The sequence below is a fragment of the Malus sylvestris genome, chromosome 16 (assembly GCF_916048215.2).
Source record: "Malus sylvestris chromosome 16, drMalSylv7.2, whole genome shotgun sequence".
Classification (NCBI taxonomy): domain Eukaryota; kingdom Viridiplantae; phylum Streptophyta; class Magnoliopsida; order Rosales; family Rosaceae; genus Malus; species Malus sylvestris.
Window position 1 is genome coordinate 39046794 of NC_062275.1, and position 144179 is coordinate 39190972.

General features: G+C 39.7%; 2 protein-coding genes, 2 long non-coding RNA genes and 1 pseudogene across 16 annotated transcripts; 1 reads left to right on the forward strand and 4 right to left on the reverse strand.

Annotated features, from left to right (window-relative positions):
• The first annotated feature begins 2901 nt into the window (after window positions 1–2901).
• On the forward strand, window positions 2902–4939 carry LOC126607191 (psbP domain-containing protein 3, chloroplastic). Of its 4 annotated transcripts, none has more exons than XM_050274691.1 (10): window positions 2902–3064; window positions 3161–3248; window positions 3360–3466; window positions 3621–3686; window positions 3783–3863; window positions 3962–4044; window positions 4166–4241; window positions 4333–4451; window positions 4573–4617; window positions 4733–4939. In XM_050274691.1, exons 1-10 carry the CDS (start codon window positions 2983–2985, stop codon window positions 4757–4759), a joined length of 774 nt encoding a protein of 257 aa, XP_050130648.1. In that variant the 5' UTR covers window positions 2902–2982; the 3' UTR covers window positions 4760–4939. The 4 variants fall into 4 exon arrangements, with proteins under 4 accessions (XP_050130648.1, XP_050130650.1, XP_050130646.1 ...); XM_050274693.1 differs by having other exon boundaries at window positions 3360–3463; XM_050274689.1 differs by having other exon boundaries at window positions 2922–3064; window positions 3143–3248.
• A 103-nt stretch (window positions 4940–5042) lies between these two features.
• Window positions 5043–54569, reverse strand: LOC126607190 (SWI/SNF complex subunit SWI3B-like; annotated as a pseudogene).
• LOC126607192 (uncharacterized) lies at window positions 23109–24664 on the reverse strand. 2 transcript variants are annotated; one of them, XR_007617524.1, is made up of 4 exons: window positions 24415–24664; window positions 24234–24331; window positions 23346–24058; window positions 23109–23233 (listed from the first exon to the last, which is right to left on the reverse strand). It is a non-coding gene; the product is annotated as an uncharacterized LOC126607192 (long non-coding RNA). The 2 variants fall into 2 exon arrangements; XR_007617525.1 differs by having other exon boundaries at window positions 23110–23233; window positions 23444–24058.
• Window positions 54570–91184: 36615 nt separating the features above from the next.
• LOC126608731 (probable RNA-binding protein ARP1) lies at window positions 91185–96056 on the reverse strand. Of its 9 annotated transcripts, XM_050276733.1 has the most exons (9): window positions 95725–96049; window positions 95389–95601; window positions 95095–95218; window positions 94642–94771; window positions 93980–94016; window positions 93620–93857; window positions 92959–93069; window positions 92721–92817; window positions 91185–91765 (listed from the first exon to the last, which is right to left on the reverse strand). In XM_050276733.1, the coding sequence occupies exons 1-7, from the start codon at window positions 95725–95727 to the stop codon at window positions 92972–92974; spliced, it is 843 nt and encodes a 280-aa protein (XP_050132690.1). In that variant the 5' UTR covers window positions 95728–96049; the 3' UTR covers window positions 91185–91765; window positions 92721–92817; window positions 92959–92971. The 9 variants fall into 9 exon arrangements, with proteins under 9 accessions (XP_050132690.1, XP_050132689.1, XP_050132688.1 ...); XM_050276732.1 differs by having other exon boundaries at window positions 92756–92817; window positions 92959–93001; window positions 95389–96055; XM_050276731.1 differs by having other exon boundaries at window positions 92959–93001; window positions 95389–96055.
• A 24635-nt stretch (window positions 96057–120691) lies between these two features.
• On the reverse strand, window positions 120692–127792 carry LOC126606359 (uncharacterized). The gene is made up of 2 exons (XR_007617191.1): window positions 127351–127792; window positions 120692–121225 (listed from the first exon to the last, which is right to left on the reverse strand). It is a non-coding gene; the product is annotated as an uncharacterized LOC126606359 (long non-coding RNA).
• Window positions 127793–144179: the final 16387 nt, after the last annotated feature.

Below are 144179 nucleotides of genomic sequence, written 5' to 3' on the forward strand. Positions count from 1 at the left end.
GGACGATTGTGTAGAAGGTGTCGTGTGGCTTAAGCATAGATGAGAAATAGCATGTGTCACTTAGAGACGCACAAGATCGAATGATCCAAACACAATTGCAGTAGTGTGTGTTGCAGCTGTGTTTTCAAGGTCAAGTTCAATTTGCCCTTGTTATGCCAGCTTCATGATGAGCTCTTGAAGGACGAAGTATTTACCAACAGGATGGCTCACGATACGATGGTATTTGCAGTACCTAGGATCGTTTACGCAATTCATCTCTTCGGGATGGTTGCATTCAGGCAACTCGATCACTTTCTTCTTTAGCAGGTCGTCTAGCAATGCGGCCACGTTAGAGTCTGGAAACGGGTAAGTCTTCTGCTCTAGCTCCCTCAAGGTGTTTTTGTACCTATCTTGGGTGCGAGAAGGCTCACTCCCTTTTATCTTATTCGCTTTGTTCTTGGAGGAGATCTTGACGGGGGTAGTGTTGACGGCAAAAGCTTCCTTGGCAAGCTTCTTCTTAGTCTTGTCCACCTTCGAAGTGAACACCTTGTCCTTTTTGAAGTTGGTGATTGACTTTTTCTTCTCACGATTGGCGATGCTCAGCTCCATGTCGTGGGAACGAGTCGCCAATTCCTCAAATGTCCTTGGCTTTTTACCTTAGAGGATGTAGTGTAGCCCATTGTGCATGCCTTGAATGCACATCTCAATGGCGGAAGTTTCAGAAAGCTGATCCTTACAATCCAGACTAAATGAGCGCTGTCTGTTGATGTAGTCAATGACCGGTTCATCTTTCCATTATTTTGTACTTGTCAGCTTCAGCATGCGTACGGTGCGGTGCGAGTTGTTGAAGCGGTTGAGGAATTTCCTTTCAAGCTGGTCCCAGCTATTGATGGATTCAAGCTCGAGGTCGGTGTACCAATCAAAGGCGTTACCTTTCAATGAGCGCACAAACTGCTTGACGAGGTAGTCTCCCTCAGTTCCAATGTTGTTGCAAGTTTCGATGAAATGGGCAATATGTTGTTTGTGATTGCCCTTTCCATTAAATTGCATGAACTTTGGCAGTTGATAACCCCTTAGCATCCTTAAGGCGTCAATCTTCTTGGAGTAGGGCTTTGAGTACAACATGGAATCATGAGAGTTTCCTTGGTACTGCGCCTTGATGGTGCTAGTGATCATCTCCTACAGTTGCTGGATAGAGAGAGATCCCATAAGCGTTGTCACTTGGTCCAACTTCTCTTTGGCTTTCTCAACCAGAGGCTCTTCCTTTTCTTCGGTTTCCTCCTTTGGTGGATTAACCTTTAGGTCAGCTTTATCGTCGTGTTGCACCTCTAGACGGTTGACGAGCATAGCAATTTGCAAGTCATTCTCTTCCACGGTCCTTCTCAGCCTTGCAATTGCTTCACTCATTTGAGCCAGCTGCTCCTCAATGGAAGTTGCGCTAGTAGTCATGACTTGCATGGCACGAGCTACTCGAGTTGACGTCAGAAATCAAAGACTTAGAGTACCTCATCGGACTTTCTTTCCTTGGCGCCCTTAGCAAGGCCAGGTTGATCACAGGTTCATACCTTGGGTGCTCTTGCTCCTTCAGCAAAGTTGATGGAGGGGTGGAAGGCATGGTAGAGAAAGTTCTTGCCTTGCTTCAAGTTGTGACGCCCAAAATGCCACCACTTACAGCAAGGATGCACTTGTTTTTCGTGTTGGTAGCATGAACAACTTGTTCCTTTCTTGATGCCATTTATGCGGTTTTTTAAGACAGAGATGAAAGGTAGAGAGGTCCCATCGAGCATGCCAAATTTGTAAACATGAAAAATTATGTATCGAATGAGATGAGAACACGTGTACAAAGTAGATTTGTATTGATTTAAATTTGTAGGTTATAATCTTTGTTTACAACTTTTCCTCTAATTCAGTCTTCAAATTTGATGTAGATGCGTGATTGTTGATCCAAGGGTCGCAATGACTTGATCTTGGACGAATGGTTAAACGATTGTTTCAAGTTTTGAGCTTGAAAACAACGCGTGGATGATCTTCACCTCAAGGGTGCGGCAAAGGTAGTGTTTGATGCAAGATTTCGTTGCTTCAAGGTCTTGGCGACTTGATCTTGAAACAAAGTCTTGAAGGAATCGGCACAAGTGCTTGTTGATTCTTCAAGGAAGTGCTTCAGCTTTGGTCAAGAGGAAGCTTCGGCTTTGGTTGAATGTTCTTCGAAGAGAGCCTTGGCTGCATATTAGTCTTCCAAGGTTTGGCAGAGGTTCTTCTGTGTAGAGATTTTTTGACCCTTATGCTTGTGGGAGGACCTTGCATTTATAGGCTTCTCAAGGCTTGGCTTTGGGATGATTTTAGGCATGTTTTGTGTCTTAATTTCAGCCACTTTACTCCCTTAGCCGAATTTAAGGATCTTGTTACCTATTTTGTGAGAAATTTTCAATTCTTACTTGTTTTATGAAGATGCTTTAGCTTTCTTTCTAGTTTTAGGATCAATGTGGATTCCCTAGCCGAATTTAAGGGGATTCTCCCTTATTGCCAAATTTTAAAGGATGTTTCTTCTCTTAGCCGAATTTAGGGAATGTTTTATACTTCCATTGCTTGATTTGTGATACATGTCATTGATGACTTGTCTATTTGTGATAAGTCATATGCCACGTGGAGCTTTGTGATGCATTATTTTATATGCAACAAAATTTATATGTCTACAATACGCATAAAGTTATCCATTAATTTAAGAGTATTACATTTGTAAAATATACAAGTAGATGTCCCCGATTCGATACGGGCTGGTTTACAAAAAGAGCAAACTACACTGAACAGCCGGTCCGGTTCGTATGTGAACTGTTTGACCTTCTCTTTGGTTGAAGTCAATTCAAACCGATCGCTCGGGTCGGACAGGCGGTTTGAATGGTTGGGCCGGATAGATTCCCACCCCAACCCAAAGATTAGAGAGCTGAAATAAACGAGCTGAAATAAACGAGAAGAAGGCAGAACGCAGAAGGCAATCTAAAAGGCATGGCGTGCGTTGCGTCCTGGTATTCTCTGCCTCCGGTGCGACCTCGCACATGCCACTCCAACGCCTTCTCGAACAACAGAGGTTCTTCCGCTCAGCTTAGCTCCACATCTCCGTCCACCATATATTTACTGTTGGCAGCACAGCATACTACTTAATCAGCTTCTCTTGTTTCTTCAGGCATCGCCGTACGCAGTAGAAAAAGTCATGCGCTCCTGCAATGTTGCAAAAACAAACAAGAAAAAACGGACACCAAAACAGAAACATGGTAAGCGTTGAATTCCATGGTAAGAGGAGACAAGTAAAGTAATCTAATCTAGTTTACCATTTCACTCGAACTCGATTCGTTTGTTTCGTTTTTTTGTTTTGTTTTATATAGTTTTGGCATTGAATTCCAAGCTACGAGGAGACAAGTTGTGCTTGGGACGGCGTTTGTTGCATTTTCTTTTCCCCATCTCATTTCAAATGCATTGGCAGAGAATGGTAGTAAGAGTCTCGTTTTTCTTGGTCGCCTGGTGGTGACCATAGATTCTGTTCTCTCTAGCTTACATGCTATTAAGGATCATGTTGATTTTTTATGCTTTTCAAGTGTTGGATTCTAAAATGTTTTGTATGTTTTTGTTTTGGTTTTTTAATTCAGATGTGCCGGAAGGTTTTCGAGTTTACACTGACGATGTCAATAAGTTCAAGATATTGATTCCCCAAGGTGAATAAGCACATTACTAGTTAAATTCCCAAGTAAAGTTTACATTTGGGGATTATATACCTAAGGGCTTGGTATTTGTGTTTTTACTTTTTGGAGACTGGCAAGTAGGCGCAGGAGAGCCAACTGGGTTTAAATCAGTCACTGCTTTCTACCCAGAACAAGAGGGTAATAGCTCAAGTGGGTACTCTCTATCTCAATTGCTTTCAATTATTCGACATTATTCGGTTCTGTTGCATTTGTACATAATGCCAGTCTTTCTGGGGCTGCTGCTTCAGTTAGCGTTGTGATCACGGGGCTTGGTCCGGATTTTACAAAGATGGAATCCTTTGGTAAAGTTGAAGCGTTTGCTGAGACTCTGGTAGTACCCTTCTCCTAATTTTAATTGATTTTATGCATACATGTTTGACATGGCCTGTGGAAGCATTTGTTCATTTACTCATAAGTTTTGCATTAATTTTACTTGCATATTCTCTTCCAAGGTTAGTGGATTGGATAGGAGCTGGCAAAGGCCAGCAGGAGTGGCAGCAAAACTTATAGATTGCAAAGCATCGAAAGGTAATCCTCCACTCATAGTCATACATACCAACTCAGTATTGGTCATGAATTGTAATGATTTGAATTTGATGACGATGACGATGATCGTCAGGCCTTTACTTCATCGAGTATTCACTACAAAAACCCGGTGAAAGTTGCAAGCACCTGTTTTCAGCACTTGGAATGGCAACCAACGGTTGGTACAACAGACTGTATACAGTCACTGGACAGGTATCTATTCGACATGAGTTTCTAAGTTGTACCGTGTTTGTGTTGTGCTCTGGAATCCAGATTCTTTCTTTCTCATGCCAACATGCGATGCTGATACTGCAATATCTATATCTTTCTGCAGTATGTCGAGGAAGAATCAGATAAATACAGCGCCAATGTTAAGGAGGTCAGCTTAAAATGAAACGTTATGTTAATTTTTGTTGTCGATCTAAATAGTATGATGCATGAAACTGAAACCTGTTTCGTTTACTGAAAGCGCAAAGCTGTATTTGGTTTTGCAGGCTGTCAAATCCTTCAGGTTCATTTGAGGGCTCCAGCCAGAGTTTGAAACTACAGTTTTACACTGATTTTGATTGTCAGTACGGTCAGTATTTCGTGGTAATATAACGAGATACATTTCAATCAAACATCTAGCTGCCGAAGAGAAGATTGTTAATACTGCAGCAGCACTTTCATTCTATTATAAATCAGAGAGATTTCATATATAACATATGTGCATTTGAAAGAGCAACAATCCTTTCCGTGCAGGTTCTAACTGGTAGATACCTAGCAAATCGAAGTTAAAAAGGAACTTGTGTTCGAGAACTTTAGTTAGGTTAGCTAGCTCAGCTTCTCCCATGGCTATTTGAATTAAGGAAGTGTTCGAAAATCATTATATTCAAGTAAATCAAAATCAGAGAGATTAATTTGGTGGATGGGCGTTCGGGAAGAGTTTTTTGACACAAAACTAGATGATATATATAATATACATGAATCATAGAGAATCAATCACATATTACATTCTTTTCCGTTCCTCTCCAGTTTTTGCTCAACTTTTTACGAATAACAAGTGTCAGCTTATCCAAAAACAGCATGCTTTTCATTTGCTCGAGTTTTTGCCATTCTTTCTCCATCTGCAATTCTAACGCCTCAAAGCGAACAATCTTCTCTTGAATCTCTGTAATCCCAGAAATCGCTCTCTCGACATCAATTCCTTCCTTCTCAAGCTGTGAATTTGCATCTTCTAAGGCCTCATTTTAGAAAAAATGCTTCACCCAGAATCTCATTTTAGAAATTAACTACTTTGGATAAGAAAAAGGCAAGGGGACTTATTTCTAGAATTACCTGAGCCATAATTGGGTTCCCCGCGTCTGCAAGAGGTGTGAGACACATTCTTTTACTGGGGGATGGTGCACCGTTACTCTCCAAATCAGCAACAAATTCCTCACCAAAAGGAATTTTAATGAAATGAGTGACACATTCCTTCTCACTTTTACCGACATATTGTGCAACCTTCCTCCAATCGTCGCCATAATGCATGAGGGCTTCTAGCAGATGCATAATATCTTCACTGATCTTAACCATCCTGAAATCTGAACAAGTGCCACCAATCTGATAGTTCCCACGAAAATAGCAGCTTGAACATAGAATCATGCCGTACTTGTCACAACAAGTAGTGACAAGGTGAGTCGCAAAAACCACAAATACGAATGTTATGCATGCAATGTGACTGACGAGTATTGTACATTGTCACATATATATTTAGCACTTCAAAAATCTCATTCTACACTCCAAACTTTCTACATTAGGAAAGAAAAATACACTTGTGAGGAGTGTACAACGAGATTTTTGGAGTGCCGATAACACTTTCCTATATTTATAAGAATTAGACAAGTGGTGAGTGCCCAAGTTTAACTAAGGGGACTGAAAAGACAGCCGTAAGACAAAATTGTGCTTCATTTAGTCAGTTATTCAATTCAATGTTAATAAATATGGGGTCAAAAGAATGACAGACCTTTTCAGAAGCAAAGCAGGCAATGCCTTGCAACCATGTCACACTCTCTTCTCGGGGCTCTTTTTGATGGGAGTGGAGGAGTCCTTCAGAACGCATGCGAGGGCTTCAGTGCGGAGAGAGGCAGCCTCAGTACCCTTGTCCTCCCACATGAGACACTCGTTGAGCACGGAGGGGGAGTAATTGATCAAACCCCAGGTCTTGAGAAAATAAAAAAACCCTGCGAATGGAGCCAACAAGAGTCTTGCGGGCATCAGTGAGGTGAGCGTTCGGGCAGGGTTGACCCTGTAGTGGTTGATGATGTTGTTGTGATAGTACTTGTGTTTGGGTTAAAACTTGAACTTTGGGCTCAAAAGGGAGTCAGCCCAACAAGAAGACTAGGAGGAAGGGGGCCCGAAGCCCAGCCAAAGCCCAGAAGGAAGAAAAGGGCTTTTTTCCGACTAGGTGCAGATCATTTGCACCACTTGTTTGTAAGAATGTGAACATGAGATAAGATGATCGGATATTAGTTGTTTGAGTCCAATCCGAATAAGAAAGCCTCTAAGAAGATGGAATTCAGTTCTTGGCAGTAGAGGATTCTATTGCAGGGAAAAACTGATTTGAATTAGGAAGGCTTAAGTAGTTTTCCATAAGGATTTTAATAGGGAATCCATATTCTAGTATGAGAAGGATATGTATGTACATATATATATATATGGCAATCTCTTCTCTCACATGGGTGTGCTCTTTTGGAACTAAGCCCTATTCTTAGTTTGAGTGATAAATACCCTGACAGAGAGAAGAAGAATTGTTGTGCTTTTCAGGTTGATCGAGATCCACCATGACTGCATCAAACGGGAGTTCTACAGGTTAGTATAATTAGGTTTGATTTGGATTGATGTTTTGTGTCTACTTGGTTGTAGTTTAAGTAACTGAATCTTGCAGTTAGATTAGTGTTTACATGTGGTATCAGAGCCATAGATTCATGTTCTTAAATTCAATCGATAAAATTGGTTGAATCCAAAATAAAATTCCGGTCTTCAGACTTCGAAACAGGTTCTGGTAGTTAAAATTAGGAAAAGGAGAAACGGTGCGTTTTGATTAAAATATGATAATTAATACTTGACCGTTAAGAACTAATAAACTATCTTCTCTCCCGGATTGGGAATACAAATCGACATCTATCGATTTCGATTTCGGGGTTGAAAAATTGGGTTATACGACATCTATTGATTTCGATTTCGGGGTTTGAAAAACTGGGTTATAATAAATTGTTGTTGAGTATTCACGATTTATATTAATTGCTTCCGCTACTGGGTGTTGATGCTCATAGAACAAACGGGTATGTCTCCTGAACATTGAATTGAAATTTGTTTTTAATCTATCTTATCTTGAATTTTCATTATGCTCTACAACATGATTCGAATAGTGAGCATAAAAATATGCTTATTTATGCTGATTAGTCCGATGTTTATGCGTTTTTCTCTAACCATCTATGGAAGGGAGTTCTTCGATAAGAACCTCTGCAGATTTCACTTGTTTTATGCAGAAAGTTTTATGAAGAATTGTTCATTTGATAAAGATCTGCTAAAACTGTGTTATTAAAAAGAAAAATCTTTTATTCTATATGTGCTTATCAATTCTTCATTGTTAAGATTATATATATGGATAAAAGGTTTTGATGATATGATGTACAAAGGACTGTGAGATGAAATCTGGAACCCTAAACGTTCTTCTGTGATTTCATTGTGTTCTACAGTGTCTGCAATGTCAATGAAGACTCTGAATTTGGCTAACATCCCAATTCTTACTGGTGGGGGAAATTACAAGAAGTGGAGAAGGGAAATCAGTTTGTTGTTGACTCTAAACGAGTTTGATATAGCGATCGAGAATCCCAAACCCGTGGTCAATGATCAGAGCACAAGGGCTGAAAAGGCAGATTTTGAGAGATGGACAAGGGCTAATAAGGTAGCATTGTCCATCCTTGAGAGTGGCATGACTGATACAATCAGAGGAGGAATTAAGAGGCACAATTTGGTTGCTGATTACCTAAATGCTATTGAAAAGAAATTTCAAGAATCTGAAAAAGCTGAATGATCGGATCAAATTTATATATATTTTTACTTCAAATTCACTCGTCTTTTCTTAGTTAGTTCCTTATATTTTTGAGCTATTTACGTTATTTTTGTGTTTATAGGATTTGTTTATGCAAAGAAAATAAAAATGGCACAAATGAGTTTTAAATAATAAATTCGTCAAAAAATTGCTTTAGTCGTTCTCATTCTGTCATGGGTTATTGGTAGAATTATGTCACGGATTATAGGTCATGGAAGTTAGGCTAAATTTATTAGGTATGCATTAGAAATTATATGGCATTAGAAATTATATGATATATCTAAAATTGAAGTGTTTTGCAGTTGGTGAGTCAAGAAAAGAAACAAAAAGAAATAAGCCTTTGCAGCTAGTGGAAAACGAGTGGGATGCCAGAAAAGAATAAGTGCGCCAGAGGGGAAAGCAAAGCTGCCTTTGGAGAAAAAGGGAGGTCAGAAAAGAATCCAAGGTGGGCAGCTGCTTTGGCAGCTGGTGAGAGACAGCTAGGAGAACAGCAAGAGGGAAGTTAGGTGAGGGCGTAAAAGAATAAAAGAAGTGAGAGGTTGTTTGGGCCCGGGATTTTTGGAGAGCAGAAAGCTGCCTTTGGGCAGCGTGAGGGACAGAAAATAGAAAGAAAATAGAGGGAGGTCAGAGAGGTTAGACGAGAGAGCAGTGGGAGGCGCACGGGGAAAGAAGACGTACTAACTGGACAGAATGAGTAGGCTGCCTTTGGCAGCATGAGAGAGAGGTCAGTAAGGGAAGGACAGAAACAGAAGCAGCTTAGCTGCGGGGAGAAAACCAACGAATAGGTGCGGAGAGGATGGGCGACTGACACAGGACAGAAGTCAGAGGGGAGAGACAGTGAGGATAGACCGACACAGCAGAAGCAAAGAAGCAGGGGGAGAAAAACCAAGAGCACTGAAGCACTCTTCTCTTTCGGTTAAATCTTTCCAAACTTATATTTTATTTCTGTTTTAATAATGTGTAACTAAATTTATTTTGGCTAGAGGTTAATTCAAAGCCATGAATATATTTGTAATATGAATTGATTACCTTCAGTTGTGATTTCTGAGTTGTGATTTAATTTGCTTAACTGCTTGATTGATAACTTATTTTTGTATGTCGATTAAGAATGCATACTTAATTTACATGCATGAATTTGACGCTAGAATATAAGGGAGTTTCACCTAATCGTTATGAACTTATATTCACAAGTAGTGAAGGTTGCTAGTCACAATCACGTTAAGTAAATTCTTGGCATAAGTTTCATGCAAATCATAGTAACGAGTGCCTCGTCAATGCTTATGTTTTTCATAGAACTTAATGATTCTTGCTTGTATCTCTATTATGCAATTCATGTAGGGAACTTGTAGGGAATGTTTTGGGTTGTCGTATGCAATCATCCAACCCAATAACTTGTGGAAAAACTGAGGGTTAATTAGTGCAATTCACGGTTAATTTGGGGCGTTGAGATTTACAACTTATTGAAAGAACAACTGAAAATCAATTTAAGTTGCATATGTGTCATGTGTGGAGAAGAACCCTCTAGCTAGTCCGTCACCTATCCTTTCACCTTAATTCCATGTTTTTGTCAATTCTGTAATTTATTTAAGTTTAATTTACTTCTCGTCAAAACCAAACCCCCCCTCATTATTAAATTATATTATTTAGTTAGTTTTCATTGTTGTTAGTCTTTTAATGCAATTTCCGTCCATTTCAGTTCCTAGTGTCTAATTTGATTGTTTTCATTATTTTGAGTCATTCTAAGTGTGTTTCGAGTTATTAGAATTTTTAGCCTAGTTTTGTGTCCTTGAGTCTTGTTTAATATTTTTAAATTAATTTAGAATAGATTAGCAATCCCTCCTAATCCCCGGCCTAGAACGATACCCTACTTACATCTATACTACAATTGTCAAAAAGAGGGTTTAATTTGTGTGTCAAGTAATTTTCATATCAAATTTTGGCGCCGTTGCCGGGGATTAGCAACTTTGCTAATCCCTTTATTTTTGTTTTTGTTTATGTTTATATTGGTGTTTGTGTATTTTACTTTTGATATTTGATTTATTTTTCTTTCTTTGATTTTAGGTACAAATGGAGCAAGACATGGCACTTGCGACCATTCAAGCTCAATTGGCACAGCTCACTGCTCAATTGACTCATAATGCCGAACGGACCACAATGCCAAGTGTCCCTACACTTGATGTGCCCTATGGGCAAGGATATCAAAGTCCTCAATTTTCTGCCAATGAAGATGCTTGGGGTTATCAAGGCTATGATCAACCAAGCAACAACATGTTTTCCAACGCTTACAATTCGGCTTGGAGAGATCATTCAAATTATATGTGGGGGGAACCTCAACAATTCCAACAAGAGGGATATTGGCAGCAAGAGGAGGATTTCTATTCAAAACCTATGCAATATGCTCAATCAAACTCAGGTTCGTCAATAAATTATAATCAAATTCTTAATGAATTAAATTCTTTGGTGCAGGGCTCACAAAATCAAGCCAAGGAGGCTCAACAAGATGGATATTGGCAGCAATCTGAGGAGTTTTATTTAACGCCTATGCAGCCACCACAGCACACCCCACAACAATTCCAATCAAATTCAAGTATGTCCATGGATAGTGATCAAATTCTTCAAGTACTAACCTCTTTGACGCAGGACCAACAAAATCAAGACAAGAAGTTGGATAAATTGATGAGTCAAATGGGAGAGATTATGGAATTCATGGTACAAATTCAAGAGCAAAGTGAACTCTCCAGCTCAACTGTTGAAAATTCGAAGGAAGATTTTGAAATCCACGATGCTATCACTTTGGAAGGTGACATGAAGGATGAAGCTGTCCCAGAACCATCCAAACACAGCCCGAACATGGATGAATTGCTGCTGCAAGCAGAAGAGGAGGAGGACGACCTGGGCAGTTTAGAAGAATTCTTGCTGCAAGCTCCTCAAATCCCTATGTCATCCAACTCAGGTGAGGAAGTTCTAAATTCACTTCATTCTAACATTATTCCACCGAATGTCCTTTGTCCTTGCAGGTTTTTGATTCCAAATATCAAAGAGAGTGAAAAAGACATTGTGGAAGCTCTTTCAAAGGTGCAAAGTGATATCCCAATTCTTGGTGCACCAAAACAAGTTCCCGATGGTATTGAAACGTTCAAAGAACCTTGCACACCAAGAAAAGGGATTCAAGAAAATGAAGTGGTTGAAGCATATCAAGAATACATCCAAGAGGTTGTGCATGAGACAATCAAGCCCAAAGCAGTTGAGTTTGATGACACGGGACAAGCCACAACCATCATAGTAAACCTGGCCAAGTTCAAAGTCCCGGAAATGTTCAAAAATGTGGTGTTTGTCATTGAGTTTGTGTCGGAAAAAGAAAGTAAGCCATCTTCTCCAATTTTAATTTTAATTTATACTAACTTTTTTCTGATTTTGATGATTCAGGCACCCACTCTTGAATTTAAACCATTGCCGAATCATTTCAAGTATCACCTCCCATTAAAAGATAAATTCCATGCTTTGGAGCCGAGGGGAGTTTAAAGGAAAGATTCGTCCGGCTAAAGACGTTAAATCAAGCGCTTCTTGGGAGGCAACCCAAGCATTCAACGAAGGGAGACTTTGGAATCGCTAACCAAATCAGATTTGAATTCTTACACCCTTATCTTTACTGCTTTCATTTTGTTTTGTTTAGTTAGTTGTGTTATTTGGTTGATTTCTGTGAGTTTGTGTTATTTAGTTTAAGTGTGGGGGAAGGTTAACCAAAGTCTTTTTACATTAATTTACATATTTAAAAAAAAATAATAATAATAATACATAAAAAAAAATATAATAATAATAATAATAATACATAAAAAAAAATATGGCACTTAAAAAAAAAAAAAAAAAAAAAAAAAAAAAAAACATAAAAGTAATAATATTTTACAATGATGTGTAAACTAATAGCATTCATTGGTCAGGTGGTGCTTCAGTAGTCGGCGGGGCTTCAGCAGTCGGCGGGGCCACAGAAGGAGGAGGCAACAGAGGTTGATCAGTTGGAGCTTTAAACCTTCGGTGATCAAGTAAAATCTGACCATCATTTTCCTGCAGCTGGTCAATTTTCCTCTTCATGTTTGTGGCATAACTGTGTGCAAGCTTATGCAATTGTTTATTTTCATGCTTGAGTCCTTTAATCTCCTCTTTAAGACTCTGTATTTCAACCACCAACGATTCAACGTGATGGGTTCGGGCAAATAGGCGTTGGGCCATGTTGGACACGGAACCGGCACACTGCACGCTAAGAGCCAGAGACTCCTTAACCGCCAATTCATCAGATCGTCTAGCGAGCAGTCTGTTATCTCTGGGGGTGACAAGGTTCCGGGCCACCACCGCAGCGGTCATGTCATTTTTCATCACCGAATCCCCCACGGTAAGGGGACCGGTAGGGGATATGAAGGATGGGCGCCATATGTTGTCTGGTGAAGGCGGAGCTGCCTCTTCACCACGGTTCAAGTCAAAACGACGATCGGAAGGGCCAGACATTTTCTGAAGGTGGTGAAGAAAGAAGAGAGTCGGACTGATTAAGATTTTGGAAGTTTACAGGAGGGAGTGTTTACAGGAAGGAGCTCAAGTGTGTTGTGGAACAAAATTAACGCCTCCAAAAAGAAGAAATCGGAGAGGCGCTCCTCAGAGAAGCGTCCTCTCGCAAATCGAAGAGTCGGGGCTCCTTTCTCAAACGCCTGATTCTTTTCTCAAAAGAGGAGTTTCCTTTCCCAAAAGCTGGATTCTTTTCTCAAAAGAGGCGTTTCATTTCTCAAAAAATGGGCTTGCTCAGAAACCACGAGCCGAACCCCGGATTTCAAAAGATCAATTTGTCCAGACGTGTCGTCACTCGTCACATGCAACTGGCAGCTTTGCGGAAATTACGGGCAGCTTTGTCAGAAAGCGCGTAATTTGTACTATTCATCCATCCACCGGCTGCCGACAATGAGTGAGAGAATAGTTCCGGTTGTGAAGAAAAGCCCTATAAGTATTTACCTTCGCCTTCCACAGCAAAGGCACACCCTCTCAGCACTTCTTCATCTCCGAGAATGCATTCCCAAAGAACCCTCTTGAGTCACTCTGTATTCCTCATTCCCTGGGATACCTCTGCAAACAACCCATCCAGAGCAAAAGTATTTCATATCATAAAGGTTGAAAGCAAGAGTATCTCATATCATGCATTCTCCATGTCCTTTTCCTTGTCTTTGTTCTAACCTGCAGGACATGGAGAAATTGCTCTCGAGTACTCGTCTTCCACTGCTGATGTACTCCAAAGAAGCTGCCACATCTACCTGAAGAACAGATAAGGCAAGCGAAAATGATACCAGCAGCATGTGGAGACAACGTGCAGAAGAAACAAGCAGAGAAGAATGCAGCTTGCACAATCATCCCAGCGAAAGGAGTCTGAGATGAAGAACTAGAGAAGCTGCCACATCTGCTTGGAGAACAAATAAGGAATTGAGCCTGCACAATCAACTCGAGAGCAGAAGGAATCTGAGTTGAAGAACTCAAGAAGCTTCAACAACATCGCCAAAGAGCAAAGCCTCGCCGTACAATATCATCAAATCATCACTTGCAAGTAAAAAGCTAAGTGTCACCCTGTTCAAGAGGAAAGCTGTGGAAAGTCAACAAGCACGACCAATGATCACTTATTAGTTCTATTCATTGTCTTTTATCGTGATTTTCAATTTTTCGTTTGCAATTTTTTTTACATTTTCTTGCGTTACTTAACTGAATTATTTCTTTTCTTTGCAGGAATTTTTGGTTATTTCCACCCTTGAAGTTGATTGCAGAATTTTAGCTTGGGGGTCATCGCTTGATTTTACTGCAAATTAGGGAAGTTTTCAGTCCAATTGTTTTATTTATTTTTATTATTATTTATTTATTTTATTTTTATTTGCATTATAGTGTTTTCTGACATTGGGGACAATGTCCAGTTTAAGTTTGGGGGTAAAGAGTATAAAAATGACCAAATTGAAATTTTTTTTGTACCTTCAACTACGAACGAGTTTCATTTGTTTCCATGTTGTTGCTTTTTGTTTTCTTAATTAGTTTTGTTTTCTTTAAAAAAAAAAAAAAAAAAAAAAATTAAAAATCCAAAAATATTGTCTTGTTTTCCTTATTGTATTTTTGTTAGTTTCCCGACCCAATGATATAATTGGATCAAATTTGAACCATGATCATCAAGAACTTAGTTAACATGTGTTTTGTGAAATTCCTAATTCTCTTGTTAGTTTTGTACATGTTTGACCATCTTTGAAAAACCAAATGCACATAGCCTTGTTAATGTGAAACTAAAGTATGACTTAAAGCTTCATATGTGAATTTAGTGACCATATACATCCTATGTGAGTTTTTGAGCCTATTGAAAGTGTGTGCATTTTTCATACACTCCTATTCTTTCATGTGTGATGAACTTATGTGAGATACATCTCTAGAACTTGCGTAACGAACTTTCGAAATGTTTGTCATTGATTGCATGAATTTGGAAATGATAGAGGCATTAGGTTTACCACTATGGCCAAATAACCATGTTTCCCAAAGAAAAAATGATATCATTAGATTGCCAATTTGAGCCGTGTATGTTGAGCCTTTTATTTCTTATCACCAGATATGTCTACCCTTATACCTGAAACATTTTTCCTTACCCTTTCCAAGCGAGCAATGCGACATTGTCTTATGAGAAACGTTTGTGAAGTACTTTGAAGGTGTTTGGCAAAAGAATAAGTGTGGGGGTATTTCATGTTTGTATTTAAAAAAAAAATATATATATATATATATATATATATATATATATATATATAAAGAGAGAAAAGAGAAGAAAAGAAAAGAAAAAAAAAGAAAGATTGTATAAAAAGAAAATAAAAAGTTTTTAAGTTTCAGTTTAAGAGTATGGTTTGAGGTGCTAGAAGAATTGCTGGAGAGCTTGAGTTCTTACAAATCTAAAGAAAAGAATTGCTTGCAATGTAGCTTGGAACTTGTGTTTTCCTATTCTTTCGTTTCAATAACCCTATCCCTAAGCCTCATTACATCCAATAAAAGTCCTCTTGATTTAAGTTTTGCAATTATGACTGTGGAGAAGTGATCTTTATGCAAGCTTATGGTAGAAATTTCACATTTGATTCTTTGAGCGAAACACATTAAAACTAAACACATATGTGATTGAGTGTATATCCCGTGAGAAGGTTGCTAGTTTGCATATGATGATTTTAAAAATAAAAACTTGAAATTGCATTAGCATGGCTATCTCACACACTACACTTCAAGGATGATTCAAAGATTACTGCTAATATTTGAATAAGGAAGATGAACTTGGATTAGTTTGTTGGTGTTAGCTATGGTTCTTGATGATTTGTTTTCTCGAATGAAATTCTATGAAGGTCACATAGGGGGGAACTAATGTTTTTCATGTTAGTTCTTTATCATGTTTTCTTTGTTTTGCTCGAGGACTAGCAAAAGCTAAGTATGGGGGTATTTGATCGGATCAAATTTATATATATTTTTACTTCAAATTCACTCGTCTTTTCTTAGTTAGTTCCTTATATTTTTGAGCTATTTACGTTATTTTTGTGTTTATAGGATTTGTTTATGCAAAGAAAATAAAAATGGCACAAATGAGTTTTAAATAATAAATTCGTCAAAAAATTGCTTTAGTCGTTCTCATTCTGTCATGGGTTATTGGTAGAATTATGTCACGGATTATAGGTCATGGAAGTTAGGCTAAATTTATTAGGTATGCATTAGAAATTATATGGTGTTTGTACCATACTTGACCAATCCCGAAACTACCGAGCACCGGCCAACGCTATACTGTCAAGGACCCAGAAGAGTTCCCCTCCGACCAGGAGGCCAATCACTACTCGACACGTGTCAAGATTAGAAGCCAATCAGAGCGCAGCACGTGTCAACATCAAGAACCAATCATAACATGACACATGTCAATGTGACAAAGCTACAAGTTTTTCTATAAATAGGGGTCATCCCCCCACAATATTGCCTAATGCCATTTGTGTTAAATCATTCACAAGAACTCACTAAATTGAGAGCTTGATCCTTTGTACTTGTGTAAGCCCTTCACTACTAATAAGAACTCCTCTACTCCGTGGACGTAGCCAATCTGGGTGAACCACGTACATCCTGTGTTTGCTTCTCTGTCTCTATTCATTTACGTACTTATCCTTACTAGTGACCGAAGCAACCAAGCGAAGGTCATAAAACCTGACACTTTCTGTTGTACCAAAGTCCTCGCTGATTTTGTGCATCAACATTTGGCGCCGTCTGTGGGAAACGACACTTATTCCTACTCTCTTCAGCTGTGTCAAGCTGGTTTCTATCATTCGTACACTTTCTTTTGACCAGGCATCCCTCTCCAACATGGGAAGCGAAGGAAGCCACAGCACACAGAATGACACCCCCCTTGCACATAGTGCGAAACAACGAAAGAAGGAAGGAAAACGAGTTCTTCTTCAAGCTAAAGTCGATGAGTTGGAAGCTCAGAACAACAAGATAGCAATGAGGAATGAGGTCCTCCAGGAGCAATATGAGAAGCTCTTCGAGACACTCCACGAAGCTAGGCAAGCTCAGACACGCGAGCTTGTTGCCCCCGTGGAAGTCAACCATCAACTGGGTGCCCTCCAACATGGAGGGTCACATGCATTCGACATAGATATCCCTGATAGGGAACAGATTACCCCTCGACTTGATAATCAACATGAGGCTTCTCTTAACCCAGTTGCTTCGACCCGAACCATGAGAAGTGGAGGGAGACACCTCTTTGCTGAAGGGGCAGAAGGATCGAAAGCCGTCTTTCGCGATTGTCGGGATTTCCTGAAGCAACGTAAAGAGAATTCCATCCATATAAGCTCAAAGATTAATGACCCAAGGATTTCTGAGAGACTCGGTCCCCTGCCACGGCCCAAGCCGGCCACCAATTTGGGGAAGGGGCAACAAGTCCTAGAGAGACATGAGGGTACAGGGGACTCAGAGGTGTTCCGACAGACATACCCTGGAAGCCAGTACAGCGAGTCCAGGGAAAAATCACATGCCCTTGATCAAACCTTCCTAATTCCAAGAGGAGATGGAGATTTACGAAAGAAAGCTCCAGTGGCACATAACTCCGCTCAGGACCCCCTTGTCCTACAACTTCTTGAGGAAGTAAACAAGTTGAAGGCTGAACGTCAGGCTGAAATACCTGACTAGAACCAACCCAAGCCTGGCCCTCTTACAAGGAGGATCCTCAACACCCCCCTTCAAGCAAAGACAAAGCAAAAGCTTGGCTTGCAACTTTATACTGGAAAAGAGGACCCGATTGAGCACCTTAACCTCTTTGAGTCCACCATGGCATACCGGATGCACACCGACGAAGAGCGATGTCTTCTCTTCCCCTCCACCCTCTCTGGCGGAGCTCTAAATTGGTATTGTCGTCTTACACCTGAGACGGTAGACTCATTTGAGGAATTGAGGAAACTATTTGTTTCCCAACACATTTTCCAAACCGATCGCTTGCACTCTGCAGATGACCTGTACACTATCCGCCAGAAGCCAGACGAGTCATTACGTATGTATGCTGGCCGCTTCAGCCATGAATACTCCCGGTGTGCCGAGGCAGACGACAAGACTGCCCTCAAAGCCTTCACGGCAGGCCTACGTGATTGTTTCTTTAAATACATGATCAATGCCAATACTTGGAAGACTTACTCTGAGGTGATGGCGCAGGCTTATAACCATGCCTCCGCCGAGGCAAAGACATATCAGGAGAAACCCCCTACAACCATCCTTTATCAACAAGTGGGAGGTGGAAGCCAGACTCACCTAAATGAGAAGACCTCGACTTTCCAAACAGCAGTGGCACCTCCCCATGCCTTGCATAATGCTTCGCCGAATCAACAGACATATCAATTTCAAGGCAAGAGGAAGGATTTCCATCCTCACCACTCTCATTTCAGTAAAAAGAGTAAGGGACACTATCCCGATAACCAAGGGTATCGCCACAATAACGCTCGCCCCCAGGCAGTCAATGCAGTGGGTCAAACCCGCGTCAAGATACCCCCTACCCCAAGGTATGAGACATACACGCCCTTGAATGCCACATGCGCGGCCATTTACCCCAGCATAGCTCACCTGATACCAAAGCCAAAGCCGAGGCACCTAGATTACACGCCCCCGAATAACGCGGGCATGTTTTGTTGCTACCATGAGCATAACGGCCATGATAGCGAGAAATGTATCATCCTCTGTGATCGTATTGAAGCTTTGGCACGAGAAGGAAAAATTGATCAATTCCTCCTTCACCCTCAAAGGGATAACCGTAACCAACGCCAGGTGAATGTCATATATTCCATAAGCGGCGGCACACCCATATCTGAATCTTCCAATAGGGCCATGAAAAACAGTGAACGAATTCTGAGGCCTGGTCACCAAGTGTTTCACGTGGAAGACATCAGGGGAGGGAAGTATCAAAAGCCTAACTGGGATCCGATATGTTTCTACCCTAAGGAAGAATAAGGCATCATCTACCCTCATAACGACCCATTGATCGTGGAGGCTCACATAGCCAACTTTGATGTTCGACGAATCCTCGTAGACACAGGGGCTTCGGTCAATATCATGTTTGCCGAAGCTTTCAGGGCACTCAGTGTAGCTGAACACTTGCTCGATCGCTCGATTTCTCCTCTGATAAGCTTCTCCGGTGATATCGTGCAACCCTTAGGGAGCATACATTTACCCTTTACTATTGGTACAGGCCCTTACACGGCTACCATTACCACTAACTTCCTAGTGGTTGACTGCCCAACGGCATACAATGTCATCTTTGGGCGCACAGGCATCAATGATCTCAAGGCTATGGTATCCACGCATATGCTGTTGATGAAATTTCCAACCCCCCATGGCAACGGCTACATCAGAGGAGATCAGCTTAGTGCACGATCATGTTACAACACTTCAGTTAAGCAACAACACTTGCCCGGACCCAAGGAAACCCTGTCTGTACATGACCAAGTCACAAAGACCAGCCTAGATGAAGCGAACTTGGATCTTCCTGATAGCAACAATCAACCCGATGATCCTCGAGATGACTCTTTCACCCAGCAAGCCCAACCTGCTGAAGAGTTGGAGAAGGTACCTATCTCAAGAGATTATCCAGATCGCATGGTGAAGATTGGCACCACATTGTCACCACCCCTTCGGTTAGCATTGATATCTTTTTTGAAAGAGAACACTGAAGTCTTCGCCTGGTCATACGAGGACATGCCAGGCATCTCTCCCGATGTCATCTGTCATCGTTTGAGTATTGACCCCAAGATCAAGCCGGTGAGACAGAAGCGAAGATCTTATGACGCTGAACGATACGAGGCAATGAAAGCAGAAGTTGAAAAACTCAAAGGCATAGGCTTTGTCCGCGAAGTCAATTACCCGACATGGGTAGCAAATGTGGTCCTTGTTAGGAAAAATCCGACCAAAGAAAGTCTTTCGCTTCAAAAGGTCTTGTGGAGGATGTGTGTTGACTACACCGACCTAAACAAAGGGTGTCCGAAAGATAGTTTCCCTCTTCCTCTTATTGACAGGCTTATAGACTCTACGGCAGGGTGTGAGCTCTTGAGCTTTATGGACGCTTATTCAGGATACAACCAAATCCTCATGAACCCCTCAGACCAAGAACACACGGCCTTCACTACTGACAGGGGACTATATTGCTATAAAGTCATGCCTTTCGGCCTAAAGAATGCAGGAGCAACTTATCAGAGACTGGTCAATTCAATGTTCGCCGAACAAATTGGGAAGAACATGGAAGTTTATGTTGATGATATGCTAGTCAAAAGCAAACATGCTGACCAACACATCACCGACCTATCTGAAACTTTCACCATTCTAAAGAGGTATCGAATGAGGTTGAACCCCAACAAATGTGCCTTCGGCGTGGGCTCTGGCAAATTCTTAGGCTTCATGATTAGCCAACGAGGCATTGAAGCTAACCCTGAAAAGATCAAAGCAATCCTCGACATGAAAGAGCCAATAACTTCAAAAGACATCCAAAGCCTTACTGGCAAGGTGGCAGCCTTAACCAGATTCATCTCTAAGGCCACAGACAGATGTGCTCCTTTCTTCAAAGCACTCAAGGGAAATAAGAAGTACATTACATGGACGGAGGAATGTGCCAAGGCATTCAGGAACCTCAAAGAGTACATGAGTAAAGCCTCTCTGCTCTCCAAACCAGAAGTTGGTGACACTCTCATCATCTATCTATCGGTTTCGGCTTCAGCAGTCAGTTCTGTTCTTATTCGAATGGACAGTGGTGTCGAACGGCCCGTCTACTACGCTAGCAAGGCCCTACAAGATGCGGAGACATGATACTCCAACATTGAGAAATTAGCTCTAGCATTGGTCATGTCTGCTCGGAAACTTCGCCCTTATTTCCAAGCACACGCCATCATCGTGCTTACCAATCACCCTCTTCGACAGATACTCCAGAGTCCTGACACGTCTGGGCGAATGATCAAATGGGCGATAGCATTGGGTGAGTTTGACATCTCCTACCAACCAAAACCAGCCGAAAAAGGTCAAGCAGTAGCAGATTTCATCGCCGACTTCACATATCCTGTTGACATTGCTTCTACACCTGAAGCAGTAGCTTCATTACCATCGGAAGCTCAGAAAGTAGAATCAACGACCTCAGCATGGAGTCTGTATGTTGATGGCTCATCCAACCAACAGGGCTGTGGAGCGGGACTAGTCTTGACTACGCCCGACAAAGTAGCAATGGAGTATGCTCTTCGTTTCAAATTCAAGGCATCAAACAATGAGGCCGAGTATGAAGCTCTTCTAGCAGGATTACGTTTGGCCAAACACCTCGGGGTTAAACAAATTGATATTTTCAGTGACTCCCAATTAGTGGTCAACCAGGTTACCAACAACTTTGATGCTAAGGACAGCTCCATGGCAGCATATCTTGCGCAAACACAACTTTTGCTCAAGCACTTCCACTACCAGATCACCCAAGTTCCTCGAGCGGCAAACAGTCATGCAGACGCCCTGGCTCGCCTCGCCTCAGCTGTGGAAGACAAGATTGGAAGAAAAATTCATGTCGAACTGTTGGCAACACCAAGCACCATGGCCGCAGAAGTATGCAACTTACAACAGAGGGATAGTTGGATCACCCCGATCTATAATTTCCTTGCTCATGGCACCCTCCCAAATGATAAAGTCCAGGCTAAGCAAATTCGATACAAGTCTACCCGCTACCTGATCATCAATGATCAACTCTATAAGCGAGGTTTTAGCCTGCCATACTTAAGGTGTCTTACGCCTGCCGAGGCGGAAATCGTCATTCGGGAAATACATGAGGGAGTCTGTGGAGATCATGCTGGATCTCGGTCCCTAGCACACAAGACTTTTCGCCAAGGATATTACTGGCCAACACTCCACCAGGATGCCATCAAAGTATCCCGCTCATGTGACAAATGTCAACGATATGCAACTATTCCTCATTCCCCTCCAGAGCCTCTTACTCCTATGATCAGCCCTTGGCCCTTCGCCCAGTGGGGACTTGATTTGATCGGCCCAATGCCGGCAGGGAAGGGCAAAGTCTGTTACGCAGTCGTTGCAGTGGACTACTTCACAAAGTGGGCCGAAGTAGAACCCTTGGCAACCATTACTGAGGCAAAGATAGAAGACTTCGTGTGGAAGAACATCCTTTGTAGATTCGGCATTCCCAATGCGATAGTCACTGACAATGGGCGACAGTTTGACAACAAGAAGTTCAGGTTGTTCTGCTCTAAGTTCAACATCAACTTATGCTTTGCCTCTCCAGCTCATCCCCAGTCTAATGGACAAGTTGAGGCCATCAACAAAATAATCAAGCGCACTTTGAAAACCAGCTTGGACAAAGCTAAAGGCTGTTGGCCAGAATTTGTACCCCAAGTTCTTTGGTCATATCGCACTTCATATCGGACTTCAACAGGAGAAACTCCATTCTCACTTGCCTTTGGCACAGAGGCGGTTGTCCCTGTTGAGCTCGAGCAAGCAACATTCCGAGTCCAGAACTACATTCAAAGTGAAAATGACAAACAACTCACCCTCAACTTGGATTTAGTCGAGGAACACAGAAACCAAGCTCACTTGAGGAATGTCGCCTACAAGCAGCGCATCTCCAACTATTATGACTCTAGGGTCAAGCCTCGTTCTTTCAAAATAGGAGACTGGGTCTTAAAGAAAAGATTACTCTGCGACAGAGTCCCGAGTGAAGGCACACTTAGTCCAAACTGGGATGGACCGTATGAAGTCATTGGCATCAGTCGCCCTGGCTCTTACACACTTAGAAGCTCCGATGGCAAGACCCTTGGCCATCCATGGAATGCTGATCACTTGAAGTACTACTACAAATAGACTCACGATGTACAAGTGTTGAGCTATAGCCGTTCGGCATCCTATGTAATGAAGGCCATTTGGCAATGAATTCAATAAAGAGGTAATTTAGCCAACTCAGCCCTCACTCTTTTACATTCATAGCAAGCGATGCCGGAACCCTTCTCAATCAGAAAGCAATCCGTCTTCCACAGTCACTACAAAACAAGCAAATGAAGACCGTGTCAAGCGCCAAAAAAAAAAAAAAAAAAAAAAAAAAAACAGCTTCATCCAAAAAGCTTCACCCGAAAAGCTTCACCTCCAAAGCTTCACCCACAAAGCTTCACCTAAAAAGCTTCACCCAAAAAGCTTCACCCGAAAAGCTTCACCTCCAAAGCTTCACCCACAAAGCTTCACCTAAAAAGCTTCACCCACAAAGCTTCACCCAAAAAAAAAACTTCACCCGAAAAGCTTCACTTAAAAAAGCTTCACCTACAAAGCTTCACCTAAAAAATCTTCACCTAGAAAGCTCCCTCTACATACTTTCATCTACAAAGCTTCACCATCAAAGCTTCACCTCGAAAGCTTCATCTACAAAGCTTCATCTACAAAGCTTCACCATCAAAGCTTCACCTAGAAAGCTTCATCTACAAAGCTTCATCTACAAAGCTTCACCATCAAAGCTTCACCCAGAAAGCTTCATCTACAAAGCTTCACCATCAAAGCTTCACCTCGAAAGCTTCATCTACAAAGCTTCATCTACAAAGCTTCACCATCAAAGCTTCACCCAGAAAGCTTCATCTACAAAGCTTCACCATCAAAGCTTCACCTCGAAAGCTTCATCTACAAAGCTTCAACACCAAAGCTTCACCTACAAAGCTTCAACACAAAACCTTGCTCCAAATAAACAAATTTTGTTCACAAAACCCAAGATGCCCTTCAACTTGTACAAAAACACTTGGGTAAACATAAACATTTTTTGTTTTACACCCACAAGGGCCCAAAATTTTCCTTCTTATTTATTCACTTATATATGTTCCCAAACATATTATAATAGATCCAACAACAAGCCAAAGTCCCAAGTTTCATAATGGACAAAAGTACAAGCAATTCATCAATAATGAAGGTGCTACAAAAATTGGAATCTGCCCCAAAATAGAAATCCAACCCAAGAGACTTTTTCTCTCTCTCCCTCTTCCGCCTCCTTTCATCTATCAAATTTCTGCAACCCCTGCTCTTCTCCAATGGAGCTGAATTTTGGACACCCTATAGTTCTTGAGCATATGAACAACTTTCAAGAAGGAACCATTTCTGTTTGAGCGACGGAAATTAAAGTGTTGAAGCTCCAAACATGACAGTCGGATTCTTGCAGATTTCGAAGCTGCTGTGATGTTTCGAAGATCTGGAAATATTTAACCATTAGTTCATTCTGAATTTTTGATATGTTATGAACGAGACGATGAGGAACAACTTCAATGAAGAAAGCATGCCGATCTGAACAATAGAAAATGGAGTTTCGAAGCTCACAACAAATCTGACGGGTTGACAGAAAAATAATAACCAGTCATTCATCATACCTGGATTTCTGGAGTTATACTGCTCCGAGGGATCTCAAATTTGGATATGTTGTAGTTCACGAGCTGAGGAACAACTTCAATGAAGAAAGCATACCGATCTGAACAAGAGAAAATGGAGTTTCGAAGCTCACAACAAATATGACGGGTTGACAGAAAAATAATAACCAGTCATTCATCATACCTGGATTTCTGGAGTTATACTGCTCCGAGGGATCTCAAATTTGGATATGTTGTAGTTCACAAGCTGAGGAACAACTTCGATGAAGAGGTATGTTGATCGGAACAAGAGAAAATGGAGTTTCGAAGCTCACAACAAGTCTGACGGATTAACAGAACATGGATGAACAGTTACTCATCATACTTGAATTTCTGAAGTTGTACTACTCCGATGGATCTCAAATTTGGATATGTTGTAGTTCACAAGATAAGGAAAAACTTTCATGAAGACGACTTTGGAATCTGAGCTATAGAGAAAGGTGTTATCTTGCATCCACTCAGGCTGATTAGTGGAAACGAAAAGCAATTCCACCAAAGAAAAGATGAAAAAGAGAGAAAAGCTACTAATTGCACTTGATCTTGTCTAGTCAATAGCATGCAGCATCAAACACACAAAAGTTGGAAATATTTTTAGATAAAGCATATACGAATGTGTGACATCGAAACAAGGATTTGTTACTTTGACAAATTAGTAACACGCGAGACACCTCATTCGGCAACTCTCTTCGCCTGAAGACTTGGGGGACTCCCACCATATGCTACTGCACCTTGATACTCGGCAGTCTCACAACCACTTAGTGACTTGGATTTTTCAAGTCTCCAACCGAGAAGTTTTCCTCACTCGGGAAATTAAGGGAACACTACCTCAAACTACATGCTTCACTCACAAAGCTTCAACAATACAGGTTTCAACAAAAGCAAAAATTGAAAGAACTTTATGAAGAAGGCTTTGGTGTATTTAACACAATATGTTGAAATGAAGCAAAGCTTATTTATTAATATTTTTGATAAGCCACAAATATGTACATATACATGAGTCAAAATAAACAAACAAAAGGGAGCCTTCACAAAGGTTGCTTAGGGGAAGTCTCAGCAGTCGGTAGAGCCCCAGAAAGAGAAAGCACCGGAGGGTGGTTATCCGGAGCCTCAGTACTTGACAAAACCCCAGAAGGAGGAGGCATTGGAGGTTCATCATTTGAAGCTTCATTACCAGGTACAGCCCCAGAGGACGAAGGCAATAAATGCCTTTGGAACAAACCCACAAACCGCTGATGATCAAGTAAAACCTTACCATCAGATTCCTTCATCTGGTCAAGCTTCCTCTTCATGTTTGTAGCATAGTCATGGGCGAGCCGGTGCAACTGCTTATTCTCATGCTTGAGCCCTCTAATCTCCTGTTTGAGACTCATCACTTCAGCAGCCAATGATTCAACTTGGCGGGTTCTAGCAAATAGGCGTTGGGCCATATTAGACACAGAACCTGCACACTGAACACTAAGAGCCAGAGAGTCCTTAACAGCCAACTCATCAGACCGTTTGGAAAGTAGTCTGTTATCTTTGGGAGTGAGAAGGTTCCTGGCCACCACTGCAGCGGTCATATCATTCTTCATCACAGAATCCCCAACGGTAAGGGGACCAGTAGGGGATATGAAGGATGGGCGCCATATGTTGTCTGGAGAAGGCGTGGCTGTCTCTTCTCCAAGGTTCAAGTCAAAACGACGGTCGGAGGGTCCAGACATTTTCAAATGTGTTGAAGAAGGAAGAGGTCAGACAAATCAAGATCTTAGAAGTGCAAGAAATGAGCTTCTACTGGTAGAGATTCAAGTGTGCTGTGGAACTTAATGTCAGCCTCTATAAAAATCTGCACTCGACGGAGCTTCAGAAATCGAAGAGGCGTTTGCTTTCTCAAAAGCTGGGCTGCTCAGAGACCACGAGGGCCGATCTCAGAAATTGAAGAGGCGTTTGCTTTCTCAAAAGCTGGGCTGCTCAGAGACCACGAGGGCCGATCTCAGAAATCGAAGAAGCACCTGCTTTTTCAGCCTCGTCAGCACCTGTCACATGCACAATCAGCTTTGCGGAAATTACGGGCACTCTGTCGAAGATTTCTGGTGAAGTAGAAAGCACGTGAATCTTACTGTTCAATCACCGCTCTCCATATGCACCATCAACTCCTCGGGTACCACATATAACTTTGTCAAAGATCTCTGACAAAGTTTAGGCACGAGAATTTCGAAGTTCCAGCTACCCTACTATTACCCATAAGGGTAAAGGAACAGCACCACTGCTTGACAACTGGAAAGTCCCTATGTGTGTCGACCTCCGTGTTTTGCGGCAAGACAGGTTGGCAAGAACGTCCAACCTTTACTCACATTCGAGAAAAGACTCCCAACATAATTACTTTCTAAAAAACCAGAGTAGCACCACTTTCCGAATCTCGAGAGTCAGATCCTCGACGGGATTGCTTGTTCGAAAACCGAAGAGGCACAACTCTCAGAACTTCGAGAGCCAGATTTCCTTAGATAAAGCTTGTCTGTAATCTTCACACGTAACATCAGCTTTCCAGATACCACATACCACTTTTTCAAAGTGCTCTGACAAAATTAAAACACGTGAAGCTGGCAACTCCCACTACATTGCTGTGACCAAGAAGGGTAAAGGAATAGCATTACTACTTGTTATTGGGAAATCCCTATATACATTGACCTCCCTCCTCAACGGACAGAAAAACCTGCAAAAATGCTCAACCCTTTCTCGCATTCGAAAAGGCACCCTCAACATAACCTCTCGAAATACTCAGCTTTATTTCCCCCCGATAATGCCTCAGCAAATAAGCCACACCAAGAACAAGAGTATCTCATATCATCAGGGTCGAAAGCAAGAGTATCCCATATCATGCTTTCTCCCTGTCTTTGTCTTTGTCCTTGTCCACACCTGCAGGACAAGGAGAAAGAGAGCAGTCAGTCGGAACCTGAAATCAAACCTCCAATGTGGAACTGACTGCCTGGAGCCTTTGCCTGGTTGCTTACTTAGCATTGCTCTCGAGTACTCATCCTCAACTGCTGTCAAGGTCACGAATTCCACCGGCAAATACCTCATGACAGTTGATCAGATATTGGCTCTTTACACTGAAGCTGCCAAGCGTGGATGAGTCACTATGAAGGAATGTTCTGAAGGACCATTTAAATGCAAAGGTTGCACACCACTTCTGCCATGCAAAAGATTGAAGCAGAAGGTTCAACGGTGAGCTGAAACAGATCACTACAGCACGACACCTTTCCATACCACATTCATTATTCCGTCAACAGCAAAAGTATCCCATATCATCAAGGTCGAACATACTCTAGATTTGATGGACTTGTTTTGACCCTCAAATTTTTGAGTCGGCCTTATACTCTGAAGGGCACCAGAAAACCCTCCAGCACAGTTCAAGAATAAGCCTGTGGAAAGTTACTTCTTCAAAAGCAAAAGTATCTCATATCATCTCTTATCCATTTGCTTCTCCTTATCCTGGCAGTTGAATGAGAGACAAGGAGAAGGAGAACAATCAACCGGAAGCCGAAGTCAAACCTCTGATCCTGGGTTGCTTACTTGGAAGTTTGACTGCTTACCTTGTCTGTCACCTCTTTCGGCAGATCTCCTAGCTCGGCGACTTGGGGGACTCCTACTATAGGGTTTGTATCACACTTGACTAAGCCCGAAACTACAACTAAGCTTCAAGTGAAATTGATACATTACCTTGTGCGTCAACATCAGCTAAATACACCATTCCCGGATGGAGGAAAGGTACTTCCAGAGAAGGGCAGATGAAGATCAGACCACACTTCGGTACTTAGAAGTTTCGTGATTACTCAAGGGATTGGATCTTGCAAGTCCCCAACCGAGGAGTTTCCCTCACTCGGGAACTTAGGGGAGCACTGTTTGTACCATACTTGACCAATCCCGAAACTACCGAGCACCGACCAACGCTATACTGTCAAGGACCCAGAAGAGTTCCCCTCCGACCAGGAGGCCAATCACTACTCGACACGTGTCAAGATTAGAAGCCAATCAGAGCGTAGCACGTGTCAACATCAAGAACCAATCATAACATGACACATGTCAATGTGACAAAGCTACAAGTTTTTCTATAAATAGGGGTCATCCCCCCACAATATTGCCTAATGCCATTTGTGTTAAATCATTCACAAGAACTCACTAAATTGAGAGCTTGATCCTTTGTACTTGTGTAAGCCCTTCACTACTAATAAGAACTCCTCTACTCCGTGGACGTAGCCAATCTGGGTGAACCACGTACATCTTGTGTTTGCTTCTCTGTCTCTATTCATTTACGTACTTATCCTCACTAGTGACCGAAGCAACCAAGCGAAGGTCATAAAACCTGACACTTTCTGTTGTACCAAAGTCCTCGCTGATTTTGTGCATCAACATATGGCATTAGAAATTATATGATATATCTAAAATTGAAGTGTTTTGCAGTTGGTGAGTAAAGAAAAGAAACAAAAAGAAATAAGCCTTTGCAGCTAGTGGAAAACGAGTGGGATGCCAGAAAAGAATAAGTGCGCCAGAGGGGAAAGCAAAGCTGCCTTTGGAGAAAAAGGGAGGTCAGAAAAGAATCCAAGGTGGGCAGCTGCTTTGGCAGCTGGTGAGAGACAGCTAGGAGAACAGCAAGAGGGAAGTTAGGTGAGGGCGTAAAAGAATAAAAAAAGTGAGTGGCTGTTTGGGCGCGGGATTTTTGGAGAGCAGAAAGCTGCCTTTGGGCTAGAGGGAGGTCAGAGAGGTTAGACGAGAGAGCAGTGGGAGGCGCACAGGTAAAGGAGACGTACTGACTGGACATAATGAGTAGGCTGCCTTTGGCAGCATGAGAGAGAGGTCAGTAAGGGAAGGACAGAAACAGAAGCAGCTTAGCTGCGGGGAGAAAACCAACGAATAGGTGCGGAGAGGATGGGCGACTGACACAGGACAGAAGTAAGAGGGGAGAGACAGTGAGGACAGACCGACACAGCAGAAGCAAAGAAGTAGGGGGAGAAAAACCAAGAGCACTGAAGCACTCTTCTCTTTCGGTTAAATCTTTCCAAACTTATATTTTATTTCTGTTTTAATAATGTGTAACTAAATTTATTTTGGCTAGAGGTTAATTCAAAGCCATGAATATATTTGTAATATGAATTGATTACCTTCAGTTGTGATTTATGAGTTGTGATTTAATTTGCTTAACTGCTTGATTGATAACTTATTTTTGTATGTCGATCAAGAATGCATACTTAATTTACATGCATGAATTTGACGCTAGAATATAAGGGAGTTTCACCTAATCGTTATGAACTTATATTCACAAGTAGTGAAGGTTGCTAGTCACAATCACGTTAAGTAAATTCTTGGCATAAGTTTCATGCAAATCATAGTAACGAGTGCCTCGTCAATGCTTATGTTTTTCATAGAACTTAATGATTCTTGCTTGTATCTCTATTATGCAATTCATGTAGGGAACTTGTAGGGAATGTTTTGGGTTGTCGTATGCAATCATCCAACCCAATAACTTGTGGAAAACCTGAGGGTTAATTAGTGCAATTCACGGTTAATTTGGGGCGTTGAGATTTACAACTTATTGAAAGAACAACTGAAAATCAATTTAAGTTGCATATGTGTCATGTGTGTTGAAGAACCCTCTAGCTAGTCCGTCACCTATCCTTTCACCTTAATTCCATGTTTTTGTCAATTCTGTAATTTATTTAAGTTAATTTACTTCTCGTCAAAACCAAACCCCCCCATTATTAAATTATATTATTTAATTAGTTTTCATTGTTGTTAGTCTTTTAATTCAATTTCCGTCCATTTCAGTTCCTAGTGTCTAATTTGATTGTTTTCATTATTTTGAGTCATTCTAAGTGTGTTTCGAGTTATTAGAATTTTTAGCCTAGTTTTGTGTCCTTGAGTCTTGTTTAATATTTTTAAATTAATTTAGAATAGATTAGCAATCCCTCCTAATCCCCGGCCTAGAACGATACCCTACTTACATCTATACTACAATTGTCAAAAAGAGGGTTTAATTTGTGTGTCAAGTAATTTTCACATCACTGAAGTGAGTCAGTATATGTCTTTATTAACTACTTACAAGATGGAGGGTACAAGCTCTATAAGGGATCACATAATGAAGATGACAGATGCTGCAGAAAGACTCAATGCAATGGACATAAACATAGGTGAAAAGCAGTTAGTATTCATGATTCTTCAAGCACTTCCCAGTAAATATAGTCAGTTGAAGATCTCCTACAATACTCAAGACAAAAACTGGGATATTGATCAGTTGATTGCACAGTGTGTGCAAGAAGAAACTCGTCAAAAACAAGAAAGAGGCAAAGAAGTTGAGGACATCAACTTTGTGCAAACTATAAATGACAAGAAGCAGTTCAACAACAAAAGCTTTTCTGGTTCTGGTAAGAGTTCTAAGCCCTTTAAAACTTCTAATAAGTTCAGTAATTCTGCTAAAGTAGTTGACTCCCCTAGAAAATCTATCAAGTTTAAGGCTAAATCTAAAAATGTGTCTAAACTAAAATGTTTTTGGTGCAAAACTAAGGGCCATTTAAAAGTTAACTGTGAAATTTTCAAAGATTATGTAAAGAGCAAAGAAAAGGAACAAGTACTTGTCTGTATTGAATCAAATCTTTGTGAAGTACCTGTTGATTCTTGGTGGTTTGATACCGGATGCTCAATACATATAACTAATTCTTTAAATGGTTTTCAAAAACAAAAGGAAGTTGGAAATGCTACATATAATGTTTTTGTTGGGGAAGGAACTAAAGTTGCAGTAGAGTCAGTTGGGATAGTAAAATTAGTCTTATGTTCTGGTTTTGTTTTAGAGTTGAAAGATGTGCTATATGTGCCTAAGATGAGAAGAAACTTAATTTCTGCCTCTAAAATTGTAAAAGATGGTTTTTCTTTTCTTGGTGATGATGAGTGCCTCAAAATTTTCAAGAAAAACTGTCATAACACTATTTTAGGGACTGCCCGTTTGTCTGATAATTTATGGAATCTAAACTGCACTGTTAAGGCACTCAATCACACGATTTTCAGCATTAGTACTAAGAGAATGATAGGTCAGGATACTTCCTACATTTTATGGCACAAAAGACTAGGACACATCTCTAAAGAAAGGATAATTAAGGTGTCAAAAACTGAATTGATTCCAAAATTAGATCTTTCTACTGCAACTGAATGTGTTGACTGCCTAAAGGGTAAAATGACAAATTTTAGAAAAACAGATGCCAAAAGGAGCCAGGGGTTACTTGACATCATACACACTGATATCTGTGGTCCTTTTCCAGTTAAGACAATATGTGGAAACAAGTATTTCATTAATTTCATAGATGATTTTTCAAGGCTGGGATATACCTTTCTTATTAATGAAAAAGCTGATGCCCTTAAGTGTTTTACAATTTACAAAACTGAGGTTGAAAAACAATTAGGCAAGGTTATTAAAATTGTTAGATCGGATAGGGGAGGTGAATACTTTGGCAGGTACACTGAATCCGGGCAGCAAAAAGGACCATTTGCTCTCTATCTTGAGAAGAATGGTATTGTGGCGCAGTACACCACACCTGGAACGCCTCAACAGAATGGTGTTTCTGAAAGGAGAAACAGGACTCTTATTGGTATGGTTAGAAGCATGATGTCCAGATCAAAATTGCCAGGATTCTTGTGGGGAGAAGCTTTGAAAACAGCTAATCACATATTGAATCGAGTTCCAAGCAAGGCAGTATCTACCACACCCTATGAGTTATGGCATGGGAGAGTTCCTAGTTTTACTTATTTCCATGTTTGGGGTTGTAAAGCAGAAGCTAAGTTATATAATCCTAATGAAAGAAAGCTGGATTCAAGGACTCAGTCATGTTACTTTATTGGCTATCCTGAGAAATCAAAAGGATACAGGTTCTATATCCCTCAAGGTCACACTCGGATCCAAGAGACACACAATGCAGTTTTCCTAGAAGATGAAGATGTCTCTCATTTGTCAAGGGAAAATTTCATATTTGAAGAGATGCATTCAGATGGTGGGGACCATGTGACAATGGATTATAATCAGGTCTCATTGTTTCCCAATCAATCATCAATTGCCATTGAAGATATGAGTGAAGATTTAGGAGTTCCTGATGACAACTCTGTAGGAGTTGATCCCACAACACAAGCTGCAACAATTCCTTTTGAAGAAGCATGTGAACCAGTTGCTGTTCCACCTCCAGTTGAAATCATAAGGTCCACAAGAGCTCGGAAAACCACTGCAAGCAATGACTATGTGTACTTACAAGAGACTGAGTTCGATATTGGTGACATTGATGATCCTCTTACATATACTCAGGCAATTGAAAGTCCTCAAGCAGTTCTTTGGAACAATGCAATGAAGGATGAGTTAGATTCAATGTCCAAAAACCAGGTTTGGACATTGGTGGAATCCAACTCTGAAATTAGGCCAATAGGCTGCAAGTGGGTATATAAAACCAAAAGGGATGCTGATGGAAGAATTGAAAGATATAAAGCAAGGTTGGTTGCTAAGGGGTTTACTCAAAGGGAGGGAATCGACTATAATGATACTTTCTCTCCAGTTTCCTCCAAAGACTCCATGCGAGTTATCATGTCTTTAGCTGCCTACTTCGATCTTGAATTACATCAAATGGATGTAAAAACCGCTTTTCTTAACAGAGACTTACAAGAGGCTATATACATGAAACAACCTGTTGGATTTGTTGAAAAGGGGAAAGAGAATTTGGTATGCAAGCTCAATAAGTCCATATACGGCTTGAAACAAGCATCAAGGCAATGGTACCTAAAGTTTGATCAAATTGTCTCTGCACAAGGTTTTGTAGAAAACAAACTGGATGATTGTATATACATTAAGTTCTCAGGTTCCGAGTTCATTTTCTTAGTACTTTATGTTGATGACATTCTCCTAGCTAGTTCATGTCCCCAATTGCTTCATAGCACTAAGAGAATGCTAAGTGATAACTTTGAGATGAAAGATCTTGGAGAAGCACATTATGTACTAGGAATAGAGATTTTTCGATAGGAAAAGGAGGCTCCTTGGTTTATCTCAAAAGGGTTACATTGACAGAGTGTTGGAGAAATTTCATATGGCAAGTTGCAATTGTGGTCAGGTTCCAGTCAATAAAGGTGACAAGTTTTCGAAGATTCAATGTCCAAGATCTGATTTGGAGGTGAAGAAAATGCAAGCTAAGCCGTATGCCTCATTGATTGGAAGTCTTATGTATGCAACTATCTGTACAAGGCCTGATATTGCCTTCATAGTTGGTATGCTAGGACGATTTCAAGCAAATCCTGGAGAAGCACATTGGGTGGCAGCCAAGAAGGTTCTTCGATACTTGCAGAGAACCAAAACTCACATGTTATGGCCGAACTGATTCTTTGGAGCTTAGGGGGTATACAGACTCGGATTTAGCTGGAGATGTGGATGACAGGAAGTCCACAAGGGGTTATATCTTCATACTTAATGGAGGGGCAGTTTCGTGGAAAAGTGCGAAGCAAACTATTATAGCCACATCAACTATGGAAGCTGAGTTTGTAGCCTGTTTTGAAGGCATGAAACAGGCAGCATGGTTGAAGAATTTTTTGACAGATTTAAAGATTGTGGATTCGGTTCAGAAACCAGTAACAATGTTCTGTGATAACAACTCGGCTGTGTTTTTTGCTAAGAATAATAAAAGGACTTCAGCATCTAGACTGATGGACGTGAAGTTTCTTAAGGTCAGAGAACAAGTCAAGAAAGGAGTTATTGAAGTACAGCACATTAGCACTACTATGATGATTGCTGATCCTTTGACCAAGGCACTGCCAATTGGAGAATTCAAGAAACATGTTTCTTCAATGGGAGTACTAGAAGGTTTTGATCAGTGGGAGTAATCACGTGTGTGTTAAGGGCTTGGGATTGCAGAAGTATATGTGTTTCAAGAACTGTATGTGCAATTCTGACAAGCTGAGCTAAGGATGATTTATGTTTTAACTTGCTTTAGTTAGTTTGTTAAGGTTGTTTTAATAAGTGTCCTTGTCTGCTACTCGATACTTTGGCTTTCAGGTGTTGAGGTACGGATACTGGACTGAGTTAGAATTCAGTTTCATTAGTAACTTTGAAAGAACAGTTTGTCTGTTTTAAGTTTGTGGTTAATGATTTTATATAGTCAATTACTATGTTGCTTTTCTGTGAAGATTAATGTGTGTTATGATCTTTTGAAAAGTGGGAGCATAAAGTTTGACGGTTTATGTTAGTCATGAGTCATATTTGCAAATTGAATATATGTGAGCCTTGAATTAATACTACAATTTGGTTGTGGTCTGAGATTCTTGGTTTCTATATTTTGAGATGTAATGGGACAGTGGTCATGATGATTAAATCTTAGATGAGGTTATGTGATCACTTCTTATGATTGGTGACGGCAAGGTTTGATCTTTGTCTCATGTTCAAGTGGGAGAATGTAAGAATGTGAACATGAGATAAGATGATCGGATATTAGTTGTTTGAGTCCAATCCGAATAAGAAAGCCTCTAAGAAGATGGAATTCAGTTCTTGGCAGTAGAGGATTCTATTGCAGGGAAAAACTGATTTGAATTAGGAAGGCTTAAGTAGTTTTCCATAAGGATTTTAATAGGGAATCCATATTCTAGTATGAGAAGGATATGTATGTACATATATATATATGGCAATCTCTTCTCTCACAGGGGTGTGCTCTTTTGGAACTAAGCCCTATTCTTAGTTTGAGTGATAAATACCCTGACAGAGAGAAGAAGAATTGCTGTGCTTTCCAGGTTGATCGAGATCCACCATGACTGCATCAAACAGGAGTTCTACAGGTTAGTATAATTAGGTTTTATTTGGATTGATGTTTTGTGTCTACTTGGTTGTAGTTTAAGTAACTGAATCTTGCAGTTAGATTAGTGTTTACATTGTTCACCTACCGAAAGACCAAGTGGTGTAAACCAGCTAGCTAATCAGCCCAAAAGCACTTTACAGTGGCAGTACAAGTAAAAAATTGATGAGTCATTGCCCTTCAAGCTGCATTTGGGCAAGATTAAAGCTACATGAGGCCAAGCCAAACTGTCTATAAAAGAAGAAAGAGAAATCAGAGATGAGGACACTCAAACAAACAAACAAATACAAGCACAAACTCTGCTCAAGCCAGATTTGCTTTCAACAAAGCTGTAGTCAACCCAAGCCTTCATCCCTTTCGGGATCAACCCTCACCCAAAGCCTTTGTAAAAGCTCTGCTACCTTGCATAAATCCTACCGTAGTATCGATTTCCTTCTGAAAAACTCACCTCCCCAGCCCTCTTTCTAAAGCTCTCAAGCCTCTCCATAAATCACAAAGATAAGAAGTTGCAAGACGACCAGTCTTGCTCGACAAGGTGAAACCTTGCCCGACCCTTTTTGTTTTTTGGTCTTTTATTCATAAGTCTAGTAATATGTTGTATACTTCCATTTGTGTCCAAGTTAGTTCCAGTAAGTTGATGATTAAAAGACTCCTCAGTGCTTGAATCCGATTGGAATATGTAGTCACAACTTAAATCAGATCTAAGTTCTAAACCCTCGGGCATGTAAGATTGATCATTCAAAAGTCCTTGGTCTCAAGGCATAAAAAAGAACCTTATGTGGACTTAACCCATCCACGACAATCTTTGATAACAAGAAGTCCGAAGTTACTTGGGGCGTAAGTAATCGACCGATTTCCTAAGTTTTATTTCTGTTATATTATGATTATCGTAGAATGTTTGAGTAGAGAAGTAATTCTGATAGGAAGCCTCAAGGCCTAAACCTAAGGCCCTACAAAGGCACCTATTTGGATGCATTCTGCTCTTCGGGCTCGAGTAATTAGAAGTATAATAGTCATAACACTTCTGCAATCAATGAAACAAACATTATATGTGTGCGTACTGGGTTAGTTATTGATGGGAAGCCTCAAGGCCTACACCTAAGGCCTCATAAAGGTACCTTTCATAACTAAAATAGCCTCTCGGGTATATATACAATTAAAGCTCAACATATGTTTTACATCTGCCATGCTAAAGATGGCAGTGGCACGCCTGAAAACCTAAAAGTTAATCTTGATTGTGAGCCTCAAGGCCTACTCCTAAGGCCCTACAAAGGCACCTTTCAAAGTTAACCCTGTCTTTCTCTTTCAGCCTTGCTCGACAAGATTTGCTCGACAAGCCCGCCAGTAAGCAGAAGCCCGACAGAAAGCATCAGCCAGCACTAACCTCTCGGGGAGCTATGTGCTCGTCGGCTAGGAAACATCCCCAACGGAAATTCTAGCCACGAACATAGTTTTGGCACGCCCGGTGGGATCCTTTTAATCAGATCTTACTTACCAAAGAAACATGTCAAGAAAACCTGAAGATTTAAAAAGAGCGATTGTTCCAGACAATTTTGATGAAGACTTGCAAACTACCTTGTTGCAAATGTTGCAAAGACTGGAGAGCACCTCCGCAGGCTTCAGAAGGAAAGCAGACCTGGTTGTAAGACCAACTATTCCTATATCTTTACCTCAACTTATGGGAAAAGATAATAGGGAAAAAGAGAGACTTAACAACAACCAGCCAGAAGAAGTAGTGGCGGACAAACATACAGATCCCTTCTCAGAAGCCCCAGTAAATATGATCAATATGGCATGGGCCTAAAAGGGGAAAGAAAAGGTCACAAGGGAAATAGAAGAAGGAAGACTGGCTGACAAATCCATAAAAGCAGTGATCAGATTGACCGAACATCCAAAAGCAGCTATAATCAAAGGGATGGTTCTCTGCAGTAAAGGCCAATGCAAGTGTGAGCTCGAAATACCACCAGCAGAAGTCCTCATGGATCATGAGCTGATCAGAAGAAAGGAAGAAGAAGAAAGAAAAAAGGCCCGTGAGAGAGCTAGACGGACTGCAGGAAGAGATACTTCCTGAAGTGTTTTCCAGCGGTTAGGAGGCGATTCCCAACCCAGAGCTTTATCAGAGATATTTTGTAATCATGAAGCTTCTGAGGAGGCAGAAGACAAAGATGCCAAAAAACCAAATGAGAGGGGTGTAGAACATCTTCAACATGGCCATATGGGAAAAGAAGTCAGGAGAAATGATAGGATAATAAATCCTGTCAAGAAAGATAACCCTGCCCGCCTCGGGCGAAAATGGTACATGGTTGGGAAAAATGGACAGCCCGTTAAACAAATGGGAGCCTCTATGGTTAGAAGGGTCCAGAGGCAACATAAAGCCTACATGAACTCTTTAAAGACCCTCGCGACGTTTGAAGCATCCGAGAATCAAAAGTTTGAAAAAACGTCATCTGGGGGGAGTAGTTAGTGCCGCTGGAGGAGTAAAAAAGAGGTGGAGAGGGCTAATACCAAAACAGAAGATGAAGGAAACCATGTACCGCAAAGCCTACACCTTGGGAAATATAGGATCTTGAGGAGAGCTCAAGAAGATATGATCATGATGCCAACTCCTGGATGGAAGACGGAGCCTATTTGCTTTGGAACGGTTTCGCCTGAAAGAAAACCACCTTCTTTATCATTAGCGGATCCTTTCGGTGAAGTTCCAAAGGAAACACCATATTCTGGCATAAATCAACAAGAGGGGGCACCAGAACCACTGCTTGCAGAATATGCGATGGCCTGGTTAGATAAGTTCATGGAACAAATCGGGAGCAAGAAAGAAGAGCTGGCAGAGCCTAGCAATTTTCATATCAACATGGCGTATGTGTTATCTGCCATGTTTGGTGCCAAGCCTAATCAACCTGCCACTATGGAAGGAGACTATGTGACGACGGAGCCAATGATGGCCCATGTCAGTGTTGAGATAGCTGAAGAAAGAGAATCGGGAAAAGCTGAATCTTCCGAAGCATCCAAAAATGCTCCTTTGAAGATCTATACGGATAAAATGGTGTTCAGCTGTCCAAACATGTTACTAGCCAACCATCTTAAGCCAATATATGTTGCAGCTCATTTGGAAGGGGTGTCTTTCAAAAGAATTGTAATTGATGGAGGAATGGCTGTTAATGTACTGCCAGCCAAGCAAATGAAAAGGATAGGGAGAGGTACAGAAGATGTTATTCCCACGAACCTCACGGTTTCAAGCTTCTCGGGCGCTATCACCAAAACTCATGGGATATTGCCCTTAGAAGTGGATCTGGGGTCCAAACAAATCATGTTGTCATTCTTTGTGGTAGATTGCACTTCTACCTATGGAGCCTTACTTGGGAGGGATTGGATCCACCAAAGTCTTGCCATACCCTCCACTCTACATCAACAAGTGGCAGTTTATCATGAGGCAGGAACAGAAGGACTAGGCTTTTGGGAGATGGTGGAGGCCGAATCACGACCATTTCTCCCTACAACCAATGTTGCAGAAGCGAGTTTCTACAATCCTAACGTAGGAATTCTGAAATGTTCAGGAGCAGATGAGAACGGCCGCCCTACCAAGGTGACGGTTCAAAAGCTTTTAGAACAAGGAATGCTCCTTACTAGAGAGGAGTGGGATAGACCTTGTATCATCCCAACACCCCTACACCATCAATGATAGAACAAAAGAAGAAGGATCAGGTAATGGCAGTCAGGTCCCTGATCAAAAGACTGTTGGTGTATGGGAAAGGAAGAAAGCAAGAAAATGAGCTCTTAGATAAAGAAGAGCAGGAATGACAGCTAGGAACTCTGACCAATTAGGATAAAAGCAGAGAAGAGCTTTACGGAGAAGAGTTGAATATGGCCATACGAATGGTCGAGTGTATATATGACTTGGATGGGCTAGACGGCTTGCCCGAAAGCCCAGAGTTTTTGTGCACAGAACCGGACAAACCACCACCAGAGGTTCAGGATCCTTTGGAAGTTATTGATTTGGGAACAGATGAAGATCCAAGACCTATACAAATCGGTGGCTTATTAGAAACTAATGATCGGGCAAAGATTATCTGTCTTTTACAAGAATTTAAAGATTGTTTTAATTGGCATTACACTGAGATGCCAGGTTTAGATTCAACCTTGGTGGAACACATAATGCCCATCAAGGAGGGGTATAAACCTGTAAATCAAGCACCACAAAGAATGTCAAAGGAGATAGAAGAGAAGGTCAAAGAAGAAATTGAAAGGCTAGTAAAGGCTGGATTTATTAGACAGCCAAATATGTAGAGTGGTTAGCCAACATTGTGCTTGTTTTAAAAGCCATAACAAAAGTTGTACGATGTTGTGTTGATTACAGAAATATCAATGGCGCCACACTAAAAGATGAATATCCCATGCCCATAGCTGACCTGTCCATAGATGCGGTAGCAAAACATAAAGTCTTATCTTTTATGGATGGAAGTGCCGAGTATAATCAGATAAAGATGGCCCAGGAAGATATACATAAAACAACTTTTAGGTGTCCCGGTCATGTGGGGGCATATGAATATCTAGTCATGCCATTCGGGCTTAAGAATGCTGGTGCAACCTACCAAAGGGCAATGAATGCCATCTTTCATGATTTAATTGGTCAAAACATGGAGGTGTACATCGATGACATCGTGGTAAAATCCAAAACAGAAGAGTAGCATCTGACAGACCTCAGGCAAGCTTTAACAAGGATAAGGATCCATAAGCTAAAAATGAATCGAAAGAAGTGTGCATTTGGAGTAAGAGCGGGCAACTTCTTGGGGTTCCTGGTTCATCAAAGGGGAGTAGAAGTGGACAAAAACAAATCTCAGGCAATAATGGAGTCGCCTTCACCCACCAATAAAGTACAACTTCAGAGGCTGCTTGGAAAAATTAATTTCTTAAGGAAATTCATTGCTAATTTAGCGGGCAAGATCCAACCACTGACTCCTTTGCTGAGATTGAAGGATAAAGAAGATTTCAAGTAGGGACCACCACACCAAAGGGCTTTTGACAGCATCAAAGCCTATTTGACTTCTCCACCAGTGTTGGTACCACCTCAAAGGGGAAAACCCTTAAAGCTATATATCTCAGCTTCAGAAAAATCAATCTGAAGTTTGTTGGCTCAAAACAATGAAGGTGGGAAAGAGCAGGCGGTGTACTACCTCAATAGAATTCTGACCGAGGTAGAAACAAGATACCCCCGGTGGAAAGATTGTGCATAGCTCTATATTTCACTGCCAGTAAGCTGAGGCATTACATGTTACCTTGTCACGTGCACATCATTGCCAAGACAGATGTGATAAAGTATATGTTGTCAAAATCAATGTTGACGGGAAAGATTGGGAAGTGGATTCTAGCATTATCAGAATTCAGCTTTCAGTATGTACCCCAAAGGGCAGTCAAAGGCCAAGCAATTGCCGACTTCTTGGCGGAGCATCAAGAGTCTCAAGATGAGATAATCAATATCCCAGGAACCCTGGAAGTTTCTAGTGTTTGGATCCCGCCAAGCAAAGATATTTTGGGTAAAGATGAGTGGGTCCAGCAAGAGATAAAAAGAGTGAATGGCCTCTGGATTACTCCTTGGAAGCTTTATTTCGATGGTTCATACACTCAGAAGGCCTCTGGAGCTGGGATTGTCATTGTGAACCCCTAAGGGGTTTATCATTATTACTTGTTCCTCTTAGATTACCAAGGGAACACCAATAATCGAGCAGAGTATGAGGCCTTAATAATTGGTTTGGAAATCTTGATGGATCTGGGGGCAGTAGAGGTAGAGGTGTTTGGTGATTCAGAGTTAGTAATAAACCAGCTAAATGGGGATTTCAAGTGCTGACATATCACCATGGCAGGGTATTACTTGGCGGCCACGCAATTGCGGAGTTATTGGGATTCTGAGATATCAGTTAATCATGTTCCCAGGGGATCCAGCCTAGCAGCCAACGAGATGGCGTAATTAGCCTCAGGTATGCCAATACAGGAAAGAAAATATGGGGTAGATGTCGAGATTCAAAGAAGAAGCCTTTCTTCTATCCTAAAAAGAAGATTCAGTCTGGATGTAATGGTTCTAGAAACCGAGATAGAAGATTGGAGGTCACCTATCATTCATCATTTAAAAGATCCTTCTTCACCCACAAGCAAGAAGAATAGACAGCAAACAACCAAGTATGTCTTATGGGTGAAGAATTTGCTAAGGAAAACTCCAGACGGGTTACTATTGAAATGTGTAGGCCAAGAGGAATCTATGAGAGTGATGGCCGAGGTACGTGAAGGAATCTGCGGGGCACATCAAGCTGGAACGAAGATGAGGTGGTTGCTTAGAAGGTATGGCTATTTCTGGCCCAACATGGAAAAAGATTGCAAGTCCTATGCCCGAGGCTATGAAGAATGTCAAAGACATGGACCACTCCAACATTTGCCTTCAGTACCTTTAAATCCAGTAGTCAAGCCTTGGCCCTTCAGAGGATGGGCAATGGACTTCGTCGGGCAGATTTATCCAGCTTCTAGCAAGGGGCATACTTTCATAATTGTAGCAACGGATTACTTCACCAAATGGGTAGAGGCATCGTCTATAAAATCCATAACTTCAGCTGCAGTCAAGAATTTTATTGAGACTAAGATTCTGCGCAGATTTGGGGTGCCTGAAACTATAGTAACGGATCGTGCGCCATCTTTTATTTCAAAAGAAGTTGAAGAGTTTGCAAGCAAATACAAAATAAAGATGATCCAGTCCAGTCCTTACTACCCGCAGTCAAATGGCTAGGCAGAATCCAGCAACAAGATTTTGGTAAAAATTATCAAAAGAATGGTGACAGATAGTCCAGAAAAGTGGCATGAAAAGCTGGGGAATACTCTGTGTTGGAAATGTGCCCTAAAACCAATCATATGATGATACTTTACGGACATTTCAAATGTTAAACTAATCTAGTTTAACATATAAAGGGCAAAGATTATTGTTTGAGCCGTCTCATATAAATGTTATATGCTTAAACGATAAAGTCCAAGGAATATGTGATTGGGAGAATGCAATCTAATGAAGTTAGATTAATGAGACCATTCTTTCGTAGACACATCCTAAATGTTCCTGATCATAGGATTACCAATTGGGCATTGACAGTCCGTTAAGATCAGTACGTACTGTGTCTTCTCTCAGGGAGAGTGACTAGTCTCGAGTCATTGGTGTGTGTGACATCAAGACAAGTACGTAGGTGCTCAATAAGAGAATGAGTTCACTGAACGTGATCAACGAAGAGTTCTTATATTCCATGTCACATGAGAACTCATGGTTGGGATAATGCAAAGTAGTCCTTTGACCTGAGGCATCACAGTTGTCTTGTGGTTAAGTCCTTAATCTTTGATTATGTCTAATTCACCCCCTAGGGGTGTCACGGCATCGTTGGGGTTAAGCCACTTAGCTATGGAGACAAGTAAATGCGCAACAAGGGATCTCTAACCTTCAAACAGTTGAGGGAGAATACTCTATGATATGATTTGGAATCTCTGGCCAGAGTATGAATGAGATTGGGGAATGCGTTCCAAATCACATTCAAGGAAATCATATAAGCAAACGATTCACATTGGATAGTAGACATGAGTAAATAAACTATCATACCAAACAATGTGGTCAAGAGTATTAGATTAGAGAAGGACCGTATTGCATTTGTAATCCCGAACTGAATAGGTTCTCTAACCTCTTCTGATTAGCTTGGGTAACCATGACATGCTGCTAGGCGTCAACCATGGTTTGTGGAAGCCCTATACGTGTATAACCACTAAAGGGAGAATTGAAAATTGTTTCAATTCACAATCGATGTAAAATTGTTTTAATCGCCCACTGCCTCGCTAAAAGGAACCTAATGGATCGCACACCATAAAAGGTGGAGATTGAAGATTAAACGGAAATGAGTAAGAATGATTAAATGGTTTAATCATTTATTTATGGCAAGGATTAATTAATATGTTAATTAATCAAACGAATAAGTTCGTTAAAGACCTCGGGATAGTTTTGGACCTTAAGGCCCAATGGGCTTCGAACGTCAAGCCCATTAACTTAAGTTGTATGACAATTTAATGAATAAAGATTCATTAAAGCCCAAAAGCCCAAAATTCCTTAGGTGGCCGGCCATATGGTGATGAATTAGGGTTTTGGTTGTTTAGGTCACTTAAAGAAGTGACTATATAAAGGACTTTATAGCCAAATATTCATTAATGTGATTAAGGGTTTATTTTGGGTGAAAATGGGTGAGAATTGTCTCTCCATTTTCTCTCTAAAGAGGCCAACACCTTGGAGGGTACATCTAGCAATCCTACTACTCCAAGGTCACTCATTTCTTCTACAATCAAACCTTGGTGAAGAGACTTAGAGGTTCTCAATTTTGGGAACTTGGAGAACCTATTCTTCCATCCAAATCCATGGATCTAAGAAGCAAGGAATGAAGGCCCTATCTCTTTGGGTGATTAGCCTTTGCTTATGCAAAGAGGAATCTACAAAGGTATTAATTTCAACTCACTTTGTTTTGAGTTGATTATTGGTTCACCAATCTACTAGGCTTTGAATTTCATGGTAATGTTTTGTTTTTGAGTGCATGCAAGCATGATTCCGCCTTTAATTGTTAATTGCATGCTATATGATGTTGCTCAAATGAACATGTTTTTCAAAATAAATCCTTCAAGTGGTATCAGAGCCTAGGTCTAGTAGTTGGTGAATCCTTTTGGGTTTTGTAGTTCATAAGTTTGTGATTTAAAAGTTGTAATTGTTACAAGCTTTATTCTTGCTTCTTTGAAAGTAAATTTTGTTGGAAAATTTGCCATCTCAAATGTTGTAGATGTAGTTCATATGAGGATGAATATTGGAGCTAAAATTTGGTGCCATGATTTTGGGAATTTTCGGCCAAATCCAAAGGGTGATTTTTTGGGTTCATGTTTGTCTTGTTAAAATGGTTTTAAGGTGACTTTTGGAACCCCTAAGTACCCTAGGATGTTAGCCTCATTTTGAATGATGAAAATTTGAGTTTTATGGCTTGAAAACATTCATGGAGCTCTTATGGGTTTTCATGGATGTTCTTCATTGTTCTTGATGTTCTTGCCAAGAACAAAAAGGTTTTGTGTTTTGATTCAAAGTTTTGAATATTTCATAAAGTTTATGTTATATGTTTTTCAAATGATTTATCATGTATTTAAAGTGTTAAATATTTGAATAAATGATGATGGAAACATCAATCATCAAAACATATATTAATTTTATGAAAGTATTTAAAGTGTTAAATATTTGAATAAATGATGATGGAAACATCAATCATCAAAACATATATTAATTTTATGAAAGTATTTAAAGTGTTAAATATTTGTATAAATGATGATGGAAACATCAATCATCAAAACATATATTAATTTTATGAAAGGTGAAAGCACTACTTGATTGTTTTTGACAAAACTAATAAATCAAAACACCCACCACTCATTTTTATCCCTAAAAACCGGCCACCCTAATAAAATAGGGTATTTTTGGGGCTTTTATGCAATTACATAAAGTTTTGATACTTTTGTGTATTTGTACTTTGACCCGAAAGTTTACGTTTTGACGTTAAGGCCTAAAAACGCTAAAGGACAAATTGTTTTGCTCCTTTAATGAAGTTTTTGAATTTATTTAAATTTTGGGTTCTAGTTGTATTTACATGAAGTAGTGACTTTTGTGTTTTTACAAAGTGACCCCAAAAGTTTATGTTTTCGCAATATGGCCCAAAAAGTTGTGGTTATTGCATGATGGCCCAAATAGGATGAGAACAAAATTGTTTTGTCTCTTTAAATGAGAATTGGATTTTCATTTTGTTTAGCTCCACTTAAATCAATTTTATGGATACAAAAACCAAATGAAAATGTTGCATTCAATTAATTAGTTAAAGCGTTAATTAATTAAAGGATGATTATGAACCTAAGCCTAATATAATTGAGCTATGTGAAAGGCGTTTCAAATTTGTTTGAACCATGGGAATGTGTAGATTAGATTTTGGTTGTAATTTGATTTAATCAAATGTTGTAAAAGGGCATAAGTCCTTCTTTAATTTTAAAGTAATTTGTTTTATGCAAATGTTGTAATGAGCATAAGCTCATCCTTTACTTTGAAGTATTTCTTTCTTGCTTTATATGATATGCATGAAAATGAAGTAATTGGGTCCAACGCCCCTAAGACAACACGCCTTAATGTGATTAAACGCGTAACTAAAATCAATCTCCATCCCTAGACCGAGATTCAACACAAGGCTCGTGTTGAATCTAAACAAAGGTTCATAGTCATCCTAATGCCCTAAGGCAACTATATAGTCCATTAAATGAATGCAAAGGTTATGTTAGTAGTATCATATACTCTTGCTTTAAAAACCATTTTATAAGCATAGTGGGAGTATTATATACAACTAAAACAATCCAATGGACCAATAGTTGTAATAGGACCAAAATTGTTTTAATAGAGATTAAAATGTATATTTGTATGTGATGAGACCTAAAACCCTCAACCAAACCATTATTAAGTTGATAAGCGTGAGAGTGCTTAGAACACTCTTTTGTAGGCCTTCCACCGTGGTGGCTCCAATCGTTTATGACTTGTACACCGGCTTCACCCTATCATGGGGGAGTACAAAGTGCATGCTTATACTCAGGAGGAATCCATAAACATATGATGAGGTTAGTGTAGGCAACGAGGATAGCCGACATCGTATCATCGTGAGGCTATTCTTGAACCCCTTCACAAACTAAGCATGGTGGGAATGACTTAACTAAGTGCAATGGAACCAACATCATATCATTGTGAGGTGACATTCTCTAGAGGCTAAATAAGATGGGTACTTGCATTAGTTGCAAATGAGTAAGTGTACTCTCTCATTATTATTAATGCTAGCCAATATCATATCATTGTGAGGTGGGCTTGGTAATAGTGAGCCTCCCATAACCTACTAAGAGTTTCATCCAAAACTCTCGAATTCCAATGAGGGATATGGAATTTTCCAAAAATAGTGGGTGATGCTATTTGATTTAAAGACCCGAATCAAATGGCTTAAAATCAATCAATTTATATACGTTATGTATTTGTTTACCAATATATTTGCAAACGCTATCCAACACTTGACAAATAAAAGCCGAACGTTTAGTTTACGGACTTGGTACTACAAAACCATAGATTGTCTTTAATGGCTTGTAAATGTACCTAAGTAGTCTCATCCTCACAATCTTCCTATTGATAATGTATCATTAGAAGAATATGTTAGAAAAAGGTCTATCATAAAGAGGACAACACTTTTAATGTCATAATTCTTCAATTACAAATTGTTGTATGAAGAAATAGGAGTTGCTTTGAACAACCCTTAGTCAATGCAAACACTTAGTGCTTGTTTCTTTGTTAAATGAACAAAGAACTTGAGAAGAAAGCACAAAGGCATGGACACTTAATGTGCCATGATTCTTCACTTGCAAATTGTTGTATGAAGAAATGAGAGTTGCCTTGTACAACTCTTGAAAGTTTGTAATTATGTTTAGAACATAATGGTTGGTTGACAAAAATAGTCCATTAACATGGACTTATGATGATTTTGAATCATTGAGTGTTGAAGTGTTAAACCACTTAACGAGACGGAAACTAGGCAAGGACTTCACCTTTGTTTCCCCTATCCTAATGGTTCACTAAGTTTATGGTAAACTATGTAGTGAACAATAACCACATACTCTCCAAATTGTTTGATGTGTATAACACAATTGAAAAAGGTTTCAAGAGAGATAGTGGGAGTTTAGGGACCATGACTAATGTAGTCAAAGGTGAAACTCAAATAAAGAAGATAAATAACTCCAAGGGAACAAACTTTCTTTATGAAAGGATGGACATTGGAAGGGGTATTTGCAAGAAATGTCTTGCAAGTGTCAAGAACACACCTTTCGAAGGTGTTGTAAAATGTTCTTGAAAAGTTCAAAACAGTTGGTTCTTCTACTTGAATGTATGATTCCGTATTAGTAACTATATTTTACAAATGGTTGTAAAAGTGTGACTAATAAGATGTAGAAGATATATGAGAGAAGAAAAGGTGCTTCACATACAGAACGTGAATAAGATATAGATCTCTGCGAAAGCAGATAGTACTTACTTCCTCATATGAACTACCAAAGAAATTGGATTATAGTAATCTAATTGATTGTCTCTATAGTAGAGATGATATGGTAGTGTTAACTGTTTAGAATATAATGATGCTTAAAACCCAAAAGGTTGCAAGGTAGTGACTAATCCCAGCTAAATTGTGATACCTCTAAAACATAAGTTACGAGTTGGTGAAACAAGGATGCTTTGGATCGTTAGATCCGGATCCAATACCTTCTTGTTAAAATTGTATAGAGGCGAAATGTTCGAATCTTTATTCTTTTTGAAAGAAGAAAGAATCACAAAGTTGTTGAGGTTAATTCACTTAAATGTTAGTGGCACTTGTCCACAAACATAATATTACTCATGTTGAATAAAATTCACCGAAGATCACTCTCGGTTGGACTATAGTTTATTTTGAATAAACACAAGTCCGAATACTTTGTAAAATGTTTCAAAGAATTCAAGTAATGTAAGTTGATGAGTAAGACATCTAAAGTATTTACCTCCTTAGATTTGATCCAAGGAAAGGTAACACTTTAGATAAGTTTCCTTGAAAGATATCAAGGAAAATAGCATCATAAGATAATGTATTTCTCCATTAGGAGAAGAACGAACTTGAATAAGATTTAGTTCGTTAAATGTTATCTATTACCCATATATAGGATATATACTTCTAAAACAATATGATTGTCAATGAGAAGATCTTCCAATATTTTCATGACTCCATAAGATGTAGTTGGAAAAGAAAGACAAATCTTAAGCATGTTAAAGATTTGGGGTTGTGTGCTAATAAGCAATATTTGTTTGATAACAATCTTGTAGGATATCCTTAAAATAACTTTTGGATATCGCTTCTATAAACCAACTAACAAATGTTGTTTTGTTGGGTAGTTCATTGTAATTCTACAATGTGATTTGCCTAAAAGAAAATGAACGAGAGATAGAACTCAAAGAATGGGTTCTTTGAGAGACAAGATAGTAATCAACAAATATAACAACCTAGTTCCTATACCACAAGCTCCAAGGTAGTCGATAAAATCCTTATGACTACATTGAGTGCATATACGATATATACTCAAGGAAATGGTAAAGTACCATTTGACTCGAAATAATGAAACCTTCAAAGCTAATTGGTAGCTTAAGGTGACTACAATCAAAGAGAATGGTTGACTTTAAGAAACCATTTTTGACGTAGTCTTAGTTTCAATTAATTCGAAGATTGCTAAGCTACAACTAAAATGGTGATTCAATGTTTTGACATAATATGGGTTTCCGAAACCATTATTAAGATAGTCTTGATAATATATGTCCAAAACTATAAATCACAAGACATGTAAGTTGTAGAGATCCATCCATCATGGATCTTAGCAAGTTAGTGGGAGCTATTTGCATTTTATGAGGAAAAAGGTTCAAATCGTTTGATTTCTCATCAAGATGTAAATAAATCTTTTGTTTACGAGTTTTACAAAAAAATTAGTGGGAGTTAATCATGTTCCTAAAATTTAAGTATATATATGATATATTAATTTTGGAAATGAAAAGAATACTTCTTCGTTAAAGTTATGACTTTAATACATATATGAAGATAGAATGTATATGGGAGATATAGTCTATATACATGGGATGGAAATCTATAAATGATATATTTCATGATATAATTGGATTATATCAAATCCCTAATAATAGACAATGGATGCTAGGAAGTTTCTCATATGATGATAAACTTCAATAAGAAGGACGATTCTAGTGAGACTAGCAAGTTGCCCTTCTCAAAGGGAACGTACCCTTTGACTCCCATAGAAATAATGCGTAAATTGAATCCTTTATGCATAAGCAGAAAGGTGATTTATGTATTTCATATTGTATGAAAAACATTGATATGAGTTGTACCTAGAACGGTACAAGACGATATCAGTGCAAGCCCAGGATCAGAACCGTGGCAACTGTCAAGTGAGTCCTTAAGTATTTAAGAAATACTTAAGGATAGATTCCTCAAAGAATGAGGAAGAATTAGAGTAACGTAATGGAAGCGTAAATGTATTAGATTATGAATCTGATACATCATTGGATGTTTCTTCATTATGAATGAAGAGATAAACAAATATCTCTTTATTATGACTAAAGAGATATTTGGATGGAAACATTAAAGTAATGACTTTAGTGTGTTCCATTATGAATGCAAGATATATTGCCATATAGAAGTTTACAACAATGTTGTTTGGATGGGAAAGTTCATTTATGAACTCTCTATTCGATTCCAACCAGAAAGTGTATGACACTAATGGGGCGATAGCTCAAGCCTGGGAATCAAGGTCTCATCAAGATCCGAACACAAATGAGAGACTGAACCACATGATTGAGAATCATGTATAATGGTGACGTCGTTATTCTCAAGGTTGCTTCTGTGGATAACACATATAGATATCCATTGACTAGGCCTACTACTCAGCCATTTATGAAATGACTACAGAAGAGGTATCATCACTGATGACCAATGCTGATTGGCTCTAGTGCAAGTGGGAGATTGTTGGAAATGTGCCCTAAAACCAATCATATGATGATACTTTACGGACATTTCAAATGTTAAACTAATCTAGTTTAACATATAAAGGGCAAAGATTATTGTTTGAGCCGTCTCATATAAATGTTATATGCTTAAACGATAAAGTCCAAGGAATATGTGATTGGGAGAATGCAATCTAATGAAGTTAGATTAATGAGACCATTCTTTCGTAGACACATCCTAAATGTTCCTGATCATAGGATTACCAATTGGGCATTGACAGTCCGTTAAGATCAGTACGTACTGTGTCTTCTCTCAGGGAGAGTGACTAGTCTCGAGTCATTGGTGTGTGTGACATCAAGACAAGTACGTAGGTGCTCAATAAGAGAATGAGTTCACTGAACGTGATCAACGAAGAGTTCTTATATTCCATGTCACATGAGAACTCATGGTTGGGATAATGCAAAGTAGTCCTTTGACCTGAGGCATCACAGTTGTCTTGTGGTTAAGTCCTTAATCTTTGATTATGTCTAATTCACCCCCTAGGGGTGTCACGGCATCGTTGGGGTTAAGCCACTTAGCTATGGAGACAAGTAAATGCGCAACAAGGGATCTCTAACCTTCAAACAGTTGAGGGAGAATACTCTATGATATGATTTGGAATCTCTGGCCAGAGTATGAATGAGATTGGGGAATGCGTTCCAAATCACATTCAAGGAAATCATATAAGCAAACGATTCACATTGGATAGTAGACATGAGTAAATAAACTATCATACCAAACAATGTGGTCAAGAGTATTAGATTAGAGAAGGACCGTATTGCATTTGTAATCCCGAACTGAATAGGTTCTCTAACCTCTTCTGATTAGCTTGGGTAACCATGACATGCTGCTAGGCGTCAACCATGGTTTGTGGAAGCCCTATACGTGTATAACCACTAAAGGGAGAATTGAAAATTGTTTCAATTCACAATCGATGTAAAATTGTTTTAATCGCCCACTGCCTCGCTAAAAGGAACCTAATGGATCGCACACCATAAAAGGTGGAGATTGAAGATTAAACGGAAATGAGTAAGAATGATTAAATGGTTTAATCATTTATTTATGGCAAGGATTAATTAATATGTTAATTAATCAAACGAATAAGTTCGTTAAAGACCTCGGGATAGTTTTGGACCTTAAGGCCCAATGGGCTTCGAACGTCAAGCCCATTAACTTAAGTTGTATGACAATTTAATGAATAAAGATTCATTAAAGCCCAAAAGCCCAAAATTCCTTAGGTGGCCGGCCATATGGTGATGAATTAGGGTTTTGGTTGTTTAGGTCACTTAAAGAAGTGACTATATAAAGGACTTTATAGCCAAATATTCATTAATGTGATTAAGGGTTTATTTTGGGTGAAAATGGGTGAGAATTGTCTCTCCATTTTCTCTCTAAAGAGGCCAACACCTTGGAGGGTACATCTAGCAATCCTACTACTCCAAGGTCACTCATTTCTTCTACAATCAAACCTTGGTGAAGAGACTTAGAGGTTCTCAATTTTGGGAACTTGGAGAACCTATTCTTCCATCCAAATCCATGGATCTAAGAAGCAAGGAATGAAGGCCCTATCTCTTTGGGTGATTAGCCTTTGCTTATGCAAAGAGGAATCTACAAAGGTATTAATTTCAACTCACTTTGTTTTGAGTTGATTATTGGTTCACCAATCTACTAGGCTTTGAATTTCATGGGTAATGTTTTGTTTTTGAATGCATATAAGCATGATTCCGCCTTTAATTTGTTAATTGCATGCTATAGATGTTATTCAAATGAACATGTTTTTCAAAATAATTCCTTCACTCTGTGGGCATACCGAACCTCTAAGAGGGCAGGAACAGGGACAGCTCCTTATGCTTTAACTTTCAGGCAGGATGCAGTGCTTCTTATGGAGATCAACGTGAGTTCTGTCAGAATTCAAAATCAATTTGGGTTACACAGTGAGGAGTACATCGAGGCCATGTGTCAAGGGATTGAAGACTTAGATGTAGCCCAAATTGAAGCGTTGAACCAGATTCAGGATGGAAAGCGAGCTGTTGCCCGAGCTTATAACAAAAAGGTAAAGATAAAGTCTTTCAAGGAAGGAGATTTATTGTGGAAGACAGTCATCCTTCTAGGGGCTCAGCTTAGGGGCTTTGGAAAATGGAGCCCGACATAGGAAGTTCCTTTTATGATTAGTCGAGTATTAGACAAGGGAGGATACTACTTGGCAGACCTCGAAGGAAATTGGCAGAGGCATCCCATTAATGTCAAATTCTTAAAAAGATATTGTCCTACAGTATGGGATGTTAAAGACTGTTATATTGAAGAGGATGCAAGATAAAGTAGGCTTCAGGATGTCAAAGTACCGTGTTTGTTCATCAATCATTCAAGAAGACAGAAAGATAAATTGATGAAATAATGTTTTATTCATTTCAACAAATTGGTGAAGTTTACATCATATTCTGCCTCAGTGTACTATGTATGGTTCCTTTTGGATGCAGTGGTGTCTCAACCAATTTTTTGTTATCTTCATGAATGGAACTCGATCAGGTGATCGAGTTGTGCGGCCAAGATGAGCTTGATAGAGGACCCTCAATGCGAACCGTCGTCAGGTATGATGGTGAAGCCCGACTTATCAAAGCAACGAGTAGGAGGGTAAGCTATCAGAATGAGACCGCCTGACCAAAGGTGTTGGAGATAACGGGGTGTTTGACCAAAGGTGTTGGAGATAGTAGATATTTGATGAAAATCCTTTTTCTCACGAAAAGGGAGTTTTAGGAAACCCCAATTGAATTCGGAAGAACCCATTTTCCAGCTTTAGAATAAAACTGAGAAGGCAGAACGTCTGAGGGAGATAAAGGAGAAGGCTGAAGAAGATCTGTTGGTTGGACAGGAGCAATTTCGGCCTGAATTTAAAGAAACCTCAGAGGATAGCTCAAAGGTCATGAGAAGAGTAAGAGACGCAAGATTGCATTCGTCCTATTTAGAAAACACAAGTTCCGAGATGAAGGTATACAAGCATGCGGCTATTCAATCAATATTGGCGCCTGGAATTCCAGCCTGAATATTAATTGAAGGCGGCACTGTTTGGGTTAAAACTTGAACTTTGGGCTTAAAAGGGAGTCAGCCCAACAAGAAGGCTAGGAGGAAGGGGGCCCGAAGCCCATCTAAAGCCCAGAAGGAAGAAAAGGGCTTTTTTATGACTAGGTGTTGATCATTTGCACCACTTGTTCACCTACCTAAAGACCAAGTGGTGTAGACTAGCCAGCTAATCAGCCCAAAAGCACTTTACAGTGGCAGTACAAGTAAAAAGTTGATGAGTTATTGCCCTTTAAGCTGCATTCGGGCAAGATTAAAGTTATAGGAGGCCAAGCCAAACTGTTTATAAAAGAAGAAAGAGAAATCAGAGATGAGGACGCTCAAATAAACAAACAAATACAAGCACAAACTCTACTCAAGCCAGATATGCTTTCAACAAAGCTGTAGTCAGCCCAAGACTTCATCCCTTCCAGGATCAACCCTCACCCAAAGCCTTTGTAAAAGCTCTGCTACCTTGTATAAATCCTACTGTAGTATCGATTTCCTTCTATAAACTCACCTCCGCAACCCTCTTTCTAAAGCTCTCAAGCTCCTCCATAAATCACAAAGATAGGAAGTTGCAAGACAACTAGTCTTGCCCGACCCTATTTGGTTTTTGGTCTTTTCATTCATAAGTTTAGTAATATGTTGTATACTTCCATTTGTATCCAAGTTAGTTCCAGCAAGTTGATGATTAAAAGACTCCTCAATGCTTGAATCCGATTGGAATATGTAGTCACAACTTAAATCAGATCTAAGTTCTAAAACCTCGGGCATGTAAGATTGATCATTCAAAAGTCCTTGGTTTCAAGGCATAAAAAAGAACCTTATGTGGACTTAACCCATCCACAACAGTCTTTGATAACAAGAAGTCCGAAGTTACTTGGGGTGCAAGTAATCGACCGATTTCCTAAGTTTTATTTCTGTTATATTATGATTATCGTAGAACATTTGAGTATAGAAGTAATTCTGAAAGGAAGCCTCAAGGCCTACACCTAAGGTCCTACAAAGGCACCTATTTGGATGCATTCTGCTATTCGGGCTCGGGTAATTACAAGTATAATAGTCATAACACTTCTACAATCAATGAAACAAACATTATATGTGCGAGTACTGGGTTAGTTATTGATGGGAAGCCTCAAGGCCTACACCTAAGGCCCCACAAAGGCACATTTCATAACTAAAACAGCCTCTCGGGTATATATACAATTAAAGCTCAACATCTGTTTTACATCTGCCATGCTAAAGATGGCAGTGGCACGCCTGAACACCTAACAATTAATCTTGATTGTGAGCCTCAAGGCCTACACCTAAGGCCCTACAAAGGCACCTTTCAAAGTTAACCCTGTCCTTCTCTTTCAGCCTTGCCCGACAAGATTTGCCTGACAAGCCGGCCAATAAGCAGGAGCCCGACAGAAAGCATCAGTCGGCACCAACCTCTCGGGGAGCTGTGTGCTCGTCGGCTAGGAAACATCCCCAACGGAAATTCTAGCCACGAACAACTTGTAAAGCCTAGGGTTTCTAGAAGGTAAGGGATGATTAAAAAACTCAGGGAGATAGCGAACCACGCAATGGTGGATTTGGTGCCACGAGAACCAGCTGGAATAGCTAGGAATGTGTAGGATATGAAGGTCGGAGTGGGAGGAGCGGCTGGATTGAGGAGCAGCAGAGAGATTTGGTGGGTGCTTGGATGGGGTGTAAGATGATGAGAGGTCTTGGACAGCTGATTTGGGTGTTGCCATGGGGCTCTTAGACTTGTAAGTCCGAGGCTTAAGATTCGTCACTAAATACCTGTCAAAATAAATTAGCAATGATTCTACTTGTAACAAAATGGTTGGAATTTCTTCAAAATAGACCTTTATTTTTAGGGTTTAGGCAGCAAGATTGAGTTTCCCATGACAAATAGCAAAGAGCAAAAAAAAAAAAAAGTAAATGAAAAATTCAAAGAGAAAATCTGAGGAGAGTGTTAGGAACTTAGAGTTGAATAAACGAGAAATTAGCCGTCGTTGTCGGTGGTAAGAAGGCCCCTACGAGACTAGAGCGTTGATGAAGTTGAGATTGATAGAGAGTGAGTGCAACATTTGCTTCTTGTGTTCCTTACCACTACAACAATGGCTGTCTATTCCGTTTACAGCCGCACACAGAACAATGACAACAGTGGTCGTCCTTTCACAAATCAAATCAATATTCCAACCCAAACCTTTCATGACTTTTAGGTTATTATGCCAATTATATTTGATGCCCAGTATCAGAAAATTGTGTCCATAATTTCTAAGAAATCTGGCCCTTCGTCTTCCGCAACACAAGCAAAAGCTACTTCTGCCAAGTCGTGCCCACAAGGTTTATCACCGATCGCTTTACCTTATGTGTTGATATTCAAACAATCTATCATCTTAATAAACTAAACACATGGATTAGACTAGAAAGATGAAGCAATATTTGACAAATATGAGCAACAGCTTGCTACAGGAAACAAAGGCAGAGAACAGACGGGAAACAGAGGTCGGAGAGCTCTTTCTAACAAAGATATTTTTTGATATTGATTTTAGCAAATGGGACAGCTAAGAAGGCAATTTGTCAGCCCTCTTACAAAAGATCTCAGCCATACATGTGGCAAAAGATTAGAGACCCAAAACATTTCATTTTACATAAAAGGATCAACTTTAAAGCAAATGATTAACTTTAACACTCCCTCTTAATGCTTTGCTACTTCACTCCCAAAAGATCTCTTAGGTAGATGAATTTGTCCTTTGGTAATGCCTTGGTGAAGATATCAGCAACTTGATCTTCTGTCTTGTAGTAAACCACATCCACTTCCTTGTCTTCCACAGCACCTCTGATGTAGTGATTCTTCAGAACAATATGTTTTGATTTTCCTTGACAGACAGGATTCTTGCTCATGGCAATAGCTGACTTGTTGTCACAAAGGATAGAAGTTGCTGATTCTTGTTTCTCACCAAAGTCTTGCATAATTCTTCTCAGCCACATTGCTTGAGAAGTTGCAATTGAAGCCGACACATACTCAGCCTCCATTGTTGATAGTGCAACTGATTTCTGCTTCTTAGACGCCTAAGAGAATACACCAGTCCCTAGTGTAAAAGTATAGCCAGATGTGCTCTTCAAGTCATCCGCACTACCTCCCTAATCACTATCACAGAACCCATACAATTTTGGCTCAACATTCCTTTCATACATAATACCAAAGTCAAGTGTACCTTGTATGTATCTTGGGATCCTCTTTGCAGCTCCATAGTGAATGCAAGTAGGCTTGTGCATAAATCTGGACAACAAGCTTGCAGCATACATAATATCGGGTCTAGTTGCTGTCAAATATAACAAACTCTCAACTAGGCTTCTATACACAGATTCATCAGCATCACCACTACCATATTCCCTTTGAAACTTTTCATTCACAACTAGAGGTGTTGCAACAGGCTTGCAACCAACCATTTTGAATTTTTCTAGAAGTGTCTTTGCATATTTCTTTTGAGTAATAAAGATACCATCATTTGATTGAATGATACTAATTCCCAAAAAATAATGCAACATGCCTAGATCACTCATCTCATATTTCCTCATCATGTCATTCTTGAAATTTAAGATCATTTTATCACTACTTCCAGTATAAACCAAATCATCAACATATAAGGAAATGATAAGGATATTTGAAATACCTTCGGTTTTGACATAAATGGCAGGTTCATTCTCACTTCTTTGAAATCCTTTCATACCATGCTCTCGGAGCTTATTTCAGGCCATAAAGTGCCTTCTTAAGCTTGTACAACTTGTGCTCTTGTTCTTTAAGAACAAATCCTTGAGGTTGATCAACAAACACCTCTTCTTTTAGGACTCCATTTAGGAAAGCAGACTTGACGTCAAGTTGGTAGAGAAACCACCCGTTTTGAGTAGCTACAAAAATAAGGCCTCTGATTGTTTCATGCGTAGCTACTGGTGCAAAGGTTTCTTGGAAGTCAATCCCGGGTTTCTAAGAATAACCCTTTGCTACCAATCTAGCTTTGTTCCTTTGAATGGAACCATCTTGATTGAGCTTAGTCTTATAATTTCATTTCACTCCAATGTCACAAGGTCTGTCCACTAGTTCCCATGTCTTGTTTTTCACAATGACATTGATCTCGTCTTCCATGTATCTTCTTTCATTGCATCATCAAACTTTTCTAGTTCTACAACACAGAAATTGCAGCTTTCATAGACTTCATTTAAGCTCCTTAACCGAATTGGCTTTGAACTTGGACTTGAAGGTGTGGGGGAGTGAACTTGAGGACTGTTTTCAGGTGACAATTGTGGAATTTTCGGCTCAATTTCCTCTTCATTTGGCTGATTTTCATCTTCAATTCTGATTAGTGCAGATTCCTCTCGAATGGTTGCTTGATTCCAATCCCATGAAGATTTCTCACTAAAGAGAACATCTCTACAAACCACAACTTTCTTCCTTTTTAAATTGTAGAGTCTGTACCCTTTTGCGTGTGAAGCATAGCCTACGAAAATGCATCTTTCACTTGACTCATCAAGTTTTTGTCTTAGTTCTTTCTGAACATAAGCAAAGCAGATTGATCCAAACACTCTCAAGTGAGTCACGGAAGGCTTTCTTCCACTCCATGCCTCAAATGGTGTCTTGCCTTCAACCGCCATTGTCGGATGCCTATTCATCAAGTAGATCGTTGTATTAATTGCCTCACCCCACAAATATTAAGGCATTCCCTTGTCATGCAACATTGCCTTAGCCATTTCGACTATGGTTCTATTTTTTCTTTCAGCTACTCCATTTTGTTGTGGAGTGTAGCTAATAGTAAGCTGCCTTTCCAAGCCAATATCTTGACAAAACTTGTCAAATTTTGTGGATGTGTACGCTCCTCCTTTGTCACTGAAGGGAAATAATGAGATTTATGTGGGATTTCTAGTGACTAGCATGCATATACAATTCAAAATTTATATACATTTGCAACGGAAGCATATTATCACATAATATCAAAGCTATAGTCATACAAATCCCCTTCAAGAAGCATAGGTTCATATATGATGCATCTAAGAAAATATTGAAGAAGAAAGTTAAGGTATAGTTTTATACCTCTTGATCTAGACTTGAGACCAAGGATGGACCACCTCCAAGCTCTTTGTTCTTGGAACTCCTTGAGTCTAGCCTCCCTCCTAGCTTCCTCCACCTTGAAAGATTTAGAGCTCCTTTCTCCTTTAGTCTCCAAAGTAGAAGACCTCTAAAGATCCACACCCACTAGTGTAGTGAGATGGATAATGGAACAACCAAAAGGAGGAGAGATGATTAGCTTTCCCTCCTCTTGGTGGCCGGCTATAAGTGTGTAGAGAGAGAGACTTGTTTTTCTCTTTTGTGAAAAAAGAACACACAAAAACTCTAATAAAACTTCTTCACTAAACTTCCTTTATAAATGTCAAAGAAGTGAGTCAACCACTTGACTCCCTCTCTCTCCTTTCACTTGTATTGGCCGGCCCCTTAGTGTGGGTTTGGACTTTGGGCTTTCATCATCTCAAGTCATTCTATGCTTGAATAAAATGACCCAATTCGTTTGGGCCCAATGGGCTCGAATGAACCCAAACTTTTCTTTAAGTCCTAAACGATCTTTTATCGTTTATATGATTTCTTTAGAGTTTCTAATTAATCATAACACTTAATTAATCCAATTAATTAATTCCATCATCCATTAGTTGTCTCACCACAAGAGTGGGTGTACAATCGTTTTAGGTTTTAATTAGCAAGGCAGTGAGGTGATTGGTACCAATCCAAATGATTAGTATTTATCCAATCACTTAGTGAATTAAAACTTACTTTTAATTCTACTTCTTCTTTGATGACTACTTATTTAATCATCTAGAAGAACCCACAAGCCATGAGTGACATCTAATCATATATCGTGGCTACCCAAGTTAATGTAGAATTTGTTAGGAGAACCTATTTAGTTGGAATTACAATGTAATTCGATCCTTCTCTAATACAATACTCACAATCACATTACTAGGGTATGGATATTTAATGTCAAACCCCTAATGTGATTATATCAAGTTATATGATTCTATTGAGTCGTATAGGAACGCTTTCGATTATTACGCTCGATACTTTGGCTGAAGATTCCTGAATCGTATCTTACAGTATTCTTCCTCTCATAACAAGGATTAGAGATCCCTTGTTGATCATTCACATGCCTCTGAGAATAAATCATTGACCCCAACAATGCATAGAACACATCCAAGATAATATGTGGTCACTTCTCATTATCAAATGATCAGCAACGTATCCCCAAGACAACTATGATGTCTCAGGTCAAAGGATGACTTACATTATTCCAACCAGTAGAGTTACTTGCTTGACATGTGAGTAGGCCTCCATGCAAGTACTCTCGTTTGATTGTGTTCAGTGAACTCATTCCCATAATGAGCACCTACATACTTTTCTTAGTGTCACTACACGAATGGCATGAGACTTTCCATCCTTCCCATTGGAAGGGGACATAGTATGTATTAGTCTATGTATTGTCAATGTCCCTCTGACAATCCTATGACCAGGAACCTTTTGGACATCATGGTTATGTGAAGAAGGTCTCTGCAGTCTAACATCATTAGATTACTTCTTCCATCGATCCATTGTCCATGGATTCACTATTTAGGACGTATATCGTTTATTGAGATAGTCCTAATGAGTGACTTTGCCTTTTGATGTATTAGAGTTTTCCATACATATAGACATTATCCTGAAAGGTTTCTTCCAAAGATTGACTTTCAGGGCATATCTCCAACAGTCACTTCTAAGAACTTTGATTAGATAACCAAATTGTCGCTCAACCATAGCTTGAAACTTCTTGAAGATTGAGAACACTTCTGATTTCTGCCTTTGAAAGTATACCCAAGTCATTCTGGAATAATCATTCACAAAGATTAGGAAATACTTGTTTCCCACTTGAGTAGAGATCTTCATGGGTCCACAAATATCTGTATGAATCAATTCCAAAAAAGCTTTTGCTCTCCAAGTTTTATCATGTGGAAATGAATCTCTATGATGCTTCCCAAGTGCACACCCTTCACATGTTTCTTCATTTTCTTGGATACTCGGCAACCCATACACCATTTCTTTTTCTTGTAGCTTCTTGAGACTTTGAAAATTCAAGTGGCCAAGCCTTTTATGCCATAGCTTTGAATATTCTTGCACTTCCATCTTGAGTGCAGATTGAGTTGCATACTCAATTGTGAGAGGAAAACTTCTACTCTTCCTCATCTCAATCTTAGCCAAGAGTTGCTCATGATTCTTCCCCTCATATATCTTGCAAGTATTATTTCCAAATGCTCAATAAGTTGTCCAAGACTTAGCAAATTTTGCTTCAAATCAGGAACTAACATGACATCCTTGATGAACATCTTTCCATTCTTCGTATGCACGACAATAGTACCTCTTCCCAATGTATTGACTAGGTGCCCATTTCCCATCTTCACTTGGGTTGGGTTTGTAGTGTCAATATTATGGAGAATGTTCTTGTTTGCCGTCATATGATTACTACAACCGTTGTCCACAAACAAAACTTTAGCTTCTTCTTGGACGGTTGTATCATGACCAACATAAAACATATTGGTCTTTTCACCTTCTGCTTCGGAGTAGTGAGCTAGCTGATTATCTTTGTAGGTACAATCCTTTTGCATATGCCCGAATCTGCTACGCTTGTTGCATTTCACTTTTTTCTTAAACCAACATTCATCGGATTGAGCTTTGTCACAAATTTTGCACTTCAAAACATACAAACTCTTCTCAACCTTTTTCTTCTCTTCAAAATTACCCTTTCCTTCCCACTTTTTGTTTTTGCCTTTCCAATTCTTGTTGGACTTGGCTTTGCTTTGACTTGAACTAGCTTCAGTTTTTGGATTCACTGTAAGTGTTTGGAAAGCATTTTCTACATCATTGTTGTCATGCCTAGATAGTCTCTGAGCAAAACCTTTGAGTGAACCAATTAATTCTTCAACACTTAAAAGTTGACAAATCCTTAGTCTCCTCTATGATTGAAACTATGTTGTCATACTTTCTTGGCAAGCTAATGAAATACTTCTGAACTATTCTCTCATCAGGCAAGGTTTCACCGTAACTTTTCATTTGATTAATAATCTCAGACAATCTACTCAGGTAATCATCTAGCAATTCATCATCTTTCATTCTTATGTACTCAAAATTTCTTCTCAAAGATTGGAGTTTGACAACCCTTACCTTAGTAGAGCCTCTATAGACCTTCTCCAGCACATCCCAAGCTAATTTGGCACTTGTCTCATTTGAGATTCTTGGAAAAATTTCATCTAAGATAGCATTTTGGATGACCCCAAGAGCTTTTGCATCTCTCTTGATGTTTTCCTTCAGCTCCTTTGTCTGAGCCTCTATCAAAGCCACAATACTTAAAGGTACCACATAGCCATCTTCAATCAAACTCCACAAATCATGAGATACAAAAATTGTTCTCAACTTTGTCCTCCAAAATTCATAATTTACTCCACTGAAGATATGAGTTCGAATTTCTCCATTGCTACTTGAACCAACCATGAATTTGAAAATTTTGATTATAGGGTTTCATTTAGAATTTTTCCCCTTTTGAGAATCAAAAAACGCCTCACTCTTTGATCAAATTAGCTCTGATACCATGTTGATATTCAGACAATCTATCATCTAAATAAACTAAACACACGGATTAGACTAGAAAGATGAAGAAATATTTGACAAATATGAGCAGCAGCTTGCTGCAGGAAACGGAGTAAGAGAACAGACGGGAAATAGTGGGACAGCTAAGAAGGCAATTAGTCATCCCTTTTACAAAAGATCTCAGCCATACATGTGGCAAAAGATTAGAGGCCCAAAACATTTCATATTACATAAAAGGAACAACTTTAAAGAAAAGGATTAACTTTAACATTATGGTCAATGGATCATTCATAGTAGAGCGATGAATCACATTAATTACTCTCTACATGTATTGACCAACATGTCATCTTCTAGTTTGCCTCCCAAAACTCCTAAAAACTATATTCTTTGTTCCCAAGGTTGATCCTAAAACTCAAAAATTTACATACTCATTAACTACTGGCTGACATGAAGACGAAGAATTAGAAACATCGTCAAAATCCAAACCCAGTAATCTTACAACTCAACAAATCATGAATATAGTATCGATCAAAGGAGGGAGAGATGACTAATTGGAATGAGAGAGCGTTTGCCGACGCCAAGAGAGCCGAGAAAGGAGATGCCTGGCCACTTTTCCAGAGAGTCTTCATCCTTTGATTGGCTTTCCATTTCTCTGATTACTTATTAGGAGTCTGATGAAGTTTGGATCTTTGCACATCTAAAGCCTTAATTCTTTTATCACGATTAAGATCAAATGAGCAAGTTTTTAGTTAAAATTATATTAGTACTCTTATATCAATATTTATTATAATTATCGTAAATTTAAAAGGGTGTCTATATACTATATGGGATCTAAATTTTGATTATTTTTTCAAATTTTTTGAGAGTTTTAGTTTAGGATAATTAAGTATTAAGAACATCAATTTTGATTAGTTTATAAGAATTAGAAAACAAGGTTATATTTCAATGAATGCTCTTTAAATGGCTATATTTCCAAATTTCCCCATTAAAGGAGCATAGTATTGGTAAGTGAATCTTTATTTTCTAATTTCTCTCCACAGTTTTGAAACTAAATCTTTCTGTGTGGGTGTTGCCTATTGGTTCTTGACTTTTTTCCGCGGATATTTCCCCTGATTCTTTCCTCACATTCTGGCAAAAAGTGATAGGATCAAAACCCTCTACCTAATTCAACCTCAACTTGGCAGCAATAGAGGTATGAATCTGGGAAGGAGACGAGAGAATATCCAAGGGGTAAAAGTTGAATTTCATAATATATTATAAAAATGGAGTAACCGTTACAATATATGGAAAAGCTCGAACTCATGCTAGGCACATGAGCTACAAACTAACATGGATCCTAAGTTACCCATACCATACAGCCCATAACAATCTTGAGCCCAACACATTACATATTTTATTATACTAAAGCTTGCTATAGGTTCTTATCATCACACCCATCCTTGAGAAAAACCTTGTCTACAAGGTTTTTAACTGGAACTGAGGAAATCGAGCCTGGAAATCTTCATAATCCTCCCAAGTGGCAGCTTGCTCATCCTAGCCTATCTACTGCACCAAGAGTTAGACACCATCAATGTTGGCCTTCTTGTACATCCTCCTACTTAAGATATTTGAAAGGTTCATCATGTTGCACCTCAGTGTTTGGAAATTCTGGAAACACTGCAAAAGATTGCACTAATGGACCCAAGTGTTCTTGAGAATGCTAACATGAAAAACTGGGTGTATCTTGGAGTTAGCAGGCAACATGAGTCTTTAGGTTACCGGACCCACTCTTTCAATGACTTCAAATGGGCCAAAATACTTAGGAAGTAACTTGTGAGCTGAGTGTAAAGCTAGGGATTGATAGCGATAAGGAATCAGTTTGAGGTAAACAAAATCCCCTATTGCAAATTCCCCTTCTATTTTGTGCTTGTTAGCTTGGGTTCTCATCCTATTCTGAGCTAACTCCAAGTTGGACCTGAGTATGGACAAGACCCTATCTATCTCGAGTAGGCCTTGTTCCACTGATTCAAGCCTTGCAGTACCTCTCTCATAAGGTGTCACATGAAGAGGGGCATGTCCATAAACCAATTCAAATGGGGTGAACTTAGATGAAGAGTGGTATAAGGTGTTGTAGCACCACTCTGCCCAAGGCAGCCAAATGGTCCACTTCTTAGGATGAGTACTAACAAAGCACCTAAGATAGGTCTTCAAGCATCTGTTGACCACCTCAGTCTGTCCATCATTTTGGGGATGATACCCCGAGCTTATGCAAAGCTTTGATCCTTGTAACTTGAAGAATTCCTTCCAAAAGGTGCTTAAGAAGATAGGATCTCTATCTCTGACAATAGTAAAAGGAAGACCAAGTAATTTAAACACATTCTGAAGGAAAGAATGCGCCACAGTTGTGGCAGTGTAGGGGTGAGCTAAGGGTATGAAATGGGCATACTTACTCAACCTGTCAACTACCACCATTATAACAGATTTCCCTTTGCTAAGAGGTAGTCCCATAATAAAATCCATGCAGATATCTGTCCAAATTCTCTATGGGATAGGTAGAGGCTGCAAGATGCCAGGATGAGCAATGGTCTCATACTTGTTTCATTGGCAAGTAAGGCATTCGGAGATAAAAAGCTTAATATCTCCCTTCATTCTAGGCCAGTATAACTCTCTTAAGCCTCTAATAAGTCTTAAGAACCCCTTGGTGTCCAACTGCTAGGGTAGAGTGGTGTTCAGCAAACAATTTCGATTCCCAGTGAGAGTAGGGATTAATCACAATCCTGGACTTGTACTTCAGTAAGCCATTATCAATGTGATAATGAGAAGCCTGAAAGGTGGAGGATACAGAAGAAGTGGGAGTAATGACTTCTTGTTTCTTTTGCAAGATCCATTCATCAGTTTCATTAAGCCTATGAAGCTTATCCAACCAACCAAAATATGGATAGGTGATGGATAACATAGAGCAGAAGAGTGGTTCTTAGGTTCCAAGGATGTCTTTAAAGGAAGTGGCAATTGTAACCTGGAAAGTGCATCAGCTACCAAATTCTTTGTACCCTTCTTATAATGAATTTCATAGACAAAACCCATTAATTTTGCTACCCATTTATATTGAAACTGATTATTAGCTCTCTGAGATAGGAAATAATTCAAGCTATGATGGTCAGTTCGAATTATGAACTACCCCTAGAGATAATTGTGCCATTTCTTCACAGCTGAAACAATTGATATAAGTTCCTTCTCATAAGTGGATAGTGACTGATTTCTAGTGTCCAAGGCTTTTCTATAAAAAGCAATAGGCCTACCCTGCTGCATTAGTACTGCACTTATACCTGAATCAAAAGCATCACATTCTAACTCAAAAGGAATAGCAAATTTTGGTAAAGCCAAGTGTTAAATCCCACCCCCGAATTTATATGTAATTTTATAATTTCCCAAAGTTTTATTGAATTTATCATTTTGGTCCCATAGCTTGACTAAATCTGGACCCTGTATCTAGATTCCTAAACTCCCTCAAAATGCCACGTGGCAGCACCCTAACAAACCTCATCTCTCTCTTTCTTTGTCCCCTACCCCGTGACTTCCTCTTCTTCTTCTTTTTGTCTCTGCTCTCATATCTCTCCCTCTTTTCACCGAGAAGCACACCCACTCACACCCAGGTGCACAACCATCTGCAAGGAAGATGCCATCACCATCCTTGTTCCTTCCTCATCCTTCGTTCTCTCTCTTTCCCATGGCTATGAGGACAAAAACCAAGAAACTCTTCGGCGAGATTTTCGTGTTTTTCCAACTAGGTGAGCCTTGGGATTCTCTCTTTCTGTTTTAAATAGATGCTTGAGTTCAATTGTTAAGAGATTTTCATGTGGTTGGCAAGGTTTAACTCGAAATCGACTCAGAGGAGAGCTCACCCATCTCCGGTGAACCCCTGCGAGTTAAAGGATTTTCCGGTCGTCTTCGGTCGTTCTATGGAAAAAGGAAGGTATAAAATTGCTCCCTTCGTCTTGTGCTTCATTTTGGTACCTAGATCGGAGCCTAGGGTCTTTGTTTGCAATCGGCCGGAGCTATAGAAGCTCCGACGTTCTTTTCCAGTGCACCCAGGCCTTTCAGGCTGTTTCCAAAACACTAGGGCCTTAGGCCTGTGGTGAGCTTAGCCCAAAACCCTTTTCCCCTTCAGTTTAGTTATTTAATTTTGGTTGTTTTAATTGTTTTAAGACCCAAAGGCCTTTGGGCCGTTCCTAATAAGGCCTTCGACCCGTTCTTTCTCCTGAAGGAAAAATTTTGTCCTAGCTAAGAACAAGTAAGAACATTTGAATACATATGCAAACTATTAACACATTAAAGTAGGCATGCATTCAAAAACAATTCATAAAACCCATGACTTTCAAAGCCTAGTGAATGGTGAACCAAAAGACTCTTTAACAACATTAAAGAGAATGAAGAATTTAAAGATTCTTTACCCTTGAAGCTCATCCTTGTTTACACAAGGGATTCACCCAAGTGGAGGGCCTTTAAGTCACCTCCAAGCTCCTTGGATCTTGCTTGTGATTTCCTTCTCCTTTTGTGCTCCTTTGGTCCTTGAGGATGTGAGGAAAGGATCTCCAAAACACCAAAGGTTTGGTGTCTCTAAGTCTCCACACCAAGGGTGAGGTGTGAAGATGAAATGGATGACTTAGAGAAGAAAAGATTGCTAGATAAATCTCCTCTAAGTGGCCGGCCTCCTTGTTTAAAAAGAGAGAATAGGTTTCACCTCTTTTCTACAAGAAAAACCCTAATGAGAAAAATAGCTATAAAGTTGCTTTTATAACACTTTTCTTAGGTGAGTGCCAAACTTGCAATTAAGAAAACCTTCACCCTCTCCTCACCATGGCCGGCCTATTTGTTGTGATTGGGCTTATTGCCCATTTTGTTTTAGTTGTCATACAACTTAAACATAATGGGCCTTGTGGACCAAAACACTTTTGGGCCCCGAAACCCAAAACCAACTTAAAAGCCCAATACGAACCTTTCATAAAATTAATTAACTAATTAATTAATATTGACCATTCTTCAATTAAACCATTTAATTGCATATCCATTTCATTTAATTTCTTCACTTTCATCCTTACTCGGTGTACGATCCATTAGGTTCCATTTAACGAGGTAGTGGGCGATTGTTACTCTTAACGATCGATTGTGAATTGAAACCACATTTCAATTCTCCCTTAAAATTATTGTTTGCTAATCATCAGGGCTTCCACAAACCATGAGTGACACCTAGCAGCATGTCATGGTTACCCAAGCTAAGTAGAATTGGTTAGAGAACCTATCCAGTTACAACTACAATGCAATACGGTCCTTCTCTAATACAATACTCTTAATCACATTGTTTAAGTGATAGTTTGTTTCATGTCTACTATCCAATGTGATACATCTCCATATGATTCTTTCGAATAAGATTTGGAACAAACTTCCTAAGTCATATTCATATGCTTTGGCCAAAGACTCTCGAATCACATCTTAGAGTATTCTCCATCCACCATGGAAGGTTAGAGATCCCTTGTTGTGCATTCATATGCCTACATGACTAGATTGCTTGACCCCAACAATGTCGTGGACACTCCAATGGAATGCTTTTGACATGATCAAAGGTCAAGGACCTAACCATTAGACATCTATGATGCCTCAGGTCAAAGGACTACTTTGCATATTGCAACTATCGAGTTCTTACATGACATGTATGTTCGAACTCTCTTTTGATCGTGATTCAGTGTACTCGATTACTCTTTCGAGCACCTATGTGTTTGTCTTAGTGTCCAACACCAAATGACTTGAGACTAGTCATACTCACGCTTGAGTCGACATAACACATACTAACCTTAGCGGATTGTCAATGCCCAATTGGCAATCCTATGGCTAGGAACATTTTAGGAATGAACATAAGAGAAAGGTCTCGATAATCTAACTTACTTAAATCACTTGTCTCTTAGATCAAATACATCCCTTGGATTCCCTTATTGCTTAAGCACATGATACAATAAATAGTGATTAACAATAAGCTTTGCCTTTCATTAAACATATAAAAGTTTAATACAATAAGTATTCCAAAAGCTATTACATCAAATGAGTGGCTTTGTGGGCATACTTCCAACAATCTCCCACTTGCACTCAAAGCCATCCTCCCATGTATCTAATACCCATCTTTTCCATATGGCGGTCAAGTTGGATTTGAGACATTGGCTTCGTTAGTGGATCTGCTACGTTGTCGGCTGAGGCAACTTTGAGGATGTTGACTTTCCCCTCGGCAGTATATCTTCTAATGATATTAAAGCGCCTGTCAAAATGTTTGTTCTTTTGATGTGCCCTGGGTTCCTTGGCTTGAGCTATCGCCCCACTATTATCACAGTACAAATTTACTGGTGATGTAATGGTTGGAACCACTCCAAGTTCAGTAATGAACTTCTTCATCCAGAACGTTTCTTTGCCGGCTTCAGCTGCAGCGACATATTCAGCCTCTGTCGTGGAATCAGCAATTACACTTTGTTTCTTTCTTTTCCAACTGACAGCCCCACCATTTAGAGTGAATACATATCCGGAGTTGGAACTTCTATCATCGACGTCAGATTGGAAATCTGCGTCTATATAGGCTTCCACTCGCAACTCTGTCGCTCCTCCATAAACGAGGAACATGTCCTTAGTTCTTCTTAAGTACTTAAGGACCATCTTAACAGCTGTCCAGTGTTCTGATCCTGGGTTAGATTGATATCGACTATTAATGCTCACAACATATGCGATATCAGGCCTTGTGCATATCATGGCATACATGAGACTTCCTATAGCAGAAGCATAAGGAATAGCACTCATTTGCCACATCTCTTCAGGAGTTTTAGGTTCCGTAGACTTAGAAAGGTGAATTCCATGTCTTACAGGAAGAAAACCTTTCTTAGATTGTTCCATCTGGAACCTACTTAGCACCTTATCTATGTACATAGATTGGGATAATCCGATTAATTTTCTGGATCTATCACGATAGAGCTTTATCCCAAGTACATAAGATGCATCTCCCAAATCTTTCATGTGGAAGGTTTTGGACAACCACACTTTTACAGAAGAAAGTACTGCAGTGTCATTCCCGAATAGTAATATGTCATCTACATATAACACTAGGAATATTAGTGCATCCCCAACGACCTTTTGATAAACACAATTGTCGTCTTCGTTTTGAGTAAAACCAAACGTTTTGATTTCAGTGTCGAAACGAATGTTCCAGCTCCTGGAGGCTTGCTTAAGTCCATAAATGGACCTTTGAAGCTTGCATACCTTAGTCTTTTCGGACTTGGACACGAAACCTTCGGGTTGAATCATATAGAGCTCTTCCTCTAGGTAGCCGTTCAGAAAGGCCGTCTTCACGTCCATTTGCCATATCTCATAATCATGGTATGCAGCTATAGCAAGCAAAATCCGAATGGACTTAATCATGGCTACAGGAGAGAAGGTTTCTTCATAGTCAATCCCTTCTCGTTGCATGTAACCCTTGGCTATGAGTCTAGCCTTATAAGTCTCCACGTTCCCATCAACGCCTATCTTCCTCTTGAAGACCCATTTGTTTCCAACAGGTACTATACCTTCTGGAGGGTCTACAAGAGTCCAGACCTGATTTTGATACATGGAATCCATCTCGGATTTCATGGCCTCTTGCCATCTCTTTGAATCAATGTCGGACATTGCTTCAGTGTAGTCCCTAGGGTCCTCCTTTGTGTCATTTCCACCTAGAAGGTGCAATTTCGCAAAGTCATTATTTGAGCCATACCTCTTTGGTGGCTTACTAACCCGTTCAGATCTACGTGGAGCTAGGGGTTCAGGAACAGGGTTGTCAACTTGTCGAGTGCTTGTTTGTGGTTCATCATTAATCTCATTAATTTCCATCTCTTTGCTTATAGTTTCTTTGAGAACAAATTTGTCCTCTAGAAACTTAGCAGTTCTGGCGACAAAGACTTTCTGGTCGTCAGGATGGTAGAACTCATATCCCATAGTTTCTCTAGGATATCCCACAAAATAGCATCTTACTGATCTCGCTTCAAGCTTAGTAGCTTCAAACTTCTTGACATATGCTTCACAACCCCAAATCTTAATGTGATTAAGACTTGGCTTTCTTCCATGCCATATCTCATAGGGCGTTTGTGAAACTGACTTGGAAGGTACTCTATTAAGCAAGTAAGCTGCTGTATATAGAGCGTATCCCCAGAATGTTACTGGTAGATCAGCGGAACTTATCATAGAACGAACCATGTTCATCAAGGTTCGATTTCTCCTTTCAGAAACTCCATTAAGTTGTGGAGTTCCCGGTGGAGTCCACTGTGATATTATTCCACACTCTTTGAGATAATCTAGGAACTCATTACTCAGATATTCACCCCCTCGATCCGATCTTAGGATCTTTATCTGTTTCCCAGTTTGCTTCTCAACTTCATTCTTGAATTCTTTGAACCTTTCAAAGGATTCTGACTTGTACTTCATAAGATACACATAGCCAAACCGAGAGTGATCGTCGGTGAATGTGATATAGTAGGAGAAGCCTCCTTTTGACGTAGTAGACATAGGTCCACATACGTCAGTGTGGATTAACCCTAGAATTTCAGTGGCACGCTCTCCTTTTCCAGTACATGGAGATTTGGTCATCTTCCCTTTCAAGCAACATTCACAAGTACCCATCTGGTCATTACCTAATGGGCGGAAATATCCGTCTTTCGACATCTTGTGAATCTTATCAAGGTTCACATGTCCAAGTTTAAGATGCCACATATTTTCTTGGTTAACTTCTTCTCTAGCCCTTTTGGGTTTTGAGGTATTCCCGCTTTCAATACAGTGCATCCCACTATTCGTCTCTAGGTGAAAAAGTCCCTCTATCATATTACCATGAGAGATAATACGACCGTTCAACTATAAAGTGCAACTCATTTTGTCAAACAATACTGAGTGCCCATCTCGTAAAAGCTTAGAGATGGAAATCAAATTCTATATATATGAAGGAAAATATAAACAATTTTTAAGTTCCAGGACTTCCCCAGAGGGTAGTTTAAGCATGTAGGTGCCTATTGCTTTGGCAGAGATTTTAGTGCCGTTCCTAACTCGCACAACCATCTCCCCATTGCGTAGTGACTTGCTCCCCGCTAGTCCCTGCATCGTATTACAGATATGTTGACTAGCGCCTGAATCAAATATCCAGGAAAAGGAGCTCACTGTAAAAGAACTCTCTATGACAGAAATAGTCTCTTCAAAAGTTCGTGTCATAAGGCTCGCAATGCGCACCCTGTATTTCTTCTTCCAACGTTCATCCTTTCCATAATGAAAGCATGTTCCTTTGGATTTCTTTGCCTTCTTCTTATGCAACCTTTTCCTTGTGTTTGCATTCTCACTCCCACTGTCCTTTTTGAAACCTTTTTCAAATTTACAGCACATGTCAATCATCTCGTTTAAAGAATGATAGAATCTATTCACTTTAAAGTTTACAATAAACTTAGTGAAATCATCCAATAGAGATGCAAGGAAAAAGTCTTGGGCCATTTTTCCATCGATGGAAGTTCCTAAACTTTAAAGATCTTGAAAGATCCTTTCCATCTTTTGTCCATGTTTATAGACCGATGTCCCCTTTGCCATTTTGGCCTTCATTAGACTACAAACATTTGAGAATCATACATTACTAGTCTCATTGTCATGCATCTTATGCAAACTTTCAACCATGGCACAAGAAGTGTCCATGTGCTTATGTAGCTTCATAAGCTCCTCACTAAGTGAAGTGAGGATTAAGCATTTGGCTTGTAAGTCATCCTCATAGTGTCTAACATAATTTTGACACTCCTCCTTTGAAGCTAGTTTCGTAGGAGGTACATGAGGAGGGGATTGCTTAAGCACATACAATATGTCTTTCACCTTTGAGAGATTCTCAATGTGGCGATACCAAGCAAGGAAACGTTGGCCCCTAAGGCCCCTTTTGTCAAGTATAATGGTGGGTATTATTTTAGCCATGTCGTTAACTACATAACATAATAGAAATCGTATTAGATTGTTTGTTTCAAAACTACTTGATTGGGTCTTAAATCAAATAGTACCACCCACTATTTTTGGCAAATTCCACATCCCTCAATGGAATTCGAGAGTTATATTGAACTCTTAGCGGGGTATGGGAGACTCACCATTACCAAGCCCACCTCACGATGATACGATGTTGGTTAGCAAAAATAATGATGAGAAAATAACGCTTTATTTATTTAAAACTTTTGTTATTACCCATCTAGTTTGGCCTCTAGAGAATGTTGCCTCACGATGATACGATGTCGGCACCATTGCACTTAGTCAAGTTATTCCCACCATGCTTGGTTCGTGAAGGGGTTCAAGAATAGCCTCACGATGATACGATGTCGGCCATCCTCGTTGCCTACACTCACTTCATCATATGTTTATGGACTCCTCTTGGATGTAAGCACATACTTTGAACTTCCCCATGATAGGGTGAAGCCGGTGCATGAGTCACAAACGATTGGAGCCCACCACGGTGGAAGGCCTACGAAGAGATGTTCAAAACATCTCTCGCTTATCAACTTAATATTCGTTTTGTTGAGGGAGTAGTGTTGGGCTACATCAAAAACATTTTAATCTTATTAAAAGAACTTTGGGCCTATCACAACCATTGGTCCAAGTTAATATGAATTAGTAGTTTATAATACTCCCACTATTTCGAAGAAATAAGCGAGACTATATGGAACTACTAACGAATGCATTACATCCTCATATGGACTATATAGTCATATTAGGTTTTAGGATGATTATGAACCGTTTGATTTGATCCAACACGAGCCTTGTGTTGGACCTTGGGTTTAAGGTAGATAGTTGTTGATTTTAGTTACGCGTTTAATCCAATTAAACCGTTATTTCCTATTGGGCGTTGGACCCAACTATTCCAATTTGCATACATATAAACAAAAAGGAATACATGAAATAATAAGAAGGGCTTATGCCCTTTTACAACACAAATGATGGACTTATGTCCATTTACAACAAATAAGAACTAATCAAATTACATTCAATTCTACACTACTAAACCCAAACATTCATAATGTAAAGCGGCCAATCACATAGCTCAATTATCGAGGCCTTTGGTTCATAATCACCCTTTTCTTAATCAATCACATTAACTAAGAAAACAACTTTAAACAATTGGTTTTCGGATCCATAGAATTGATTTAAATGGAACTAAATGAAATGAAAATCCAATTCTCATTAAAGAGACAAAACCATTTTGTTCTCATTTTATTTGGGCCAAAATAAAACAATGACCACAACAATTGGGCCACAATGCAAATACATAAACTTTTGGGGTCACTTTGTAAAAACACAAAAGTCCACAACTTCATGTAATTACAACTAGAGCCCAAAATTTTAATAATGTAAAAATATCATTAAAGGAGCAAAACAATTTGTCCTTTAGAGTTTTTGGGCCTTAACGTAAAAACGTAAACTTTTGGGCCAAAGTGCAAATACACAAAATTATCAAAACTTTATGTAATTGCATAAAAGGCCCCAAAAGTACCCCCACTAGGGGGTGGCCGGTTTTTGAGTGTAAAAGAGTGTGAAAGGGTTTTGGTGAAACAATCAAAGGTTTAATAAAGTTTTATGCAAGTAGAACATGCAAGTGGATTAGTTAGGTGAAGACAAAGGTGATGGGTTTATGTGTAAGAAAATGTTTTGTAAAACTTTAATGGCATTTATCAACCCTCACCAATAATCCATCACCCATCCATATAAACCAAAACTTTATGAAAAACACCAAACACTTTGAATCAAAATTCCAAACCTTTTTGTTCTTGGTAAGAAACTCAAGAACATTGAAGAACACTCATGAAAACTCATAATAGCTCCATGAATGTTTTCACACAATAAAACTCAAATTTTCACAACTCAAAAGAGGGCTAATATCCTAGGGTACTTAGGGGTTCCAAAAATCACTTTAAAACCATTTTGACAAGACAAACATGAACCCAAAAAATCACCCTTTGGATTTGGCCGAATTTCCCAACATACATGGCACCAAATTTTAGTTCCAATATTCATGCTTCAATGAACTACATCTACAACATTTGAGATGCAAAATTTTCAAACAAAACTTATTCAATAAGCAAGAACAAAGCTTGTAACATTTACAACACTTAAATCATAAATCATGAAATACACAAAACCCAAAAAGATTCACCATAAACTAGGCCTAGGCTCTGATACCACTTGAAAGAAAAATTTTGTCCTAGCTAAGAACAAGTAAGAACATTTGAATACATATGCAAACTATTAACACATTAAAATAGGCATGCATTCAAAAAACAATTCATAAAACCCATGGCTTTCAAAGCCTAGTGAATGGTGAACCAACAGACTCTTTAACAACATTAAAAAGAATGAAGAATTTAAAGATTCTTTACCCTTGAAGCTCATCCTTGTTTACACAAGGGATTCACCCAAGTGGAGGGCCTTCAAGTCACCTCCAAGCTCCTTGGATCTTGCTTGTGATTTCCTTCTCCTTTTGTGCTCCTTTGGTCCTTGAGGATGTGAGGAAAGGATCTCCAAAACACCAAAGGTTTGGTGTCTCTAAGTCTCCACACCAAGGGTGAGGTGTGAAGATGAAATGGATGACATAGAGAAGAAAAGATTGCTAGATAAATATCCTCTAAGTGGCCGGCCTCCTTGTTTAAAAAGAGAGAATAGGTTTCACCTCTTTTCTACAAGAAAAACCCTAATGAGAAAAATAGCTATAAAGTTGCTTTTATAACACTTTTCTTAGGTGAGTGCCAAACTTGCAATTAAGCAAACCTTCACCCTTTCCTCACCATGGCCGGCCTATTTGTTGTGATTGGGCTTATTGCCCATTTTGTTTTAGCTGTCATACAACTTAAACATAATGGGCCTTGTGGACCAAAACACTTTTGGGCCCCGAATCCCAAAACCAACTTAAAAGCCCAATACGAACCTTTCGTAAAATTAATTAACTAATTAATTAATCTTGACCATTCTTCAATTAAACCATTTAATTGCATATCCATTTCATTTAATTTCTTCACTTTCATCCTTACTCGGTGTACGATCCATTAGGTTCCATTTAGCGAGGTAGTGGGCGATTGTTACTCTTAACGATCGATTGTGAATTAAAACCACATTTCAATTCTCCCTTAAAATTAGTGTTTGCTAATCATCAGGGCTTCCACAAACCATGAGTGACACCTAGCAGCATGTCATGGTTACCCAAGCTAAGTAGAATTGGTTGGAGAACCTATCCAGTTACAACTACAATGTAATACGGTCTTCCTTCTCTAATACAATACTCTTAATCACATTGTTTAAGTGATAGTTTGTTTCATGTCTACTATCCAATGTGATACATCTCCATATGATTCTTTCGAATAAGATTTGGAACAAACTTCCTAAGTCATATTCATATGCTTTGGCCAAAGACTCTCGAATCACATCTTAGAGTATTCTCCATCCACCATGGAAGGTTAGAGATCCCTTGTTGTGCATTCATATGCCTACATGACTAGATAGCTTGACCCCAACAATGTCGTGGACGCTCCAATGGAATGCCTTTGACATGATCAAAGGTCAAGGACCTAACCCTTAGACATCTATGATGCCTCAGGTCAAAGGACTACTTTGCATATTGCAAATATCGAGTTCTTACATGACATGTATGTTCGAACTCTCTTTTGATCGTGATTCAGTGTACTCGATTACTCTTTCGAGCACCTATGTGTTTGTCTTAGTGTCCAACACCAAATGACTTGAGACTAGTCATACTCACGCTTGAGTCGACATAACACATACTAACCTTAGCGGATTGTCAATGCCCAATTGGCAATCCTATGGCTAGGAACCTTTTAGGAATGAACATAAGAGAAAGGTCTCGATAATCTAACTTACTTAAATCACTTGTCTCTTAGATCAAATACATCCCTTGGATTCCCTTATTGCTTAAGCACATGATACAATAAATAGTGATTAACAATAAGCTTTGCCTTTCATTAAACATATAAAAGTTTAATACAATAAGTATTCCAAAAGCTATTACATCAAATGAGTGGCTTTGTGGGCATACTTCCAACATCTTCAAGCCAAAAAAAAAACCATTTGGCTTCCAGCCTTAAGGCCGGGAGGAATTCAGGCCTCCAGCCTGTTAAGCCCAGTTTATTTTTATTTTAATTTAATTGTTTTAAAAACCAAAATGGCCTTTGGGCCATTTCTGTTGGGGCTTTAAGCCCAAACCCCTAAAAACCCAACATCCTAAACCTATTTCCCTAAACCCTCTAAACCCAAAACGCTTAGGGCCCATTCGGCCCAACCCAGATCCAAACCCTAAGCTCAGACCCAATTGACCTTTGATCGTTGACTCTGACCGTTGACTCAGTCAACGGTCATCGTTGACTTTGACTTTGACCGGTCAACAGTTAACATTGACTTTTAGAGTTGACTTTTCAGGGTTTCGTCCGGGACCTCTCCTAGGCTAATTTCGATGTCCTGGACCCGTTTTTTAAGTCTATTTTCCCAAATTCAATCGTTTGTATAGAGTTTGACTAGAGGTACCCCCTTTATGTGATTAGGTGCAATTATTGGCGGTGATTCTGTTATTCCTTTTTGGTACAGCTTGACACCATCGGTGTACGGTGAGTGGACCCTTTCTAAAATTATGATTTCATAGTTTAATTGCATAAATGAATAGCATGCCTTATAAGTTTATGGACTGATTTGATGTTAAGCATGTTTATGGAATGTTGTTTATCGTCTCGTTTTTGGCGAGGAATTAATTATTAGCCTATATTGAGCTATAGTTTGATATATCGTATTTTCTATAAAAAGCATGAACGGGTAGACTATCTGATGGATGACGATAGGATGCTAGAACATGTTTTAGAAACCCCTCTTTATAGTATAGACGATAGATGACTTTATACTATGAAGTAGTTATTTTTTAGGGGCGTAACTATTTGTGCTTACCTAGTGGACACTGTGCCGCCTGGGGCAAGGATTTGGTGTTGGTAGTTAGGCCAGGAGAAATAATCCCTAGCTACAGGCTAAGGGACACAGAGCAGGAATTGGGCCAGGAGTTGGTAATCTCTGGATGCAAGCACAGAGACCACGGTGCTGGCATAAGGCCGGGAGTTATATTTATTCAATGATCTTACTGGCAGCACACCACGCTTACGAGACGATATGTGAGACGATTGATATTTTGATTTCCGCAATATGTCTTTTAAGATGTTTTTGGCATGCTAGGGTTTTCAGTAAACCTATCACTTATTATGCTAGTAGTTTTCTTTATATAAACCTGGGGGTTAGTACGTTGATAACTATTTTATTATTATTGTATATATGAAATTGGTCCACTCACCTTTGTTTTGCGCCCCCTTCAGGACTTAGAATCGAGGCATACAATCCTGACGTCCAAGCACTTCTGAATCAGCATCTTCAAGTCCTCTCGGTGTAGGACCTACTCCTTTGTTAACTTAATTTTTATATTATTTCTTTTAGTATTCTAGTTAGTTGTACGCTTTGAACACGTTCCTTAAATGCATATTCATTATTCTTTTATATTTCCAAGTCTTATCTATCCCTTGTTTTTAGCATTTGCACTTAATAAATAGCTTTCGTCACCCTCGGGTGTTGGCCAGCACGTGCCTATCCTGGTATTTGGGGAATATCGGGATCGGGGCATGTCACCAAGAATTGGGGAGAAGACATGATAGTCTTGAGTTCCTGTAAGGCTTTATTAACTGATAAATCCCAATGGAAACCATCTTTCTTGGTTAACAAGTATAATGGTTTACAAATTTTCCCATAGCCAGGGACAAATTTGTGATAGTACCTTGTGAGGCCTAAGAAACCTCTTTATTCCTTGACAGAAGTAGGAGTGGGCCAATCCTTTATATCTTGAATCTTCCTAGGATCAGCCTCCACACCCTCCCCTGAGACACTGTGACCAAGATATTCAATCTTGTTATGACCAAAGGCACTTTTTGATTTCTTGATATAAAGCTGATATTGCAGCAACAAAGCAAAAGTGATTTGAAGATGATGTAAATGATCCTGACATACCCCGACCCAGAATGTCCACTAGAACTCTGAATCGATCTGTGCTGGCCAACACCTATAAGGTGACGAAGCCATAGAATGTGATAATGTGTAAAATGTGAATAAATTTAAACCTAAAAGTGCCTATATACACAAGTGCACGGTGAGCGGGTATGAACCCATTTCACACGTGATATGGAACATAAGAAAAGTATAGTGAGTTAAGATAATAATTATACCATCATAAGGAGTCACCTAAACTGGGAGTGCCACAAGTCCTCATCGATACGAAACTTTGCTACTATAACCTGGAAGGGTGCAAAATAGAAAGTGTGAGTGAGCAAAACAAAGATTTTCAAAATCATGTAAATTATCAAAGGTAGTAACCCCTCACCGTAAAACCTGTATAGCTTCCAGAAAATCATAACACGTATAAGTATGAAATCAAATGTATACTAACAGTAAATCCAGAAGTATACCACTACTCAACATCTCATTAGCAATATAAATAATCATGTGCTTAATAACCCATACTAGCATGCAAGTCGGAATCACCTATGGTGACCTATACGACTACACCCATATCTCATCAACCAATGTTAGCACATAAGTCGGAGTCAGTTATAGTGACCTATACGACTTATCCATATCTCATCAATCAACGCTAGCACATAAGTCGGAGTCACCTATAGTGACCTGTACGACTTATCCATATCTCATCACATATCCCTGAAATATGTAAGCTGGATCCACCTCTTGTGGCCTGTACGGTTGAACCCATAGCTCATCACATATCCCTGCATAAGAGTCGGAACCACCTATAGTGGTTTGTACGACAGGACCAGGTGTAAATAAGTACGCTCAAGTGCTACGATCATGTGAAGACTGTGCGAATAAATGCGGGTCATCTACGAGTCAGAACCACTTATAGTGGTATGTACAACAGGATTGTGCACCTACCTTAGATCCAAGGTGAGCATAAGGTGCAGGAGGTGAACATCACACGAAGGACTGTACCCTGCCCACGGGCAGGAGCACTAATACTGGGGTGTAGGTTTATGAGCTCTAACTGCATCTATTGTAACATATACGACTCATGGGCAACATGTACGATAGTGTCGGAGTTGCCTATCATTGCAACATGTATGACAAGGTCGGAGTTGCCTAAAACATACATGTAGTCATGCCATAACTCCATCATTTCAACTAATACCATAAACTCACTTGAACTTACCTGGGTGTCCTGCGTTCACCTTTGCACTTCAAAGCGTTCACAATAATTATATGCATGTAATATACATATAGATAAACCATGATGCAATCTAATACTCAACCATGTTATAGCATTTTCAATTATATACATACATACATATATATATATATATATATATAATATGGCATAAAAATGCATAAGGTGTAACGTCCTACTCCCGAACTATTTATTTTCGAGAATAATTATAGGTGATAAGCCCAACTAGACACTAGTTTAATTAACTATCATTACTTACGTTTCCTTACTTCAAATTCTTGATTCTTCAACATTGATTTATGACCAACATTTAACCACCAAATCATAAGGTTAAATCTCACATTTTCCACCAATGTCCCTCACATTACTCAATTCCCTAAACAAGGCTATTGTCTCAATTATTGTATGGCTACATCTAACGTCTCGTTAGACTGCCTACGTACCCTAAACCAAGGATCAAGCCATTCGTAGTTCGCACTAGTACTTCAAAGCATTCACAGTAATTATATGTAGGTAATATGCATAAATCAACTTAAACACGTTTGTGGAATTATCTATCGTGCGTGTGTATATATATATATATATGCATAAATCAACTTTGACACGTTTGTGGAATTGTATGTAGGTAATATGCATAAATCAACTTAAACACGTTTGTAGAATTATCTATCGTGTGTGTGTGTATATATATATATATATACTGTGGAGCCAAAAATAATCACAAAGCGACACGTGGATTGTTGGACAAAAAGAACCAAAATACCCCTGAGGTACACCGGGATCTCTACGCGCAAGCAGTCGACAATCTTTTTTCAACAAAGTAAAAAATGCTCCAAAAAAGAGGTAAACAATTCAAAGTCTATCTAATCAAATCCCTTTTTGCAAGGTAACCTCCAAAATAATGTTAATTGGTTAATTAATGGATTAATTACCCAATTAATCCATTAAATATCAATTAAATCATCCAATTAACCACCAAAATATATCCCATTCAACCCTAAAAATAGGCAATGGCCGGCCACCTCCCCTTCTTCCGAACCTTTTTCATTTTTCTCCATTTTATTACCCCATTTATACAAATAATCAATTTTGTAACCACCAATTTATTCTTTAGGGTTTAATTAGCCAATAAATTGACTAATTAAACCAAAATCATAACCACAAAATCCCTTCAAGGCCGGCCACACCTTGAGGGAAAAGAGACAAGCCTAATCCTATAAATAGGCTCCTATTTTCACCAAAAATTCATTCCAATTCTCTTACAAAAAATCCCAAATTCTCTAAACACTCCTCTCTAAATTCTAACTTTAGCATCGGAGGTTCTCTGGCCAAAGCCCCCCCCCCCATTCATCGTGGGCGCGTGAGGCTCTTGGCCTTAACCTAAGGTGTTAATTGTTTTGTAGGTGCAAAATTGTCCAAGATCAAGGAGGAAGAAATTTGCATCCACAAATTGGTGCTTTTATTGAGAGCTGAGATCCATACTCGTAAAAGACTCTCGCATAAAAAGGTTTTTCTCTATTTTCTAGCCCATTTGAATATTTTTCATACATTCTTATTATTAGAATTTTTTATTTGCAAAGGTTCTTTGATAAAATGTATAAGAAAAATATAATGGCTAGAAATTTAGAAAATTCTACAAGTGAAAATTCTAATACTCAAGAAATGGGACCGCGACGATCCACGAGACTAAATGTGATCATAGGCGGAGTGGTACCACCACTATGAGGTTCCACCATGGCTCAAGCCGTTCCATCCAAGTTTGCACGGGCCTAAGCCCAAGCCTCGCATTTGCATGCATCACGTACTGAGCAGCCTGTTTCCGTCGAGTAGCCCACTCTCGTGGCCCAACCTGCTCCCGTCGAGCAGCCCACTCTCACGGCCCAGCATGCTCCCGTGGCTTTCCAAGCAGCCCAAGTTGGCCCAAGACTATCTCAACCATTCGGACCTACCATTGAGTCGGGGGCATTCTCACCATATTTTTTTACGGATTTGACATTTCCCAACTCAAATCTCATGCCCGGAGTTTACCACTCCTTCAATGCCCAAGGAGGCACATTCCTTCCAAGCTCTTCCAATCCAAATGGCGAACAACACTTGTCTTGACAAGTCATAGAGTTGACGAGCGCCCTTGCACAACAGACAACCTTAGTGAATCAACTTTTGCAACGCACCGGGATTCAACGTGCCCCGGACGAGGTATCCTGAAGTAAGACAAGGGTAGACGAACCTTTCCAACAGCGTCCTGGCAAGCAGCAACTCGACCAGTCACGAGCTAAGCGTTCGGGCAGTGTACACTCCCGACTGGGCCTCCAAGATAGTGTGCACTCTCGATTAGGCCTACGGATGAGCATACATTCACGATTGGGGTCACACTCTGATAGTCAACATGAGCAACCTTCCAGGCAAAGTGTTCATTCATGGTTAAGCCCGCAAGGAGCATCCTCCACCTCACATCGGAGTAGGCAACACGACGGACGGAAAGAAGCAGTCACTCAATCCAGCTCAAGTTCAACCAGCAGGCTGTAAAGAACTCGCCCGCCTACTAGAAATGTACCATATGCACTGCATCCGCGGCATAGATGAGCCAGATACATGGAAGAGCAGCCTAGACCAACAAGTCATGGCTGGGGGTAGCCGAAAGCTCCGCTACCCCAACAAAGGCAAATTCAGGAAGAAGTAGAGAAACTCTTGACCAAGTAATTGCATGATTTCCAATGCAACAAGGTCACCGACGAGGCATTACGACGGAACATGACCAACATAAGCAGGTCATCCTTCACAGACGAGATTGAGCAGGCAGAGCCTCCACGCGAGTTCAGCATGCCACATTTCACATCTTTCAAAAATGATGAAGACCCGGAGAGACACTTAAAGCACTACCGAAGCATAATGATCCTTTATCGAAACAACGATGATCTCATGTGCAAGATATTCGCCACCACTCTACAAGGCGAGGCGCAAGATTGGTTCTACACCCTGTCGTCACAATCCATCCGGAATTTCTACGAACTTTCTTTGGTTTTCACCAAAGAATATTTATCCTATCGCTCGATCAAAAAGAAGTCCGACCATTTGTTTGAAGTCAAGAAGAACCCAAATGAGTCACTTCGTGACTATGTAAGGAGATTCAAACAGAGAAGGCAAGGATAGTCGGATGCAACGACTCAATAGCTAGAGTAGCCTTCCAAAAAGGCCTTCCAACAGACCACCCACTATTTGGAAAATTGATCATGAAAGAAGATCTAACTCTGGCAGACTTTTTTGCTTTGGCAGAGAAGCATGCACTTTGGGAAAAGGCTCGCCAATGCACATTCAAGGACTTGAAGAAGTACCCGACATCACCTCCCTAGAAGTAGTGGAGGACTTATTCGCATGTTTGATGGTATCTAAAGTAGCAATAAGCTCTACCATCATGCGAGAAGAGCTGGGGGCCCGACTACGTGTATTCTACAGTTCAAAAGCTCTCCTCGATGCTATTAAAAATTCAAAAGCTAACTTTGGCGATAGTTGTTGTAACCCAAAAGCTTAAGTTTTACCTTCAAACGCACGCAGTCATCATCATGACGCATTATTTTGCTGAATCCAAACCTGCGACGATAAAGGCGTAGACCCTGGCAGATGCAAAGTTTTCTGACGAACGCAACAACTCGGCCCAAAAGACATGCCAAGGGTAGATGAACACTAGAAGGAACACACAGAAGCAAGTTTTGTCCTTGTAGCCCCAGAAGATTCTACGTAAGAACAACATGTACTGGTAGTCGAGCACTACCTCCTGCTGCGCGTCACACGGCCCTAGCCGACCCTTGCTCCATTATTCAGCTCTAGAGTGGCCTAATACTGGAAGTTGAACATCTCCTGCTACATGTAACATGGCCCTAGCTCCACGGCTCCCTACCGCGCCTTAAAGCCTAGCCTTGACAATGCAACAGAGCGTCCCAACGACACCCCGAAGGCAGCCGAGCACACTTTAGCCACACCTGCTCCCTCAATGGAGATTTTTGGCATTTGCATGTCGACGGCGCATCCAACTACAAAGGCTCATGAGCAGCCGTTGTTCTTGCCCCCCCAGATGATTTAATGCTCGAACAGGTGATCACTCTAAGCTTCAAAACATCTAACAACAAAGTAGAGTACGAAGCCCCACTAGCAGGCCTTCGAATGACAAAAGACTTGGTCGTGAAAAAGCTTTCAATTCTTTTCGATTCCCAGCTAATCACCAGCCAGACTACTAGGGGCAAAGGCATGATGATCGTGGCAACCGACTACTTCACCACATAGATAGAAGCAGAGCCCATGATGATCACGATTCAGATGGACATAAAGCGCTTCAAATGAAGGAGCATCACTTGCCGATTTGGCATCCCATAATCCATCGTCACCGACAATGGCCTGTAATTCGTGGGCAACGATTTGGCGAAGTTCTTTAAAAAATATGGCATTAAGCAGCACATGTCTATACCAAGATATCCTCAAGGAAATAGTCGGGTCAAAGCATCCACTAAGATGATCCTTAACTACCACAAGAAGTCCCCTACTAATAAGAAAAGAAAATGGCCAAACGAACTCCCTGGATGTCTATGGGCATATCGCACCACCAAAAGACGAGCAACCGAAAGGAGATGGCCACAAGCTTAAAATCTGTTAGAGGAGAAGTGCGAGCAGACTATCACCCGCATCATAACTTACCAGCAACAGTTCCTCTCCAGCCACAACAAAAGGGCCAAGATCCGGTAGTTCTAGCCCAGAGATCTAGTCCTAAGAAAAGCCTTTATCACTGCCCGCAGAGAAGGCTTCAAAAAGATGAATCTCATCTGGGAAGGTCTGTATAAGATTAGCAGAGTAGGCAGCGAAAGTAATTACACAACAAAAAAAATAAGATCAAAAATCAGAGGAGTGCCTACAATCTGAAGAGATACCATGTGTGACCTCCCACTACATCAAAGCCCGAAGACTCAAGAAGCTCGATGGGCACCACCACACAAGATGAGGACTATCCAGTTGTTATGCAGTTCCTACCTTATAGCTAAGTTCTCGTTCGTTTCACTCGTTTTTCAATGAGGAATTTAGAAGTGATCACAACTTGGCTCAGCTGCATGATTACAACAAATAATCACTTATGCACTTCAAAAAAAGATTGCGCCCTTCTTAGGGACTTATTGTAGGAATTGCGCCCCTTGATGGACCAACCATGCTCTCCAGTGCAAGAGGGTAAACTAATTGCTCTCCAATGCGAGAGGGTAAACCAATTCCCCGACACCCATATGGGTCAGCTCTCCAAGACGGGAGGATAAACTTTACACTCTGAATATCCAGACGTGGATGAGCCAGCCTGCTCTAGTATAACTAGATGCACGATGACTTGCACCGGGATTCCTAGAAGTAGCCACAATGGTCTTTTTCAAGGCTTAGCTAACTAAAGGATTTTGGGTCTCTTGGCCTAATCTGTGGGGAACCAAGCCCTAGAGACGGAGAGGGCACATTATGCAGTACGCCCTACAGACGGCTGCCCAGGAACCCTAAAGCTGCTACTGAGTGCACTAAGGTAGCCTATGGATTCCGGAAGACTGCTTACGACTTGCCCTTCGAGCAATAAAGCCGCGCTAGACTTATACAACCGCACATTCTTGTGAAAGGTTAAACAAGCTAGCGCGCATATACGAAGCTTTATCCACTGCCGACATGCTACGTAGTCGATAAGCTTCACCTCTGCCAAGTGTGAAACAACCTACACCAAGTCCTAAAGTGTTGTGATACTTACTACGCAACCTACGGAATTGGAGAAAGTCAAGGTTAACAGCCTAGTGGTTACGTGGACTTGTCTGCTTCTGTAAATAAGGCATTCGGCTGCCAACCCTATGGCTAACAACTTTGCAAAGTTCTACACCAACACCTACGGTTGCATAGGCTACGCGAGCTTGTCTACTTATAAAAAAAGTAGCATGCTTGCCACTGGTCTATCAAGTCTAAAGGTTAAGGCATGAACAAAAGAAGCGAAGATGAAGAAAAGCGAAGGAAAACATGTTTATAAACAATTAGCAAATGCCAAAGGAGTTCAAGCAAAACAAGTGCTACAAGGAAAAACAAATAAAATCCTAAAGACTTCCTAGAAGACTACAGCAGCTTGGACATCCCACGACTACTTGGTCACCACACCTTCAGCAGCCGTAATGCTCTTAGCAGCGGCATCACCCTCGGCTGCCCCAGCCTGGGCACCAACTTCTCCAACTACTTCACCAATGGAAGCCTCAAAAGTAAAAGCAAGAAAGTTTTCCGAAGAAATAAATAAGGTCTCGAAACCTCGAGCCCATCCTTCTCACCCTTCAGCTGCTCATGCTCATCAAGTAGACCAACACGGACGCGCTGCAGCTCATCCACTTCCTTCTTAAAACTTTCGTTGATCTTCAATACACCTTAAAGTTCCAACACTTGGGGTTCAAGCCTATCGACGATTCTCTTGAAGTGGATCACTTGATTATAAGTAGCAATCAACTCTTCATCTTTTGCATAAGCAGTGAAATGAAGCTCAGAAATTGCAAACTCAAGATCTTGAATCTAAGGTATGTAACATCCAATCTCCTTCTTTGCACTTTCATACTTAACTTGGATCACGTCAAGCCTGGTCTTCAAGTCAACGATCTCTTGGCGAGCGGTCTCAAGCTATAGAGAAGTGGGGGCAGAAATATTAGACCCCTTCAAAGCAACGAGCTAAGAATCCAACCTCTTAATCTCCTCAGCCGAGGAATAAGCTTCAGCTACCATAGTCTTCGCCACATCCTTGGTAGCCTTGCTACATCTGTATTATATGCTTTGCAAAGAAACTTGGGCAAACAACCTTTCTAACACCATCAACAAACTTGGCACAAACGTCCATGCCTTCAACAGATCTGATCTTAAAACCACATGGGTCTCAGCAGCCTCCCCAGAAGTAGGCTTAGTAGATTTCTCATAGCTACCCACGTGAGCAGTTTCCTCTTTCCCAGCAGGTGAGTCAATCTCTACAGCAGAGGAAGTGGGCCTTAGCGCCACTTTAGCAATAGAGTCCACCTTATCACTCTTCATAATAGCAAGCCCTCTAAAGGTGAACCAGACTTACCTCCTAACGGACGTCTTGGTACAGACTTAGGCACTGGGGGTACGACAAGACCTTTACGCTGAGCAATCCTATCAGCAATCGTACTAGCTATTCTCGATGGCAGGTGCCACATTCTCAGATCTAGCAGCTTCATTTTTCATCCCATTGGAAGAAGTCATGCCAATCATAGACCTCTTGGCAGCAGGTAGACCCTTACAAGCAGTGGAAGAAATCTTCAGTTTTCTTTTAACCAGCATCTCTTGAGCAGGCAGGGAAGATCTATTCTTTCCACCTTCATTCATAGTAAGCTCTACGAAAACGATCAGATAAGCCAATGCATCCGCCTAAACCCTAACTTTCTCCCGACAAAGAGGACTAAGCAGCCAATGACATTCACAGTACTCAGCAAAGAAGCTCAACCCAACATTCTAACAGGCAGGAGGCCTGCATGCCCAACATTCCAGCAACCCATGAGCTCTCATGACCTTATCATTCTTTCAGTCGCCAGCCTAGCCCAAGTAAGGTCCAAGAGCCCAAAGGACATGAGCCATATGGCTCACCTAGCACTGCGCCCCAACGCCACAATCTGCAACCCCAGCCGCATAAACTGCCTTTGGCTCTAGCCAAACCAATCAGCCTAAAGTCGTGGTCCCTGCCACAACACCTCCTCGAGCCATGCCGAGTCGACTCCTAGCTCCTGCCAACCGACGTGCTGCACCACCCCGACGGTTGACCTGTGACAGCACTATCCAAGAAGAAGACAAGAAAAATTAAATTTTTCTTACATCGGTGAGGCACGGAGCAGACGAAGAAAGCAACGAAAGACGGTCATTTGCATGGGCAAGATGTAGAAGATTGCTAGAGGAGGGGGAACAAATATCCTCTATGCTCTATCTCTCCTGTAGGGTAGAATAAATTGCTCTTCAAAGTTGATTTAATAACCCACTTAAGGTGGACTTAAATAGGCTTTGAGAGAAATTTATTTTCCCTTTCCTAGAAGGATCTAATTTCCTATTAAAGATAGAATCTACATCAAAATAGGAAGCAGTCTTAAGTTTCCTAAAGCAAGAAGATCTCTACACCTGCTGCCCTTTTCTACGAGCAGCCTAACAGGTGTGGGGGCATTTGTGGAGACAAAAAAAATCACAAGACGACACGTGGATTGTTGGACAAAAAGGACCAAAATACCCCTGAGGTACACCTGGATCTCTACGCGTAAGTAGTCGATAATCTTTTTTCAACAAAGTCAAAAATGCTCCAAAAAAGAGGTAAACAATTCAAAGTCTATCTAATCAAATCCCTTTTTGCAAGGTAACCTCCAAAATAATGTTAATTGGTTAATTAATGGATTAATTACCTAATTAATCCATTAAATATCAATTAAATCATCCAATTAACCACCAAAATAAATCCCATTCAACCCTAAAAATAGGCAATGGCCGGCCACCTCCCTTTCTTCCTAACCTTTTTCATTTTTCTCCATTTTATTACCCCATTTATACGAATAATCAATTTCTTAACCACCAATTTATTCTTTAGGGTTTAATTAGCCAATAAATTGACTAATTAAACCAAAATCATAACCACAAAATCCCTTCAAGGCCGGCCACACCTTGAGGGAAAAGAGACAAGCCTAATCCTATAAATAGGCTCCTATTTCCACCAAAACTTCATTCCAATTGTCTTACAAAAAATCCCAAATTCTCTAAACACTCTTTCTCTCTAAATTCTAACTTTGGCATCGGAGGTTCTTCGGCCAAAGCCCCCCCCCCATTCATCGTGGGTGCATGAGGCTCTTTGCCTTAACCTAAGGTGTTAATTGTTTTGTAGGTGCAAAATTGTCCAAGATCAAGGAGGAAGAAATTTGCATTCACATATACGATAGAAAGGAAAAGACCCACTCATTGATATGTAGAAGGGTTGTAGACTCGGGTCGTAGCCCCCGAGTCTTGCTTGACTGCTCTCGTCCTCTGGAAACGTCTCACCTAATGCCGTTAGCATATTCCGTCAACCTTGCAACTGTCGGTGACCTTTGCAACTGCCGGTTTCTAAAAAAACTTCTAATCGTCATATCTCACTCATTTCAACACCAAACTTCACAAAATTTAAACCAAAATGAAGCTTAGGATGAAAGGAACAATCCTTACCACTTTTATGCCCAAAAACTCACGAAATCTGACCAGAAAAATCTTGATAATCCAGCCACCTCTACAACTCGCCAAAACTGAGCTTCCCGACATCCAAAACCTTTCAAAATCCTTCCCTAAGATTTGTGAAGCAGTCCTAAGGCTCACTAGAACTTAAAATTCAACAAAACCTCCGTGATCACGGCGGAGTCACTGTGCACCACATCGGGGTTTCCTAGTTCCCGAGTTTCTGAAGTTTTCACGTCGAACCAAAGATATAAATGAGTTCCTGGGCTCGCAATGAACACGAATATCACCTTCACAACCTCGATCCATGCACGAAATGGTTGGTTCGCCAGTTGACCGTACAATTGTACGGGAAATGAAGAAAAAACCGAGAGGAAAGGGATAGAGAGAGTCAACAGGAATGGTGTGTGTGTGTGGTCCTAGTTGGTCACCAACCAAAACAAAAGAGTAATAAAACCTAAGTTCTAATTGGGTCCAAGAACTTAAGAAAAATTGAATTGGTCCACAACCTAAATTCATCACACCACACAACGTCCAAAGGTAAGATATGAATTTCACACTATCAAGGATATATTTCGGGACGGGCTGTCACAAATCCTCCCATGTTTTACTATAGACCAAAATATAATTAAAGAAGACAAGTATGAAATCCCGAGATATGGCCTGAAAACATCATTCATGAGATTTTGGAAAGAGGCAGATGCGTTGGTTAAGCCGAAAGGCATTATCAAGAATTCATAGTGGCCTTCATGAGTATGAAATGTTTTTTTTTCCACATCCTTGGGGTGCATTCGAATCTGATGATAACCAGAACGTAAATCTAGATTAGAGAAGTACACAGCCCCAAACAATTCATCTAACAAATCATCAATGAGAGGGATAGGGTACTTATCCTTAATAGTTAATGAATTAAGCTCCCTATAGTCTATACATAGCCTCCATGTACCCTCTTTCTTTTTTACTAATAGCATTGGGAAAGAGAAAGGGTTATGGCTAGGCCTAATGAACCCAAAATCCAATAATTCCTTAACAGCCTTTTCGATCTTAGTTTTCTGGAGTGGACCATAGTGGTAGGGTCTAATATTGGGGGCCTTAGCACCAGGAATGAGAGGGATTTGGTGATCATGGACCCTATGGGGAGGTAAAGTGGAAGGGAGAATGAATACCAACTCAAATTGTTGCAACAAAGCTTGTAGTTCTTGTAACTGTGCAAAGTTGAGACTGGAAGCTTCTAGTTTCTAACTTTTGATGGAATAGAGGAAGAGACCCAAGTTAAAGTTAGAAAGCTCATGGTCTATGTGTTGTAAAGCAACTTTGGCCGGGAAATGTGGAGAATGATGGACCAGCTTATAGTGAACATTGGCATGATCAAACTCCAATGTGAGTGCAAATAAATCAACAAGGTAATGATAGTCACCTATAGACAACGAAATGCCCTTACAACAACCTGAGATATTGACTTTGCCCTCATAACCTATCATAACTTCAAACTGTTTAGTGGGTGAACAAGACCAACCATATCTCTTGAGCAGCCTAGAATCCACAAAATTATGTGTGCTACCCGAGCCTAACAAAATAGTGACTTGTTGACCCTATATAATGCCTTGGATCTTCATGGTTTAAGGAGTATTGGAGGCCATGGTGCCATAAAAGGCACAGGCACTGAGGTGTATAGAATGGCACTTAGGGAAGATTTCATCAAAAAAGGCCTCAGTACCCTCCTCAGGACAAGCTAAGTCCAACATTAGCATTTGTTTTTTAGCACACTTATGACCTCTAACCCACTTTTCATCACAAAACCAACAATCCCCTAATTCTATTTTTCTTTGAATCTCAGTTGAAGTGAGTTTCTTGACCGGCAAGTTACCTGATCTGTTAGCAGGGTAGGTGTTTGGAGGATTAGGTGCTATAGTTTTAGTGTGGAATGACAGTTTGGATGCTAGGAATTTGAGCTCATTATGCTTAGCTTCTATTTGTAAGGCTACGGAAATAGCCTCATGCACCGTGGTAGGGCCCAGAAGCTTAACATCAAACCTTAACTCTTTTTTAAGCCCCCTTAAGAAACAACTCTTTAATAGTATAGGATCAACATCAGAGGTACGCGTAGCCAATCTACGAAATTCTACAATATAATCCTTAAGAGTACCTATTTGGCGGAGCTTGAATAAGGATTCAGTTCAATCTTAAAAGTCTGAGGGTCCAAACTCGCGACAAAAAGCCTTAGCAAATTCAACTCAGCGCGGTGTCAATTGGAGACAATCTAGCCACCGAAACCAGTGTAAGGCCTCACCGTCAAGGTGGAAAGAGACCGTAAGGACCTTGAGATGATCAGGTGTGTGGTAATAAGCAAAATATTGTGCGGCATTGTAAATCCAAGCTAAAGGATCATAGCCTGGTAAGAAATGAGGAAAATCAACTCGTAGCTGGAAAGGCTGACAAGGATTCGCTCCCCTACCGTCAAAAAGCTCGTGCGGAGGACGGGGAAGATTAATGAGCGAGGACCGGCCGAATCAGCCAAGATCGGGGGTGGATCTTGGGTGGATGAGGAACTAGTGCCCAATCTGCAAGATAACTCACGACGAAACTGTTCAAAATAGAAAGGAATCTTGGCATTAAGGGCCTCAAAGACGGAAGAGTTGATGGAAGCATTCATGGAAGAGTTGAGGTTGGCAATGTTGGATTCCAGTGCGGCCACTTTGGCATCCATTTCAATAAATTTGGTGGTGGTGGTGTGGCGGGGCATGCAAAGGGGGGAAACCAAGAGCGAGATGAATAATACCAATGATAGGATCAAAACGCTCTACCTAATTCAACCTCAACTTGGCAGCAATGGAGGTATGAATCTGGGAAGGAGACGAGAACATCCAAGGGATAAAAGCTGAATTTCATAATATATTATAAAAATGGAGTAACCGTTACAATATATGTAAAAGCTTGAACTCATGCTAGGCACATGAGCTACAAGCTAACATGGATCCTAAGTTACCCATACCATACAGCCCATAACAATCCTGAACCCAACACATACCATATTTTATTATACTAAAGCCTGCTAAAGGCTCTTGTAAAAAAGAAACATGACCACACTATTTGGCACGAGTTAAACATCGTTGCGTAAACCCCGAGCTCGAGTGATCACGATCACTGTTTAGCTATATAGAAAACGTATCATACCCCAACAGTCTTTCAAATGATATACAAAAACAGGCACAAATTACATACTCCACATCCTTCAAATCATAATGACCAATAGACGAGACAGTTTTACTAAATATATTATAAACCCAAAAACTTTTCTTTCCAAATAAATAGAACATGCCCGAAGCTTCTTCCCCTTTGAAGCCAGGCCCTCTTAATTCTCTAAATTACAAGACTTTTGAGTTCAATGAAAATCCTACAACTAGTAGGCACAAAGACCCGAATGACATTACGCGCGTGATGGGCCCGCCCATCAACACACGACACCAGATAGAGACTATGCACCCAAAATGCTTGGGCAAGACTGACTATAAACGAATCATATGTTGATTCTAACATGATTTTTTTTAGACTTGTTTTATTCCTGTATGGCTGCTAGAAACCTGATTCTAGCACCCACCCATCAATGACAACCTGCCACTCTTCCTGAGTAACACAGGTAACCGAGGATAAATGTCGCACTGGGAGTGAAGAGCAGCCAGCGTCCTCCATCCTTCTCTGCCATCTGGGGCGACTCAGACATCTGACTTCTCTGGTGACCATGACTGTATGACCTGCAGAAAAATGAATGTATAAGACGGGGCATAAATCCAGAAAAAAAGTAAGCCATTGGGATGCCAAGCCTTACAATCATAAAACATAAATTAGACTGAAAGCACATCCAGACCAACAAAATATGAAATCAACAAAAACAAGTCCAATTATATATTCTTTTGGGGGCTCGTTTGGTCTCTAGGATTAGGTTGGAATGGAACCATCTAAATTCAAGGTATAGTGAAGGTAGAGGAGAATGATTTTTCACTTTGGGGGGAATGAGATTAGACTGGTAGAAAACTTATCCCTTCTAATCCTACCATTTTGAGGAGGTTTGGAGTGGATAAGTTTTCTTATGTGAGTAATTCATCTTCTACCTTCAAGTTGGTCACAATTTTTTCATTTCTTCCTTCAACATACTTGAAAATAGTGGTTTATCCATTCCAGTCCCATCTTCTATACCGAACAACGCCTTAAGGTACTGGTAATGCAATCCAATATGCAAACAAAATGTGCCAAGAAGAACCACTCTCCTTTACATGATTATTGAGTAAACACTACAACGTAAAATTTATTAGGTGAAGAATAGGAGGCCTACTAATGCCTATGGAAAATCACAAAATTTGAATATTGGAATGAACTGCTACAAGTTTATAAAAACAACAATCTAGGAAATCATCTGATTAAATTGATTTCCACACGGACGTTCAACAAAGACAAACAGAACAAATGGAACATAATTTCTGAGAAATGTATTCTCACACTTTGCTGCCTATGATGGAACCATTTTTGACCTTTAAATGATATTTGACATACGTAACTACATGATCATCAGTTGGCTATCAAATGCATACTGAGAATAATATTATTCATCTTGCAAATCATTTTTTCCAGAAGAAAGTTTTGTATAAATCAGAACTTGTACTCCTATCGCTAAATCTTGCATATGTAAAGAAAATGACCAAATAACTTTACCGCTAGAATGCAAAATAAAATTTGCAAGGCTTGACCTGAAGCCTGCCACTTAATTAGCAGTTTTGCTTCTTTTAGTCCTGCTGCAATCTAAGGATACCTGCAAAGAGTAAATAAAGAATCTCAAAATCCCATACAAACCCAGTGGTGGATGTATCCCTTTTTTTCTTTTCTATTTTCTCAAGGAAAAGGTATAGGATTGCAAAACACACCGCATTATATTCCATGATGTGGCACTAACCTCAATCAACCCCTCACCCAGCTCTTTGCTCAGAACCACTACCCTGCATATATTGGGGAGAATGAGCAGATAATATAAAATGTGGTCGTGCCGCAACTCTCACTGCCATGCCTGATTAAAAAACAAAGTCAATTAGATCTTATCTACATACTCTGTGGTACATTGATCTAGATGAAAGATCTATCAAACTGTCATTACGTCTCCATCATAAGACTCTGAAGAATGCTTGTCATATTAGGTAAGTGTCTGTTCTTTGTTAAAAAAATTTATTTTCTAGTTTATAAAATTGAAAGATGGAAATCAAAGACTTCGAGTAAATCTGTTTTAAAATATTTCCTTATTAGTTAAACAAATGATGCTGATGCTGATACTGTTCACTGTATCGACAGGCTGCGTCTTCTACGGAAAAAATGTGCAAGAAAAAAGACTAAAATTTATCATGATCCCGCATCCTCTTAGGTTGTATGATCAAGACAGAGTGGTCAGGAATTAGGTTGTGTTGATTTCACATAAATTATGAGTTAGAAGAGGTGCATGTTTGGTGGTATAGCTTCACTAATTTATATTGAAAGATGAACAATAATAATTTGTCCCCTAGGTAGGGGGGCACCCGAGACGTGAAGGAAAAAAAATGAACAATAGTTTCAGGACAGAGATGTACCCGTTTGATATGCTGCTTGAACTGGAGGGACCGTGGAAGTTGTTACTTCATTAACACTGGGTGCACCAAACTGGATTATCTGCTGAGCAGGCATTGCATATCCATGAACTGTTGGATAACCCTGATCACCAGGAATGGTTTGACCCAGTTGTTCATAAGGATAAGGAGAAGTAGTAGCCGTCCCTGGAAGTCCATATATTTGAAGATATTGCTGACCCGCATAGGGGCTGTAAACACCCTACCAAAGAAATGGCAAACAAAGTTAGGAAGCAAGTCAGAATAAAACAACATAATATCCTCACACTCATAAATCCAAAAGAAAGACATCCACCTGCGCTGCCATTTAAGAACATTACTGACCTGTGAATAAGCGTACTCAGGTCCATATGTTGCATACCTGCACAGATAAGACAACCATTACAACTGTTGATATCATAATTTATGTGGGCAATTTGGAAGCGTTAATGTACATGAGATACAATTACAAACAATGCAATGCAATGCATTGAACCAAACTAATCCCTTACAATGCAAGAACAAAGGTTTGGAACTTAAACTACAAGCTACAGTGCTCTTATACTTGAATGAGAAATCTCATGTATGAGATCAATCAGTAAAATGGCGATACTAGAAAACCCAATTTAAGTCTTGCCTGCTCCATAAACATTGATTTGAGGCACATATCCTCTGCAACTGTCACTTTATCATCCCCTGAATTACCAATCATGCCATGTCATGTCATCATTGTCTAGACAAAATGACCCCTGAATACCAAGGGAGATGACTAAGAAAGTTGATTTTGAAAATCAACGTGGCATTGCATATTCCAAATGGCATACGCTACACAAGAAACAATGGAAGAGAACTAAGTTGTTAACTGAGATGTCACCAATCATTCCATGGCTAACCAAATCAATATCAAATGTTGACAACTTATATACAGCAAGTGGACGTTCAACAAATATTACACAGCTACATTAACTCTGTGGCTATCACCTAATCCTAAAAAATGCATGACTCACCCATAGGGAGGATAAACTAATCCTTGTTGATAGTTGTAAGAAAGAGGCTGCTGGTAGCCATATCCTCCGGTGTAAGCCCCACGGGTAGCTTGCATGTCTCCAATGTATGGAGAAGCTGGTCTTGGACGTCCTGTAAGTAAAAAAATGTCATGTGGAATGTGTTTGTTTGCTAAGGAAAAAACAATATATGTAGATTTTGGTACTTTGAAACGTTAACGTGAAAACATGATGGAAACCAATGAAGATGTTAGCTTTATTTTTCTTCAAATCCATAGATAATTGCTGTGTTTAAAACAGAGTCAATAAAACGATGGCAACTAGGAAAAGAAATTGATAGCACAAACACAAACATCACCCAAAAACAATGAACTAGATGCAATTGAGCATGAAACGGGAAACTACGAAGCGGGACTTAATTGATAGTTATCAAACTAAGAGCATAAGAAACCATACCATAAGGCATAGGTGGCCTGGGCCGCCGGAGTGAAGCCAAATTACAATTGGCGCGCCTGCCATCGATAATCGGAGTTGGATCAGCACAGGCCCGAGCAGCAGCCTCTGATTCGCGGAAAGTCACCTAAACCCTCCATGTAAATACAAACAGAAATCAAGTCATTTCAAAAGTTGTGAGTGAGGCAGAACAGCCCCACAACCATTGGTCTTTCATTTGCAAAACACACACTGAATACCAGTAAACTCATGGAAGAGCAAATAAAAACCCATAAAGTGAAAAGAAGAAATACTTACAAAGCCATAGCCTTTGGATCGGCCGGTGTTCTTATCAGTAATAACGACGGCCTCGAGAATCTGGCCGAACTGGTCGAAATAGCGGCCCATGGCATCGCTGTGCGTCTCCCAGGCGAGGCCCCCAACAAAGACCTTGGTGTAGGTGGTGTCACCAAAAGGGGCATTGGAATTGGGGAATTGGAATCCAGACGGACTGGAACTCGACCCAGAACTCTGATAGGCCATCAATGAGTCACAATTAATTAAATTGAATGCAGAAATGGTAGTAGTAATAAGTAGAAAGATAGTGAAAAGAAAGAAAAACCCTAGCTTGAGATGTGGTGGAAATGCATATACCATTGAATTTTGAAGTGAGGTAGGGGGAATCAGGGGATGCTCAATTTTGTAGGAAAGAATGAATAAAGGTGATTAAAACCCCAACACAAGACCCCAATAAAGCTTAACTAAACTTAATAGGAATGATTTTTGCAAGAAAAAATAAATAAAAAAGGAAAGAAAATGGAAAAGTTAAAAAGAAAGAGATGCCCCAGCAGCAGCAGCAGATGGGCCAAGAGGAGGAGGATCTAGGTCGGTGGTAGTCGTGGGGATAGGCTGGCTGGCTTGGGACGAGAGAGACAGAGGGGAGGGTCGGTGAATGGTGAATGGTGATTGGTGAATGGTGAAAGGTGAAAAAACAAAGCACGAGACCTTCCTCTTTCAGTTGTTTTTGGGTTGGAGAGTTCTCAAACAAAGGTTACAGCTTCGGGAACGTGTGAACGTGGGACCCACCTCAAACCCCTTATCGCACCCTAGGAAAAGGATCCTCTCTGCATCCTTGTTTTTGGAATTAGAGAATCAATCAATCATGTTCGTTTATCCTACATTGAGCAGTTATTAGGTACTATTTATATTTAATTTTAAATTTTAAATTTTAAATGATTTCTGACTGCACGATGTACGATACACGGACATGATTGATTAATCCCTCAGATCCCTACAAAGAGGATTCATAGAGGATCCTTTTCCCTCTCCCTAAACCATGAGGACACCAATTTTTTTGGGATGTGATATCCACACACTTCTTTTTACTTCTCACACATGTTTCTAATTTATTGTTGTCAGATCAGATGAATTAAAGAAGATCAAAGAACAAAAAATAATAAAAGGTGTGCGAAAAATAAGAAGGAGTGTGTGGATAGCAAACATTTTTTTTATTATTTTAACAAACGGTATTATCTACACTAACGGAAGAGAATGGACTTAACCTCATAATAAACTAATAATATTATGGTTCAAATTCACTTTTGGCGAGAATCAAACCTAAGACCTCTCATTTACAAGTAAAGAGGAATACCACTAGATCGCAGTACTAAGTGGCGAAGGACACCACTTTTGAGTACTCATTTAAGGACTTAAATGAAATCTTTGTATCCCTAAAGGAATATTATCTCCAACGGAGAGTTCTTATAGTAGAATCCTTAAATTTGAACTTTTATATTTTTATATGATAACTTGATTAGATGCACATTTTTAGTTTATGTTTACCTTTCTTTAATTAATTAAAAGTATTAAAATCTTCAATCAAGAATGTGGCCCTATTTTCCACTCAAGATGCACATTCATTTTTGAAAATTAGGTTTATATACTTCTTTTTGCTATTTCATTGATTAAAATCCTATTTATTTTCAATTTTTGATCAAGGTCCTTTGTCACAGCCCGTCCCGAGATTTATATATCGGGAGCGTGAAATGACGATACTACCCTTGACGTTACTAAGGTATGTGTGTGTTATGTTTTGAATTTTTCATGGTTCCTAAGCTTTTGGAGAAAATAATTTAAGTTGGATTTATTTGGAATGTATTTTTATGTGGTTAGGGATTAAAATTAATGTGTATGTTTGGTTGGACCACACATAGTCAACACTCCCTGCTCTCTTCCCCGTACCTTCCCTCTCTCTCCTCCCTCACGACTCTCTCTCACTCTCTCTCCCCCATAAACGTACGGCAACAACTAAAACCCTCCAAAACTTCGTGTATCGAAGCAAATAAGGTATGAATCTTCACCATCTTGATGTTCTGAGTTGATTGGTACTAGTTTTAGGAAGTGAAACCCTAGGGATCGTCGGGAAACCCTAACCCCAAAATTGTGCACTGTTCATGCACACGTAAAATCTTACGTTTCAGGGAATTTCAAGTTCACAGTGAGCTTAAGGACATCCTCAAAGTTTCCCGAACTATCGTGCTTCCCCAGGTAAAATATAGTGAATTTTAGACCCTAAAACTAGTCCATCGTGATTCTTCATGGTTGGGGCTTCAGTTTGATATAAAATTCGAAGAAAATGGTTGAGAAACGAAGGAGAACAAGAAGTTACAAGTTTGGCCGGAAACCGGCCGCCGGAAAAACCAGTCCAGCGACTGGCTGGGGAAGATGACTGCCAGTCGTACAGACCATTAGAGGGGTTCCGACTGGTGGGTGACCTTAGATATGCGCGCTGATGATTGATGTGAGAAGCACTAGAGCGTATTTATACACCTGTCATCGTACAGACTACCTTATGTAGTTCCGAGTGACGTGCAGAGTTAGACCGTACAGGTCACCGAGGTGACTCCGGTTGGATTGGATGTTGAGCTTTAGAATCAGCCGTACAGGACCATTGTAGGGTCTCCGGTTGATTTATTATTCACCTGACTATTATTGATGCATTCTGATTATATTTTTGGGCATGGCATATCATTTCTGAGATATTATGATGATGGATATGTGCTGAGTGATGATGTTGCGTATATATACTATTTTCTGGGAAAGTATACAGGTTTTTACGGCGAGGGGATAGAATTGTTTTTAATGAACTGTTTTGGAAAACCATTTGATTTTTACTGACCCACTCATTTTGTTTTGCGCCCCTCCAGGTTCTAGTTTAGCGGTTGGTGGCTCTCGAGGTCTTATTCCGGCTTCTGACAGACCCTTTACATGTAGGACTCACCTGAGGGTGATGTATTTTTATTTTAGTCCTACTTGACTGCAGTTAACCTATGCTCTGAACTTATGTGATTACTTTATAACTCGTCCAGTTATGTTCGTAGGTTGATATGTTTGAGTTTGGTTTGAATTTCTTCTGATTTATGTTGTTGTTGTTGTTGTTGTTGTTGTTTGCTTCCGTGTCGCGCCCATGGTTACGTCACGCCCACGTGACGGCCAGCACACCTGGATCCTCCGGATCGGGGTGCGTCAGTTTGGTATCAGAGCTTAGGTTGTAGTCCTGTATAATTGTTAATGCCTTAACGATCTTTTGATGTTTTCTGTCAGAATCATGCCGCCTCGTAGAGAGCATAGGGAGCCCCGCCGTACTTCTGAATCCAACTTCCCGGATGTTGCTCAGTTAGGGGAAGCAATGGCTCAGGCTTTCCAGAATGTGATTCGTCCTCCTCCCCCACCTCAGAGGACACCTTTGGAGACCATGTACAATTTGAAGTTAGATCGTTTTATGGGTGATGAAGGTCACGAGGGGGCTGAGAAATGGCTAGATCACATTGAAAAGACATTTCAGGTAATGCAAAGTCAGGGGAATTTTCCAGCTGATAGGTGGGTGGAGACCACTACCTGGTTTTTGGGTCGTGAGCCGGCTTGTTGGTGGAGGAATCAGACTCAGTTTATGACTCCAGCTATGGCATCTGATTGGGCTTTGTTTAAAGATAATTTCCAGAAAAGATTTGTCCCTCCTGAGTATATTGACCGCAAGAAACAGGAATTTACTCGGTTGAAACAGAAGAATATGTCAGCTCATGAGTACTACAGAAAGTTTACTGATTTATCTCGCTATGACCCTGTTACAGCTGGTAATCAGGGAGAGATGCTTAGACGTTTCAAGTTGGGAGCTAAGAAGAAGTGGCGTACCTTTGCCAGTGCACTTCCCTGTGCCGACTACCATGAGTTTTTCAATATTTTGGTCAGGATGGAGGACTCTGATAAACTTTCCAGTGACAGTGATGATGACGATGATAAGAATGATGGTCAGAAAAAGGATGAAAAAGGTAAAGGTGTTACTATTCTGGGACCCCGCAAGACTCAAAATTTTAAGAAGAGTGGAGTAAGTTCGAGTTCTTCTAGTGGTGGATTCAGTGTCACTGGCCCTAGGAGAGGCGGTGGTAGATTTTCTGGTGGGCCTAAATTTCAGAGGCAGAGGGATTCTGGTGGTGCTGGTGGCTCTGGCGCTCCGTGGTGCCGCCGTTGTAACTTCCGTCACCATGGTGAGTATAGGAGAGGTAGTGGTGCTTGCTTTACGTGTGGGCAGATAGGACATCGGGCTTCCCAGTGTCCCCAGGGTCAGCAGAGACCGCAGCAGACTAATATGCCACCTCCAGCACCTATTCAGCAGAGTTTTGGATCGGGTGGTTATGGCCAGTCGAGTCGTGGTGGTACCTACCACTACCAGGGGGATGCTGCTCCATATGCTCCCGGACCCTATCAGTATCCCCAGGAGCCTTATCCTCAGCCAGGGTATTCTCAGGATTTTGGAGGTTATTCTTCTTATTCCTCTATGCCAGCTGGTGGATCGCAGTGGCATCAGGGAGGCCAGCCCCGTCAGGGGGAAGCTGCTACTGGTGGTGTAGGATTATCCAGGCAGCCTAGTCAGCCAGGCCAGAGGCGTAATCCTCAGGGACGTGGTAATCAGGGCAGTAGAGGCCGAGGGGGACGTCAGCAAGCTCAGGGGCGAGTTAATCATATTTCACTGCAGGAGGCCTAGAACCATCCAGACTTGATAATGGGTACGTTGAATGTTCTTGGTCATTTTGCTAAGATTTTGATTGATTGTGGTGCTACGCACTCTGTGATTTCTCATACGTTTGCTCAAATGACCCAACCTTACCCTTCACCTCTAGGATTTGATTTAGAGTTTGCCATGCCTAGAGGAGATAAATGTTATGTTGATAGTGTGTATCTTGGGTGTCCAGTGATGGTTGAGGGCGTGATTATGTCAGCTGATCTTATTCCGTTAGACATTGTGGATTTTGATGTGATTCTAGGGGCTGATTGGTTGCATTATAATCGCGCCCATATTGATTGTTATGGTAAATCAGTTACTTTTTATCGCCCTGGACTACCTGAGGTTACTTTTGTGGGCGACAGAAATGGGGTGAGGCATGGAGTTATTTCTGCCATGAGGGCAAGGAAATTATTATTGAAGGGTTGTCAGGGATATCTAGCACATGTGGTGTTAAATGATGTTGCTTCTACTAGTATAGAAGAAGTTGGTGTGGTCAGACATTATCCGGATGTATTCCCTGATGATTTGCCGGGATTACCGCCAGACAGAGAGGTGGAATTCGCTATTGATTTGCTTCCAGGTACTGACCCTACATCTCTAACTCCTTATAGAATGGCTCCTACTGAGTTGAGAGAATTAAAAATCCAGTTGCAAGAATTACTTGATAAAGGTTTTATTCAACCTAGTTCTTCACCTTGGGGTGCCCCAGTATTATTTGTGAGGAAGAAAGATGGAACTCTGCGATTGTGTATTGATTATAGGCAATTGAACCGGGTAACGATTAAAAACCGTTATCCATTGCCTCGCATTGATGATTTGTTTGATCAGCTGAAAGGTGCGTGTGTATTTTCTAAGATTGATTTGAGATCAGGGTATTATCAATTGAAGATTAAAGAAGATGATGTACCTAAGACGGCCTTCCGAACTCGTTACGGACATTATGAATTTCTGGTTATGCCGTTTGGGTTGACTAATGCACCTGCAGCTTTTATGAGATTGATGAATGAGGTATTCCAGCAATATCTTGATAAATTTGTTATTGTTTTTATTGATGATATTCTGGTATACTCTAAATCTCAAGCAGATCATATCCGACACCTTAATTTGGTGTTAAGGAAATTGAGGGAACATCAATTGTATGCCAAGTTCAGTAAATGTCAGTTTTGGTTGACTGAAGTGGCATTTTTGGGGCATGTTGTGTCGGCTTGAGGAATTCAAGTTGATCCTTAGAAGATAGCAGCGGTGGAGAATTGGGAGCAACCTCGAACCGTCACTGAAGTACGCAGTTTTCTTGGTTTAGCAGGTTATTATCGACGGTTCGTGCAGGATTTCTCTATGATTGCTTTGCCGTTAACAAAGTTGACCAGGAAGGATGTTAAATTCGAGTGGGATGAAAATTGTGAGCGGAGTTTTCAGCAATTGAAATATTGCCTCACTCATGCTCCAGTGTTAGTACTTCCTAATGATAGCGGTAATTTTGAGATTTATAGTGATGCTTCCTTAAATGGTTTGGGATGTGTTTTGATGCAACATAATAAGGTGATTGCCTATGCTTCTAGGCAGTTGAAAAATCATGAAAGGAATTATCCTACTCACGATCTTGAATTGGCAGCAATTGTTTTTGCTTTGAAGATTTGGAGGCATTATTTGTATGGTGAGAAGTGTAAGATTTTCACTGATCACAAGAGTCTTCAGTATCTGTTTACTCAGCATGATCTTAATCTTCGTCAGCGAAGGTGGATGGAATTGCTAAGTGATTATGATTGTACTATTGAGTATCATCCAGGTCGTGCTAATGTGGTAGCGGATGCACTGAGTAGGAAACCTCAAGGTAGGCTTAATGCCTTATATGCTAGTCGTGTTCCTCTTCTTGCTGAACTGAGGGCAACGGGAGTAAGGTTGGAGTTTGAAAACCCAAGTGGAGCGTTTCTTGCTAGTTTTCAAGTCAGGCCAGTTTTAGTGGATCGTATACTCGAAACTCAGATGGTGGATGAGGAAATTCAGGAGTTGGTTCAGTTAAGAAGTGAAGGGAAAAAGAAAGACCTTAGAATTCGGGAATCAGATGGTATGCTCATACAGGAAAACAGAATGTATGTTCCGAATAATGGAGAATTGAAGAAGGAAATTTTGGATGAGGCGCATTGTTCAGCTTATGCGATGCACCCGGGAGGAACTAAAATGTATCATACCATTCGACCATATTATTATTGGCCGGGTATGAAAAGAGAAATTGTAGATTATGTGAGTAGATGTATTATTTGCCAGCAAGTGAAGGCAGAAAGAAAGAAGCCATTTGGGCCAATGCAGCCACTTCCCGTTCCCCAGTGGAAATGGGAAAATATAACCATGGATTTCGTGTATAAACTTCCTCGTACACGAAATGGATTCGATGGTATTTGGGTGATTGTGGATCGATTTACCAAATCAGCACATTTCATTCCGGTTAGGGAGAAGTACCCTCTGAATAAATTGGCTAAGTTGTTCATTACAAAGATTGTAAAGTATCATGGAGTTCCAGTAAATATTATTTCTGATCGAGACCAGAGATTTACTTCTAAATTCTAGGTGGCTTTTCAGGAAGCTCTGGGTACACAATTACTGTATAGCACAGCTTATCATCCTCAAACTGATGGGCAATCAGAGAGGACCATTCAGACGTTGGAAGATATGTTGAGATCTTCAGTATTACAATTTGGTGATTCCTGGCATGATCGTCTGGATTTGATGGAGTTTGCTTATAATAACAGTTTTCACTCGAGCATTGGTATGTCACCATTTGAGGCACTTTATGGTAGGGCGTGTCGAACACCATTATGTTGGTCTAAGGTTGGTGAAAGGGTATTAGAAGGCCCAGAGATTGTAGATGAGACAACTCAAAATGTCCAGGTAATTAAGTCAAACCTGAAAGCAGCCCAGGATCGACAGAAGAGTTTAGCGGATCGACATACTACTGATCGAGTATATAATGTGGGTGATTGGGTGTTTTTGAAATTGTCACCTTGGAGAGGTGTAGTATGATTTGGTAAAAGAGGAAAACTAAGTCCGAGATACATTGGACCTTATGTGATCACCGAAAGAATTGGTGAAGTTGCCTACCGGTTGGAGCTGCCTCCGGAGTTATCTAAGGTCCATAATGTGTTTCACGTCTCTATGCTTCGACATTATATTTCTGATCCTTCTCATGTGATCCCTCCTCAACCGTTAGAGATTAATCCAGATTTGACTTATGATGAGGAACCAGTCACTATATTGGATTGGAAAGATAAGGTTCTAAGGAACAAGACGGTGAGTTTGGTGAAGGTGTTGTGGAGGAATCATTCTGTTGAAGAAGCTACCTGGGAGACGGAAGATCGGATGAGAGAGATGTACCCAAGGTTATTCTATGGTTATTAAGTGCATTATTGGTTATGGGAATTTCGGGGACGAAATTCTATAAGGAGGGGAGATTGTCACAGCCCGTCCCGGAGGTGTGTTTGACGGGAATGTGAAAGGACAGAATTGCCCTTGTTGGACATTAAGGTAAGTATGTTTGTGACGTTATTTTGGTTCAATATTAATCAAGTTGGAAGGAATATATTAGTAAGTTGGATAATATTGAAAGTTTGAATTTTTGTTATGTATGGTTAGGATGAAATGGATGGTGTGGATCAGTTTGGACCACAAAAAGGACCTCTCTCTCCTTCTCCTTCCCCGTGTCTTCTCTGTCTCTCTCCCTCACGATATCACACACACACACCCAAATACGTACGGCACACCCAAACCCTCCAAAAACTCGACGGATCGAGGCAACCAAGGTATGCTTCTTCATCTTTTTGACGTTCTGAGTTCATTGGTACTAGTTTTAGGAAGTGAAACCCTCGAAATCATGTGGAACCCGAACCTCCATTTTTGAGTTACTGTTCATGCACACGTAAAATGTTGTGTTTCAGGGAATTCTAAGCTTGTAGTGAGCTTAGTGAGGTCCTAAGGAGGCTCGGAGTGCTTCGTTTGAAGGATTTGGACGTCGGGATCACGTGGTTCCATTTTGGCCGAAATTCTTGGGAATTTTCCGGTGAGATTTCTTGATTTTTAGAGCCTTAAACTAGTCTAACGTGATTCTACATGTTTGGGGCTTCAATTTGATATAAAATACGAAGAAAATGGGTGAAAAATGAAGGAGAACGAAAAGTTTTAAAATTCGCCGGAAAACGGCCATCGGAAAAACCAGTCCAGCGACCCAAGGAAGAAGAAGGGCGCATGGGGGGCGCGTAGGCCCGTGCCACGCGCGGCGCGTGGGGGCGCGTGAGCCCTCCAAAAATTTTTCTAAAAATTTCCCAACGCTCGTGACGTCGAGTAGGTCGATGTGGTATATTCATATACCCAAATTGAGCATCGTATGAGAAGTTATTTCGAAAAATTGGCGATGTGTTTAAAATTAACATTTTTATAGTTGTTTCGCATATAGGTGAGACGTATCCCGAGGACGAGCGCATCCAGGGACGCCACGGGGGTTACGACCCGTCGACTTATCAGTGAGTGGGCAGTTTTGATTTCGTATTTACCTATATACATTTATTTTCCCAGAAAATACGCGTTTTTATGAAGGTTATGAATTTAATTGCCATGCAAGAATTATTGAGATATCTAGCTTGATAATTGTTGCATATATATGTGAAATGACGCGGTGGACGCTCAGGTGAGTTTATTTATTTTTCAGCTGAGTTATTTATATTGAATTTCAGTGAAAGCTCATAACCTGCACCTAGGTGATAGTGCTTATATTGTTATTCACCACACCGCACGCTCGCCTTGGATCCAAGTAGGTGGATATCGTACAGACCATGTGAGGGTTCCGACATGCCAGTCGTACAGACCATTAGAGGGGTTCCGACTGGTGGGTGACCTTAGATATGCGCGCTGATGATTGATGTGAGAAGCACTAGAGCGTATTTATACACATGTCATCGTACAGACTACCTTATGTAGTTCCGAGTGACGTGCAGAGTTAGACCGTACAGGTCACCGAGGTGACTCCGGTTGGATTGGATGTTGAGCTTTAGAATCAGCCGTACAGGACCATTGTAGGGTCTCCGGTTGATTTATTATTCACCTGACTATTATTGATGCATTCTGATTATATTTTTGGGCATGGCATATCATTTCTGAGATATTATGATGATGGATATGTGCTGAGTGATGATGTTGCGTATATATACTATTTTCTGGGAAAGTATACAGGTTTTTACGGCGAGGGGATAGAATTGTTTTTAATGAACTGTTTTGGAAAACCATTTGATTTTTACTGACCCACTCATTTTGTTTTGCGCCCCTCCAGGTTCTAGTTTAGCGGTTGGTGGCTCTCGAGGTCTTATTCCGGCTTCTGACAGACCCTTTACATGTAGGACTCACCTGAGGGTGATGTATTTTTATTTTAGTCCTACTTGACTGCAGTTAACCTATGCTCTGAACTTATGTGATTACTTTATAACTCGTCCAGTTATGTTCGTAGGTTGATATGTTTGAGTTTGGTTTGAATTTCTTCTGATTTATGTTGTTGTTGTTGTTGTTGTTGTTGTTTGCTTCCGTGTCGCGCCCATGGTTACGTCACGCCCACGTGACGGCCAGCACACCTGGATCCTCCGGATCGGGGTGTGTCATTTAGTGCCTATATTTTAAAAAAATTCATTTGTACTCATAATTTTTTAATCTCTTATTTGTACCCTAATTTATTTATAATGTACTCATTTTTTTTTATTAATGTACCACTTTGTTAAATGTGAAATGTACCAATTTTTTTAACACTATGGATACATTCTTTTGCCATTTATTATTTCTTATTTTTACATAGTTTTTATCCATTTATTCAATCAAAATGTTTGAATTTTTTTATTGTAACTGTTTCTAATAATATTATAATGAGGGATTTTAAATTTATAGGATTATAAATCTCATAAAATATCAAACAATTAATGTCAAAACTATAAAACTATAAATATTAATTGTAATATAATGAGGTGTACAAAGTCAAGGGACTTTGATCAAACTTTGAATATCATTAAGGTTTTAGTCAAAGAATGTTAAGGATTAAGGACCACATCCAAAGTATCATTTTTTTTTTATTTTAACTTTTTTTTTCATTAATCAAAAGCATCAAAATTAAAAACATTAAAAGCATTAACAGCTTCAATCAAGATTGTGGGTCATGTTTTCTACTCAAGGTTGTCCCCATAAAATCCCTATATGTGAGGACACAATATGTATTGGGCAAGTCTCTATACCTTATGGACTCATTTTCCGACCATTGGAGATTCATTTTGACCTTATATTTGTTTATGCCCATTTTATACGGTGGTTGTGCCTATTTAAGGACTTCATTAGAGATGCTCCCACTACTCACTGATGAGGGAAAGGGATCCAAAGAGGATCCCTTCCACCTGAGCCAACTGAGCACAAAAAGCCCTTGAAATTTGATCTAATAGCTAAAGTTATTATAACTTTTAATGGGCCCCTGTTTTTAGTCGTTAGATCAAATTTCAAGGGTCTGGATTTTGTGCTCAATTGGCTTAGTTGGCTTAGGTGGAAAGGGATCCGAAAAGGATCCATTTCCACTGATGAGTAACTACATTATTGACTTACATACGTGGCCTAATAAAAATAATAAAAAGGAACTTGTCCATCTTTTAACTCTTTAAACTGTCACATCCCGGCCCGAGCCCCCACCACATCCTGGGCTCGACTCCGCTGTAGGACGATATTGTTCACTTTCGGCCCCTACCACGCCCTCACAGTTTTGTTTATGGAAACTCACACGAGAACTTTCCAGTGGGTCACCTATCCTAGGATTGCTCTCACGCAAACTCGCTTAACTTCGGAGTTCCAATGGAACTCGAAGCCAGTGAGCTCCCAAAAAGCCTCGTGCTAGGTAAAGATGGGAATATACATATAAGGCTTACAGGATCCACTCCCCAGGGTGATGTGGGATGTTACAATCCACCCCCCTTAGGGGTCCGACATCCTCGTCGACACACTTCCGGCCAGGGATTGGCTCTGATACCAAATTGTCACATCCTGACCCGGGCCCCCACCACATCCTGGGCTCGACTCCGCCGTAGTACGATATTGTCCTCTTTGGGCCCCTACGATGCCCTCACGGTTTTGTTTCTGGAAACTTACATAAGAACTTCCCAGTGGGTCACCCATCTTGGGATTGCTCTGGAGCAAATCGCTTAACTTTGAAGTTCCAATGGAACCCAAAGCCAGTGAGCTCCCAAAAGGCCTCATGTTAGGTAGAGATGGAAATATACATATAAGGCTTACAGGATCCACTCCTCTGGGCGATGTGGGATGTTACATGAACACACGATCGAACACCCATTATTCTCCCAGTTCACCAAAAAAAAGGTTTTCTCCCTCACTAAAAATCTCCTGCAACCGTCCACTCCCACCAGCCACCAGCCACCTGCCACCATCCTCTGTTCTCCTTACCAACCAAATATCCTTGATTGGAGTTCTGCTCAAACCCTTGAATCATACCACCTAATCACTCGTTACTTTGCTAGCGCACATCTAAACAACCACTTTCTTTCCATCTCCCCATCGTCCTTTGTCCCTCTGCCATGGCTCCACCATACTCCCAAAATTTCTGAATAAACTCTCTCTCTCATCAAAGTTTGCAATTCTAAATAAACAACTTTAAACTTCCAATCATCTCTCATGGATCACCTGAGAAGAGACAGGGTGGGGTGCAGTCACCGACCAGATATGAGAATGATTGGCTGAGTCACTGGAAAAGAAACGGACTGAGGGTGATGTCACTAGAGAGGAAACGAATGAAGGATGGATCACGGGATAAGTGAGTGATTGATGGTTGAGGAGATTTGCACATAGCAATAAAGAGAGGAAGAAAGATGGATGTTTTACTTGACATGTATAATAATTTTGTTGGATCACATAAGTGGTGAGAAAAATAAGGGTGCCCTATTTGTTGGGCTCCTTAGCTGGGAGTAACTATGATTGGCTTAGCTATTGTCCTAGTCCCCTTGTTTGACCCAGTTCAAGGATTAGTTTTAATGAGACTAAGTGGGATTCATCCTCACTAAAGGCCTTACTGCTAACACCATCCGAAAGGTCAGTGTTCGCAATCTTAGCAATCATGTGCCTCCCCATCTATAGTTACCCAGCTAGCCTACCATCACCACGACCTCTCCCTCCAATTCTCATTCCTTTCCCAATTCCTTCTCCCCAAACCGCACCAAAACTCTTATGCACTCCTGCTATTTATCGTCGCACCCTGCCATCCTTTTTCTGCTCAATGGTAGCGGTAACTGTGAGAAATGAGAGGGATCAAATCAGAAACAAATCTTCAATAATTGTGATTGGGTCGGAGTCGGAGAGTTTGAGGAAGCAGATTTAGCAATCAAATATGGATATTTTTCTTACAGAGTCCGCTGTCAAGCAACCCATTTGATGCAAACTTGTCAAAATAATTCAATAGCCTTGATTGGGTCTTTGATCCTTCATTCCTTCTATGAAAGGCATTAGTACATAGAAAAAACTAGTTTGGAACTCTGAGGTGGCAATGATAACGATGATTAGGATAATGTTTTATTCTTTTAGTTTTTGTTTTTTATAAAGGAAAAACTGAATTTAAAAAATGGTTTAAAAATTTGTTAGGTTATGGCTTAGTCCGACAGTGCACCGAAAGCTTCATAATTATTATCGAGCTTGGTCTAAGGCAAGTCAGTTTAACATAGTCCCTGAAAGTAGTTCAATCCAAGATAGTCTAGTGCAACAAAAGCACCCTAAAAGTACTAACTAGTGGGCACCTAAATATTGTCCTGTGAAATTAAAAAGGATGTTGTCCGTTTTCACTCTTGATCCAAACAGACAAATTACACCTTACATAATCCTAAAAAGGACTAGTATACAAAAATAAAACGTCACTTATGCAAACAAAGCATGAGTAATGGTTATTCTCTACAGCAATTACAAAATAATATATAAGGGAAAAACATAAAAGGGTTTCAACCCAAAAGGAAAAATCATCCACAGAGGCCCAACTAGTAGAGGGATAAAAGTGAGTAGTAGGGAAAACCCTAGAAACCTAGATGAGGGATAACTTGTTGTAGCTGCCCAGAAACTAGAAGCAACCAACATCCCGCACCGCCAATTCTCACCATTTTCTCAAAGTCAAAGGAGAGTTACTTGGCTCAGCTCGCGGCTCGAAGCCACGACTCATGTGGGTTGTTTTCACAAACCCTAATTTGTTTGTTTTTTTTTTTTTGCTTCACAATATCAATTCACAAAAGATGATATTTAACTATAATGCAAACACAATTTAAGAAGAATCTATTATCTGTGATACGAAAAGTTAGGTTCATGCATTATGGTGAAGGTTCATGCAATCAAGGCTAAAAAAAAATTGACACTGAAGACCGTGTTTTTGAAGAACCTAAATTGCATGATGATAATTGTGAACTGGTTTATAGCAGAAATTCTCCTTCATATTCGGTAGCGCAGCGTAGGAGCGTGCTGATAACTTGTTGTGGCCATTTTTTTAAAGGGAAAAAGAGTGTGCAGCAAGAGAGAGAACGGAGAGAAATTGTAGAAAGCTTATAGATCATGTGATTCTCCCTATGCCAATGCCTTTATTTATAATAAACTATGAGGAAAGAGTAACTTGTCCTCTAAGTAATACAAAGTCTAATATGAAATAGTCACTAATCTAAACCCTAATCTAACTAGAATTTACACAATCACATATATTAAGAGGTAAATTACAATTTACCCCCTTAAGTTTGGGTACAATTGCAACCTCATACAACATCTTTAAAACTTTTCAATCTCATATATTTAGTATAATTTTATTTTAATTTTGTATAACTATTAAAAATATGTTAAATTTCCCGTTAAGTCATAACGTGGCAATTGTGACGTAACTGCCAATTTGTGTCACATGGCCAAACAATTAATAAAATGTTGTGACATATGTTCTAATACATATTGTGATTGTGTAAATCCTAAGTAGAGATAGATTAGGAATCCTTTGGGATCTAGAAGATCTTTCCTAATAGACTTTGTATTACTTGGAGAACAAGTTTCTCTCATCCTTATTACTATAAATAAAGGCACAAGGATAGGAGAATTAACACAATTCCTCAAGTCTATTCTCCACTCTCTTTCTTTCCAGCCGCACCTTTCAGTTAAATATAGGCTACAACACATTATCAGCACGCTCTTCACATTGTGCTAAAGAGTGTATTCATCTTCAATCAAGGGAGTATTACGTTTCAATTACTTTAATTGATTAAATTTTGATTTTATTGAATTCATATGATTTTATTGATTCAATTTATTTTTTTCTTGAACATGATACAAGCTCTGGAGATGGAAAGTCGAAATTGAAGAAATAATTTTCTGCATCAAACTAGTTCACCAATATCATCACGCAATCAGTTCTTCCAAAATAACAATTTATATCTCGATATTTTTGCAGCCTTGATAGCATGAACAATCACCATAATGCATGGCTCAACTTCATGTTTTTCGAATTTTAGATTCTACATAAATTGTGTGTGCATTGTATTCATAATCTTGTTGAATTACGTGAATTAATATTGTGATATTACTATGTATTATTATATGCAATTGAATTTAATTGAATTGAAAAAAATAAATTATGCTAGGGTTGTGGTGGAAATACAATGAGCCACGGCACCAAGATGCTGAGTTTCCCTATGCCGAGCCACGAGCTGTGAGCCAATAGGGTTTGCAGCCCTTTGTTGAACCCAGAACGCGACACCCATGTTGTCATCTTTGTCCCTTTGGGCTCGAACTTATGCACGACCGCCACAACCAAATTCGATGACCTGCAATCATCGTTGATGAAGGATATGGTTGAGATTCCTTCGAATCTCACCGGATTTTGAAATCTCGATCTCGAATCTGTGGGTTTTTGGCTCTTCGGCATTGAGAGTAACCTTCTTCGTCACTTATGCGTGGCTCTCCTTTGGAACCCAACTTTCCCTGATGGTCCCGACCTAGAACACAGCTGCTAGAAACGACGACGCTGGTCTTCCCTTTTGGCGAGCACACGTAGCAACGGTTGGGATGTTTTCTTGGTCCACTTGAGCCCAGTTAGGCCTGAGTTCTTCTTAGCCTGAAAAAAAAATAGTTTTTTTTCCTTTCTTTTGGGCTCACATGTAGCGGTCCATTGCTTTGGCTTGGCCTGTGTGACATTAACCCATGCGGCTATAGTGTCTCAGTGCACCACAAAGCACTTGATCGCTGCCTTTTTTGGGCTGCAAGGTCTTGCCCCATTCTGGGCCTGCTTCTTGCACAGGCCCGAACTGACTCCGGCCCAATTTTTTGGGTTTGGACTTCCCTGTTCTATTTTTTTATTTCATTTTAAAGCCTATTAAGGCTTTCGTCCAATACCTTGGGACACCAATTATATTGCCTTTTTTATAGGCCTTATGGGTTTTAATTTTTATGCCCAACTTTTAATTTTGGCCCGAAGTCAAAATAATTAAATTATAATTCTAGACATGAAGATCTATTTGCATATTTCTTGTTGCGTATTTTTATATATATTGCGTTTGTTTACAGGTATTATGAACTTAAAGTTCATACTTCCGAACCCGAAGTTTCAGAAAAGTGCCATAGCAACCTGAAGTTTCTTAACGCGTAACACTCATGTTCAGACCCAAAGTTCTCCATGCTTAAATCCGTTTAAATCAAATGATGTCTTAGAACCTGCATGTTCTAACTTTGCTGTTTATGGAAATTTTATTTCCTAAAACACCAATCACATTCTTGTTTCCGCCATTCAGCGTATTGTCGAACCTTAACAAGTTCGATTTCACTGATTTGGAAGTGTCGAACAAGAAACTACTTTATGTGGATACAAGATATGACACCCCAATTGACTATGACTAGTTGCGAAATCATTGTAACCAGTTATGGTGTGGAAAAGCTGAATAAGCCTCTGCAGTGATCTTCATTTGAAAACATATGCCTGAAGCATATCAAATGGAAGTACCTCTTGGCCGAGGATTCCATGGCTCTTTGACTTGCTATAGACCATTTCAAATCATGCAAAGATGAATTCTTGCCTGAAGCAAAACATGACTGAAACCTTTACGTCCAAGAATATGTACAATTTTGAAGTTTATATATCGAATTTTGACTGGAAGAAAATGAAGGAAAAATTTTGTCCTAGCTAAGAACAAGTATGAACATTTGAATACACATGCAAGCTATCAACACTTTAAAGTAGGCATGCATCCAAAAACAATTCATAAAACCCATGACTTTCAAAGCCTAGTATATGGTGAACCAAAATAAACTCTTTAACAAAATTAAAGAGAAGTAAAGATTTAGTGATTCTTTACCCTTGAAGCTCATCCTTGTTTACACAAGGGATTCACCCAAGTGGAGGGCCTTCAAGTCACCTCCAAGCTCCTTGAATCCTCCTTGTGTTTTCCTCCCTTTAGTGCTCCTTTGATGATTAGAGGAAAAAGGATTTGTTCTCCAAAACATCAAAAGCTTGATGTCTCTAAGTCTCTTCACCAAGGTTGTATATTGTGAAGATGATATGGATGACTAAAGGAAGAAGAGATTGCTAGATGTCCCCTCCTTTAGTGGCCGGCCTCCTTAGAAGAAAATGGAGAAAATGTTTCACCCAATTTCAACAAGAAAAACCCTAATGAGAAAATAGTTATAAAGTTGCTTTTATAACCTTTTCTTTGGTGAGTGGCAAACTTGTAATTAAGCAAACTTTGCCAATCCACCCTTATGGCCGGCCATCCTTTGTTATTGGGCTAATTTGCCCATTTTGTTTTAGTTGTCATACAACTTGAACATAATGGGCCTTTTGGACCAAAACGCTTTTGGGCCCCGAAACCCAAAACCAACATATAAGCCCAATACGAACCTTTCGTAAAATTAATTAACTAATTAATTAATCTTGACCATTCTTCAATTAAACCATTTAATTGCTTATCCATTTCATATAATTTCTTCACATACATCCTTACTCGGTGTACGATCCATTAGGTTCCAATTAGCGAGGCAGTGGGCGATGTTACTCTTAACTATCGATTTATGAATTGAAACCACATTTCAATTCTCCCTTTAATGATTAGTGTTACCTAATCATTTGGGCTTCCACAAACCATGAGTGACACCTAGCAGTATGTCATGGTTACCCAAGCTAAGTAGAATTGGTTGGAGAACCTATCCAGTTACAACTACAATGCAATACGGTCCTTCTCTAATACAATACTCTTAATCACATTGTTTAAGTGATAGTTTGTTTCATGTCTACTATCCAATGTGATACTTTCCTATATGATTCCCTTGAATATGATTTGGAACAAACTTCCTAAGTCATATTCATTTGCTTTGGCCAAAGACTTTAGAATCATATCTTAGAGTATTCTCCCTCCACCATGGAAGGTTAGAGATCCCTTGTTGTGCATTCATATGCCTACATGATTAGATAGCTTGACCCCAACAATGCCGTGGACACTCCAAAGGAATGCCGTTGACAGGATCAAAGATCAAGAACCTAACCATTAGACATCGATGATGCCTCAGGTCAAAGGACTACTTTGCATATTGCAACTTTAGAGTTCATACATGACATGTATGTTTGAACTCTCTTTTGATCGTAGTTCAGTGTACTCGACTACTCTTTCGAGCACCTATGTGTTTGTCTTAGTGTCCAACACCAAATGACTTGAGACTAGTCATACTCACGCTTGAGTCAACACAACACATACTAACCTTAGCGGATTGTCAATGCCCAATTGGCAATCCTAAGGCTAGGAACGTTTTAGGAATGAACATAAGAGAAAGGTCTCGATAATCTAACTCACTTAGATCACTTATCTCTTAGAACAAATACATTCCTTGGATTCTCTTATTGCTTAAACACATGATACAATAAATAGTGATTAACAATAAGAATTGCCCTTCATTAAACATATAAAAGTTTAATACATTAAGTATTCCAAAAAGCTATTACATCAAATGAGTGGCTTTGTGGGCATACTTCCAACAGAAAATGTTTCTTGTCATTCTATATCTAAATCGCTCTTAAAGTAGCAGTATAGAGAACAAAAGTTACCCTCGGATCTGGTTACTACCACATTTGTGAGAGAAAGGTACCCTAACAATTCGGCTAGGAGGTATCGAACAGTGCAGGCCCAATTTGGACTAGAGTTTACTGAATGGTGGTACCCTGCTTTGATAAAGATACACCAACGTGCATGCTTTGCTTTGGTAGAGGTGCACCAAACAGTATTGCTCTGTTTCGGTAGAGGCTACCGAACAGACCCTTCCAACTTTGGTTAGAGCCTACTGAACCCAAGTTTGGGTTTGTCTCTCTTTCACAATCCCATTTCGAGTTTGTTTTACACCATATGGTAGAATCATGCTTGCCAACAGGTGGTATAACGCCTGAAGCATGATCATTGGCCCCTGAAACTTAAAGAATAAGGGGTAGTATTCTCGAACCTTAACCTTGCAAAATCTAATTCAATTTTGACGAAATAGATCATTGGTTATGCACTTGTATGTGCCTCTACCAATGTTGTTGAGGAGCACCATTTCCGTAGTCAATCTGTGAGACTAATTTTGCTTCACCTAACACATTTAGAAGAGCAAAATTTGACATGGAAGGCTTATTGGCCGAACTCCCTTGTATATTTGTTTACTTTGTGAACAATTTATTTTATTCTCGGATTTATGATTGGTGTTTGGATGTCACTATTATTCTCGAATAAGAGTTAATTAACAAAAATTACCACATGTGACTAATACAATTAACTCATGCTTAGGTATGTTTTGTGGGGAAGTTAGCAGTCTGGTACTATGCTAACTTCATACCTAATCAGCCCCTGACAACCTTTCAGGCTTATCCAACATGATTGTGGGGCATGGTACTGCCATATATTGTCCGATGATACTAATAAGGGAAGCTTTATACTCACATCATTTTGAAAGAACGCATTTTTTGAGATTTTGGGATTTTCAAGAGCATTATTACCATATTGAAACCAATGTAGAAAATGGAGTAAAATTCCTTGGCATATTACCATACTGCACTTCCTACGAATATAGCTAGAATCATATTCTAGAGAATATGAAACGCTTAATGAGTGGATTACACCTATTCAGGCCCACTATATAGCTGGCCAGAAGCCCGCGATTTCAAAGGAATTTTCGCTATGGATGTACATTTGGGATATCTAGGATGATCCGTGATGCACTGTTTTGGGCATCCTCTTATTATAAATAAAGACATCATATTTGGAAGCGTATCATGCCTTAGCACCCTCCATCATTTCTATAAAGGATTCAAAGGGACATTTGTGGACTGATTCAACCACCTTGCGGACCATTTAGATACTTTATAGTATTGGTTGATGCTTTTACACGTGTGGCTGTTGTCAACCAGCTGCATTAGCCACACTGGTGGCTTAGATTAACAAGTTCAGGGCTCACCACCTTGATTATCTGATCAAATCTATTTGATTGGATAAGCTAGAGAATTTACATCGAAAACTTTCGATGGATATTGCATGTCGATTAGGTTTTGAAGTTGAACATCAAATACCCCATGTTCATATATAGAACAACCAAGCAGAAGCATTCATTAAGCACCTTTAAATGATTGCGCGATCGTTGGTCATACGTACCAAGTTCCTGATCTCTACATGGGGCCATGCAATATTGCAAGCAACCATGTTGGTCCGCCTAAGGCCTGTCATGACCCAACCTTATAAAGGGCGTGTCAATTGGTTACCAGATACGAACCCAACATATCGCATCTGCCCGTTTTTGGTTGTGCGGTCTATGTGCCATTTTACACCGCCCTTACGTACAAAAAGAAAAAAAGGGGTCCTTAGAAATGATGGAAATCTATGTCGGTTATGATTCTCCTTCTAATATTCATTACTTAGAACCTTTGACAAATGATCTATTTACTGCTCATTTTGCAGATTGTCACTTTTATGAGACAGTTTTCCCTCCATTATGGGGAGATAAGAATGTCAATGTTCCTACAAGAACGATGCAAATTATCATGGACATCCCTATTATGTCTTATCTCGATCCCGATCTAGATCGTTAAAGTATAACTAGACACTTCCTCTAATTTAGCAAAAGTGACGAGATCACATATACCAGTTGTAAATGTGCCTACAAAGATGTGTACTAAATGTACGATGGATCTTCATCCCGAAAGTAGGAACACCACTATTGTGGCCGACCCTCGTACATTGGCGGCTAGCCAATCAATTTGTCCTACCTCAGAAGCGTGGCAGATCACTCGTTTTGAAGGATTCATCTTTCCCAAAAGTGGAGGAAAGTGGCACGAATGAATTCCCCCCTCGATCGCTGTCTGAATCCTCTTTATCTCATCAGATTAAATCTGGATTACTCCCAAGACCTGAAGTTCTTGGTCTAGTATACTAGTTTGGATGAGATATGGAATTGGAATGAGATTATCATAGGTGATGTTTCATTTATATGGTAACTACTGACATAAATGAAAAGCGACGATAACAAACCACATTTCGTTGATTAGTGTCAACGTATAACTGATTGGTCAACTAGAAGAATCAATTTATGGCGAATGAGATGAATGAAATAGTGTGAATGACACCTTGTGGTTGATATGAGCATATTTATGCGACTTAGTTAGCTTGTTTTCTTGCATATTCATAGCTAATTTCTACTTATTAGAGTGTTTTAAGCTATTTTCGTGTGTTTTCAGGTTCAAATGACAAAGTTGGCAAGAAAGTGCAATTTGGAGCATTTTGAAGCAGTTTTGGGCCAAGAATGGATAGCATATGCATGGAGCAAGGTGGATGGACATTTTTGAAGTTTAAGAGGTTAGGAATATGCTGAAGAGATAAAGAAAATAAAGTCAAAACTTGGAAGATAAGGAATCAGCTAAAAAGAAGGAACATTATCCAAACCAACGTTATATTATCCAACATTATCCAAAACCTTATCTTATCTTATCCTAATCTTATCCTAATTTCCAGTTGCAAGGAGGGCATCTAAATGACATTAGGATACCTACAAATTAGGTTTTTTAGAAGCTAAACCTTATCCCTAAAAGTGTGTTGCACCTAGCCCTTCTAGAAGCTATGTTTCCTATTGCAAAGACTACTCCTTTTCCTCCCTGGAATCTGATGAGAAGTGTCCTTTTTCCTTGTTGATTTGGAGTCCTAATTCCCTTCCTTCTCAGCCTTTGCCGTGCCTTCCCTTCTCCCTATAAATACATAATGCCGCAACATTCATAAGTCACCCATCTCTCACCACAAAATTGCACCACACATCCATCATACACAGAAATCCCTCTAGTGCCGCAACCTTGCAAGGAGAAAGGAGAGGAGACCCTTTGCCATGCCCTGCCATTCAAGCTTGGATTGCTGGAACGTTCCTAGGTGTTTTATATCTTTTGTTTTCAATGTTTAATTTAAGTTATCTTTGTTTAAGTACGAACATGAGGAACTAAACTCGTTTTGGCTAGAGGCGAATTCAAAGCCATGAACATATATTGCATATGAATTGATTACTTTAAGTTATTATTCCATGAATCGTGAATGCAATTTGCTTAACCGTTTAATTTAGAACTTACTCTTGTATGTTGATTAAGGGTGCACACTTGGTTTGCATGCATGAATTTGATGCTAAAATATAAAGGAGTTTCACCTAATAGTTATGAACTTATATTTACAAGTAGTGGAGGTCACTGGTCGTGATCGTGTTAAATGAATTCTTGGCAGGAGTATCATGCTGTTCATAGTTATGAATGCCTTGTCAATGCTTATGATTTTCATAGAACTTAATGATCTTTGATATGTATCTCTATCATGCTATTCGTGTAGGGAACTTGATAAGAATAATTTGGTTGCGACACTGAGTCCAATTCAATGAACTTAGGAAAATCTAAGGGTTAATTAGTGCTGTTCACGGTTAATTTGAGGCGTTGTCATTCATGGTTTATAGAAAGAATAACTGGAAATCGATTTGTATGCATGTGTCATGTGTGGAGAAGGACCTTTTAGCTAGCCATTCACCTCTTAAAACACCCTAAATTCGTAGCAATTAGTTTGCTTTCCACAAGTAACTTAGTTTTAGTTTTAAATTCATCAAAACCACTCCCCCCCTTTATATTTCGTGTATTTTAGTTAGAATCTGTCCAATTGGTGTCTTTTTAATGTTTTGAGTCTTTTTAGTTCAATTTTCATCCAAAGTCATCCTTAGTATTAGTTTTGAGTCAATTTGTTTGTTTTGTGTAGTTTTGAGTAGTTTGAGTTAGTTTTGAGTCATAAGAGTCTAGGTAAGTGTAATTAAGTCTAATTTGAGTCGATTAGCAGTCCCTCCTAATCTCCTGCCTAGAACGATCCCTATTTATCCATACTACAATTGTAAAAAATATGGTTTAATTTGTGTGCTTTTATATATCACATCAATGGTGCAAGGCTTCTCTCATATGCCCTGTGATTGATGCAGCATTACAAACGTGCCTGTAGTATCTTTTGGGATCCTGATACCAAATCTACATGGAGTATCCAAAGGACATACATGTACTAATTCAAATAGTTCTAGACCATAAGAACACCCTCTTGGTTCTAATGAGGCCTTCTTTGCGGATGCAGAGTTATCCGGGTGGATGTAGGATACCCAACTAAGTGAATACTTGATTAATTAGGGATATATGCCCCTGTGTGTACAAAATCCGAAATTGCTAAAGTTGAGAAAACTGACTCACACCTAAGGGCGGACTTTAAGATGAATAATCTTGGGAAAACTCGACATTACCTTGACCTAAAGTTTCGAGCTAGTTCTGGTGGTATTCTGGTCCACCACTCAAACTAGACCCAGAAGGTGTTACGTCCCAGTATACCTTGATTGTCTATACGCTAGATGCAAATGAGACATTTACGAAGGATATAGAGCATAGGTTTTCATATTGGAACGTGAGGCAACCATATCTAAGTACAATTGACATTTGTTGTACTTAGCTCAATGCACTAGATTAAACGTCTTATGTGCTAATAATCTTTTGGCATAAAGTAGCACTGCACCTACACACCACCACCAAATTTGGTGTTAAAGATTTGTTTTTTTTTCCCGTTACTATAGAATTAGGCTTATCTATCCTTATGCATCTCAGAATAGATCACACCCCCTTGATCTTCGGAATGATGACTACCTTGTGGGATTCACTGAATCAAACCATCTGTCTGACCACACAAGGTACGTTCCCGAATGGTTATGTCTTTACTATTAAGGAATACCGCAATATCTTGGAGGTCCGATATAGACCTTTGTTGCGAAACCTTTGAATCGTTCCAAAGACTCACTGTATCTCATCACGTGAGAGATATGGTCAAGAATTCTTGTTAAGCATATTCAAACTCCCTGCGATTTTCATCCATCGTTGAGTCCCAATAACGATTCATGAAGACAACACCATATGTCTCAACCAGATCATGACACATCCCAACGCCAAGCATATTATGTCTACATCAGCATAAGCATCAGAAGATTGAAGTCAAGTAGTCCGATCTTAGACAACTTTGCCGACCTCTACAACGTCACTGCCAAAGTCTACCTTCCAGAAGCTTGTCCAAGGAATTAGTATGCTTAACTTTCTCATTTGCGATGTGATGTGTAAAATAAGTTAACACACAAATTAAACCCTCTTTTGACAATTGTAGTATAGATGTAAGTAGGGTATCGTTCTAGGCCGGGGATTAGAAGGGATTGCTAATCTATTCTAAATTAATTTAAAAATATTAAATAAGACTCAAGGACACAAAAATAGGCGAAAAACTCTAATAACTCGAAACACACTTAAAATGACTCAAAATAATGAAAACAATTAAATTAAACACTAGGAACTGAAATGGACGGAAATTAAATTAAAAGACTAACAATAAAGAAAACTAACTAAATAATATAATTTAATAATGGATGGGTGTTTGGTTTGACGAGAAGTAAATTAAACTTAAATAAATTACAGAATTGACAAAAACATAAAATTAAGGTAAAATGATAAATGACGGACTAGCTAGAGGGTTCTTCTCCACACATGACACATAAGCAACCTAAATTGATTTTCAGTTGTTCTTTCAATAAATTGTGAATTTCAATACTCCAGATTAACCGTGAACAGCACTTTTTTAATCTTCAAGTTTTCCTTAAGTTATTGAATTGGACGGGAAAACGCATACAACAATTCAAAACATTCTTCAAAAGTCCTATACGTGAAAAGCACAATAGAGATACAATCAAAGATCATTAAACTTTGTGAAAACTATAAGCATTGACGAGGCATTAGTAACTATGAAAAGCATGATACTCTTGCCAAGAATTTACTTAACGTGATTGTGACTAGCAACCTTTACTACTTGTGAAAATAAGTTCATAATGATTAGGTGAAATTCACTTATATTCTAGCATCAAATTCATGCATGTAAATTAAGCGTGCACTCTCAACCAACATACACAAATCAGTTTTTATACGAACGGATAAGTAAATTGAAATCACAATTTATGAAATCACAACCGAAGGTAATCAATTCATATTACAAATATAAATCATGGCTTTGAATTAACCTCTAACCAACATAAATTTAATTACACATTATTAAAAACAGAAATAAAAGAGAAGTTTGGAAAAATTAAACCGAAAGAGGATCTGCTGCGTTCGTGCCCACACTGTGTCTTCCCTTCCTCAAGCTGCAAGGGCAGCGTTCTTCCCTTCTTCACACCTGGCGCTGAATCCCATTCGCTGACCTGCCCTCACTTCCTCTCAAGCTGCCCAATGGCAGCACTCTCCTGCGTTTCTTGTCACGCTGCACACTGGCAGCTCTCCTCTCTCTAGCTCTCGCTGACTCCCTTCTCGAGCTGCCCAAAGGGCAGCTCCCCCTTTTCCTTAATTCCCCCCCAAGACCGCCCCTTTCTCTCTTCTGCCAATCCCGTCTATATCCTCATGCTCCTGACCTCCTCCTCATTTCTTTTTTTTTTCTATTTTATTTTTTCTGTTGCTGTCCACCACATTCTCTGCGCCTACTGCGCTCCCAGCTGTCTCTCCTGCTTTCCACTGACTTTTCCCGCTCCCACTTCTCTCTATCCTCTTTCTGCTGCCGCAAGGCAGCTGTCTGCTTGCTGCTTCTCTCTCCCTTTTTCTGCTTGTTTATATTATTTTTTTCTTCTTTTCCTTTTCCTTCTTTTCCTTTTCCTTTCTTTTTCTTTTCTTTCTTTTTCTTTTCTTCTTTGCCGTTCCTTTCTTCTTCTACAAAACATGAATCATGATGATGTTTCAAACATCATCATGACTTGTTATTATTATTATATATATATTTTTTTTTAATTTTATTTAAAAGCTGATCTACACAGACAGTTTTGACGAATTTATTACATAAAATTTCACTTGTTCTATTTTTATTTTCTTTGCATAACAAATCCTATAAACACAAAAATAACGTAAATAGCTCAAAAATATAAGGAACTAACTAAGAAAAGACGAGTGAATTCGAAGTAAAAATATATATAAATATCATCCGATCAAATACCCACACACTTAACTTTTGCTAGTCCTCGAGCAAAACAAAGAAAACAAGAACAAGAAGTAACAAGAAAAACATTAGTTTCTCCCTATCTGACCCTCATAGAATTTCATTTAAGAAAACAAATCATCAAGAACCATAGCTAGCATCAAGGAACTAATCCAAGTTCATCTTCCTTATTCAAATATTAGCAGTAGTCTTCAAATCATCCTTGAAGTGTAGTGTGTGAGATAGCCATGCTAATGCAATTTCAAGTTTTTATTTTTAAAATCATCATATGCAAACTAGTGACCTTCTCACGGGATATGCACTCAATCACACATGTGTTTAGTTTTAATGTGTTTCGCTCAAATAAACAAATGTGAAATTTCTACCATAAGCTTGCATAAAGATCACTTCTCCACAGTCATAATTGCAAAACTTAAATCAAGAGGACTTTTATTGGATGTAATGAGGCTTAGGGATAGGGTTATTGAAATGAAAGAATAGGAAAACACAAGTTCCAAGCTATATTGCAAGCAATTCTTTTGTTTAGATTTATAAGAACTCAATTTTTCCAGCGATTCTTCTAGCACCTCCAACCATACCCTTAAACTGAAACTTTTAAAAAAAACTTTTTATTTTCTTTTTTTTTTCTTCCTTTTTTTTTTTTTGTTCTTCGTACACAATCTTTCTTTTTCTTTTTCTTTTCTCTCTTTTTATTTTTTTTTTATTTTTTATTTTAATACAAACATGAAATACCCCCACACTTAATCTTTTGCTAAACATCTTCACAGTACTTCACAAACGTTTCTCATAAAACAATCTCACATTGCTCACTAGCTTGCTTGGAAAGGGTAAGGAAAAATGTTTCAGGTATAAGGGTAGACATATCTGGTGATAAGAAATAAAAGGCTCAACATACATGGCTCAAATTGGCAATCTAATGATATCATTTTTCTTTGGGAAACATGGTTATTTGGGCCATAGTGGTAAACCTAATGCCTCTATCATTTCCAAGTTCATGCAATCAATGACAAACATTTCGAAAGATCGTTACGCAAGTTCTAGAGATGTATCTCACATAAGTTCATCACACATGAAAGAATAGGAGTGTATGAAAAATGCACACACTTTCAATAGGCTCAAAAACTCACATAGGAATTATATATGGTCACTAAATTCACATATGAAGCTTTAATTCATACTTTAGTTTCACATTAACAAGGCTATGTGCATTTGGTTTTTCAAAGATGGTCAAACATGTACAAAACTAACAAGAGAATTAGGAATTTCACAAAATACATGTTAACTAAGTTCTTGATGATCATGGTTCAAATTTGATCCAATTATATCATTGGGTAGGGAAACTAACAAAAAATCTAATTCAAAACAATAAGGGAAACAAGACAATATTTTTGGATTTTTTTTTAAATTTTCCGATTTTTTTTTTTTTTTTTTTTTTTTTTTTTTAAGAAAACAAAAACTAACAACACAGAAACAAAATGAAATTCTAGAGATTTCTACCCCCACACTTAAACTTGACATTGTCCCCAATGTCAGAAAACACTATAATGCAAAAAATAAAATAAATAAATAGTAAGAAACACAATAAAACAATTGGACTGAAAACTTCCCTAATTTGCAGTAAAATCAAGCGATGACCCCCCAAGCTAAAATTCTGCAATCAACTTCAAGGGTGGAAATAACCAAAAGTTCCTGCAAAGAAAAGAAATAATTCAGTTAAGTAACGCAAGAAAATTAATTAAAAAAAAATTGCAAACGAAAAATTGAAAATTACGATAAAAGATAATGAATAAAACTAATAAGTAATCATTGGTCGTGCTTGTTGACTTTCCACAGCTTTCCTCTTGAACAGGGTGACACTTAGCTTTTCACTTGCAAGTGATGATTTTATGCTATTGTACTGCAAGGCTTTGCTCTTTGGGAATGTTGCAGTTCCTTATTTGTTCTCCAAGCAGATGTGGCAGCTTCTCTTGTTCTTCATCTCAGACTCCTTCCGCTGGGATGATTGCGCAAGCTGCATTCTTCTCTGCTTGTTTCCTCTGCATGGCGGGCAGGCACGAGGTAGAGGTATTGGTCTGTTTCTTTCTTCAATCTTTCCAAGTGCCCACCTCTTGCTCTCTTTCTCCTTGTCCCTAGCTGAGGATGAATCAGCACGTTGTCTCCACATGCTTCGAGGTATCATCTTCACTTCCCTTATACGTAAGAGACGAAGAGGAAACACAAGATGATGAGTACTCGAGAGCAAGTGCTGGCTGGAGAAAGGACAGGGAGAAAGCATGATATGAGATACTCTTGCTTTCAACCTTCATGATATGAAATACTTTTGCTTTGAATGGGTTGTTTTCAGGAGTATCCCAAGGAATGAGGAACACAGAGTAACTTAGGAGGATTCTTTGGGAATGCATTTTCGGAGATGAAGAAGTGCGGAGAGGGTGTGTCTTTGCTGTGGAAGGCGAAGGTAGATACTTATAGGGCTTTTCTTCACAACCGGAACTGTTCTCTCACTCATTGTCGGCAGCCGGTGGATGGATGAATAATACAAATTACGCGCTTTCTGACAAAGCTGCCCGTAATTTCCGCAAAGTTACCGGTTGCATGTGACGAGTGACGACACGTCTGGACAAAGTGATCCTTCGAAATCCAGGATTCGGCTCGTGGTTTCTGAGCAAGCCCAATTTTTAAGAAATGAAACGCCTATTTTGAGAAAAGAATCCGACTTTTGAGAAAGGAGACTCCTCTTTTCAGAAAAGAATCCGGCTTTTGAGAAAGGAGCCCCGACTCTTCGATTTGTGAGAGGACGCCTCTTCAATTTCTGAGGAGCGCCTCTTTGATTTCTTCCTTTTTATAGAGGCGTTAATCTTGCTCCACAACACACTTATCCCTCCAGTAAACACTCCCTTCTTGCACTTCCGAAATCTTAATTTGTCCGATCTTTCTTTCTCAACACCTTCAGAAAATGGCAGGCCCTTCTGATCGACGTTTTGACTTGAACATTCGTGAAGAGGCAGCTCCACCTTCACCAGACAACATATGGCGCCCTTCCTTCATATCCCCTACTGGTCCCCTTACCGTTGGGGCTTCGGTGATGAAGAACGATATGACAGCTGCGGTGGTGGCCCGGAACCTTGTCACTCCTAAAGATAACAGACTACTTGCTAGACGGTCTGATGAATTGGCGGTTAAGGAGTCTCTGGCCCTTAGCGTGCAGTGTGCGGGTTCTGTATCCAACATGGCCCAACGCCTATATGCTCGAACCCGTCATGTTGAGTCGTTGGTGGCTGAAATACAGAGTCTTAAACAAGAGATTAAAGGGCTTAAGCATGAGAATAAGGAATTGCACAAGCTCGCACACAGCTATGCCACCAGCATGAAGAGGAAGATTGACCAGATGCAGGACACCGATGGTCAAATTTTACTTGATCATCGGAGGTTTGTGGGTTTGTTCCAACAACATCTGCCTTCGTCTTCTGGAGCGGCACCGCGTAGTGAAGCTCCAACTGATCAACCTCTGCTGCCTCCTCCTTCTGTGGCCCCGCCGACTGCTGAAGCACCACCTACTACTGAAGCACCACCCGACCAATGAATACTATTAGTTTACAACATTGTAAAATATTTGTACTTTTTTTTTTTTTTAATTTTTAATTTTTTTTAATTAATTTTTTTTTTAATTTTTTTTTAATTTTTTTTTAAAATTTTTTTTTTATGTATTTTTTTTTCATTAATTTTAAATTTTATCTTTTTTTATTTTATTTTTTATTTTTTTTATTTTTATATATGTAAATTAATGTAAAGAGACTTTGGTTAACCTTCCCTCACACTTAAACTAAATAACACAAACTCACAGAAATCAACCAAATAACGCAACTAACTAAACAAAACAAAATGAAAGCAGTAAAGATAAGGGTGGAAGAATGCAAAGCTAATTGGGTTAGTGATTCCAAAGTCTCCCTTCGTTGAATGCTTGGGTTGCCTCCCAAGAAGCGCTTGATTTAACGTCTTTAGCCGGACGCATCTTTCCTTTAAATTTCCCTCGGCTCCATTTGAACCTAAAATCAAAGAAAGAAAAATAAATCAAATATCAAAAGTAAAATACACAAACACCAATATAAACATAAACAAAAACAAAAATAAAAGGATTAGCAAAGTTGCTAATCCCCGGCAACGGCGCCAAAATTTGATGTGTAAAATAAGTTAACACACAAATTAAACCCTCTTTTGACAATTGTAGTATAGATGTAAGTAGGGTATCGTTCTAGGCCGGGGATTAGAAGGGATTGCTAATCTATTCTAAATTAATTTAAAAATATTAAATAAGACTCAAGGACACAAAAATAGGCGAAAAACTCTAATAACTCGAAACACACTTAAAATGACTCAAAATAATGAAAACAATTAAATTAAACACTAGGAACTGAAATGGACGGAAATTAAATTAAAAGACTAACAATAAAGAAAACTAACTAAATAATATAATTTAATAATGGATGGGTGTTTGGTTTGACGAGAAGTAAATTAAACTTAAATAAATTACAGAATTGACAAAAACATAAAATTAAGGTAAAATGATAAATGACGGACTAGCTAGAGGGTTCTTCTCCACACATGACACATAAGCAACCTAAATTGATTTTCAGTTGTTCTTTCAATAAATTGTGAATTTCAATACTCCAGATTAACCGTGAACAGCACTTTTTTAATCTTCAAGTTTTCCTTAAGTTATTGAATTGGACGGGAAAACGCATACAACAATTCAAAACATTCTTCAAAAGTCCCCTACGTGAAAAGCACAATAGAGATACAATCAAAGATCATTAAACTTTGTGAAAACTATAAGCATTGACGAGGCATTAGTAACTATGAAAAGCATGATACTCTTGCCAAGAATTTACTTAACGTGATTGTGACTAGCAACCTTTACTACTTGTGAAAATAAGTTCATAACGATTAGGTGAAATTCACTTATATTCTAGCATCAAATTCATGCATGTAAATTAAGCGTGCACTCTCAACCAACATACACAAATCAGTTTTTATACGAACGGATAAGTAAATTGAAATCACAACTTATGAAATCACAACCGAAGGTAATCAATTCATATTACAAATATAAATCATGGCTTTGAATTAACCTCTAACCAACATAAATTTAATTACACATTATTAAAAACAGAAATAAAAGAGAAGTTTGGAAAAATTAAACCGAAAGAGGATCTGCTGCGTTCGTGCCCACACTGTGTCTTCCCTTCCTCAAGCTGCAAGGGCAGCGTTCTTCCCTTCTTCACACCTGGCGCTGAATCCCATTCGCTGACCTGCCCTCACTTCCTCTCAAGCTGCCCAATGGCAGCACTCTCCTGCGTTTCTTGTCACGCTGCACACTGGCAGCTCTCCTCTCTCTAGTTCTCGCTGACTCCCTTCTCGAGCTGCCCAAAGGGCAGCTCCCCCTTTTCCTTAATTCCCCCCCAAGACCGCCCCTTTCTCTCTTCTGCCAATCCCGTCTATATCCTCATGCTCCTGACCTCCTCCTCATTTCTTTTTTTTCTATTTTATTTTTTCTGTTGCTGTCCACCACATTCTCTGCGCCTACTGCGCTCCCAGCTGTCTCTCCTGCTTTCCACTGACTTTTCCCGCTCCCACTTCTCTCTATCCTCTTTCTGCTGCCGCAAGGCAGCTGTCTGCTTGCTGCTTCTCTCTCCCTTTTTCTGCTTGTTTATATTTTTTTTTTCTTCTTTTCCTTTTCCTTCTTTTCCTTTTCCTTTCTTTTTCTTTTCTTTCTTTTTCTTTTCTTCTTTGCCGTTCCTTTCTTCTTCTACAAAACATGAATCATGATGATGTTTCAAACATCATCATGACTTGTTATTATTATTATATATATATATTTTTTTAATTTTATTTAAAAGCTGATCTACACAGACAGTTTTGACGAATTTATTACATAAAATTTCACTTGTTCTATTTTTATTTTCTTTGCATAACAAATCCTATAAACACAAAAATAACGTAAATAGCTCAAAAATATAAGGAACTAACTAAGAAAAGACGAGTGAATTCGAAGTAAAAATATATATAAATATCATCCGATCACGATGTTTGTAGCTTCATTTGGAAGTATTATCAAAATCAGGTGGATTATCTAGAAGTATACTCACTTGACCTTAATGTACTATTTTTCCTACGATTAAGAGTATTTTTCCCACTGGATTTTTGCTATTTGATTAGGTTTTGACGAGGCACCTATCCTGGGTTTGGCATACCCTTGTGTACATCTTACTTGTATGCCAAAGACGTATAGCTTTGACTTAATGCAACTTATCACTTTTTTTTCATTTGACTATGGGTCCTACCTTGGGTTTTGACATAGCGAGGTTTTGTGAGTTTTACTACCCATGCATTCTTCCATTTGTTTTGAGACTCGTATTCGCTACTTGTGTTGACTATACGAGATGACTTCATCAACTACTTCTACATTTGCCTGAAGATCTGATGCGCCATCTACTTGAGTATTTGCACATTCAAGGGGGAGTGTTGTGACATATGTTCTAATACATATTGTGATTGTGTAAATTCTAAGTAGAGATAAATTAGGAATCCTTTGGGATCTATAAGATCTTTCCTAATAAATTTTGTATTACTTGGAGAGCAAGTTTCTCTCCTCCTTATTACTATAAATAAAGGCACAATGACTAGGGAATTAACACAATTCCACAAGTCTATTCTCCACACTCTTTCTTTCCATGTCGCACCTCTCAGTTAAATATAGGCAAAAAAAAAAAAACAAAACAAAACATTCAATCATTAAAGATTATTTCAGTTCTTTAATATTTAATTATTAAATCTCAGTTTTTTAATTTGATCGCCAAATCAAAACTCGCTTTAAATTCCTAGAGAAACCTCTTTGAAAACCCTAACATGGCACTGCTGGTGAAGTCCATGGGTTTCCTCTTTCGACGATGTGGACGCCCTTTACCTCTAGTCAGAGGTCGAGGCCTTTCTCCCCACCTACTTAGATTTCGTCACGACTGCTCTTAAATTTCAGGTAGATAGGTCATGGGCCCACTTCAACAACATCGATACTGTCTTCACTTGGCCACCTACTCAATCCATCAGGTGTGGGATTTTAATACAAAATGCCTCGGTGATAGTTAGAGTGGGGTAATTCTATTTAAATTGCTTGTTCTCAAGCCTTCTGGCCGATGTGGGATAGAGGAATTCTAACACTTCCCTGCATGTGAGACCCCATTTTATGGGTCACACGTGGAGTTCCACATATTGGCAACCATGTGGAGCCAAGCCAGGGCTCACTCGTTTGAGCGGAGCTAATGGGGACCCACCCATTCACGTGGCATCTCTTGGCCTCGTGGAGCCAAGTCGAGGCTCACCCATTCGCGCGGGGTCAAAGGGGACCCACTTGTTCACGTGGATGTACGGGTTCATCCCCTGACTCTGGTACCATCGTAAATTTCAGGTAGACAGGCCATCGGCCCACTCTAACAACACCGATACTGTCCCCACTTGGCCATCTGCTCAATCCTTCAGGTGTGAGGTTTTAATACAAAAGGCCTCTGTGATAGTTAGAGTGGGGTAATTCTATTTAAATTGCTTGTTCTCAAGCCTTCTGGCTGATGTGGGACAGAGGAATTTTAAAAGCTGAGTCGAATTCAGGGTCTTCTAAATTGGGTAGCTCTGCGATTTCGTTTATGGCGATGGTAAGGGGTCTTTGGAAATATGGGGTTTGCGACTGTGATTTCCTACGATTTCGCTTCTTTAGTGGTTGCTCTGTGAAAGAGGGGGTCGAGTTTGGGGCTGTGCTTCATTGAGAAGGATATTTTTAGAGAGAGATGAGTGGAGGGATGAGAGGGGAGGGGGAGGAAGGTAGATGAAAGTTGGTAGGTGGACAGTTGATTTTGTTTCATGAGGAGTCAGGAGGAGTTAGCTCAGGGCTTAGTGCCTCGGACTCTACAAGTTTGGGTGCCTTGAGAAGGAGGTGGGTGAGGCCATGCAAGTGGTTTTTGCAAAGAGAGAACATCAGTCGACGGATTTGAAAAACAATCCAGGATTTGAAAAAATTAAATCATGAAATTAATTATATTTTAATGCTTAAATTATGTGGGCTTGATTAAAGGAACAGTTGAATGGTCATTCATTACATAGTTAATAATTGATTAAAGGAACAATTTGCAAGGGCTGATGTGTTGCTAGAAATAGGGAGTTAAAGTGCTGAAGAAAAAGGTGGGAAAAGAGGAAGACAGACGGCAGAGAGAAATTATTTGAAGAGAAAACAAAAGTGATGCAGAAATTGAGAGGCATCGTAAGAGAAAGAGCTTGACCTTTATATAGGGACACTGCATATGTCTTCTCCGAGTTTAGGAATACGCTACCTCAACTTAGAATGTGACTCCATACCACTCATTGTCGGTCACTTTAAGAAAAGCTACACTTGTCCCTGTACCTCTCCATCTATGTCGTGTATAAGCTTTGGAAGAGCAACTTTAGGCACTGCCTCTTTCCTTACTACTACATTAGTTTTCCAGACCTTCTTTTTCTGTTCTTATTATGGATAGAGTGTAAAGGCGAAAAAAATCACTGTCTCATATAAGATTCTCCTTCAAATCAAAGCTTAAGCATTTGATCTCTCCATAAAAAAAAAGCACTTGATGTACAAGTTATGCTAGAAAATCATCAGTTTCATATGTGAAAATTGAAATGCACATAATTTATTTTTTATTTTATTTTTTTGGTTTTTGCAATGGATGTTTTGAAATTGAAAAGAAGGTGGTATTTTATGAAGTAGAAGTTACCAAATCCAAGATTCATAATTTTATGATCCTCATACACAGTTATTTTGATTTGTCTTTTATTTTGGAATGCATTTTTTATTTGTAAGTGGAGTAAATTATAGCAGTGGTCTCTCAACTTTAATCAAATTGGAACAACGATCCCTCAACTCATCAAAATATGTAGCTATGGCCATTTTCGTCAAATTCGTCAAAATGTTGTCAAAATGAGTTATGTTGAAAGGACCATTGCTACAATTGGGGTCTCTCAACTCATTAAAACTTGTAGCTATGGTCATTTTTGTCAACTTCGTCAGAATTTTGTCAAAATGTGTTATGTTGGAATGACTATTGCTACAATTGTGTTAAAGTTGAGGGACCGTTGTTTCAATTGGATTAAAGTTGAGGGACCATTTCTCTAGTTGGATTAAAGTTGAGAGGCTAAAGGTAATGAATCTTTAGTTGAGGGACTATAGTTGCATGTTTTGATGAGTTGAGCGACTAAGGATAATGAATTTTTAGTTGAAGGATTATTGCTCCAATTAAATTCAAGTTAAGAGACCATTATTACAATTTACTCTTGTAAGTAAGAAGCTGTAATGCTTTCAGGCATCCCACTTCTCACACAACTAGAAAAATCCACAGAGTAGCGAAAGGACAAAGTTTACTACCTTGGAAAGAGATCCTCTTCGGATCTCTCCCTCAAAAGCCTAAGGATCAAGTGATCCGGGCCCTTGAAATTTGATCCAACGACTAAAATTATTATAACTTTTAAAAGGATCCCCTGTTTTTAGCCGTTTGATCAAACTTCAAAGGCCCGGATCACTTGATCCTTGGGCTTTGGTGGAAGAGATCTGGAGAGGATCTCTTTCCTACTACCTCTGGATTGATTTGGCTATCCAACCCCACTTAATTATCCATGTTGTTTCTTGGGTCACGTGAAGAGATCCATGTTATCCTTCTTCACGTGTTCATTGTTGAATTGTTGGCCACCTCTCCTTTCTCACCACCTAAGAGCAAGTCCACCCCTAAAAATGCATTGGCATCCAACCCATTTAATCCACGCAAATGAATAGTGATTGACCCTAATGAACAGTAATTGGCCAAATGCATCTCCACCCTAAAAAATGCGCTGGCACAAAGTCTAAAAAAGGCGCTAGCACAAATGCATCTCCACCCCTAAAAAATGCGCTGGCACCCAGCCCATATAAAATATTATTAATTTTTTTTTATAAAATAATAAAGTACTATAAATAAATAAGAAATTAAATAAAGTACTAAAAATAAATAAGAAATTACATAAAATACTAAAAATAAAGACGAAATTAAATAAAGTATTAAAAATAAATAAGAAATTATACAAAGTTTGAGGAGCTAGGATATGTGGTGCTAGGATATGTGATGCTAGGATCTTTGTAGTTAGAACCCCCTCGACTTGTTTTCTTGTCTCTTGCACGCCTCCTTCGCACCACTTCTCTTTTTTCCGATGTCCAAAAATATTTAGAATTGACAAACATTCCTACTAGAGGCTTGTTCATAGTGTCACGATCTGCTTGAGCCATCATTTCTTCTCTAAGCATCTAGCTTTCTCGATTAAGTATTTCTCTTTGTCTCTCATTAGCCGCATCACGTCTCTCAGTAGCTGCTAAGATTGCTTGCATAGTCACAGCTTTTGCCTCATCTCTAGCCACGTCTGGTGCCATGTTCAGTTCACCTCGGCGAGCAAGTTCGTCCATATATTATGCGTAGTCATTCTAGGAAGAACTCCCTTTTTTCTTTGCCACTTTCTTACCTTGAGGCCTTAGGGACCGACAAGTCTGCTCCGGCACTTCTTCGGGTGTCCCTTCCCACTCTTCAAATGTGTCGCCTTCCTGTTCGACTGGGTCTGCTTCTGACGAACTGTGTAGAGGGATGTTGTGCATGACAACTTCTGGACTGGTTGGCACAAGTTTGTATCTGGGACAATCTTTGACAACGTCCCAACATTTCCATCCGGTGAATGATTTGTTGTTGTTGTTCGCATTGTAGAATGCTTGTGCTTGTAGTGTCTATAAAATGTGGAATAAGACAATATTATAAAATACGAGTGTAATACAAATAAATAAATTAAAATATTGATGCGTGGTGAGAAATTTTGTATAGTTTTTTTATGTGCAGACTTTTTTAACTTTCGTAGACTTTTATTGACTAATAGGAACTCCATAAAATTCAAACTTTTAATGCTAGATTTTTACATATTTTTTAGAGTTTAATGCTAGACTTTTGTAGAGTTCAAAATAATTTAACAGAGTTCGCAATAATTTTTACTATTTTTTTTTATTATTGATGGACCAATTAAGGGCTATGACTAAAATTGTTCCACGCGAAAGAATCTTTAACTCATGAACATTTTAATGTTTTTATTCCACATTCTTGTAAGTGCGTGTTTCTAATATGGTGTTGGGGTGGTGAACACTAGTAGAAAAAACAGTTTGCGCTACGAACAATAATTCATCGCACAAGAGGCACTTGTGCGACGTAAAAATGTATTCCTCGCGCAAAACAGAAAACATATTGAAAAAAAAAATTGCACGAAGAAAGAAATCGTTGCGCAAGAATACTTAGCACGTCAAATAATTGTTGTCGTTGCGTAAAATCAGCAAGAAAACGCGGGGTAAATATTTTTGGCGCAGGAAACTTGCAAGACGAAAAGTGCTTTTGCGCGACCAATTTTTCTTCATGCAAGTTCTAGTCAGCTTTGACCATTTAATGCAGGTGAATCAGAGGACATTTAATACAAATGTTTGCGCGACAAAGCCTTCGTCGCGTAAAGATCTTAACTTTGCTATAAATAGGTGCTTTTATTGTCCTTATTCTTCACAATTCTGTTATCCTTATTCTTCATAATTCTGTTCGTGCTGAGATGGCGGATAAAAAGAACGATAACAGTGTACGCGACGGCAACCTGCATGATTTGAGAGAGCATTTTGAGTTTGCTCATGTTATTGTTGTAGCTATGAGGAATAATTGCCCCACTGTTGAGTGGCGTTCTTGGAAAGATGTGCCCGGGAATTTGAAAAAGGTTGTGATGGATGAACTATTAGTAAGTATATTATTGATGGATCAATAATGAAATTTGTGAAATTTTTAGTTATATGTTGGAATTAATTATTTGCATATATGTGTAACGGTGTAAGTATGTTTTTGATGAATTGTCTGCCCTTCCATTTCCATACTCTCTCCATGCCCTCCTGTGATGTGTGGTCACGGTTAAACCATGTCAACATTTTATATTAATTTTGTTGATGCACAAAATCAGTGGGGACTTTGGTACAACCGAAAGTGTCAAGTTTGTGACCTTCGCTGGATTGCTCCGGTCACTAGTGTGGATAAGTATGTAAATGGATAGAGATAGGGAAGCAAACACAAGATGTACGTGGTTCACCCAAATTGGCTACGTCCACGGAGTAGAGGAGTTCTCATTAGTTGTGAAGGGTTTACACAAGTACATAGGTTCAAGCTCTCCTTTAGTGAATACTAGTGAATGATTTAGTACAAATGACATTCGGAAATATTATGAGAGAATGATCTCTATTTATAGAAGAGAGTTTCTAGTTTCATTCTGACATTGATACGTGTCTTGTTATGATTGGCTTCTGGTGTTGACACGTGTCGCTCTATGATTGGCTTTTGATGTCAACACGTGTCACGCTGTGATTGGCCTCTTGGTTGGAGGGAAACTCTTCTGGGTCCTTGATGGTATAACGTTGACCGGTGCTCAGTAGTTTTGAGACTGGTCAAGTATGGTACAAACAGTGCTCTCCTAAGTTCCCGAGTGAGGGAAACTCCTCGGTTGGGACTTGCAAGATCCAAGCCATTCAGTAATCACAAAACTTCTAAGTACTGAAGTGTGGTATCATTTTCACTTGCCTTATCTGTCTCATATGTAGATGTGGCATCTTCTCTGGAAGTACTTTTCCTTCATCCAGGGGTGGTATGTTTAATCGATGAAGATGCACAAGGTAATGTATCAATTTCACTTGGAGCTTACTTGTAGTTTAGGGCTTGGTCAAGTGCGATACAAACCCTATAGTAGGAGTCCCCCAAGTTGTCGAGCTAAGAGATTTGCCGAAGGAGGTAACATACAAGGTAAGCAATCAGACTTCCAAGCAAGCAACCTAGATCGGAGGTTCGACTTCAGCTTCCGATTGATTGTTCTCCTTCTCCTTGTGTCAGAAACAACAACAAGGATAAGGAGAAGCAAATGGAGAAGTGATGATATGAGATACTTTTGCTTTTGAAAAAGTAACTTTCCACAGGCTTATTCTTGAACTGGGCTTGAAGGTTTTCTGGTTTTCTCCAGAGTATAAGGCCAACTCAAGAATTTGAGGGTCAAAATAAGTCCATCAAATCTAGAGTACGTTCGACCCTGATGATATAGGATACTTTTGTTGTTGACAAAGTAGTGGATGTATCAGCACGTGTTTTGTTACGCTTGTCTCCACATGCTTCCTTTTATCCTTCTCACTTGCCCTATCTGTTCCTCAGGCAGATGTGGTATCTTCTATGGAAGCATAAGATGTTGAAGATAAGTACTTAAGGGCAATGCCAGGTAAGTAATCAGGTAAGGGGTTCCAGGCAGTTAGTTCCTGATTGGAAGCTTGATTCTAAGTGCTGACTGATTGCTCTCTTTCTCCTTGTCTTGCAGGTAAGAACAAAATGGGATACTCTTGCTTTTAACCCTGATGATATCAGATACTCTTGCTCTGGTGTGGCTTGTTTGCAGAGGTATTATCGAGGGGAAAAGAAGCTGAGTATTTCGAGAGACTCTGCTGAGAGTGCCCTCTTGGATGTAAAGAAAAGTTGAGCATTTTTTTTATTTGCAGGCTTCACGTAGTAGTGTTATTCCTTTACCCTTCTTGGTCGTAGCAATGTAGTGGGAGCTACAAGCTTCACGTGTTTTAACTTTGTCAAAGCACTTTGAAAAAGTGGTTTGTGGTATTTGGAAAGATGATGTTGCATGTGAAGATTGCAGATAAGCTTTATCCAAGGAAATCTGGCTCTCAAAGTTCGGAGAACGGTGCCTTTTCGGTTTTTGAACAAGCAATCCTGTCGGGGATCTGGCTCTCGAGATTCAGAGAACGATGCATCTTCGATTTTTTAGAAAGTAATCCTGTTAGGAGTCTGACTCTTGAGATTCGGAGAGTAGTGTCTCTTCGATTTTTGAGAAGGTAATCCTGTTGGCAGATTGGTTCTCGAGATTCGGAGGGCGGTGCCTCTTTAATTTTTGAGCATGTAATCCTGTTGGGAGTCTGGCTCTTGAGATTCGGAGAGCGGTGCCTCTTTGATTTTTAAGCAAGTAATCCTGCGAGGGATCTGGCTCTCGAGATTCAGATAACGGTGCCTCTTCGATTTTTGAGAAAATAATCCTGTTGAGAGTCTGACTCTTGAGATTCGAAGAGTAGTGTCTCTTCGATTTTTGAGAAGGTAATCCTGTTGAGAGTGGCTCTCCAGATTCGGAGGGCAATGCCTCTTCGATTTTTGAGCACGTAATCCTATTGGGAGTTAGGCTCTCGAGATTTGGAGAGTGGTGCCTCTTCGATTTTTGAGCAAGCAATCTTGTTGGGAGTGTTTTCTCGAACGTGAGTAAAGGTTGGGCCTTTTTGCCAGTCTGCCTTGCAACAGAGCATGGAGGTTGACACACATTGGGACTTTCTAGTTATTAAGTAGTGGTGCTGTTCCTTTACCCTTGTGGATAATAGTAGGGTAGCTGGACCTTCAAAATTTATGTGTCTAAACTTTGTTAGAGATCTTTGGCAAAGTTATCTATGGTACCCGAGGAGCTGATATTGCGTGTGGAAAATGGTGCCTCTTCAGAATCTGGAGAGTGGTGCCTCTTCAATTTTTGAACCAACGACCCTGTTGCCCTTTCTTTTATAAGGGCACCAATTATGTGCAAGAAGTACATTCAAAGAGTTATTGCTTGTCGGAATTTTCCCCTTACTTCAGAGATTTATTGCACCTTATTTCTCCTTCATCATTTATGAGAATGTCTGGCTCATCCGATTGTCGTTTTGACTTGAACTTTAGTGAAGAGGTAGCCATGCCTTCTCAAGACAACATATGGCGCCCATCTTTTTTATCCCCTAATGGTCCTCTTACCGTTGGGAACTCTGTGATGAAGAATGATATAACCGCTGAAGTGGTGGCCAAGAACATTCTCACTCCCAAAGATAATAGATTACTTTCCAAACGGTTCGATGAGTTGGCTGTTAAGGATTCTCTTGCTCTCAGTGTTTAATGTGCAGGTTCTGTGTCGAATATGGCCCAACACTTATTTGCTCGAACCCGCCAAGTTGAATCATTGGCGGCTGAAGTGATAAGTCTCAAACAGGAGATCAGAGGGCTCAAGCATGAGAATAAATAGTTACACAGGCTTGCATACTATGCTACAAACATGAAGAGGAAGCTCGACCAGCTGCAAAATTCTGATGGTCAGATTTTACTTAATCATCAGAGGTTTATGGGTTTGTTCCAAAGGCATTTATTTCCTTCGTCTTTTGAGGCTGTACTGAAGTTCCAAATGATCAACCTTCAGTGCCTCCTCCTACTGGGGTTCTGCCTAGTACTAAGGCTCCGAATAATCACCCTCTGGTGCCTCCTCTTTTTGGGGCTTTGTCGACTGCTAAGACTTCTCCTGAGCAACCTTTGTGAAGGCACCCTCTTGTTTGTTTATTTTGATTCATGTATATGTACATATTTGTAACTTATCAGAGATATCAATAAACAAGCTTTGCTTCATTTCAACGTATTGTGTTAAATACACCAAGACATTCTTCCCTAAGTTCTTTGAAATTTTCCTTTTGTTGAAGCTTTGTGAGTGAAGCATGTAGGTTGAGGTAGTGCTCCCTTAATTTCCCGAGTGAGGAAAACTTCTCGGTTGGAGACTTGAAAAAATCCAAGTCACTGAATGGTCATGAGACTTCTGAGTATCAAGGTGCAGTAGCATATGGTAGGAGTCACCCAAGTCTTCGATCGAGGGAGTTGACAAAGGAGGTGTCTTGCTAGTAGCAAAGTTTCCAAAGTAACAAAACTTCACCATTTTCCTTTCTAAGTGGTAGCCCAAAACTCCTCCTTCATATATATTTGTTATGAAAGTTGTTAGGCCCAAAGAAGAGTAGGCCTAGGCAATTTTTTTTTTTTTTTTTTTTTTTAATTTTCGAATTTTTGAATTTTTGAATTTTCAAATTTCCGAATATATATATATATGTTTTAAGCTTTATAGGTGAAGCTTTGTAGGTGAAGCTTTGAGGTTGAAGCTTTGTTGGGTATCATGAATTGATTTTGCTTCACACTATCCTGATCAAGATAGTGTGAAGCTTTTGTAGGTGAAGCTTTTGTGTTGAAGCTTTGTAGGTGAAGCTTTTGTAGGTGAAGCTTTTGTGGGTGAAGCTTTTGTGGTGGGTGAAGCTTTTGTTGGTGAAGCTTTTATGGGTGAAGCTTTTGTGGGTGAAGCTTTTGTGGTGGCGGAAGCTTTAGTGGGTGAAGCTTTTGTGGTGGGGGAAGCTTTTGTTGGTGAAGCTTTTGTAGGTGAAGCTTTTGTGGTGGGTGAAGCTTTTGTGGGTGAAACTTTTGTGGTGGGTGAAGGTTTTGTGGGTGAAGCTTTTGTTGGTGAAGCTTTTGTGGTGGGTGAAGCTTTTGTGGGTGAAGCTTTTATGGGTGAAGCTATTGTGGGTGAAGCTTTTGTAGGTGAAGCTTTGGAGTTGAAGCTTTGTAGGTGAAGCTTTGGAGTTAAAGCTTTGTAAGTGAAGTTTTGGAGTTGAAGCTTTTGTTGGGTACCATGAATTGATTTTGCTTCACACTATCTTGATCAAGATAGTGTGAAGCTTTTAAGAATTTGTAGTTGTCCTCCATTGATGAAGCTTTTGTGGTGAAGCTTTTTTTTTTTTTTTTTTTTTTTTTTTTGGGAAAATTAGAAATTTGAAAATGTGGGAGAGACAACATATACAAATTTTGCTTCCACACTGTTGAGCAAGAGATTGTGATGCAAGCGACACCTTGTAGGAGTCGAAGGTTTGGATGAACCATATAAATTGAATTTGCTTCGAACAGTCTTGATCAAGAGTGTATGAAGTTTTCTACGAGTTGTAGTTGCCCTTCATTGATGAAACTTTTATTGGCACCATAAACTGGTTTTGCTTCACACTGTCTTGATCAAGAGTGTGTGAAGCTTTTGAGAATTGTGGTTGAACTCATTTGATGAGGCTTTTGTTGGCAACATAAATTGGTTTTGCTTCACACTGCTTGATCAAGAGTGTGTGAAGCTTTTGGGAATTGTGGTTGCCCTCCATTGATGAAGCTCTTGTTGCCACCATAAATTTGTTTTGCTTTACACTGTCTTGATCAAGATTATGTGAAGCTTTTGAGAATTGTGGTTGCCCTCCATTGATAAAGCTCTTGTTGGCACTATAAATTGGTTTTGCTTCACACTATCTTGATCAAGAGTGTGTGAAGCTTTTGAGAATTGTGGTTGCCCTCCATTGATGAAGCTCTTGTTGGCACCATAAATTTGTTTTGCTTTACACTGTCTTGATCAGGTGTGTGTGAAGCTTTTGAGAATTGTGGTTGCTCTCCATTGATGAAGCTCTTGTTGACACCATAAATTGGTTTTGCTTCACACTGTCTTGATCAAGAATGTGTGAAGCTTTTGAGAATTATGGTTGCCCACCATTGATAAAGCTCTTGTTGGCAACATAAATTGGTTTTACTTCACAATGTCTTGATCAAGAGTGTGTGAAGCTTTTGAGAATTGTGGTTGAACTCTTTTGATGAAGCTCTTGTTGGCACCATAAATTGGTTTTGCTTCACACTGTCTTGATCAAGAGTGTGTGAAGCTTTCTACGAGTTGTAGTGTTTGCATTGTTACAGAGAAAATGTCGGAAGCAAATGCAAAGGGGCTGAATAGCTTGATCTTCGTATGCCATGCATTGAAGTTGTTGTTAGCTTGCAATAAGACTTTGTTGGTGATTATAACTCTTGTTGGGCATAAGTGCTCCCGTAGTTGAGTTGTTAAGCTTGAGGGTTTTTGATTATTTGTGAATGCTAGGAGTTCACATGTACAAGTTGTACCACTCGTCTTCTGGTAGGTGGAATGAATGGTGAGTTGCTTTCATCACTTGGTTGGTGGTACGAAGGTGAGTTCCTTCATCACCTTTCATCACATTTCATCAGTTAGTTGGTGGCACGAGGATGAGTTCCTTCTTCACCTGGTTGGTGGCATGAATGGCAAGTTGCCAAATGATATTAGAGTATGGGTTGTACATTTCATCACCTGGTTGGTGGCATGAAGGAGAGTACGGCTTGTACATTTCATCACCTGGTTTGTGGCATGAAGATGAGTTCCTTCTTCACCTGGTTGGTGGTATGAGTGGCAAGTTGCCAAATGATATTAGAGTACGGGTTGTACATTTCATCACCTGGTTGGTGGCATGAAGGAAAGTACGGGTTGTACATTTCATCACTTGGTTGGTGGCATGAATGGCAAGTTGCCAAATGATATTAGAGTACGGGTTGTACATTTCATCACCTGGTTGGTGGCATGAAGGAAAGTACGGGTTGTACATTTCATCACTTGGTTGGTGGCATGAATGGCAAGTTGCCAAATGATATTAGAGTACGGGTTGTACATTTCATCACCTGGTTGGTGGCATGAAGATGAGTTCCTTCTTCACCTGGTTGGTGGTATGAGTGGCAAGTTGCCAAATGATATTAGTGTACGGGTTGTACATTTCATCACCTGGTTGGTGGCATGAAGGAGAGTATGGGTTGTACATTTCATCACCTGGTTGGTGGCATGAAGATGAGTTCATTCTTCACATTTCATCACCTGGTTGGTGAGAATAAGGGCAAGGTGTCGAGGCACATTGTAGCAAGTGTCGAATGACAGAAAGTATGTTGAACCCTTTCGAAGCACAATTGGCTTATGTATGAATGTGTTGGAATGTATGATTGAATGAATATACTGTGAAGCTGTTCGTTTATTTGTATAGTCTTGTTGACATAGACTTTGTTTCATGTTGGACGCATTCATGTTGAAGCTTTGAACCTGAGTGTTTCATTGCTAGGAATGTAAGAGGATTAGGACCGAGTTGCCTAAATCACATCTTTAATGAATTCATGCTAAATGGTCTTCGTTACATAGGATGTCGAATGGCTGAAGCTTAGCACTTGTACAATGTGAGTTTACTTGTAATAGTACTTCAAGTGATCAGTGTTCCATGGATGGCCAAAGGTCTTGCCATCATAACTTCTAAGCTTGTAGGAGCCAGGGTGACTGATGCCAACAACTTCAAACGGTCCATCCCAGTTTGGACTAAGTGTTCATTCACTCGGGACTCTATCGCAGAGTAATCTTTTCTTCAATACCCAGTCCCTCACTTTGAAATAACGAGGTTTGATCCTTGAGTCATAGTAGTTGGAGATGCGCTGCTTGTATGCGACATTCCTCAAGTGAGCCTGGATGTCTTTTGAAGTTACCGGTTTCTTCATGTCGAGGATTGTTTGGATCTTCTCGAGATTAGCTTCAATGCCTTGTTGGCTAATCATGAAGCCCAATAATTTGCCAGAGCCTACGCCGAAGGCACATTTGTTGGGGTTCAACCTCATTCGATACCTCTTCAGAATGGTGAAAGTTTCAGATAGGTTGGTGATGTGTTGGTCAGCATGTTTGCTCTTGACAAGCATATCATCAACGTAAACTTCCATGCTTTTCCTAATCTATTCAGCGAACATGGAATTGACTAGTTTCAGATAAGTTGCCCCTGCATTGTTTAGGCCGAAGGGCATGACTTTATAGCAATATAGTCCCCTGTCAGTAGTAAAGGTTGTGTGTTCTTGGTCTAGAGGGTTGATAAGGATTTGGTTGTATCCTGAGTAAGCATCCATGAAGCTTAGAAGTTCACACCCTGCTGTAGAATCTATAAGTCTGTCAATGAGAGGAAGAGGAAAGCTATCATTCGGGTACCTTTGTTTAGGTCAGTGTAGTCGACACACATTCTCCACAAGACCTTTGGAGCAGGAAACTTTCTTTGGTCGGATTTTTCTTAACAAAGACCACATTTGCTACCCATGTTAGGTAATTGACTTTGCGGATAAAGCCTATGCCTTTGAGTTTTTGAACTTCTGCCTTCATTGGTTCGTATCGTTCAGCGTCATAAGATCTTCGCTTCTGTCTCAACGGCTTGGCCTTGGGGTCAATACTTAAGCGATGACAGATGATATCGGGAAAGATGAATGGCATGTCCTCGTATGACCAGGCGAAGACCACAGTGTTCTCTTGCAAAAAGGAGATCAATGCCAACCGAATGGTGGTGACCAAGTGGTGCCAATCTTCACTATGCGATCCGGATAATCTTTCGAGATAGAGACCTTCTCCAACTCTTCAGCGGGTTGTGCTTGCTGGGTGAAAGAGTCATCTCGAGGATCGTCAGGTTGACTGTTGCCACCGTGAAGATCCAAGTTGGCTTTGTCTGGGCTGGTCTTTATGACTTGGTCATGTATATAAAGGGTTTCCTTGGGCACAAGCAGGTGCTGTTGCTTGACCAAAGTGTTGTAACATGATCATGCATTAAGTTGATCTCCTCTGATGTAACCATTGCCATAGGGGGTTGGAAATTTCATCAACAACATATGTGTGGATACCATGGCCTTGAGATCATTGATGCCTGTGCGTCCGAAGATGACATTGTATGCTGTTGGGCAATCAACCACCAAGAAGTTAGTGGTAATGGTAGCTGTGTAAGGGCCTGTACCAATGGTCAAAGGTAAGTGTATGCTCCTTAAAGGTTGCACGATATCACCGGAGAAGCTTATCAGAGGGGAAATCGAGCGATCGAGCAAGTGTTCAGCTACATTAGGGAGCAAGTGTATGCTCCCTAATTCTTCATGATGCACCAAACGCATTCCTACATTACGGGGGATATTACATGACTGCCTTAGGGCCTCAAGCTGCTTTTCACTATCTAACAAGTTTTGCACTAAATGGTCTGCTGTGAACTCAGAGCAAATATGGGTATGGCGTCACAAACAACCCCTTCACCCACTGACATTAAGGAGGAAAAACCAATATTGGCTAAGTTTTGGCAATTGCGAGGATCACCCAATCTCGAATTTTTTTGTACAAGACTCCAACAAAGGCCCTGAAGACTCCAACATTGCAAGCTCAAACCTAGAGTTAGAGTTAGGGGAACCCCTATCACTAGGACTTCCAAACTCTGACATCTACAACAAACAGAAACAAACTCTATCACCGCATGAAAGATCGAAACATAAGGAAGTTCCTAGGGCGTGGAGAAAAGCTCAATCAGTTCATTATGTTCTCAACCAAATACACGAACACTCAAACAATTCAACAAGAATGAAAGCATGTTATCTAATGGAGAAGATTACCAACCTGAAGATGCTGCAAAGCAATGCCGGAATCCCTCTCAACTATAAGAACACTCCATCTCCAAAAAACACTACAAAATGAGCAAATGAAGACAATGAAAAGAGTGCAAACTTCTCAATCTTATAGGATTCAACATGACCAAAGAAATTCAAAATTCAAAATTCAAACCATGAGAAAACCCCACATGGAAAGTCTTCAAACTTCCAGACAAGCTAGGGAGTTTTCAAATTTCAAACTTGCAACACCCCCTCTCACCCACCAAAAAAAAAAAAAGGAGCTTCATCAATAGAGGGCAACCACAATTCTTAAAAGGATTCACACACTCTTGATCATGACAGTGTAAAGCAAAACCAATTTATGGTGCCAACAAGAGCTTCATCAATGGAGGGCAACCACAATTCTCAAAAGCTTCACACACTCTTGATCAAGACAATGTGAAGCAAAACCAATTTATGGTGCCAACAAGAGCTTCATCAATGGAGGGCTACCACAATTCTCAAAAGCTTCACACACTCTTGATCGAGACAGTGTGAAGCAAAACCAATTTATGGTGCCAACAAGAGCTTCATCAAAGGAGTTCAACCACAACTCTCAAAAGCTTCACACACTCTTGATCAAGACAGTGTGAAGCAAAACTAATTTATGGTGGCAACAAAAGCTTCATCAATGATGGGCAACTACAATTCTCAAAAGTTTCACACACTCTTGATCAAGACAGTGTGAAGCAAAACCAATTTATGGTGCCAACAAGAGCTTCATCAAAGGAGTTCAACCACAACTCTCAAAAGCTTCACACACTCTTGATCAAGACAGTGTGAAGCAAAACTAATTTATGGTGCCAACAAAAGCTTCATCAATGAAGGGCAACTACAATTCCCAAAAGCTTCACACACTCTTCATCAAGACAGTGTGAAGCAAAACCAATTTATGATGCCAACAAGAGCTTCATCAATGGAGGACAAGCACAACTCTCAAAAACTTCACACACTCTTGATTAAGACAGTGTGAAGCAAAACCAATTTATGGTGCCAACAAGAGCTTCATCAATGGAGGGCTACCACAATTATCAAAAGCTTCACACACTCTTGATCAAGATAGTGTGAAGCAAAGCCAATTTATGGTGCCAACAAGAGCTTCATCAAAGGAGTTCAACCACAACTCTCAAAAGCTTCACACGCTCTTGATCAAGACAGTGTGAAGCAAAACAAATTTATGGTGCCAACAAAAGCTTCATCAATGAAAGGCAACTACAATTCTCAAAAGCT

What these genes read in the sequence shown, in the direction of transcription:
- LOC126608731 (XM_050276729.1), bottom strand. Translation starts at nt 95,727, where the DNA reads ATGGTATATGCATTTCCACCACATCTCAAGCTAGGGTTTTTCTTTCTT. An exon ending in GATCCAAAGGCTATGGCTTT is followed by an intron (nt 95,219 to 95,388) that starts GTAAGTATTTCT and finishes TGGAGGGTTTAG; the next exon opens with GTGACTTTCCGCGAATCAGA. An exon ending in TTAGTTTATCCTCCCTATGG is followed by an intron (nt 94,017 to 94,641) that starts GTGAGTCATGCA and finishes TTATCTGTGCAG; the next exon opens with GTATGCAACATATGGACCTG.
- LOC126607191 (XM_050274689.1), top strand. Translation starts at nt 2,983, where the DNA reads ATGGCGTGCGTTGCGTCCTGGTATTCTCTGCCTCCGGTGCGACCTCGC. An exon ending in CGCCTTCTCGAACAACAGAG is followed by an intron (nt 3,065 to 3,142) that starts GTTCTTCCGCTC and finishes CTACTTAATCAG; the next exon opens with CTTCTCTTGTTTCTTCAGGC. An exon ending in GACACCAAAACAGAAACATG is followed by an intron (nt 3,249 to 3,359) that starts GTAAGCGTTGAA and finishes TGTTTTATATAG; the next exon opens with TTTTGGCATTGAATTCCAAG.